Raw genomic sequence first — 144,179 nt, 5'->3', positions numbered from 1 at the left:
ACCTTCAAACTCAGTACCTCTTTGCTTGACATCATGGGAAAATCAAAATAAATCAGCCAAGACCTGGTTCATCCTTGGGAGCAATTTCCAAACACCTGAAGATACCACGTTCATCTGTACAAACAATAGTACGCAAATATAAACACCATGGGACCACGCAGCCATCATACCGCTCAGGAAGGAGACACATTCTGTCTCCTAGAGATGAACGTACTTTGGTGCGAAAAGTGCAAATCAATCCCAGAACAACAGCAAAGGACCTTGTGAAGATGCTGGAGGAAACACGTACAAAAGTATCAATATCCACAGTAAAACGAGTCCTATATCGACATAACCTGAAAGGCCGCTCAGCAAGGAAGAAGCCACTGCTCCAAAACTGCCATGAAAAAGCCAGACTACGGTTTGAAACTGCACATAGGGACAAATATCGTACTTTTTGGAGAAATGTCCTCTGGTCTGATGAAACAAAAATAGAACTGTTTGGCCATAATGACTATCGTTATGTTTGGAGGAAAAAGGGGGTTGCTTGCAAGCCAAAGTACACTATCCCAACTGTGAAGCACGGGGGTGGCAGCATCATGCTGTGGGGGTGCTTTGCTACAGGAGGGACTGGTGCACTTCACAAAATAGATGGCATCATGAGGAAGGAAAAGTATGTGGATATATTGAAGCAACATCTCAAGACATCAGTCAGGAAGTTAAAGCATGGTCGCAAATGGGTCTTCCAAATGGACAATGACCCCAAGCATACTTCCAAAGTTGTGGCAAAATGGCTTAAGGACAACAAAGTCAAGGTATTGGAGTGGCCATCACAAAGCCCTGACCTCAATCCTATAGAAAATCTGTGGGCAGAACTGAAAAGGCGTGTGCGAGCAAGGAGGCCTACAAACCTGACTCAGATACACCAGCTCTGTCAGGAGGAATGGGCCAACTTATTGTGGGAAGCTTGTGGAAGGCTACCTGAAACGTTTGACCCAAGTTAAACAATTTAAAGGCAATGCTACCAAATACTAACTGAGTGTATGTAAACTTCTGACCCACTGGGAATGTGATGAAATAAATAAAAGCTGAAATAAATCATTCTCTCTACTATTATTCTGATATTTCACATTCTTAAAATAAAGTGGTGATCCTAACTGACCTAAGACAGGGAATTTTTACTAGGATTAAATGTCAGGAATTGTAAAAAACTGAGTTTAAATGTATTTGGCTAAGGTGTATGTAAACTTCCGACTTCAACTGTATGTAAGAATGCTGTTCATTGAATATAGCTCAGCTTTCAACACCATAGTACCCTCCAAGCTCATCATTAAGCTCGAGGCCCTGGGTCTGAACACCGCCCTGTGCAACTGGGTCCTGGACTTCCTTACGAGCCGCCACCAGGTGGTGAAGGTAGGAAAAAAACATCACCACTTCGCTGATCCTCAACACTGGGGCCCCACAAGGGTGCGTGCTCAGCCCCATCCTGTACTCCATGTTCACCCATGACTGCGTGACCAAGCATGCCTCCAACTCAATCATCAAGTTTACAGACGACACAACAGTACTAGGCTTGATTACCAACAATGACGAGACAGCCTACAGGGAGGAGGTGAGGGCTCTGGGAGTGTGGTGTCAGGAAAATAACCTCTCACTCAACGTCAATAAAACAAAGGAGATGATCGTGGACTTCAGGAAACAGCAGAGGGTGCACCCCCCCATCCACATCAACTGGACCGCAGTGAGAAGGTGGGAAGCTTCAACTTCCTTGGCGTATACATCACTAACAGACTTAAATGGTCCACCCACGCAGACAGTGTGGTGAAGAAGGCGCAACAGAGCCTCTTCAACCTCAGGAGGCTGAAGAAATTTTGCTTGGCACCTAAAACCCTCACAAACCTTTACAGATGCACAATTGAGAGCATCCTGTCGGGCTGTATCACCGCCTGGTACGGCAACTGCACCGCCCGCAACCGCAGGGCTCTCCAGAGAGTGGTGCGGTCTGCTGAACGCATTACCGGGGGCAAACTACCCTCCCTCCAGGACACCTACAGCACCCGATGTCACAGGAAGGCCAAAAAGATCATCAAGGACACCCGAGCCACTGCCTGTTCACCCCGCTATCATCCAGAAGGCGAGGTCAGTACAGGTGCATCAAAGCTGGGACCAGGGAATGAAAAACAGCTTCTCAAGGCCATCAGACTGTTAAATAGCCATCTCTAGCACACTAGAGGCTGCTGCTGCCTATTGAAATCACTGGCCACTTTAAGAAATGGAACAGTAGTCACTTTAATAATGTTTACATATCTTGCATTACTCAACTCATATGTATATACTGTATTCTATAATATTCTACTGTATCTTAGTCCATGCCGCTCTGTCATTGCTTTTCCATATATGTATATATTTTTAAATTCCATTCCTTACTTAGATGTGTGTGTATTGGGTATATGTTGTGAAATTGTTAGATATTACTTGTTAGATATTACTGCACTGTCGGAGCTAGAAGCACAAGCATTTCGTTACACCCGTAATAACATCTGCTAAACACGTGTATGTGACAAATAAAATAAAATAAAATTTGATTTATAGTGCCTTACAAGCCCATCACTAAGCTAAGGTCCCTGGTACTGAACACCTCCCTCTGCAACTGCATCCTGGACTTCTTGATGGGCCGACCCAAGGTGGTGAGGGTAGGCAACAACTAGGGCTGTTACGGTGACCGTATTACCGCCACACCGGCAGTCACGAATCATGACGGCAGTCAAATTCCACGTGACCGTTTAGTCACAGTAATTAGGCTTCTCCAAGATCAGAAGCTGCTGATGGTCATTAGTAGCCTACCAAACTCACTAACTTCCTGGTACTCAGCACTCTATTGTCCCTCTAATCACTCTGACATCAATGCAAATGTAATCGAAAATCGAATCAAACACCTCATGAATGTTTGTTTTAATTTGGGATCTATCGCATCCCACAACTGTCCCAGAGTTTTTTTGGAATATTTATTTCTTGCACAGAAGGACAAGTTGACCAATAGAATAGGTCAGCTTTTGTACTATGGGGGATAATAAATTGACATAGGCTAGTGCTTTTGTTGTTCGTTACATTACATTTACATTTACGTCATTTAGCAGACGCTCTTATCCAGAGCGACTTACAGTTAGTGAATACATATTTTTTTATACTGGCCCCCCATGGGAATCGAACCCACAACCCTGGCGTTGCAAACGCCATGCTCTATCAACTGAGCTACATCCCTGCCGGCCATTCCCTCCCCTACCCTGGACGACGCTGGGCCAATTGTGCGCCGCCCATGAGTCTCCCGGTCGCGGCCGGCTGCGACAGAGCCTGGATTCGAACCAGGATCTCTAGTGGCACAGTTAGCACTGCAATGCAGTGCCTTAGACCACTGCGCCACTCAGGAGACAGGCCGACTCATCTTGTTGGCTGACGAAAAGTAGGCTTAATGTGGACAGTTCTAACATCTTTAATATGCGAATCGGAATTCGATAAGTGGGACGCGCGCAGTTGCGTCCCCGATGTGTCTGTCTTCATTCACTTGTAGCTTACTTCTTAGCTGAAATGCCTGTGAAAAGGACCCGATCACGTGACGGGCATTGGCTACATCTGAGAGAGCCATGTGAGTGAGAGGTGATTCTGAGCACAGCAGCCGGGAGAAGGGAATTATAATTAGCCTATTATATTCAGCCCAAGGGTACAACGGACACTTTGGTCGCAAAATCCATGGATTTATTTAAAGCATTACGGGGATGCCGGCGGGAAATTCTAGGCTTGGTGAGAATATTGTCAAGTGTTTGTCAAATTGTGAATGAGAGACTGATGAAGTGTGGGCAGCTTGCAACTTTTTTCAAATCATCATTAGAGTCCCATCATGCAGCCTCAGAATGTATAAAAAATCTAAACATATAGCCCAACGTTTGTATCACAACTAAAGTTGCATAAATAACTCTAAATTAAGTATATAGGACCAGTTTCTTTGTTAACCGCTCAACACAGAATAGCTGCATGTGCGCACTTCCTTTGAAATCGTTTGGAGAAAATATCCTTTCGATTTTATTAAGCTATGTTCAATTGCATTCTTCATACTATACAATCATTTTTAAAAGAATGCCATGGAATTCTAAGCAAATCTTATCTGCTTAATGAACTAGTGTAGTCCACAGCAATATGGCATATCCATATCAAGGCCTAACATAAGGACAGCTCAGAGTATGCTATTCTGTTCTTCTGAAATAGACTACATTTTCTTCATATCATGTTTCTTTAGACCTGTCTAAAATAAATAATGGATTTATTGTGATGGTGTAGGCTATATTAAATGGATTTATTAGACTTTTTAAAATGTAGATGTTCCAAAGGTCTGCATCAGTGGCTTGTAGGCTATGCGTGGAAGCCAGGAGATGCTAAACGTGTTTATGCTAATTAAAGGTTGGCTTGACAATCACTGGCTGTCAAAATTTCATGACCGCCACAGCCCTAGCAACAACACATCCGCCATGCTGACCCTCAACACGGGGCCCCTCAGTGGTGTGTGCTTAGTCCCCTACTGTACTCCCTGTTCACCAACGACTGCGTGGCCGTGCATGATTCCAACACCGTCATCAAGTTTGTCGATGACATGACGGTGGTGGGCCTGATCACCAACGATGATGAGACAGCCTACAGTGCCTTCAGAAAGTATTAATACCCTTGACTTATTCCACATTTTGTTGTGTTAAAGCCTAAATTCAAAATTATTTGTTCTTTCTCACCCATCCACACACAATACCCCATAATGACAACGTGAAAACATGTTTTTAGACATTTTTGCACATTTATTGAAAATGAAATACAGAAATATTGCATTTACATAAGTATTCACACCCCTGAGTCAATACTTTGTAGAAGCACCTTTGGCAGCGATTACAGCCGTGAGTCTTTCTGGCTAAGTCTCTAAGAGCTTTCCACTCCTGGATTGTGCAACATTTGCCCATTATTCTTTTCAGCATTCTTCAAACTCTGTCAAATTGGTTGTTGATTATTGCTAGACAACTATTTTCAGGTCTTGCCATAGATTTGCAAGTAGATTTCAGTCAAAACCTTAACTCGGCCACTCAGGAACATTCATTGTCTTCTTGGTAAGCAACTCCAGTGTAGATTTGGCTTTGTGTTTTAGGTTATTGTCCTTCTGAAAGGTGAATTCATCTCCCAGTGTCTGGTGGAAAGCAGACTGAACCAGGTTTTCCTCTTGGATTTTGCCTGTGCTTTGCTCCATTCCATTCATTTTTTATCCTGAAAAACTCCCCAGTCCTTAACGATTACAAGCATACCGATAACATCATGCAGCCACCACCATGCTTGAAAATATGGAGAGTGGTACTCAGTAATGTGTTTTATTGGATTTGCCCCAAACATAACACTTTGTATTCATGACAAAAGTGAATTGCTTTGCCAAACCGTTTGCAGTAGTAATTGAGTGCCTTTTTGCAAACAGGATGCATGTTTTGGAATATTTTTATTCTGTACAGGCTTTCGTCTTTTCACTCTGTCATTTAGGTTAGTATTGTGGAGTAACTACAATGTTGTTGCTCCATTCTCAGTTTTCTCCTATCACAGCCAGTAAACTCTGTAACTGCTTTAAAATCTCCATTGCCCTCATGGTGAAATCCCTGAGCGGTTTCCTTTAGACACTGCGTGTATTGATACACCATCCAAAGTAGAATTATTAGCTTCACCATACTCAAAGGGATATTCAATGTATTTTCTTTTTTTACCCATCTACCAATAGGTGCCCTTCTTTGTGAGGCATTGGAAAATCTCCCTGGTCTTTGTGGTTGAATCTGTGTTTGTGTCACGGTTTCGGCCGAGGCTGCCTCTCTCCCTTGCTCGGGCAGGCTTCGGCGTTCGTCGTCTCCGGAATACTAGCTGCCACCGTTGCATGTTTCTATGTTCGTTTGCTTTTGTCTGATTGTTGTACACCTGTTATCGTTTAGTGTAATTAGTGTCCTTTAAGTTCTCGTTGTGTTTGTCTAGTGTTGTGTGTGATTGTTTTACTGTCGTGCCGGTAGGCTGTATTTCCACTGTTTGCTCGGTTGAGCATTTTCTCCATTTGTTTGGAGTGTTTTGCGCACCTGTTTGTGCGCCCGTTGTTATTCGCCTACGTGCGGAGTTTTGCCTCTGGGCATTTATTTCGTGATTGTTTTGTTGTGCTCTACTAAAGTCTTTTGGACTAACGTTCTGTGTCCTGCGCCTGATTCCACCACCACACCCACCTACATCTACCTTGACAGAATCACACACCATACTCAATGGAATCAGCAGGAGCCGCAGCAGCACAGGCGACGTTGGAGGACAGGGTCCGTGAGCAGAATGACCAGATCCTGCGGATGGGGTCCGCACTGCAGGAGGTGATCACCACCATCCGAGGCTGGGAGACCCGAGGGACTCCTCCACCGCCATCCTCCCTGCCCGCACCATCGGCCACTCAGCCCATTCCCGCTCCGGAACCCCGAGGAGTTCGACTCTCGCTCCCGAGGGCCTACGATGGGACCGCGGCCGGGTGTCAGGGATTCCTTCTCCAGGTGGAGCTTTACCTGGCCACCGTGCACCCGGCGCCCTCGGGACACGAGAGTGTGTCCGCCCTGATCTCCTGCCTTTCCGGGAAGGCGTTGGAATGGGCCAACGCAGAGTGGAGGAGGATCGACGCTAACACCATCACCTACGACGAGTTCTCCCGCCGCTTCAGGGCGGTGTTTGACCATCCCCGGAGGGGAAAGCGGCGGGGAGCGTCTGGTCGGCCTCCGGCAGGGGAAGAGGAGTGCCCAGGAGTTCGCCTTGGAGTTCCGTGACCCTAGCGGCGGATGCAGGGTGGAATGAGCGGGCTCTCATCGATCACTACAGATGTAGTCTACGCGAGGACGTCCGTAGGGAGCTGGCCTGTAGGGACACCAGCCTCTCGTTCGACCAGTTGGTCGACATGTCCATCAGGCTGGATACCCTGCTAGCTTCCCGCGGACGTTCCGAGGGGGGTCCGTCCATTTCACCCTCCAGCACCTCCGAGCCGTGCCCCATGGAGCTCGGGGCGCTGGCGCTAGAGAGAGGAGTGGTCGGCTTACGAGGGGGTCCATCTCCTGCACCAACTGTGGTCGGGGAGGACACACCGCGGCTAGGTGCTGGGGATGGCCTCCTCGGGGAGAGAACGATAGGTCCCGCACTGGGGAGTCCTTCCAGGTGAGTAGGCGCCCCACTCACCCAGAGCTCTCTGTTGCACATTTCTGTATATCTGTGCGTTTTCCACAGGTAGCACCTCATTCCCAGCATAAGGCGCTGGTAGATTCAGGCGCGGCTGGGAATTTTGTTGATAAAAAGTTTTGTTTAGCCTTAGGGATTCCCCTTCTCCCTGTGGACGTTCCCTTCCCCGTTCATGCCCTAGATAGCCGTCCGTTGGGTGCGGGCTTGATCAGGGAGGTCACTGCGCCACTTAGGATGTGTGCGCAGGGGGGTCATCAGGAGATGATCCAGCTATTTCTGATCGACTCGCCTGCGTATCCGGTGGTGCTGGGCATGCCCTGGTTGAGTACCCATAACCCATCGATTTCGTGGCAGGAGAGGGCTCTGATGGAGTGGTCTGCCCAGTGTGTGGGTCAATGTTTAGGCGTTTCCATAGGGGCTACCTCGGTGGAGAGTCCAAACCAGGTGCACGTTCCCCCTGAGTATGGGGATTTGGCTATTGTGTTCAGTAAGTCGAGGGCGACGCAGTTGCCTCCCCATAGGCAGGGAGATTGTGCGATAGACCTCCAGGCAGGAGCTGCGCTCCCACGGAGCCATGTGTATCCTCTGTCTCAGGAGGAGAAGAGAGCTATGGAGACGTACATAGACGAATCTCTGAGACAGGGATACATACGGCCTTCCACTTCCCCTGCGTCCTCGAGTTTCTTTTTTGTGAAGAAAAAGGATGGAGGATTACGCCCGTGCATTGATTACCGTGGTCTCAATCAGATCACGGTGAAGTCGTTTGCTCCCTATGCCGGGCCTTCCTACTGCCCTGCAAACCGCCGAAGCACTATTCACCCATGTGTTCCGGCACTACGGGGTACCCGAGGATATTGTGTCTGATCGAGGTCCCCAATTTACCTCCAGAGTCTGGAGAGCTTTTATGGAGCGGTTGGGGGTCTCAGTGAGCCTCACCTCGGGTTACCACCCGGAGAGTAATGGGCAGGTGGAACGCGTGAACCAGGATGGGTAGGGTAGGTTTCTTAGAACATACTGCCAGGACCGGCCGGAGGAGTGGGCAAGGTACGTTCCCTGGGCCGAGATGGCCCAGAATTCCCTACGCCATTCCTCCACTAACCTAACCCCTTTTCAATGTGTGTTAGGTTACCAGCCGGTTCTGGCACCTTGGCAGCAGAGCCAGATCGAGGCTCCTGCGGTGGATGAGTGGGCGCGGCGCTCGGAGGAGACATGGAACGCTGCACACGTCCACCTGCAGCGGGCCCTCCGACGTCATAAGGCGAGCGCCGATCTCCACCGCAGTGAGGGACCGGTGTACGCACCTGGTGATCGAGTCTGGCTCTCTACCAGAAACCTGCCCCTCCGCCTGCCCTGTCGGAAACTGGGTCGGCGGTTTGTAGGGGCCATTTAAAGTCCTGAGAAGGTTGAACGAGGTGTGTTACAAATTACAACTACCTGTTGAGTATAAGTGTATTAACCCCTCGTTCCATGTGTCTCTTCTCAGGCCGGTGGTAGCTGGCCCACTCCAAGAAAGTGAGATCAGGGAGACTCCTCCGCCCCCATTGGACATCGAGGGGGCACCGGCGTACTCCGTACGGTCCATCTTGGATTCGAGACGTCGGATGGGGGGTCTCCAATATCTAGTGGAGTGGGAGGGGTACGGCCCGGAGGAACGGTGCTGGGTGCCGAGGAGAGACATTTTAGACCCGTCTCTCCTGACGGAATTCCATCGGGGGCACCCGACGCACCCTGCTCCGCGTCCTCCTGGTCGTCCCCGAGGCCGGAGTCGGCGCACGTCTGGAGCCGCGCGTCAAGGGGGGGGTACTGTCACGGTTTTGGCCGAGGCTGCCTCTCTCCCTTGCTCGGGCAGGCTTCGGCGTTCGTCGTCTCCGGAATACTAGCTGCCACCGTTGCATGTTTCTATGTTCGTTTGCTTTTGTCTGATTGTTGTACACCTGTTATCGTTTAGTGTAATTAGTGTCCTTTAAGTTCTCGTTGTGTTTGTCTAGTGTTGTGTGTGATTGTTTTACTGTCGTGCCGGTAGGCTATATTTCCACTGTTTGCTCGGTTGAGCATTTTCTCCATTTGTTTGGAGTGTTTTGCGCACCTGTTTGTGCGCCCGTTGTTATTCGCCTACGTGCGGAGTTTTGCCTCTGGGCATTTATTTCGTGATTGTTTTGTTGTGCTCTACTAAAGTCTTTTGGACTAACGTTCTGCGTCCTGCGCCTGATTCCACCACCACACCCACCTACATCTACCTTGACAGTTTGAAATTCACTGCTCGACTGAGGGACCTTACAGATAATTGTATGTGTGTGGTACAGAGATGAGGTAGTCATTTAGAAATCATGTTAAACACTATTATTGCCTACAGAGTCCATGCAACTTATTATGTGACTTGTTAAGCACATTTTTACTCCTGAAATTATTTAGGCTTGCCATAACAAAGGAATTGAATACTTATTAACTCAAGACATTTCAGCTTTTCATTTGTTATTCATTAGGAAACTTTGACATTATGGGGTATTGTGTGTAGGCCAATTACTAAAACATCTCAATGTAATCCATTTTCGATTCAGGCTATAATACAACAAAATGTGTAAAAAGTCAAGGGGTGTGAATACTTTTTGATGGCACTGTATAGGGAGGAGATCAGACCACACTGCCAGGACAACAACCTCTCCCTCAACGTGGGCAAATAAAATAATCTTATCGTGGACTACAGGAAATAGAGGGCTGAACACGCCCCCATTCACATTGACTGGGCTGTAGTGGAGTGGGTCGAGAGCTTCATGTTCCTCGGTGTCCACATCGCTAAGTACCTATCATGGCCCAAACACACCAACACAGTCGTGAAGAGGGCACGACAACACCACCTCCCCCTCAAGAGGCTGAAAGATTTGGCATGGGCCCTTAGATCCTCAAAAAGTTATACAGCTGCACCATTGAGAGCATCTTTACTGGCTGCATCACGACTTGGTATGGCAACTGCTCGGCATCCGACCGCATGCGCTACAGAGGGTAGTGCGTACGGCCCACTACATCACTTGGGTCAAACTCCCTGCCATCCAGTACCTCTACACCAGGCAGTGTGAGAGGAAGGCCCTAAAAATTGTCAAAGACTCCAGCCACCCAAGTCATAGACTGTTCTCTCTGCTACCACTTGGCAAACGATACCAGAACGCAAAGTCACTTTACACCTACCTCTATGTACATACTGTATCTACCTCAATTTCCTCGTAGCCCTGCACATCGACTCGGTACACCATGTACTGTATATAGCCAACCTATTATTGTTCAGTGTGTATTTATTCCTTATGTTCATTTTTCTTCTTCCTATTATTATTATTATTGTTAATTTTGTATTCTGCATTGTTGGGAAGGGCCCTGTAAGTAAGCATTTCATTGTTAGTCTACACGGATCTGGACCGTTAAACCATTTAAATAATCATTATCCTGCCTTCTTAAATCATTGACAGGTGGCACCATTGATTTATGGCATCAATATGTGTCTTAAAATAAATACATAAATAAATATAATTTTGAAAGACTACCTGTCAAATAATTTGCATACAGGGAATCTGGTCACAATGTGGACACATTGGACGGATGTGAGATTCATTTTAATACCAAATATAGCACAGGAGGTTGGTGGCACCTTTATTGGGGAGGATGGGCTCGTGGTAATGGCTGGAGTGGAATTAGTGGAATGGTATCAAATACATCAAACACATGGTTTCCATGCGTTTGATGCAATTCCATTTGCTTCATTCCAGCCATTATTATGAGCCGTCCTCCCCTCAGCAGCCTCCACTGATGTGTATACATATTTTAAAAAATGAGGGCAAGATCAAGAGAAAGGACAAATATTAGTACCAGGTACAGTATAAACAAGGCTGTAGTGAGATTGATGTGCATATCATTAATGTTAGCCCCCGTGTACTTTTAAGGGCCAGCCATGCTGCCCTGTTCTGAGCCAGTTGTAATTTTCCTAAATCCCTCTTTGTGGCACCTGACCACACTACTGAACAGTAGTCCAGGTGCGACAAAACTAGGGCCTGTAGGATCTGCCTTGTTGATAATGTTGTTAAGAAGGCAGAGCAGTGCTTTATTATGGACAGACTTCTCCCCAGCTTAGCTACTGTTGTACCAATATGTTTTGACCATGACAGTTTACAATCCAGGGTTACTCCAAGCAGTTTAGTCACCTGAACTTGCTCAATTTCCACATTTTTCATTACAAGACTTAGTTGAGGTTTAGGGTTTAGTGAATGATTTGTCCCAAATACAATGCTTTTGGTTTTTGAAATATTTAGGACTAACTTATTCCTTGCCACCCATTCTGAAGCTAACTGCAGGCTTTACTCAAAGCCAGTGACATGTCGTTAATAAAGATAGAAAATAGTAAGGGGCCTAAACAGCTGCCCTGGGGAATTCCTGATTCTACCTGAATTATGTTGGAGAGGCTTCCATTAAAGAACACCCTCTGTGTTATGTTAGACAAGTAACTCTTTATCCACAATATAGCAGGGTTGTAATGCCATAACACATACATTTGTCCAGTAGCAGACTATGATCGATAATGTCAAAAGTTGCACTGAAGTCTAACAAAACAGCCCCCACAATCTTTTATCATACATTTCTCTCAGTCATTTGTGTAAGTGCTGTGATTTTTTCTTCCCTATAAGTGTGCTGAAAGTCCGTTGTCAATTTGCTTACTGTAAAATAGCATTGTATCTGGTCAAACAATTTTTTTCCCAAAAGTTTACTAAGGGTTGGTAACAGGCTGATTGGTCGACAATTTGAGCCAGTAAAGGGGGCTTTACTATTCTTAGGTAGCGGAATGACTGTTGCTTCCCTCCAGGCCTGAAGGCACACACTTTCTAGTAGGCTTAAATTTAAGATATGGCAAATAGGAGTGGCAATATCGTCCGCTATTATCCTCAGTAATTTTCCATCAAGGTTGTCAGACCCTGGTGGCTTGTCATTGTTGATAGACATTACATTTACATTTTAGTCATTTAGCAGACGCTCTTATCCAGAGCGACTTACAGTTAGTGAGTGCATACATTTTCATAGACAACAATCATTTTTGAATAAGCCATCTGATTCAATGAATGATGGAGCTGAGTTTGCCTTTTTGCCCAAAATTTCATTTAAGGTGCTCCAAAGCTTTTTACTATAATTATTTATATCATTTATTTTTGTTTCATAGTATAGTTTATTTTTATTTAGTTTAGTCACATGATTTCTCAATTCGGTTGGGCTGCCAGACTTATTTGCCTCATCCCTCTCAACCTTACAATTTTTATATTTCTCATCAATCCAAGGGGATTTAACAGTTTTTACAGTCACTTTCTTAATGGGTGCATGCTTATTAGTAACTGGAATAAGCAATTTCATAAATGTGTCAAGTGCAGCGTCTGGTAGCTCCTCATTACACACCACAGACCAGCAAATATTCTTTACATCATCAAGATAAGAATCACTACAAAACGTATTGTATGATCTCTTATACACTATATTAGGCTTTGGAACTTTGGTTTTCCTAGATATGACTACTATATTGTGATCACTACATCCCATGTTGATGATTTCATTCCTCTGCTGTTTGTAACTACCCTGGTAGGTTGACTGATAACCTGAACCAGGTTGCAGGCCCTGGTTAACATCTACAGCAGTGGTCACCAACCGGTCGATCGTGATTCTTTTAACCATTTCATGTGTCTTAGGTTAGAAATCCTCTTACCCGGCAGACCCAGAGAGCAAATCAAATCAATCAAATCAAATCACATTTTATTTGCCACATGTGCCGAATACAACAGATGTAGACCTTACAGTGAAATGTTTACTTACAAGCCCATAACCAACAATGCAGTTTTAAGAAAAATAAGTGTTAAGTAAAACCATTTTTTGTATTAAAGCAGCAGTAAAATAAAATAACAGTAGGGAGGCTATATACAGGGGGTAACGGTACAGAGTCAATGTGCGGGGGCACAGGTTAGTCGAGGTAATTTACGTAATATATACATGTGGGTAGAGTTAAAGTGACTATAGTGATAGATTATAAACAGATAGCAGCAGCGTAAAATAGGGTGTGGGGTGGGGGACAATGCAAATAGTCTGGGTAGCCATGATTAGCTGTTCAGGAGTCTTTTAGCTTGGGGGTAGAACTTTTAAGAAGCCTTTAGGACCTAGACTTGGCGCTCCAGTACCACTTGCTGTGCGGTAGCAGAGAGAACAGTCTATGACTAGGGTGACTGGAGACTGACCATTTTTAGGGCCTTCCTCTAACACCGCCTGGTATAGAGGTCCTAGAATGCAGGAAGCTTGGCCCAGTACATCAGTGATGTACTGGGCCATACGCACTACTCTCTGTAGTGCCTTGAGGTCGGAGGCCGAGCAGTTGCCATACCAGGCAGGGATGCAACCAGTCAGTATGCTCTCGATGGTGCAGCTGTAGAACTTTGAGGATCTGAGGACCCATGCCATATATTTTCAGTCTCCTGAGGGGGAATAGGCTTTGTCATGCCCTCTTCACAATTGTCTTGGTGTGTATGGACCATGATAGTTTGTCGGTGATGTGGACACCAAAGAACTTGAAGCTCTCAACCTGTTCCACTACAGCCCCGTCGATGAGAATGGGGGCGTGCTCAGTCCTCTTTTTTTTCCTGTAGTCCACAATCATCTCCTTTGTCTTGATCACATTGGGGGAGAGGTTGTTATCCTGGCACCACACGGCCAGGTCTCTGACCTCCTCCCTATAGGCTGTCTCATCGTTGTCGGTGATCAGGCCTACCACTGTTGTGTCATCGGCAAACTTAATGATGGTGTTGGAGTCGTGCCTGGCCATGCAGTCATGGGTGAACAGGGAGTACAGGAGGGGACTGAGCACGTACCCCTGAGGGGCCCCCGTGTTAAGGATCAGCGTGGCAGATGTGTTGTTACCTATCCTTACCACCTGGGGGCAGCCGGTCAGGATGTCCAGGATCCAGTTGCAGAGGGAGGTGTTTAGTCCCAGGGTCCTAAGCTTAGTGATGAGCTTTGAGGGCACTATGGTGTTGAACGCTGAGCTGTAGTCAATGAATAGCATTCTCACGTAGGTGTTCCTCTTGTCCAGGTGTAAAGGAAAGTGTGGAGTGCAATAGAGATTGCATCATCTGTGGATCTGTTGGGGCGGTATGCAAATTGGAGTGGGTCTAGGGTTTCTAGGATAATGGTGTTGATGTGAGCCATGACCAGCCTTTCAAAGCACTTCATGGCTACAGACGTGAGTGTTACGGGTCGGTAGTCATTTACGCAGGTTATCTTAGTGTTCTTGGGCACAGGGACTCTGCTTGAAACATGTTGGTATTACAGACTCAGTCAGGGACATGTTGAAAATGTCAGTGAAGACACTTGCCTGTTGGTCAGCGCATGCTCGGAGTACGCGTCCTGGTAATCTGTCTGGCCTTGTGAATGTTGACCTGCTTAAAAATCTTACTCACATTGGCTACGGAGAGCATGATCACATAGTTATCCGGAACAGCTGATGCTCTCATGCATGCTTCAGTGTTGCTTGCCTCGAAGCGAGCATAGAAGTGATTTAGCTCATCTGGTAGGCTCGTGTCACTGGGCATCTCGCGGCTGTGCTTCCCTTTGTAGTCTGTAATAGTTTGCAAGTCCTGCCACAACCGACGAGCGTCGGAGCCGGTGTAGTACGATTCAATCTTAGTCCTGTATTGACTCTTTGCCTGTTTGATGGTTCGTCGGAGGGCATAGCGGGATTTCTTGTAAGCGTCCGGGTTAGAGTCCCGCTCCTTGAAAGCGGCAGCTCTACCCTTTAGCTCAGTGCGGATGTTGCCTGTAATCAATGGCTTCTGGTTGGGGTATGTAGGTACGGTCACTGTGGTTGACGACGTCATCGATGCACTTATTGATGAAGCCAGTGAGTGATGTGGTGTACTCCTCAATGCCATCGGAAGTATCCCGGAACATATTCCAGTCTCTGCTAGCAAAACAGTCCTGTAGCTTAGCATCTGAGTCATCTGACCACTTCCTTATTAACCGAGTCACTGGTGCTTCCTGCTTTAGTTTCTGCCCAATGGAGGTTGAGGGAGAGCTTTGTACACGTCTCTGTGTGTATTTGACATGCTGGTAGAAATTAGGTCGAACGGATTTAAGTTTCCCTGCATTAAAGTCCCTGGCCACTAGGAGCGCTGCCTCTGGGTGAGCGTTTTCCTGTTTGCTTATGGCCTTATACAGCTCATTGAGTGCAGTCTTAGTACCAGCATCGGTTGTGGTGGTAAATCAAGTGCACTTATAAGCCTACCGCTGGCCAACCAGACAGCTCAGATCATCGTGTCTGCACAGTTTCCTCGCACCATAGTATGTAAAAAGAAGCCTCGAACGAACAGCAAAGTTGATCATGTGAAATTTCAAAACGTTTAAAACCATGACTAGAGAGAGACTCAACGAATACAACAAAGAGCTGCTGTATTTATGAGTAAGTTCATGTTTAAGTTGTTATTCAGTACTGTCAACACTTTGTTCAACACTTTTATAAGACATAAAATGCGCGTTCTCCCTACTTCCGCTCATGCTACAACCAGCAATGCAGCTGCAATTAATGAGTACAGCAAAGTGTTTTGATAAGCTTGTGTTGTTATTATTAGTGGCTTGTGTCTTTTTTAATATTGAGGAATATTTCACTTTCTCTGGTCATAGGAGTAACAACATGAATTGGTGCCTGAGGCAGAAATAATGCTGTGTGACTTAAGTTTCGCCATCAGCTGGAAGACTGTGTCCCTTTTTCTCAGTGGAGGGAGGGAGAGAGGAGGGATGATGATTCGGGTGAGAGCCAGCCTCACAGCTGCTCCCTCCCCTCAGGCTGACCATCAGATGCAGGCCATCAGTTCAGTAAAACATTTTTTTTAAATGCTCTCTCAGCTGTACCTCACAAGTAATACAACAAATTATCTATTACCAGTGTGATCATATACAGAACCTAACATTTTGAAATGTAATTTCAAAATGGTCTGAGAAGAACAACATTGGCTGGGCAATTCAAGCATAGCCAATATGCAGGGGTAATGTATTGGGCCTATAGCCTACTGCACAAACCTCATTGCTACAGAACTGTTTTTAATTGGTTAATAATGCATAGACACACGTTTTTAAGCTACTTGTGTCAACACACCTCATTTTCAATAGCGGAGGTGCATAGCGGAGGTGCACTTACCAAAAATGTTGCTAAATTCGTCGTACCCCCTAAAAAATAAAAAAATAAAGTTTGCGGTATTGTACATTGCTCTTCGTTACTCTTTTTTGGGCTATGGTTATTAGCACAGTATACATGACCCCAAATTTTGCTTCAAGTTGATTGTGCTGATTTATTGGCATGTTGAACAATGTCACACGCCGTAGTTTAAAAACTCAGTGGATAGTGCTAAAACAATGACGTCATATCTGAATCTTTATGCACATTCGCCAATGAAACACTAGCTATCTTCTTAGTGTTAGCAAGCACCATTATTAGTATAATGCTAGTTGGATAACACAACAACTAGATAGCTAGGCCTAGCTATAGGCCTGAACCCTAAATGATAGAAATCATGATAGCTAATGATGATAGAAAAGATATTGGAGGAAGGTTTCTATATTGTCTCTGTTGATAGCTAGCTAGTAGGCTAATTGTGCAGTGTCTTTGCTAAATTCCCATACATTCTTATTCTCTACCACAGAGTCCCACAAGGTCTCAGACAGAAAATGCTTACAAGAAAGAAACAGAGGAAGTCACAGATGTTGTCGATTTCCATTGTTACTTGTAATGTGGATTTCCTGTTTTCTCTGAATTAGCTAGCTAGTATTTTCACTTGGTAATGAGTAGTAAGTAAGTATATGTTAATTGCTATATATGTAGGTAACTTACCATGTAGGTACACAATAATTACAAGTACCCCTCAAGATACACTTCATTCTAACTAGCTAAATCCTGTGTAACACCTAGTAATTACATTGTACTTAGGTAGATATTAAATGTAATCTGTGGTGTACTAGTGTGTTTATCCTCCAACTTGGATGGCAAGGAGGTTTAAGTTGTCATAATGGGTAATGTACACATTCATTATATATACAGTACCAGTCAAAAGTTTGGACACACCTACTCATTCAAGGGTTTTTCTATATTTTTACTATTTTTTACATTGTACAAATTCACTTTTAACAAGGCACACCTGTTAATTGTAATGCATTCCAGGTGACTCCCTCATGAAGCTGGTTGAGAGAAGGCCTAGAGTGTGCAAAGCTGTCATCAAGGCAAAGGGTGGCTACTTTGAAGAATCTCAAATATAAAGTATATTTTGATTGGTTTAACACTTTTTTTGGTTACTACATGATGCCATATGTGTTATTTCACTGTTTTGATGTGTTCACCATTATTCTACAATGTAGAAAATAGTAAAAAATAAAGAAAAACCCTTGAATGAGTAGGTGTGTCCAAACGTTTGACTGGTACAGTATGTATTTTTTATTATAATCTTGGATCACACCTGTATGACCCCAGTGATGTTGACCTATATCTGAGCTGTTTCTGTAAACTCAACCAAGTCAATCCAGATGGTACACTTTCTGGTGCTAGTAACATTGAGTGGAGATTTTGAATAGTGCATTCACGGGTAGGTAATCAGAGTCTATTGAGCCTCCAACCTTTGTAATCTCGGACACCCAGCACATCTGTCCACGAGAGACTACCTTTGACAGTTGTTACTGAATCAGATGCAGCTGAGAAGAAACAAAAAAGTTGGTGAATTTAGTGGAAACGTACACATTTCTAACAAACATGGTAACAAGTATTCATTGTTACACCTCTGTAATTACAGACTGTTATTACAGTGTATTAAGGACCCCTCAAAATTAAGTGCTATCGTCCATTCCAAGTACCAGGAGAAGAAACTGCGTGTTTTTTATGATTGTAGACATTTAGCTCTTGGCCAGCGGAGATATGTTTTATTGAGTATTTTAAACCACTTTAATATCAGGCATCCACTCAGAAAAGAATTAGCAGAATCAGAATTGTTCATCTATGGACCTGAACTAAAATATCATAAGCTTTATCCAGTGATAGACAGAAGAACTGACCAAGTGGCTAATAGACCCATCAAAACAAAGCTGTGCTCCGTTGGGTATAACACACATAGTGTAATGTGTGGCTAATTCAGTGTTGTATAGCACAGCATAGGAGCCACTCAGCTACCATCAACCAGCACCCAAAGGGTTACACCACATCCTTCACATCTCCTTATCCAGGCCCGAGGGGGCCTTCTGTATTCCCCTCAGTCCCCTTCACCCAGCCCCCTCTCTGAAGTAAGCGGGCCTCTAACAAACTTTTAGATATTCATTCACTTATTTATCTTTTTCTGCTTGCTCCAGCAGGTATATTTAATTTACATTTGACCAATTTTGTTTTCTTCTGAGAGTTTGTAAGGGTTTCACTTGGGGACTGCAAGGAGAGATAACTCTCTAACCCTTTTCCGTGCATACATGCGAGGGCGCATACACACACACGCCACACAAACACAAACACACAGTTCCCCTTGCTTTCACTAGTGGGAGTCAGTCTCTCTCTCTACCATGTGCAGTTATAAAAACTGCATAAGCCACATTCACATGGTACTACTAACTGCAGTTTAAGTGGAAGTAATCTTTCACACATTTGCCTCCCAGACCTTTTTGCCTGCCCTCATGAACAACAGTGGCGTACCACACACCCCCGCAGCCTCCGCAGTGAGGGGGGACCCACAAGCTCTGGAGGCCCCCTGGAGGTCGGGGCCTTCCCCCCAGATAGCATATGAACACGTCATAAGCCATGGCAAAATGTTTAGAATAATAGGACATTTGTTTTAAAGCTGCAAGACTATCTCTCAGCCTCACGGCAAAGTGTGTAGAATAGCAGGAAATGTGCTTTAAAATTGCAACATTTTCTCTCAGCCTCATGGCAAAATGTGTAGAAGGTAGGCAGCCTAGCAGTTAAGAGCGTTGGGCCAGCAACTGAAAGGTTGCTGGTTCGAATCCCTGAGCCGACTAGGTGAAAAATCTGTTCTTGAGCAAGGCACTTAACCCTAATTGCTCCTGTAAGTCACTCTGGATAAGAGTGTCTGCTAAATTGCAATGTGCAGAATTGCAGGAAATTAGCTGTTTTTTAGAGTGGGGCTTGCTCGGACATTGCAGGCGGGCCCTGCGAAACTGCGGAATGCCACTGAGAAAAAGGACTATGATCACACTGCTTTCCTCCTTAAACCCTCTGTACTTATTTTCTCATGATTCCAAAGTCTTTGAGTTTGAGGATCCTGAATTAGCTTCAATAAAAAAATGACTCCTCCGTCCACCCATTTAATCAGGCCAACTCCAACTACAGATGTGCCGCAGGGAGCACTCGTGCCAGGTCCTCTTGTACACACCTGGCTGGCTAGCTGTGTGCACACTGCCCACCAATCCTAGGACTTTCTTCGCCTCAGGCTGATAGTACAATGTCCCTCAGTCCAGACAGACATACTGTCACAATGTATTACTATGAAGGAGTTATTCACCCAGTCTCTCACAGACATCTTAAAATCCCTACAATCCCCTGCTTTTTGGTTTCTCTTATGTGTCGATGTCCTTACTTGAGTTTGGCCTAGGTCTATTCAGGCTACTCTTTATGTGGTCCCTGCCTACTCTTTAAGTGGCAAGTGTATTCTGCATATAGGCTATAGGTTACATGCTGCATGCATTAGAACATTTACAATATAGGCCCATTTGAAGCCCAGATAATGAAATGCTCTTATTAAGGATATACACTATATATGCAAAAGTATGTGGACACCCCTTCAAATTAGTGGATTCGGCTATTTCAGCTGACAGGTGTATAAAATCGAGCACACAGCCATGCAATCTCCATAGACAAACATTGGCAGTAGAATGGCCTTACTGAAGAGCTCAGTGACTTTCAACATGGCACCGTCATAGGATGCCACCTTTCCAACAAGTCAGTTTGTAAAATTTCTGCCCTGCTAGAGGTGCCCCGGACAACTGTAAGTGCTGTTATTGTGAAGTGGATACGTCAAGGAGCAACAACGGCTCAGCCGCAAAGTGATAGGCCACACAAGCTCACAGAACGGGAACGCCGAGTGCTGAAGCGCGTAGCACGTAAAAATCATCTGTCCTCGGTTGCAACACTCACTACCAAGTTCCAAACTGCCTCTGGAAGCAACATCAGCACAAGAACTGTTCGCCGGGAGCTTCATGAAATGGGTTTCCATAGCCGAGCAGCTGCACACAAGCCTAAGATCACCATGTGCAATGCCAAGCGTCGGCTGGAGTAGTGTAAAGCTCGCCGCCATTGGACTCTGGAACAGTGGAAAGGCGTTCTCTGGAGTGATGAACCACACTTCACCATCTGGTAGTCCGACAGACGAATCTGGGTTTGGCGGATACCAGGAGGACGCTACCTGCCCCAATGCATAGTGTCAACTGTAAAGTTTGGTGGAGGAGGAATAATGGTCTGGGGCTGTTTTTCATGGTTCGGGCTAGGCCCCTTAGTTCCAGTGAAGAGAAATCTTAACGCTACTGCATACAATGACATTCTAGACGATTCTGTGCTTCCAACTTTGTGGCAAAAATTTGGGGAAGGCCCTTTCCTGTTTCAGCATGACGATGCCCCTGTGCACAAAGCGAGGTCCATACAGAAGTGGTTTGTCGAGATCAGTGTGGAAGAACTTGACGGGCCTGCACAGAGCCCTGACCTCCACCCCTTTGGGACGAATTAGAATGCAGACTGCGAGCCATGCCTAATTGGCCAACATCAGTGCCCGACCTCACTAATGCTCTTGTGGCAGAATGGAAGCAAGTCCCCGCAGCAATGTTCCAACATCTAGTGGAAAGCCTTCCCAGAAGAGTGGAGACTGTTATAGCAGCAAAGGGGGGACCAACTCCATATTAATGCCCATGATTTTGGAATGAGATCTTCGACGAGCAGGTGTCCACATACTTTTGGTCATGTAGTGTATAGCCAAATATGGGCCTATAGGCATGTGGCTTTTAGTCTAATAATTCTTGCTATTATAATTCGGCTCACAGATGCAGGCAGCTCTGATAGAATGCCGCCCATTACACAAAGCCATTAACGGATTAAAAGCTTTCCGTGGTCTTCTGGTTGCTTCACCTACCTCATCCTTTAAAGCAGTCAAAGGACAAGATGGACTCCCCTGAGATTTGAGCAAAAAGGGAATCAGAAGATATTTCACTGTGCACGCGCCGAAGACTGAATCAGCTCGAAAAGGGCGGGAGAGATCCCAGGTGTGGAGGCTCTCCTGTTTAGCAAATTACCATGATAAGTACTTATCAAGCACTTTCGCAGGGTAAATCATTGGGCCCCACCATGGCAGCGATATGCAGACGTGAGGAGATAAGAGTGCTGGGTAGTCGAATTAAATACAGCTTCTATGCATTCTCGAGCTCAGGGTTGTGGTTCGGGTTAGACTAGCCTACTAGCAGTCACCGATTTGGATCCATCATGGACTTGTTTGTTTTCTACGTGGTTGCATTTTGCACAAATCGGCAAAGGTTTTCTAGGTTGTTGCAAAGATTATATATTATATTAACAAGATAGTCGAATGACCGCTCTAACAATGGAAATACATGTCCTCGAAGATGGAAGGCAGGTGGGAGGAGGTGAGATCAGGTGGGACCATTCTAGACAATGAGAGGGCAGATATGCGTGTGAACAACAGGCACAACTAAGTTGTTTTTCTCAAAGTTGCTGGAATACCACGTGCATCAGTTTAAATCAGTGCATTTGCAACAGCCTAAACATTACGAAACTTCTATTCGATCAAATAAACCTCACGTAATTCGACACTCTCATAGACTTCCATTCAAAAAATCCCCACTTGGTCTGCTTAACTCACGTGGACAGTTTTTGGTCGAAGTAAATCCTCTCTCTTTGCCTCTTCCTCTCTGGTTGTTGTCAGTGCTACCAAATATCTTCTATTATATTGACAAGATAGTCGAGTGACCGGTCTAACAATTGAAATACTGTACATGTCCTCAAAGATGGAAGGCAGGCGGGAGGAGAGATCAATTGGGACCATTCTAGAGGGCAGATACATTCCTACATTTAAATTTGAGTCATTTAGCAGATGCTCTTATCCAGAGTGACTTACAGTTAGTGCATTCATCTTAAGATAGCTAGGTGGGACAACCACATATCACAGGCATAGAAAGTAAATGTTTTCCTCAATAAGGTAGCTATCAGTAGAGTCAAGCGCAAGTGCTTATTCAGTTTATTTTTATTGTATTTTTTTTTTGGGGGGTCGAGATGAGGTTGAGGATTATTTAAGATATTGTTTGAAGAGGTAGGGTTTCAGATGTTTTTGGAAGATGGGCAGGGACTCTGCTGTCCTAGCTTCAGGGGGAGCTGGTTCCACCATTGGGGACAGAGAAAAGCTTGGACTGGGCTGAGCTGGAGCTGCCCTCCCGTAGGGATGGGAGGGCTAATAGACCTGAGATGGCAAAACGGAGTGCTCGGGTTGGGGTGTAGGGTTTTAGCATAGCCTGAAGGTAGGGAGGGGCAGTTCCTCTTGCTGTTCCATAGGCAAGTACTAAGGTCTTGTAGTGGAACAAGAGGCGTGTGAACAACAGGCACAACTCCGATATAAAGTTTACTTTTTCAAAGTTGACAAAATGCCACGTGAGTCCACTTATATCAGTTCATTCGCAATAACCTAACCATCACAAAACGTATATTCGATCAAATAAGCCTCACGTAGAAAATTAGCAATTACATTTTTTGTTGACCAAATTCGACACTCTCTCATTGACCTCCATACAAAAATGATTCACTTCGTGGTCTTATTTTCGTGGACAGATTTGGGGTGGAGTAAACCCTCTCGCTTCGCCTTTTCCTCTCTGGTGCTACACTGGGCTTGTCTATGGTCAGAGATACTGTATATAATGTCGATGGTCTTGTCTCCACCCTAACAATGGGAGTCATTGTCCCAAAGGCGGGAAGGCAGGTGGTTTGCTTATCGGTCTGCTTATCGCCACACGAGACTAGTGCTAGGCTACCTAAAGGCCTAAATACGGTATCTTAATTGTTTTAATGAGTGGACATTATTTAGGTTTTTGCATGAATCTGGCCTGATGTCCTTGAGATTTGTCCTCAAAGCTTTTCCAAACATTATCATGTCAATTCATAGATTTTGGGGGTTGGCAAGTCATAAAGGTCCTTGTCTTTTGTCCTGATTAGTCTACTTTATGCACTTGCAATAAAACTGCATCACACAGTCACCAAACCCATCAATTCTTCTAACCTTTAATCTGCTCAGATAAAACTGCAGATCAGTGTTGATCTATGCGCCAGAGAAAGGGGTAGGCATGTTGGTGAAAAGTAAAATCATGAACTCCAGATCCCCAAATAGTGAAGACATGCAAAAAGTTGCACACCGAAAACAATCATTTTTGAATTTTTATTATTGTATGTAGTCTTTTTCACACAGCATGGTAAATTCTCACATTTGATGGAGAACCACACAGCACTCACACCTGATTGTAAACTCACACCATCAAGCATGAAGAGGGCACGGCGGAACTCATGGCCATGAAGGTGGTGGGTGTGACACAGGTACGGGTGAGGAGGGCACTGTGTGGCTTAAAGCAGTGGTGATGGCTGGGACATTTTGGCATTGCTGAACTCTGAAGTTCTAGAAACTTCATTATCAAAATAAGGATGAATATCTCCCCTGATCCAGTGGCTGTTTCATGTTAAACTCAGCCCACTATAGTGTTCCTCATTCCTTTCGCCAACTGAAGTCTACATAGACATGTTCAGTGTAATGCGCTTACTATGTTACTTGGATAGTTTCTAAGTCTCTCACTGGCCTCATCCATAAATAACAGGGGTCCATTTTCTAAATAGCGACCATTTTGATACTAATGGACAGAGCCCAAAACAGTTTTAGAGGGCTGGCAGAGAGGCCGGCAACTGCTCAAGTTGAACGTATTAACCAGCTTGCCAACTGAGGATCACTTTCAAGAAGTGGCCTTACACTATATCCACAGAGTGTTCATTCAACAACTCTCAGAAGTGGTGGGATTCAGACAGCTAATCCTATTTCACACAACTGAGAGGGGCTTGGTGGCATCGGCTGTGTAAATGAGCAGTTTGATTCTAATGTGGAACATGATGATCATCATATACCGTACTAAAAATGACCATCAACATGGATATCAAGGTCAACACAAGCAGGACACTGCAGAACAACAGTGTTTCACTGTTACAAGCAGACAGAGAGACTGACAGACGCTTGACCATAATCTGTACATATACACTTACAAGAGGCATACATAAGATCCAGTACGAACTGTAACAAGGCAGACTCAGCCCTATATGGCACAGCTCACTCTCAATTATCAATTACAACAACAAGAGAAAACAAAACACAAAAAGATATATACATTTTCTGTTTAAAGTATACATAAGCCTACCATAAAATAAAGCTTTGTACAAGTATTTGATGGTACAGTGTTTGTTGTTTCAACATGAAAGCAAAAGAGGAATGGGTAGTAGATGTAGAGGCATGTTGTCTGTGAGGGGCAGCAGATGATTCTAAAATGCACACGGTGGCAGAGAGTGATGGGAATGTATGTACGGGAGAGTAGCGTTGTCTGTGAGGCCAAACTGAGGTGGAGGCACACAGTTCAGGACATTAAAGCACAGGAGTAATAGAGTGGAACAGACACTCGCCTCATAGCCACAGGCATGAAAATAAATCTGAGAGGCCTGACTACAACAGTAATGCTACTGAGAGCTTTAGGAACCCTTGCTTTCTTTCTCTCTCTCTCTGTCTCTCTGCATCTACGTCTGTCACTCTCCCCATCTTTCCCAAATCCCCCACTGTCTCACTTTTTCATTCGATCCCTCCCTACCTTTCCCTTTATCCATGGATTTATTTTAGTACAAAAACACTATATCAACTCTGCATTGGGTATGGTAATAGAACACAATACTTATTTTAGTTCTGAGCGATTAACCGAAATTACTTGAATTTAATTGAGTTAAAAAAAAATCTGTGAGCTCGATGCTAAGTTTCTGTAGAGATAAATCAGATCAAGCTCGAACTGTGTGATGTAGTAAGGAGTTGTAGTTTCTAACAGGCCAATATTCTACATAGTTTAGCACAGAAAATGTGGTAATTAACTACAATGACCAGCATCCATTGCGCGTCCGCTTACTTGTCCTGTCTCGGTCTGTGTGGATCAGACACTGAGACCTCGTTTATGGAGACGGAGAGAAGAGAGAACGTGCGAGAGGGATGGAAAGCAGTTGCTTTGCGAGGTATCTCTACATGAAAATACATGGTCTAAGTGATTGATAGTTGGTATTCAGCAGTCATAAAAGTATGCCTTATTTACTTTGAAGAACTACTAAAATAGTGATTTTGTCAGACAGCATAGGCAGCAGCTCTATAGAGATGAGATAAGGACTTGGAATGAAATAATAAAACAACTATTTTATTAAAGCAAAGTAATGTGAATAAATTATGGTTAATAAGTGATCAGCAGTAATGGACAGTCACTACCATCATGTGACTTTTATGAATTGTTTTATTCTGTGTTCTAGCATTCAACCCACATAATGCATAGTGCATTTAATGTTTAAAATGTTTTATTGAAACAGAAATTGAAACCATGATTATTTTTTAAATAATCTAATCGAAACCGAACCGACCTCAAAAAGAACCATCATGGCACTAACACCAGCACTAACATCTTTGGATGTTAATAAAACCATTTGGCCATGGGGGGAAATATGTGTGAATACAGATGTACAAACAAAACCAACGTGATACATTTAGAGTTGGCACGCACGTTCCATCTTACTGTTCGCTTGTATGGCTTATGCTCATATTTATTTAGGCTGTTTCTGTGTGTAAATCAATGCTTGCCGCTCTCACATCATCTCTTGTGCGGTCACTCACTTTGATGATCACTAGCATAAGGATCCATTGCCAGGTAGTGAGAAATGACAGTGCCTATTAAAAAAGGACAACAGTCGTCATGAACGTCACTGTCCAGATTGGCGAGGGTGTTAGGCTGCAATAATGCCATCTTGCCTGCTTAATTAATACTCAGAATGAAGTCCCAGCTACTTCCCTCACTGGTGGCGATGACGCAAAGAGCTGTAGCGCAAATATGCCCAGTAAATACTTATCTCTTTTTAGTATCATGTATTACCCGTGAGAACATGAGTCAGATCTAACATCCCGCTCTAGAAGGGAAAGAAGTCGATGAATACAAGTCACGTACACAATTCCACAGTAGAGTAGTTTCCCCCTTTAACTATCACCAACACCCCTTTGCCTACTTCCCCTCAGGTGGGAGTTAATTTAGCAAGTTCACAAGAAAATGAGCAATGCAAGAAAAAAAAACATGAACATCAGCAAAAGATTTATCAGTCAGCGAGAAAGAGGCTCAATGTTACGCTCAATGATCAGAGCTGCCAGAGGCTCTACAGTACCCCCTCTCTCCCTCCCTATCTCCTCACTCTCTCCCTACTCAAACACAGGCAGCAAAGGGATGGCTAAGTGTGATATTGTCTCTCCAAAACTATAACAAAACCTAGGGACAGAAAGCACTTGTGAACCACAGAGAGCAGTAAATTGGTTCCTATCTCCCCCGAGCCCAAACCCAAACGGCCACAGCACCTGCCCGCTGAGCCATCTGATTTCATGTTTTATTGCGTATGTTGTTTTCCTCTGCCATCGTCATTATTAGAATTTGGTCTCATTATTGTGCCTATGGTGGGTTTCTCAGACCTCCTCCTCAAGGCTGAGAATAAGTGGTGTCCGAACTAGAGAGGTCGTGGCATCTAGTCTGAGGTGGTGAAGAGGGTGCAAACAAGGAGAGCAACAGAGGTCTCTATGGTACATCATCCCTCAATCTATATTTTATTTAGTTGTTTGGCTTATCACAAAGACAACACAGACAGAGTAGCTTGCCCAACAACCCTCGTATCCAAGGGATGATGAAAGAAAGGAAGATAATGAAGGAGAGAGAAAAGGTGAGGTGAGGCATGGCACAAAAATCAAAGGAATGAACTGTCATGGTTCCACCAATCATTGGTGATGTTTTCTTTGAGATAAGTGCTGTTACTGGCCTTGGGCGATGAGCTCCTCATGAAGAGGGAGAGTGGAGCTGGATACCCAATCTTGAGACAGGCACTGGACAGACAGCCACATTCATTCATCCAGACAGACCTTATTAATTCAGCCATTGACTTTTTTATCTGCACAGATATTGTTCAACTATGTCTACTGATGTGAGAGAGGAGCAAAGCGATGGGCAGCTATGACTACTAAAACAGATCACAAGTAGTCGGAGCAGGAGAGGAAAGATAGAGATTGTTGGAAAGTAAGAAAGGAAAACAGAAAGAAAGAAAGTAATGTAAAACAGAGTGCCATAGAAGAAAGGAGTGAATGTCCATTTCCTTCTTGTGGTCGTTCTTTCCTCAGCCTTAAGTCTCCCCATCAGTCCATTCTATCTCATTGCCATGGTGGAGGTGACCCAGTGAATGTGATACTGTAGCTGAGCGTAAGGGGGGTTAGTAGGGGGGCTCGTTAACCCTGACACCCCCAGCCCAGCATGGCAGTGGGCAGCAGCAGCAGCAGGGGCAGCATGGGTGCTGTTTGGCCTGCCGCTCCTCTATGGCCCCCTCGGGCCCCGGAGCCCACACTAGACTTCCCCTTCTCCGAATATTGAGGGATAACGTTGAATTCCTGACTTTCCTCCTCTTCTTCCTCTTCAGTGTCTTCCACCTGAGAGAGAGAGGGAATGTGATCATTCAGAATTCAAACAGAGCCAGGGGCGCAACTTTGGTTTTAGAAGTGGGGGGGGCATAATTATTATTATTTTTATTTTATCCAGTCGGACAAACACTCCAAACAACCTGCCCGACCGCTTGGTAGGCGTCCGCATGGTCCTAAAGCACACCGTTGCCTCGTTTTGTATCACATTCCAATGATAAAACTGGGGGGGACAAAAATGCAATTTCAGTGAAAGTTGCGCCCCTGAATAGAGCGAATGGAATTTGCAGGTAATGAACTATCACATATAGTCCATAGTGTATCTGCTTGGTGTAAATATGAAACATCTTGGCAATAAATAGGCTTGTTAAAACGATCCATTATTTACGTGTAATAGGTGGACTGTTATGAGCCTCCTGACAGACAAAAAAGCAACTCAGCGTTAAAAGTTGCTTTTCAACGTAGGTGTTGAATTCCGAACCCAAAGGTGTCAGCATCTTTATTATTAGAAAGAAAGTTGAGAGTCTTGGTCACAGAATAGGATCAACAAAGTGAGAAGAAAAAAGTGGAAGAAAATAAGTGTATTACAGAGAAACATCTAGAACCTGCACTCAGAGGGAGGGAGGCTTAGAGGTTAGGGGGACAGAAGAGAGGGAAGGATTGGAACGGTGTAAAGGATTGTAGCAGAGGAGAGGAGAAAGGGAGTGAGAGGGATTAGGATGACAAGAGAAAGGGGGAGAGGAGACAGATGGGTGTGAATAAATGAATATCAACACAAAAGGATTGATGCTCCCTACTGCAAACACCTCCGGCTAATCGTCACACACAGTGAGTGAGAGAGAGAGATAGGGAGAGGGACAGAGGGATAGGGAGAGGGCCAGAGAGATAGGGAAAGGGCCAGAGGGACAGGGAGAGGGCCAGAGAGATAAGGAAAGGGCCAGAGGGATAGGGAGAGGGCCAGAGAGAGGGAAAGGGCCAGAGAGATAGGGAAAGGGCCAGAGAGATAGAGATAGGGAAAGGGCCAGATAGATAGGGAGAGGGCCAGAGGGATAGAGAGAGGGCCAGAGGGATAGGGAGAGGGCCAGAGAGATAAGGAAAGGGACAGAGAGATAGGGAGAGGGCCAGAGAGATAAGGAAAGGGACAGAGAGATAGGGAGAGGGCCAGAGAGATAAGGAAAGGGACAGAGAGATAGGGAGAGGGACAGAGAGATAGGGAGAGGGCCAGAGAGATAAGGAAAGGGACAGAGAGATAGGGAGAGGGACAGAGAGATAGGGAGAGGGACAGAGAGATAGGGAGAGGGACAGAGAGATAGGGAGAGGGACAGAGAGATAGGGAGAAATAAAGGGAAGTAACGGTAAAAAGGGAGGTGCTGGGTCTAGTTCAATGCCACAGTAATGTGTTGACTGTGACAGTGAGCCTTGTGTTGAGTCACATGTGTTGGGAGTATATCTCAGGTCAGTTCTGTGCATGAGCTTTGACACTCAGGCAGCTCTGTTGGCGCTCATGTCACACCGTGGGTCATCATGCAATTCACAGAGCATCCCAGTGAGAACCTACTTTAGAAAAACCCAAGGAACAAGCTTTTTGTCCACCATTGTTTTTAAGTTACTGTACAGTATTTAGGTAGTCTGGGTTTGGTGAGGCAATGAAGAGTACTTAAACTCACGCTGTTGCGTTCTGATAAAATGTTGACGTTGACATTGACCTTGTCCTGAAAGATGCGAGGGGAGGGAGTGGCAGATGCATGGCGACGAGGTGGCAGAGTAGTGCTCTCCACAGGGCGAGGGGATGAGCCACCCAAATAACTGATAGCATTACCTGAGACACAACAACAGACATCATCATTATCACCACCATCCACATTATCATCAGCATTATCATCATCTACATCATCACCATTATACCCACTGCTGATGATGCAAATGTCCTCAGAACATTGAATTATTCATAGTAGCCATGAATTCGTTAATCAACTGGGCATTGCACCCTCAAGGCATGGCAATCATTCAGTTATTCACCTCAGTTGCAATATGGGAATCAGATGTGAATGAAACAGTTTCAATTAACACTGCTGTAAATCAATATTGTAATTAAGTGCTAGAGTATACCATACAGAACAAGTAGGCAGCTCTCTAGGGCTACTGGGCTAGAGAGCGCCCGCTACTCTATTTGTGTGATCTGTTGATTTCAAGTGGGCTCACAGGACCAGGGCTATTGCTGTAGGGGGTGTCATTGTGGGCAGTTGAGGGAGTATTACTCACGCAGACAGACGTTGCTGTCAAACATGTGTAGGATGCGCAGACAGTCCTGCCACTGGTTCCCACTGCCCTCACAGCTGCACCACTGGAACACGTCCATACTGATATTGTTCACGTAGTTGGGGGTCATGATGGTGCCTGGAGGAGGTTGTTTCATAGAGATGTGTCAGCAGGCCTGACTTCAATACGAACTTGGAACGTTTGATCCAAAGCCAAACAAGGCATTTGGCAATGAAATGAGTGCCTGCCTATACCTTGGGGTTAGCAAGAGCTAACAACAATGATCTGATTAAAAGGCCCTTGGAGACAACTCAGCACTCCTTCTCTACCATTGTTTCTTCCTTGTGTTGTTAATCACTGTTCCATCCCTTCCCTCCATCTCATTTCTTCCACCCCCTCGATCCTGTTCTCTCTCCAGCTCACCTATGAGTCCGGCGTAGGCCTTAAGGCAGACGGCTCCACTCTCTCTCATGCAGCCAGAGGGAGAGTGGGACGAGGGCTGGCAGTTGTGCTGGAAATCAGCCAGCCGAGATCTGACAGACACCCACACCAACACACACATTCACACAAACACGCCCAAACACACACGGGAGACAAACATAATTATAAACAGGTGCCAATACTGGGTTGGCAACTCAGCGGTGTAATTTTCTGAGGGCGCCTTTACAATTATGTTTTTGAGATTTAGTACCTAGCGAAAGGCAGAATCCACAGCACATGAAAGCCTACAGAAAGATAACCTTACACCTTGGAATCTTAGTGTTAACACACGCAATGCTTATTTTATACACATTTTAAAAACATTTATCCGAAACATGATGAGACTGGAGGTGCTGCAACATTATTATGAACCAGTGTTAATTTTGGCACTCTTTTCTAGATTTATATATAATTTAGTTTTAGATACATTTTTGCCATTTGAATAATGATTTAGTCTAGTTATTGTCAAAATGACGAAAAAAGTGGGCCATTTTTGTTAACTAAATGTCCTTTCATTTTTGTCACATTTTAGTCACATCACATTTGTATTGCGTCATTAACCTATAGTAAACATAAAACACTCACTTCCATGTGCACAAACATACATATCATTGTCTTACCAACATACAGTATTTTTCTGCATAACATCCTATTCTCTTCCCAACAGCAGAAATATATATAAGAATATATAAGAATTATCTGGCCATGTAAATTCCTAATTCAGCCTACATAGATTTTGCACATTACATACAAAACAGATACATACAAGAGCAGAGAGAGAGAGAGAGAGAGAGAGAGAGAGAGAGAGAGAGAGAGAGAGAGAGAGAGAGAGAGAGAGAGAGAGAGAGAGAGAGAGAGAGAGAGAGAGAGAGAGAGAGAGAGAGAGAGAAAGAGTAGCACAATCACCAGAAGGTGCCGCAAAGTATTGGCAAAGTAGTGTGGGTTGCACCTCCATCACTTGGTTGTGACTTTGCCATTGTTATAAACGTTCCACAGACACTGCAGCCACATTGATGTCCAAAAGTAGAACGGGGGCTAATGACTTTGAACTGGAGTTAATGACTGTTTCACCCAGTGATGTAGTCGAGTCACTAAACCTCGAGTCCGAATCGAGTCCCAAGTCCCCTGTGCCCGAGACCGAGTCCAAGTCAGAGTCACCAATCATCGAGTCACGAGTCGAGTCACGATTCCCTATGGCTGAAGTCGGAGTCCCAGTGCTGAAGTTGTGGTCCAATTGCTCAAGTCTGAGTTACTGGGTCCACAATAACTTAAAATAAAGTGACTTACCCAGTGTGATGTAGTGTAGTGGCAAGAGGAATTTAGTCAATAAATTGTTTGCTATCCCTTTTCATTTATTTCTGTGCCACCAAATGTTTGCATTGAGGCTACTGGTAATGTTACCTGGGCCACGTTCAGTTGCAAAACGTTCTCGAACGTTGCATATGGAAATTCCATGAATAGAGCCAATGTTATTCCTTATTCAACATGTCAAAGAGACATGTTTGTTCTACATAGCACATTTCTATCTGAAAGTTCCAAAACGTTGAAAAACTAGATGATTACTTCTAGGATTACTTCTAGTTTAAGCTACCTATCAATCATTCTTTTTTCGACTAGTGGACAGCCAGTGAAAAATGCGCTCTTGGAACAGCTGCAGTGCGGATCCCAGCCTATGGAATAAATGTTTAAGGGAGTTCCTCCCTTCTAAACTCCCCCGTGGTGTTGTGCTCCATACTGTCAAAAACTAGTTTAATTTAAGAAGACCGCGAGTAGGGCTTTTATTGCTCAATCTAATTCATGCTGATTATTATAATTTTTTACATGTGCCTAATGGACACATGCTCAAACTTGCGCACTTTTGATAGACTTAAACAGCTGCAAATTATCGAGATATCAAAGTGTCACCAACAAAAACGCAAACAATACGCCTATAGCAAATGCAGTATATGGCATACATTTTTCACATACAAATAGCACTTTTGGTTGTGCTCAAAGCATGCCATTTTGAAAGCAGCATTTATTTTTCAACTCGAAGCAATGAGCCCAATCAGTCCTCAATGACTACAAATTCATAAACAACAGAGTAGGCTAATACAGTGGGGGAAAAAAGTATTTAGTCAGCCACCAATTGTGCAAGTTCTCCCACTTAAAAAGATGAGAGAGGCCTGTAATTTTCATCATAGGTACACGTCAACTATGACAGACAAAATGAGAATTTTGTTTCTGGTGTCCTTTGACAGCTCTTTGGTCTTGGCCATAGTGGAGTTTGGAGTGTGACTGTTTGAGGTTGTGGACAGGTGTCTTTTATACTGATAACAAGTTCAAACAGGTGCCATTAATACAGGTAACGAGTGGAGGACAGAGGAGCCTCTTAAAGAAGAAGTTACAGGTCTGTGAGAGCCAGAAATCTTGCTTGTTTGTAGGTGACCAAATACTTATTTTCCACCATAATCTGCAAATAAATTAATTGAAAATCCTACAATGTGATTTTCTGGAAAAAAAAATCTAAATTTGTCTGTCATAGTTGACGTGTACCTATGATGAAAATTACAGGCCTCTCTCATCTTTTTAAGTGGGAGAACTTGCACAATTGGTGGCTGACTAAAAACTTTTTTTCCCCACTGTATGTCCTTCGTTTTTGGGTTATACTCAGATGAAACAGTTTGGCTATATTTATATCTATATTTCCATATTTCCAAGTCGTATTCTTGAAGATCAAGGAATATTAAATTAACTGGAAATCTGACACTCTGTTTTTTGTTTTATGTAATGATATAGCCTAATCCTATTATTATCTGTAGTAGAAGCCTACATAACCAAACCATAAAGTAAAATGCAACATCCATTTATGGCCAACTATGTAAACTCTAACATTGATTTATCCTGCAATAGATGTCGTTCATAAATAAATAATATGCCATTTAGCAGACGCTTTTATCCAAAGCGACTTACAGTCATGCGTGCATATATTTTTGTGTATGGGTGGTCCCGGGGATCGAACCCACTACCTTGGCGTTACAAGCGCCATGCTCTACCAGCTGAGCTACAGAGGACCACCCATACACAAAAATTTATGCACGCATGACTGTAAGTCGCTTTGGTAATATATATTTTTCTTATTTTAATGCCTCTTGAGAAGGTTGACGTTTATTGGGATGAGTCTTCTCCTTAAGGCAGAACTGATTCCGCTAGATGGGCCAGCTGCAAAGTCAAAATTAGCTGTATTGTAAAAATTAAGGAAAACAAAAATGTGCTTTAATTTAAGGTTAAGCATTAGGGTTAGCAGTGTGGTTAAGGTTAGGGTTACATTTAAAATCATCTGATTTGATGACTTTGTGTCTGTGCTAGCTAGTGACCACTCTGCAGGGCCGACTCCAGAACAAGATTCATGATGAAAAACGCTAACCTGCGCCTCTTAAGGGCAAAGTAATCTAAAAGTAACTGAAAGTACTCCGATTACAGTGCCTTTAGAAAGCATTCACACCCCCTTGACTTTTTACACATTTTGTTGTATTACAGCCTGAATTTAAAATCGATTAAATTGAGATGTTTTTGTCACTGGCCTACACACAATACCCCATAATGTCAAAGTGGAATTATGTTTTTCGAAATGTTTACAAATTAATTAAAAATGAAAAGCTGAAATGTCTTGAGTCAATAAGTATTAAACCCCTTTGTTATGGCAAGCCTAAATAAGTTCAGGAGTAAAAATTTGCTTAACAAGTCAAATAAGAAGTTGCATGGACTCACTCTGTGTGCAATAATAGTGTTTAACATGATTTTTGAATGACTACCTCATCTCGGAGAGGAAGAAAACCGCTCAGGGATTTCACCATGAGGCCAATGGTGATTTTAAAAGAGTTACAGAGTTTAATGGCTGTGATAGGAGAATACTGAGGATGCATCAACAACATTGTAGTTACTCCACAATACTAACCTAAATGACAGAGTGAAAAGAAGGATACCTGTACAAAATAAAAATATTCCAAAACATGCATCCGGTTTACAACAAGACACTACAGTAAAACTGCAAAAAATGTGGCAAAGAAATGAGCTTTTTGTCCTGAATACATACTCCTGTAGCTCAGTTGGTAGAGCATGGCGCCTTTTTTCAATGCTGGGTTCGATTCCCACGGGGGCCAGTATGGAAAATGTATGCACTCACTAACTGTAAGTCGCTCTGGATAAGAGCGTCTGCTAAATGACTGAAATGTAAAAAAAATTATGTTTGGGGCAAATCCAACACAACACATTACTGAGTACTAATCCCGAGCCGACTAGGTGAAAAATCTGTCGATGTGCCCTTGAGCAAGGCACTTAACCCTAATTGCTCCTGTAAGTCGCTCTGGATAAGAGCGTCTGCTAAATGACTAAAATGTAAATGTAAAATGTACTACTCTCCATATTTTCAAGCATAGTGATGGCTGCATCATGTTATGGGTATGCTTGTAATTGTTAAGGACTGTGGAGTTTTTCAGGATAAAAATAAATGGAATGGAGCTAAACACAGGCAAAATGCTAGAGGAAAATCTGGTTCAGTCTGTTTTCCACCAGACACTGGGAGATTAATTCACCAAAATCTACAATAGAGTTGCTTACCAAGAAGACAGTGAATGTTCCTGAGTGGCCGAGATACAGTTTTGACTTAAATCTACTTTAAAATCTATGGCAAGACCTGAAAATGGTTGTCTAACAATGACCAACAACCAATTTTACAGAGTTTGAATTTTCTTTTAAAGAATAATGGGCAAATATTGCACAATCCACGTGTGGAAAGCTCTTAGAGACTTACCCAGAAAGACAACCAGCTGTAATCACTGCCAAAGGTGCTTCTACAAAGTATTGACTCAGGGGTGTGAATACTTATGTAAATTAGATATTTCTGTATTTCATTTTCAATAAATTAGCAAAAATCTCAAAAAACATGTTTTCACTTTGTCATTATGGGATATTGTGTGTAGATAGGTGAGAGAAAAAATATATTTAATCCATTTTGAATTCAGGCTGTAATCAGTGGGGTGTATTCATGGATGCCAAGGGGAAATCAGGCTTCGCCAAATCTTAGACCAATCAAAATGATAAAATAATTGATATTTCGTCTCTTCCTGTGTTTTCATAATTTTCCGTCCATTCGCAAGTGGCTGAATCTCACCGGAGAGAAATCATCCGAGTGAGGGAATCAGTGCCCCTCTGTCTCAGTATGTGTAGCCCATGTATCTGATGCTCGTCTGGACCAAAAGAGTATGACATGTTGCCACCGTAGCATTTGATTGACTGATGCCAGCAAGCATTTAGTTTCCCTTAATAAAACAATTATAAAATATCAGCAGCAAAACAACCCCCAAGGGAGGCCAGTTTGGATTTGGCTTAACACCAATCAAATCACATCCTTTGCAAAACATCATTTTCAGAAAAACGTGTCTGTTTCTGGTCTGCTTGTGTTGATGTCCTGTTGTAGCTAGCTTGCTAAATTGTCCCTCTCCTAAGCCATGGATGGAGATGGGGATTTGGATGTGGTTTTGACTTAATTCTCTGTACAGGCCAAAGATTATGACGGCAATTCTGATCTACCCATAAATGAATATATTGTGCCACTGGCCTGAGATGATTGAAGTTCAATATGTAGCCTAGATGTAGCCTAGTAGACTCACATTAACTAGCTAGCTAACTTAGCTCGTTCATTGTTGCCCCTGAGAGGAAGTTAGGCTAGCAAGCATTTTAGTTACAGTGGGGGAAAAAAGTATTTAGTCAGCCACCAATTGTGCAAGTTCTCCCACTTAAAAAAGATGAGAGAGGCCTGTAATTTTCATCATAGGTACACGTCAACTATTACAGACAAAATTAGATTTTTTTTCCCAGAAAATCACATTGTAGGATTTTTAATGAATTTATTTGCAAATTATGGTGGAAAATAAGTATTTGGTCAATAACAAAAGTTTCTCAATACTTTGTTATATACCCTTTGTTGGCAATGACACAGGTCAAACGTTTTCTGTAAGTCTTCACAAGGTTTTCACACACTGTTGCTGGTATTTTGGCCCATTCCTCCATGCAGATCTCCTCTAGAGCAGTGATGTTTTGGGGCTGTCGCTGGGCAACACGGACTTTCAACTCCCTCCAAAGATTTTCTATGGGGTTGAGATCTGGAGACTGGCTAGGCCACTCCAGGACCTTGAAATGCTTCTTACGAAGCCACTCCTTCGTTGCCCGGGCGGTGTGTTTGGGATCATTGTCATGCTGAAAGACCCAGCCACGTTTCATCTTCAATTCCCTTGCTGATGGAAGGAGGTTTTCACTCAAAATCTCACGATACATGGCCCCATTCATTCTTTCCTTTACACGGATCAGTCGTCCTGGTCCCTTTGCAGAAAAACAGCCCCAAAGCATGATGTTTCCACCCCCATGCTTCACAGTGGGTATGGTGTTCTTTGGATGCAACTCAGCATTGTTTGTCCTCCAAACACGACGAGTTGAGTTTTTACCAAAAAAGTTCTATTTTGGTTTCATCTGACCATATGACATTCTCCCAATCCTCTTCTGGATCATCCAAATGCACTCTAGCAAACTTCAGACGGGCCTGGACATGTACTGGCTTAAGCAGGGGGACACGTCTGGCACTGCAGGATTTGAGTCCCTGGCGGCGTAGTGTGTTACTGATGGTAGGCTTTGTTACTTTGGTCCCAGCTCTCTGCAGGTCATTCACTAGGTCCCCCCGTGTGGATCTGGGATTTTTGCTCACTGTTCTTGTGATCATTTTGACCCCACGGGGTGAGATCTTGTGTGGAGCCCCAGATCGAGGGAGATTATCAGTGGTCTTGTATGTCTTCCATTTCCTAATAATTGCTCCCACAGTTGATTTCTTCAAACCAAGCTGCTTACCTATTGCAGATTCAGACTTCCCAGCCTGGTGCAGGTCTACAATTTTGTTTCTGGTGTCCTTTGACAGCTCTTTGGTCTTGGCCATAGTGGAGTTTGGAGTGTGACTGTTTGAGGTTGTGGACAGGTGTCTTTTATACTGATAACAAGTTCAAACAGGTGCCATTAATACAGGTAACGAGTGGAGGACAGAGGAGCCTCTTAAAGAAGAAGTTACAGGTCTGTGAGAGCCAGAAATCTTGCTTGTTTGTAGGTGACCAAATACTTATTTTCCACCATAATCTGCAAATAAATTCATTGAAAATCCTACAATGTGATTTTCTGGAAAAAAAATCTCAATTTATCTGTCATAGTTGACGTGTACCTATGATGAAAATTACAGGCCTCTCTCATCTTTTTAAGTGGGAGAACTTGCACAATTGGTGGCTGACTAAAAACTTTTTTTCCCCACTGTATGTCCTTCGTTTTTGGGTTATACTCAGATGAAACAGTTTGGCTATATTTATATCTATATTTCCATATTTCCAAGTCGTATTCTTGAAGATCAAGGAATATTAAATTAACTGGAAATCTGACACTCTGTTTTTTGTTTTATGTAATGATATAGCCTAATCCTATTATTATCTGTAGTAGAAGCCTACATAACCAAACCATAAAGTAAAATGCAACATCCATTTATGGCCAACTATGTAAACTCTAACATTGATTTATCCTGCAATAGATGTCGTTCATAAATAAATAATATGCCATTTAGCAGACGCTTTTATCCAAAGCGACTTACAGTCATGCGTGCATATATTTTTGTGTATGGGTGGTCCCGGGGATCGAACCCACTACCTTGGCGTTACAAGCGCCATGCTCTACCAGCTGAGCTACAGAGGACCACCCATACACAAAAATGTATGCACGCATGACTGTAAGTCGCTTTGGTAATATATATTTTTCTTATTTTAATGCCTCTTGAGAAGGTTGACGTTTATTGGGATGAGTCTTCTCCTTAAGGCAGAACTGATTCCGCTAGATGGGCCAGCTGCAAAGTCAAAATTAGCTGTATTGTAAAAATTAAGGAAAACAAAAATTTGCTTTAATTTAAGGTTAAGCATTAGGGTTAGCAGTGTGGTTAAGGTTAGGGTTACATTTAAAATCATCTGATTTGATGACTTTGTGTCTGTGCTAGCTAGTGACCACTCTGCAGGGCCGACTCCAGAACAAGATTCATGATGAAAAACGCTAACCTGCGCCTCTTAAGGGCAAAGTAATCTAAAAGTAACTGAAAGTACTCCGATTACAGTGCCTTTAGAAAGCATTCACACCCCCCTTGACTTTTTACACATTTTGTTGTATTACAGCCTGAATTTAAAATCGATTAAATTGAGATGTTTTTGTCACTGGCCTACACACAATACCCCATAATGTCAAAGTGGAATTATGTTTTTCGAAATGTTTACAAATTAATTAAAAATGAAAAGCTGAAATGTCTTGAGTCAATAAGTATTAAACCCCTTTGTTATGGCAAGCCTAAATAAGTTCAGGAGTAAAAATTTGCTTAACAAGTCAAATAAGAAGTTGCATGGACTCACTCTGTGTGCAATAATAGTGTTTAACATGATTTTTGAATGACTACCTCATCTCGGAGAGGAAGAAAACCGCTCAGGGATTTCACCATGAGGCCAATGGTGATTTTAAAAGAGTTACAGAGTTTAATGGCTGTGATAGGAGAATACTGAGGATGCATCAACAACATTGTAGTTACTCCACAATACTAACCTAAATGACAGAGTGAAAAGAAGGATACCTGTACAAAATAAAAATATTCCAAAACATGCATCCGGTTTACAACAAGACACTACAGTAAAACTGCAAAAAATGTGGCAAAGAAATGAGCTTTTTGTCCTGAATACATACTCCTGTAGCTCAGTTGGTAGAGCATGGCGCCTTTTTTCAATGCTGGGTTCGATTCCCACGGGGGCCAGTATGGAAAATGTATGCACTCACTAACTGTAAGTCGCTCTGGATAAGAGCGTCTGCTAAATGACTGAAATGTAAAAAAATTATGTTTGGGGCAAATCCAACACAACACATTACTGAGTACTAATCCCGAGCCGACTAGGTGAAAAATCTGTCGATGTGCCCTTGAGCAAGGCACTTAACCCTAATTGCTCCTGTAAGTCGCTCTGGATAAGAGCGTCTGCTAAATGACTAAAATGTAAATGTAAAATGTACTACTCTCCATATTTTCAAGCATAGTGATGGCTGCATCATGTTATGGGTATGCTTGTAATTGTTAAGGACTGTGGAGTTTTTCAGGATAAAAAATAAATGGAATGGAGCTAAACACAGGCAAAATGCTAGAGGAAAATCTGGTTCAGTCTGTTTTCCACCAGACACTGGGAGATTAATTCACCAAAATCTACAATAGAGTTGCTTACCAAGAAGACAGTGAATGTTCCTGAGTGGCCGAGATACAGTTTTGACTTAAATCTACTTTAAAATCTATGGCAAGACCTGAAAATGGTTGTCTAACAATGACCAACAACCAATTTTACAGAGTTTGAATTTTCTTTTAAAGAATAATGGGCAAATATTGCACAATCCACGTGTGGAAAGCTCTTAGAGACTTACCCAGAAAGACAACCAGCTGTAATCACTGCCAAAGGTGCTTCTACAAAGTATTGACTCAGGGGTGTGAATACTTATGTAAATTAGATATTTCTGTATTTCATTTTCAATAAATTAGCAAAAATCTCAAAAAACATGTTTTCACTTTGTCATTATGGGATATTGTGTGTAGATAGGTGAGAAAAAAATATATTTAATCCATTTTGAATTCAGGCTGTAATCAGTGGGGTGTATTCATGGATGCCAAGGGAAATCAGGCTTCGCCAAATCTTAGACCAATCAAAATGATAAAATAATTGATATTTCGTCTCTTCCTGTGTTTTCATAATTTTCCGTCCATTCGCAAGTGGCTGAATCTCACCGGAGAGAAATCATCCGAGTGAGGGAATCAGTGCCCCTCTGTCTCAGTATGTGTAGCCCATGTATCTGATGCTCGTCTGGACCAAAAGAGTATGACATGTTGCCACCGTAGCATTTGATTGACTGATGCCAGCAAGCATTTAGTTTCCCTTAATAAAACAATTATAAAATATCAGCAGCAAAACAACCCCCAAGGGAGGCCAGTTTGGATTTGGCTTAACACCAATCAAATCACATCCTTTGCAAAACATCATTTTCAGAAAAAACGTGTCTGTTTCTGGTCTGCTTGTGTTGATGTCCTGTTGTAGCTAGCTTGCTAAATTGTCCCTCTCCTAAGCCATGGATGGAGATGGGGATTTGGATGTGGTTTTGACTTAATTCTCTGTACAGGCCAAAGATTATGACGGCAATTCTGATCTACCCATAAATGAATATATTGTGCCACTGGCCTGAGATGATTGAAGTTCAATATGTAGCCTAGATGTAGCCTAGTAGACTCACATTAACTAGCTAGCTAACTTAGCTCGTTCATTGTTGCCCCTGAGAGGAAGTTAGGCTAGCAAGCATTTTAGTTACAGTGGGGGAAAAAAGTATTTAGTCAGCCACCAATTGTGCAAGTTCTCCCACTTAAAAAGATGAGAGAGGCCTGTAATTTTCATCATAGGTACACGTCAACTATTACAGACAAAATTAGATTTTTTTTCCCAGAAAATCACATTGTAGGATTTTTAATGAATTTATTTGCAAATTATGGTGGAAAATAAGTATTTGGTCAATAACAAAAGTTTCTCAATACTTTGTTATATACCCTTTGTTGGCAATGACACAGGTCAAACGTTTTCTGTAAGTCTTCACAAGGTTTTCACACACTGTTGCTGGTATTTTGGCCCATTCCTCCATGCAGATCTCCTCTAGAGCAGTGATGTTTTGGGGCTGTCGCTGGGCAACACGGACTTTCAACTCCCTCCAAAGATTTTCTATGGGGTTGAGATCTGGAGACTGGCTAGGCCACTCCAGGACCTTGAAATGCTTCTTACGAAGCCACTCCTTCGTTGCCCGGGCGGTGTGTTTGGGATCATTGTCATGCTGAAAGACCCAGCCACGTTTCATCTTCAATTCCCTTGCTGATGGAAGGAGGTTTTCACTCAAAATCTCACGATACATGGCCCCATTCATTCTTTCCTTTACACGGATCAGTCGTCCTGGTCCCTTTGCAGAAAAAACAGCCCCAAAGCATGATGTTTCCACCCCCATGCTTCACAGTGGGTATGGTGTTCTTTGGATGCAACTCAGCATTGTTTGTCCTCCAAACACGACGAGTTGAGTTTTTACCAAAAAAGTTCTATTTTGGTTTCATCTGACCATATGACATTCTCCCAATCCTCTTCTGGATCATCCAAATGCACTCTAGCAAACTTCAGACGGGCCTGGACATGTACTGGCTTAAGCAGGGGGACACGTCTGGCACTGCAGGATTTGAGTCCCTGGCGGCGTAGTGTGTTACTGATGGTAGGCTTTGTTACTTTGGTCCCAGCTCTCTGCAGGTCATTCACTAGGTCCCCCCGTGTGGATCTGGGATTTTTGCTCACTGTTCTTGTGATCATTTTGACCCCACGGGGTGAGATCTTGTGTGGAGCCCCAGATCGAGGGAGATTATCAGTGGTCTTGTATGTCTTCCATTTCCTAATAATTGCTCCCACAGTTGATTTCTTCAAACCAAGCTGCTTACCTATTGCAGATTCAGTCTTCCCAGCCTGGTGCAGGTCTACAATTTTGTTTCTGGTGTCCTTTGACAGCTCTTTGGTCTTGGCCATAGTGGAGTTTGGAGTGTGACTGTTTGAGGTTGTGGACAGGTGTCTTTTATACTGATAACAAGTTCAAACAGGTGCCATTAATACAGGTAACGAGTGGAGGACAGAGGAGCCTCTTAAAGAAGAAGTTACAGGTCTGTGAGAGCCAGAAATCTTGCTTGTTTGTAGGTGACCAAATACTTATTTTCCACCATAATCTGCAAATAAATTCATTGAAAATCCTACAATGTGATTTTCTGGAAAAAAAAATCTAAATTTGTCTGTCATAGTTGACGTGTACCTATGATGAAAATTACAGGCCTCTCTCATCTTTTTAAGTGGGAGAACTTGCACAATTGGTGGCTGACTAAAAACTTTTTTTCCCCACTGTATGTCCTTCGTTTTGGGTTATACTCAGATGAAACAGTTTGGCTATATTTATATCTATATTTCCATATTTCCAAGTCGTATTCTTGAAGATCAAGGAATATTAAATTAACTGGAAATCTGACACTCTGTTTTTTGTTTTATGTAATGATATAGCCTAATCCTATTATTATCTGTAGTAGAAGCCTACATAACCAAACCATAAAGTAAAATGCAACATCCATTTATGGCCAACTATGTAAACTCTAACATTGATTTATCCTGCAATAGATGTCGTTCATAAATAAATAATATGCCATTTAGCAGACGCTTTTATCCAAAGCGACTTACAGTCATGCGTGCATATATTTTTGTGTATGGGTGGTCCCGGGGATCGAACCCACTACCTTGGCGTTACAAGCGCCATGCTCTACCAGCTGAGCTACAGAGGACCACCCATACACAAAAATGTATGCACGCATGACTGTAAGTCGCTTTGGTAATATATATTTTTCTTATTTTAATGCCTCTTGAGAAGGTTGACGTTTATTGGGATGAGTCTTCTCCTTAAGGCAGAACTGATTCCGCTAGATGGGCCAGCTGCAAAGTCAAAATTAGCTGTATTGTAAAAATTAAGGAAAACAAAAATGTGCTTTAATTTAAGGTTAAGCATTAGGGTTAGCAGTGTGGTTAAGGTTAGGGTTACATTTAAAATCATCTGATTTGATGACTTTGTGTCTGTGCTAGCTAGTGACCACTCTGCAGGGCCGACTCCAGAACAAGATTCATGATGAAAACGCTAACCTGCGCCTCTTAAGGGCAAAGTAATCTAAAAGTAACTGAAAGTACTCCGATTACAGTGCCTTTAGAAAGCATTCACACCCCCTTGACTTTTTACACATTTTGTTGTATTACAGCCTGAATTTAAAATCGATTAAATTGAGATGTTTTTGTCACTGGCCTACACACAATACCCCATAATGTCAAAGTGGAATTATGTTTTTCGAAATGTTTACAAATTAATTAAAAATGAAAAGCTGAAATGTCTTGAGTCAATAAGTATTAAACCCCTTTGTTATGGCAAGCCTAAATAAGTTCAGGAGTAAAAATTTGCTTAACAAGTCAAATAAGAAGTTGCATGGACTCACTCTGTGTGCAATAATAGTGTTTAACATGATTTTTGAATGACTACCTCATCTCGGAGAGGAAGAAAACCGCTCAGGGATTTCACCATGAGGCCAATGGTGATTTTAAAAGAGTTACAGAGTTTAATGGCTGTGATAGGAGAATACTGAGGATGCATCAACAACATTGTAGTTACTCCACAATACTAACCTAAATGACAGAGTGAAAAGAAGGATACCTGTACAAAATAAAAATATTCCAAAACATGCATCCGGTTTACAACAAGACACTACAGTAAAACTGCAAAAAATGTGGCAAAGAAATGAGCTTTTTGTCCTGAATACATACTCCTGTAGCTCAGTTGGTAGAGCATGGCGCCTTTTTTCAATGCTGGGTTCGATTCCCACGGGGGGCCAGTATGGAAAATGTATGCACTCACTAACTGTAAGTCGCTCTGGATAAGAGCGTCTGCTAAATGACTGAAATGTAAAAAAAATTATGTTTGGGGCAAATCCAACACAACACATTACTGAGTACTAATCCCGAGCCGACTAGGTGAAAAATCTGTCGATGTGCCCTTGAGCAAGGCACTTAACCCTAATTGCTCCTGTAAGTCGCTCTGGATAAGAGCGTCTGCTAAATGACTAAAATGTAAATGTAAAATGTACTACTCTCCATATTTTCAAGCATAGTGATGGCTGCATCATGTTATGGGTATGCTTGTAATTGTTAAGGACTGTGGAGTTTTTCAGGATAAAAAATAAATGGAATGGAGCTAAACACAGGCAAAATGCTAGAGGAAAATCTGGTTCAGTCTGTTTTCCACCAGACACTGGGAGATTAATTCACCAAAATCTACAATAGAGTTGCTTACCAAGAAGACAGTGAATGTTCCTGAGTGGCCGAGATACAGTTTTGACTTAAATCTACTTTAAAATCTATGGCAAGACCTGAAAATGGTTGTCTAACAATGACCAACAACCAATTTTACAGAGTTTGAATTTTCTTTTAAAGAATAATGGGCAAATATTGCACAATCCACGTGTGGAAAGCTCTTAGAGACTTACCCAGAAAGACAACCAGCTGTAATCACTGCCAAAGGTGCTTCTACAAAGTATTGACTCAGGGGTGTGAATACTTATGTAAATTAGATATTTCTGTATTTCATTTTCAATAAATTAGCAAAAATCTCAAAAACATGTTTTCACTTTGTCATTATGGGATATTGTGTGTAGATAGGTGAGAGAAAAAAATATATTTAATCCATTTTGAATTCAGGCTGTAATCAGTGGGGTGTATTCATGGATGCCAAGGGGAAATCAGGCTTCGCCAAATCTTAGACCAATCAAAATGATAAAATAATTGATATTTCGTCTCTTCCTGTGTTTTCATAATTTTCCGTCCATTCGCAAGTGGCTGAATCTCACCGGAGAGAAATCATCCGAGTGAGGGAATCAGTGCCCCTCTGTCTCAGTATGTGTAGCCCATGTATCTGATGCTCGTCTGGACCAAAAGAGTATGACATGTTGCCACCGTAGCATTTGATTGACTGATGCCAGCAAGCATTTAGTTTCCCTTAATAAAACAATTATAAAATATCAGCAGCAAAACAACCCCCAAGGGAGGCCAGTTTGGATTTGGCTTAACACCAATCAAATCACATCCTTTGCAAAACATCATTTTCAGAAAAACGTGTCTGTTTCTGGTCTGCTTGTGTTGATGTCCTGTTGTAGCTAGCTTGCTAAATTGTCCCTCTCCTAAGCCATGGATGGAGATGGGGATTTGGATGTGGTTTTGACTTAATTCTCTGTACAGGCCAAAGATTATGACGGCAATTCTGATCTACCCATAAATGAATATATTGTGCCACTGGCCTGAGATGATTGAAGTTCAATATGTAGCCTAGATGTAGCCTAGTAGACTCACATTAACTAGCTAGCTAACTTAGCTCGTTCATTGTTGCCCCTGAGAGGAAGTTAGGCTAGCAAGCATTTTAGTTACAGTGGGGGAAAAAAGTATTTAGTCAGCCACCAATTGTGCAAGTTCTCCCACTTAAAAAGATGAGAGAGGCCTGTAATTTTCATCATAGGTACACGTCAACTATTACAGACAAAATTAGATTTTTTTTCCCAGAAAATCACATTGTAGGATTTTTAATGAATTTATTTGCAAATTATGGTGGAAAATAAGTATTTGGTCAATAACAAAAGTTTCTCAATACTTTGTTATATACCCTTTGTTGGCAATGACACAGGTCAAACGTTTTCTGTAAGTCTTCACAAGGTTTTCACACACTGTTGCTGGTATTTTGGCCCATTCCTCCATGCAGATCTCCTCTAGAGCAGTGATGTTTTGGGGCTGTCGCTGGGCAACACGGACTTTCAACTCCCTCCAAAGATTTTCTATGGGGTTGAGATCTGGAGACTGGCTAGGCCACTCCAGGACCTTGAAATGCTTCTTACGAAGCCACTCCTTCGTTGCCCGGGCGGTGTGTTTGGGATCATTGTCATGCTGAAAGACCCAGCCACGTTTCATCTTCAATTCCCTTGCTGATGGAAGGAGGTTTTCACTCAAAATCTCACGATACATGGCCCCATTCATTCTTTCCTTTACACGGATCAGTCGTCCTGGTCCCTTTGCAGAAAAAACAGCCCCAAAGCATGATGTTTCCACCCCCATGCTTCACAGTGGGTATGGTGTTCTTTGGATGCAACTCAGCATTGTTTGTCCTCCAAACACGACGAGTTGAGTTTTTACCAAAAAGTTCTATTTTGGTTTCATCTGACCATATGACATTCTCCCAATCCTCTTCTGGATCATCCAAATGCACTCTAGCAAACTTCAGACGGGCCTGGACATGTACTGGCTTAAGCAGGGGGACACGTCTGGCACTGCAGGATTTGAGTCCCTGGCGGCGTAGTGTGTTACTGATGGTAGGCTTTGTTACTTTGGTCCCAGCTCTCTGCAGGTCATTCACTAGGTCCCCCCGTGTGGATCTGGGATTTTTGCTCACTGTTCTTGTGATCATTTTGACCCCACGGGGTGAGATCTTGTGTGGAGCCCCAGATCGAGGGAGATTATCAGTGGTCTTGTATGTCTTCCATTTCCTAATAATTGCTCCCACAGTTGATTTCTTCAAACCAAGCTGCTTACCTATTGCAGATTCAGTCTTCCCAGCCTGGTGCAGGTCTACAATTTTGTTTCTGGTGTCCTTTGACAGCTCTTTGGTCTTGGCCATAGTGGAGTTTGGAGTGTGACTGTTTGAGGTTGTGGACAGGTGTCTTTTATACTGATAACAAGTTCAAACAGGTGCCATTAATACAGGTAACGAGTGGAGGACAGAGGAGCCTCTTAAAGAAGAAGTTACAGGTCTGTGAGAGCCAGAAATCTTGCTTGTTTGTAGGTGACCAAATACTTATTTTCCACCATAATCTGCAAATAAATTCATTGAAAATCCTACAATGTGATTTTCTGGAAAAAAAAATCTCAATTTATCTGTCATAGTTGACGTGTACCTATGATGAAAATTACAGGCCTCTCTCATCTTTTTAAGTGGGAGAACTTGCACAATTGGTGGCTGACTAAAAACTTTTTTTCCCCACTGTATGTCCTTCGTTTTTGGGTTATACTCAGATGAAACAGTTTGGCTATATTTATATCTATATTTCCATATTTCCAAGTCGTATTCTTGAAGATCAAGGAATATTAAATTAACTGGAAATCTGACACTCTGTTTTTTGTTTTATGTAATGATATAGCCTAATCCTATTATTATCTGTAGTAGAAGCCTACATAACCAAACCATAAAGTAAAATGCAACATCCATTTATGGCCAACTATGTAAACTCTAACATTGATTTATCCTGCAATAGATGTCGTTCATAAATAAATAATATGCCATTTAGCAGACGCTTTTATCCAAAGCGACTTACAGTCATGCGTGCATATATTTTTGTGTATGGGTGGTCCCGGGGATCGAACCCACTACCTTGGCGTTACAAGCGCCATGCTCTACCAGCTGAGCTACAGAGGACCACCCATACACAAAAATGTATGCACGCATGACTGTAAGTCGCTTTGGTAATATATATTTTTCTTATTTTAATGCCTCTTGAGAAGGTTGACGTTTATTGGGATGAGTCTTCTCCTTAAGGCAGAACTGATTCCGCTAGATGGGCCAGCTGCAAAGTCAAAATTAGCTGTATTGTAAAAATTAAGGAAAACAAAAATTTGCTTTAATTTAAGGTTAAGCATTAGGGTTAGCAGTGTGGTTAAGGTTAGGGTTACATTTAAAATCATCTGATTTGATGACTTTGTGTCTGTGCTAGCTAGTGACCACTCTGCAGGGCCGACTCCAGAACAAGATTCATGATGAAAACGCTAACCTGCGCCTCTTAAGGGCAAAGTAATCTAAAAGTAACTGAAAGTACTCCGATTACAGTGCCTTTAGAAAGCATTCACACCCCCTTGACTTTTTACACATTTTGTTGTATTACAGCCTGAATTTAAAATCGATTAAATTGAGATGTTTTTGTCACTGGCCTACACACAATACCCCATAATGTCAAAGTGGAATTATGTTTTTCGAAATGTTTACAAATTAATTAAAAATGAAAAGCTGAAATGTCTTGAGTCAATAAGTATTAAACCCCTTTGTTATGGCAAGCCTAAATAAGTTCAGGAGTAAAAATTTGCTTAACAAGTCAAATAAGAAGTTGCATGGACTCACTCTGTGTGCAATAATAGTGTTTAACATGATTTTTGAATGACTACCTCATCTCGGAGAGGAAGAAAACCGCTCAGGGATTTCACCATGAGGCCAATGGTGATTTTAAAAGAGTTACAGAGTTTAATGGCTGTGATAGGAGAATACTGAGGATGCATCAACAACATTGTAGTTACTCCACAATACTAACCTAAATGACAGAGTGAAAAGAAGGATACCTGTACAAAATAAAAATATTCCAAAACATGCATCCGGTTTACAACAAGACACTACAGTAAAACTGCAAAAAATGTGGCAAAGAAATGAGCTTTTTGTCCTGAATACATACTCCTGTAGCTCAGTTGGTAGAGCATGGCGCCTTTTTTCAATGCTGGGTTCGATTCCCACGGGGGGCCAGTATGGAAAATGTATGCACTCACTAACTGTAAGTCGCTCTGGATAAGAGCGTCTGCTAAATGACTGAAATGTAAAAAAATTATGTTTGGGGCAAATCCAACACAACACATTACTGAGTACTAATCCCGAGCCGACTAGGTGAAAAATCTGTCGATGTGCCCTTGAGCAAGGCACTTAACCCTAATTGCTCCTGTAAGTCGCTCTGGATAAGAGCGTCTGCTAAATGACTAAAATGTAAATGTAAAATGTACTACTCTCCATATTTTCAAGCATAGTGATGGCTGCATCATGTTATGGGTATGCTTGTAATTGTTAAGGACTGTGGAGTTTTTCAGGATAAAAAATAAATGGAATGGAGCTAAACACAGGCAAAATGCTAGAGGAAAATCTGGTTCAGTCTGTTTTCCACCAGACACTGGGAGATTAATTCACCAAAATCTACAATAGAGTTGCTTACCAAGAAGACAGTGAATGTTCCTGAGTGGCCGAGATACAGTTTTGACTTAAATCTACTTTAAAATCTATGGCAAGACCTGAAAATGGTTGTCTAACAATGACCAACAACCAATTTTACAGAGTTTGAATTTTCTTTTAAAGAATAATGGGCAAATATTGCACAATCCACGTGTGGAAAGCTCTTAGAGACTTACCCAGAAAGACAACCAGCTGTAATCACTGCCAAAGGTGCTTCTACAAAGTATTGACTCAGGGGTGTGAATACTTATGTAAATTAGATATTTCTGTATTTCATTTTCAATAAATTAGCAAAAATCTCAAAAAACATGTTTTCACTTTGTCATTATGGGATATTGTGTGTAGATAGGTGAGAGAAAAAAATATATTTAATCCATTTTGAATTCAGGCTGTAATCAGTGGGGTGTATTCATGGATGCCAAGGGAAATCAGGCTTCGCCAAATCTTAGACCAATCAAAATGATAAAATAATTGATATTTCGTCTCTTCCTGTGTTTTCATAATTTTCCGTCCATTCGCAAGTGGCTGAATCTCACCGGAGAGAAATCATCCGAGTGAGGGAATCAGTGCCCCTCTGTCTCAGTATGTGTAGCCCATGTATCTGATGCTCGTCTGGACCAAAAGAGTATGACATGTTGCCACCGTAGCATTTGATTGACTGATGCCAGCAAGCATTTAGTTTCCCTTAATAAAACAATTATAAAATATCAGCAGCAAAACAACCCCCAAGGGAGGCCAGTTTGGATTTGGCTTAACACCAATCAAATCACATCCTTTGCAAAACATCATTTTCAGAAAACGTGTCTGTTTCTGGTCTGCTTGTGTTGATGTCCTGTTGTAGCTAGCTTGCTAAATTGTCCCTCTCCTAAGCCATGGATGGAGATGGGGATTTGGATGTGGTTTTGACTTAATTCTCTGTACAGGCCAAAGATTATGACGGCAATTCTGATCTACCCATAAATGAATATATTGTGCCACTGGCCTGAGATGATTGAAGTTCAATATGTAGCCTAGATGTAGCCTAGTAGACTCACATTAACTAGCTAGCTAACTTAGCTCGTTCATTGTTGCCCCTGAGAGGAAGTTAGGCTAGCAAGCATTTTAGTTACAGTGGGGGAAAAAAGTATTTAGTCAGCCACCAATTGTGCAAGTTCTCCCACTTAAAAAGATGAGAGAGGCCTGTAATTTTCATCATAGGTACACGTCAACTATTACAGACAAAATTAGATTTTTTTTCCCAGAAAATCACATTGTAGGATTTTTAATGAATTTATTTGCAAATTATGGTGGAAAATAAGTATTTGGTCAATAACAAAAGTTTCTCAATACTTTGTTATATACCCTTTGTTGGCAATGACACAGGTCAAACGTTTTCTGTAAGTCTTCACAAGGTTTTCACACACTGTTGCTGGTATTTTGGCCCATTCCTCCATGCAGATCTCCTCTAGAGCAGTGATGTTTTGGGGCTGTCGCTGGGCAACACGGACTTTCAACTCCCTCCAAAGATTTTCTATGGGGTTGAGATCTGGAGACTGGCTAGGCCACTCCAGGACCTTGAAATGCTTCTTACGAAGCCACTCCTTCGTTGCCCGGGCGGTGTGTTTGGGATCATTGTCATGCTGAAAGACCCAGCCACGTTTCATCTTCAATTCCCTTGCTGATGGAAGGAGGTTTTCACTCAAAATCTCACGATACATGGCCCCATTCATTCTTTCCTTTACACGGATCAGTCGTCCTGGTCCCTTTGCAGAAAAACAGCCCCAAAGCATGATGTTTCCACCCCCATGCTTCACAGTGGGTATGGTGTTCTTTGGATGCAACTCAGCATTGTTTGTCCTCCAAACACGACGAGTTGAGTTTTTACCAAAAAGTTCTATTTTGGTTTCATCTGACCATATGACATTCTCCCAATCCTCTTCTGGATCATCCAAATGCACTCTAGCAAACTTCAGACGGGCCTGGACATGTACTGGCTTAAGCAGGGGGACACGTCTGGCACTGCAGGATTTGAGTCCCTGGCGGCGTAGTGTGTTACTGATGGTAGGCTTTGTTACTTTGGTCCCAGCTCTCTGCAGGTCATTCACTAGGTCCCCCGTGTGGATCTGGGATTTTTGCTCACTGTTCTTGTGATCATTTTGACCCCACGGGGTGAGATCTTGTGTGGAGCCCCAGATCGAGGGAGATTATCAGTGGTCTTGTATGTCTTCCATTTCCTAATAATTGCTCCCACAGTTGATTTCTTCAAACCAAGCTGCTTACCTATTGCAGATTCAGTCTTCCCAGCCTGGTGCAGGTCTACAATTTTGTTTCTGGTGTCCTTTGACAGCTCTTTGGTCTTGGCCATAGTGGAGTTTGGAGTGTGACTGTTTGAGGTTGTGGACAGGTGTCTTTTATACTGATAACAAGTTCAAACAGGTGCCATTAATACAGGTAACGAGTGGAGGACAGAGGAGCCTCTTAAAGAAGAAGTTACAGGTCTGTGAGAGCCAGAAATCTTGCTTGTTTGTAGGTGACCAAATACTTATTTTCCACCATAATCTGCAAATAAATTCATTGAAAATCCTACAATGTGATTTTCTGGAAAAAAAAATCTCAATTTATCTGTCATAGTTGACGTGTACCTATGATGAAAATTACAGGCCTCTCTCATCTTTTTAAGTGGGAGAACTTGCACAATTGGTGGCTGACTAAAAACTTTTTTTCCCCACTGTATGTCCTTCGTTTTTGGGTTATACTCAGATGAAACAGTTTGGCTATATTTATATCTATATTTCCATATTTCCAAGTCGTATTCTTGAAGATCAAGGAATATTAAATTAACTGGAAATCTGACACTCTGTTTTTTGTTTTATGTAATGATATAGCCTAATCCTATTATTATCTGTAGTAGAAGCCTACATAACCAAACCATAAAGTAAAATGCAACATCCATTTATGGCCAACTATGTAAACTCTAACATTGATTTATCCTGCAATAGATGTCGTTCATAAATAAATAATATGCCATTTAGCAGACGCTTTTATCCAAAGCGACTTACAGTCATGCGTGCATATATTTTTGTGTATGGGTGGTCCCGGGGATCGAACCCACTACCTTGGCGTTACAAGCGCCATGCTCTACCAGCTGAGCTACAGAGGACCACCCATACACAAAAATGTATGCACGCATGACTGTAAGTCGCTTTGGTAATATATATTTTTCTTATTTTAATGCCTCTTGAGAAGGTTGACGTTTATTGGGATGAGTCTTCTCCTTAAGGCAGAACTGATTCCGCTAGATGGGCCAGCTGCAAAGTCAAAATTAGCTGTATTGTAAAAATTAAGGAAAACAAAAATTTGCTTTAATTTAAGGTTAAGCATTAGGGTTAGCAGTGTGGTTAAGGTTAGGGTTACATTTAAAATCATCTGATTTGATGACTTTGTGTCTGTGCTAGCTAGTGACCACTCTGCAGGGCCGACTCCAGAACAAGATTCATGATGAAAAACGCTAACCTGCGCCTCTTAAGGGCAAAGTAATCTAAAAGTAACTGAAAGTACTCCGATTACAGTGCCTTTAGAAAGCATTCACACCCCCTTGACTTTTTACACATTTTGTTGTATTACAGCCTGAATTTAAAATCGATTAAATTGAGATGTTTTTGTCACTGGCCTACACACAATACCCCATAATGTCAAAGTGGAATTATGTTTTTCGAAATGTTTACAAATTAATTAAAAATGAAAAGCTGAAATGTCTTGAGTCAATAAGTATTAAACCCCTTTGTTATGGCAAGCCTAAATAAGTTCAGGAGTAAAAATTTGCTTAACAAGTCAAATAAGAAGTTGCATGGACTCACTCTGTGTGCAATAATAGTGTTTAACATGATTTTTGAATGACTACCTCATCTCGGAGAGGAAGAAAACCGCTCAGGGATTTCACCATGAGGCCAATGGTGATTTTAAAAGAGTTACAGAGTTTAATGGCTGTGATAGGAGAATACTGAGGATGCATCAACAACATTGTAGTTACTCCACAATACTAACCTAAATGACAGAGTGAAAAGAAGGATACCTGTACAAAATAAAAATATTCCAAAACATGCATCCGGTTTACAACAAGACACTACAGTAAAACTGCAAAAAATGTGGCAAAGAAATGAGCTTTTTGTCCTGAATACATACTCCTGTAGCTCAGTTGGTAGAGCATGGCGCCTTTTTTCAATGCTGGGTTCGATTCCCACGGGGGGCCAGTATGGAAAATGTATGCACTCACTAACTGTAAGTCGCTCTGGATAAGAGCGTCTGCTAAATGACTGAAATGTAAAAAAAATTATGTTTGGGGCAAATCCAACACAACACATTACTGAGTACTAATCCCGAGCCGACTAGGTGAAAAATCTGTCGATGTGCCCTTGAGCAAGGCACTTAACCCTAATTGCTCCTGTAAGTCGCTCTGGATAAGAGCGTCTGCTAAATGACTAAAATGTAAATGTAAAATGTACTACTCTCCATATTTTCAAGCATAGTGATGGCTGCATCATGTTATGGGTATGCTTGTAATTGTTAAGGACTGTGGAGTTTTTCAGGATAAAAAATAAATGGAATGGAGCTAAACACAGGCAAAATGCTAGAGGAAAATCTGGTTCAGTCTGTTTTCCACCAGACACTGGGAGATTAATTCACCAAAATCTACAATAGAGTTGCTTACCAAGAAGACAGTGAATGTTCCTGAGTGGCCGAGATACAGTTTTGACTTAAATCTACTTTAAAATCTATGGCAAGACCTGAAAATGGTTGTCTAACAATGACCAACAACCAATTTTACAGAGTTTGAATTTTCTTTTAAAGAATAATGGGCAAATATTGCACAATCCACGTGTGGAAAGCTCTTAGAGACTTACCCAGAAAGACAACCAGCTGTAATCACTGCCAAAGGTGCTTCTACAAAGTATTGACTCAGGGGTGTGAATACTTATGTAAATTAGATATTTCTGTATTTCATTTTCAATAAATTAGCAAAAATCTCAAAAAACATGTTTTCACTTTGTCATTATGGGATATTGTGTGTAGATAGGTGAGAGAAAAAATATATTTAATCCATTTTGAATTCAGGCTGTAATCAGTGGGGTGTATTCATGGATGCCAAGGGGAAATCAGGCTTCGCCAAATCTTAGACCAATCAAAATGATAAAATAATTGATATTTCGTCTCTTCCTGTGTTTTCATAATTTTCCGTCCATTCGCAAGTGGCTGAATCTCACCGGAGAGAAATCATCCGAGTGAGGGAATCAGTGCCCCTCTGTCTCAGTATGTGTAGCCCATGTATCTGATGCTCGTCTGGACCAAAAGAGTATGACATGTTGCCACCGTAGCATTTGATTGACTGATGCCAGCAAGCATTTAGTTTCCCTTAATAAAACAATTATAAAATATCAGCAGCAAAACAACCCCCAAGGGAGGCCAGTTTGGATTTGGCTTAACACCAATCAAATCACATCCTTTGCAAAACATCATTTTCAGAAAACGTGTCTGTTTCTGGTCTGCTTGTGTTGATGTCCTGTTGTAGCTAGCTTGCTAAATTGTCCCTCTCCTAAGCCATGGATGGAGATGGGGATTTGGATGTGGTTTTGACTTAATTCTCTGTACAGGCCAAAGATTATGACGGCAATTCTGATCTACCCATAAATGAATATATTGTGCCACTGGCCTGAGATGATTGAAGTTCAATATGTAGCCTAGATGTAGCCTAGTAGACTCACATTAACTAGCTAGCTAACTTAGCTCGTTCATTGTTGCCCCTGAGAGGAAGTTAGGCTAGCAAGCATTTTAGTTACAGTGGGGGAAAAAAGTATTTAGTCAGCCACCAATTGTGCAAGTTCTCCCACTTAAAAAGATGAGAGAGGCCTGTAATTTTCATCATAGGTACACGTCAACTATTACAGACAAAATTAGATTTTTTTTCCCAGAAAATCACATTGTAGGATTTTTAATGAATTTATTTGCAAATTATGGTGGAAAATAAGTATTTGGTCAATAACAAAAGTTTCTCAATACTTTGTTATATACCCTTTGTTGGCAATGACACAGGTCAAACGTTTTCTGTAAGTCTTCACAAGGTTTTCACACACTGTTGCTGGTATTTTGGCCCATTCCTCCATGCAGATCTCCTCTAGAGCAGTGATGTTTTGGGGCTGTCGCTGGGCAACACGGACTTTCAACTCCCTCCAAAGATTTTCTATGGGGTTGAGATCTGGAGACTGGCTAGGCCACTCCAGGACCTTGAAATGCTTCTTACGAAGCCACTCCTTCGTTGCCCGGGCGGTGTGTTTGGGATCATTGTCATGCTGAAAGACCCAGCCACGTTTCATCTTCAATTCCCTTGCTGATGGAAGGAGGTTTTCACTCAAAATCTCACGATACATGGCCCCATTCATTCTTTCCTTTACACGGATCAGTCGTCCTGGTCCCTTTGCAGAAAAACAGCCCCAAAGCATGATGTTTCCACCCCCATGCTTCACAGTGGGTATGGTGTTCTTTGGATGCAACTCAGCATTGTTTGTCCTCCAAACACGACGAGTTGAGTTTTTACCAAAAAGTTCTATTTTGGTTTCATCTGACCATATGACATTCTCCCAATCCTCTTCTGGATCATCCAAATGCACTCTAGCAAACTTCAGACGGGCCTGGACATGTACTGGCTTAAGCAGGGGGACACGTCTGGCACTGCAGGATTTGAGTCCCTGGCGGCGTAGTGTGTTACTGATGGTAGGCTTTGTTACTTTGGTCCCAGCTCTCTGCAGGTCATTCACTAGGTCCCCCCGTGTGGATCTGGGATTTTTGCTCACTGTTCTTGTGATCATTTTGACCCCACGGGGTGAGATCTTGTGTGGAGCCCCAGATCGAGGGAGATTATCAGTGGTCTTGTATGTCTTCCATTTCCTAATAATTGCTCCCACAGTTGATTTCTTCAAACCAAGCTGCTTACCTATTGCAGATTCAGTCTTCCCAGCCTGGTGCAGGTCTACAATTTTGTTTCTGGTGTCCTTTGACAGCTCTTTGGTCTTGGCCATAGTGGAGTTTGGAGTGTGACTGTTTGAGGTTGTGGACAGGTGTCTTTTATACTGATAACAAGTTCAAACAGGTGCCATTAATACAGGTAACGAGTGGAGGACAGAGGAGCCTCTTAAAGAAGAAGTTACAGGTCTGTGAGAGCCAGAAATCTTGCTTGTTTGTAGGTGACCAAATACTTATTTTCCACCATAATCTGCAAATAAATTCATTGAAAATCCTACAATGTGATTTTCTGGAAAAAAAAATCTCAATTTATCTGTCATAGTTGACGTGTACCTATGATGAAAATTACAGGCCTCTCTCATCTTTTTTAAGTGGGAGAACTTGCACAATTGGTGGCTGACTAAAAACTTTTTTTCCCCACTGTATGTCCTTCGTTTTTGGGTTATACTCAGATGAAACAGTTTGGCTATATTTATATCTATATTTCCATATTTCCAAGTCGTATTCTTGAAGATCAAGGAATATTAAATTAACTGGAAATCTGACACTCTGTTTTTTGTTTTATGTAATGATATAGCCTAATCCTATTATTATCTGTAGTAGAAGCCTACATAACCAAACCATAAAGTAAAATGCAACATCCATTTATGGCCAACTATGTAAACTCTAACATTGATTTATCCTGCAATAGATGTCGTTCATAAATAAATAATATGCCATTTAGCAGACGCTTTTATCCAAAGCGACTTACAGTCATGCGTGCATATATTTTTGTGTATGGGTGGTCCCGGGATCGAACCCACTACCTTGGCGTTACAAGCGCCATGCTCTACCAGCTGAGCTACAGAGGACCACCCATACACAAAAATGTATGCACGCATGACTGTAAGTCGCTTTGGTAATATATATTTTTCTTATTTTAATGCCTCTTGAGAAGGTTGACGTTTATTGGGATGAGTCTTCTCCTTAAGGCAGAACTGATTCCGCTAGATGGGCCAGCTGCAAAGTCAAAATTAGCTGTATTGTAAAAATTAAGGAAAACAAAAATTTGCTTTAATTTAAGGTTAAGCATTAGGGTTAGCAGTGTGGTTAAGGTTAGGGTTACATTTAAAATCATCTGATTTGATGACTTTGTGTCTGTGCTAGCTAGTGACCACTCTGCAGGGCCGACTCCAGAACAAGATTCATGATGAAAACGCTAACCTGCGCCTCTTAAGGGCAAAGTAATCTAAAAGTAACTGAAAGTACTCCGATTACAGTGCCTTTAGAAAGCATTCACACCCCCTTGACTTTTTACACATTTTGTTGTATTACAGCCTGAATTTAAAATCGATTAAATTGAGATGTTTTTGTCACTGGCCTACACACAATACCCCATAATGTCAAAGTGGAATTATGTTTTTCGAAATGTTTACAAATTAATTAAAAATGAAAAGCTGAAATGTCTTGAGTCAATAAGTATTAAACCCCTTTGTTATGGCAAGCCTAAATAAGTTCAGGAGTAAAAATTTGCTTAACAAGTCAAATAAGAAGTTGCATGGACTCACTCTGTGTGCAATAATAGTGTTTAACATGATTTTTGAATGACTACCTCATCTCGGAGAGGAAGAAAACCGCTCAGGGATTTCACCATGAGGCCAATGGTGATTTTAAAAGAGTTACAGAGTTTAATGGCTGTGATAGGAGAATACTGAGGATGCATCAACAACATTGTAGTTACTCCACAATACTAACCTAAATGACAGAGTGAAAAGAAGGATACCTGTACAAAATAAAAATATTCCAAAACATGCATCCGGTTTACAACAAGACACTACAGTAAAACTGCAAAAAAATGTGGCAAAGAAATGAGCTTTTGTCCTGAATACATACTCCTGTAGCTCAGTTGGTAGAGCATGGCGCCTTTTTTCAATGCTGGGTTCGATTCCCACGGGGGGCCAGTATGGAAAATGTATGCACTCACTAACTGTAAGTCGCTCTGGATAAGAGCGTCTGCTAAATGACTGAAATGTAAAAAAATTATGTTTGGGGCAAATCCAACACAACACATTACTGAGTACTAATCCCGAGCCGACTAGGTGAAAAATCTGTCGATGTGCCCTTGAGCAAGGCACTTAACCCTAATTGCTCCTGTAAGTCGCTCTGGATAAGAGCGTCTGCTAAATGACTAAAATGTAAATGTAAAATGTACTACTCTCCATATTTTCAAGCATAGTGATGGCTGCATCATGTTATGGGTATGCTTGTAATTGTTAAGGACTGTGGAGTTTTTCAGGATAAAAAATAAATGGAATGGAGCTAAACACAGGCAAAATGCTAGAGGAAAATCTGGTTCAGTCTGTTTTCCACCAGACACTGGGAGATTAATTCACCAAAATCTACAATAGAGTTGCTTACCAAGAAGACAGTGAATGTTCCTGAGTGGCCGAGATACAGTTTTGACTTAAATCTACTTTAAAATCTATGGCAAGACCTGAAAATGGTTGTCTAACAATGACCAACAACCAATTTTACAGAGTTTGAATTTTCTTTTAAAGAATAATGGGCAAATATTGCACAATCCACGTGTGGAAAGCTCTTAGAGACTTACCCAGAAAGACAACCAGCTGTAATCACTGCCAAAGGTGCTTCTACAAAGTATTGACTCAGGGGTGTGAATACTTATGTAAATTAGATATTTCTGTATTTCATTTTCAATAAATTAGCAAAAATCTCAAAAAACATGTTTTCACTTTGTCATTATGGGATATTGTGTGTAGATAGGTGAGAGAAAAAATATATTTAATCCATTTTGAATTCAGGCTGTAATCAGTGGGGTGTATTCATGGATGCCAAGGGGAAATCAGGCTTCGCCAAATCTTAGACCAATCAAAATGATAAAATAATTGATATTTCGTCTCTTCCTGTGTTTTCATAATTTTCCGTCCATTCGCAAGTGGCTGAATCTCACCGGAGAGAAATCATCCGAGTGAGGGAATCAGTGCCCCTCTGTCTCAGTATGTGTAGCCCATGTATCTGATGCTCGTCTGGACCAAAAGAGTATGACATGTTGCCACCGTAGCATTTGATTGACTGATGCCAGCAAGCATTTAGTTTCCCTTAATAAAACAATTATAAAATATCAGCAGCAAAACAACCCCCAAGGGAGGCCAGTTTGGATTTGGCTTAACACCAATCAAATCACATCCTTTGCAAAACATCATTTTCAGAAAAACGTGTCTGTTTCTGGTCTGCTTGTGTTGATGTCCTGTTGTAGCTAGCTTGCTAAATTGTCCCTCTCCTAAGCCATGGATGGAGATGGGGATTTGGATGTGGTTTTGACTTAATTCTCTGTACAGGCCAAAGATTATGACGGCAATTCTGATCTACCCATAAATGAATATATTGTGCCACTGGCCTGAGATGATTGAAGTTCAATATGTAGCCTAGATGTAGCCTAGTAGACTCACATTAACTAGCTAGCTAACTTAGCTCGTTCATTGTTGCCCCTGAGAGGAAGTTAGGCTAGCAAGCATTTTAGTTACAGTGGGGGAAAAAAGTATTTAGTCAGCCACCAATTGTGCAAGTTCTCCCACTTAAAAAGATGAGAGAGGCCTGTAATTTTCATCATAGGTACACGTCAACTATTACAGACAAAATTAGATTTTTTTTCCCAGAAAATCACATTGTAGGATTTTTAATGAATTTATTTGCAAATTATGGTGGAAAATAAGTATTTGGTCAATAACAAAAGTTTCTCAATACTTTGTTATATACCCTTTGTTGGCAATGACACAGGTCAAACGTTTTCTGTAAGTCTTCACAAGGTTTTCACACACTGTTGCTGGTATTTTGGCCCATTCCTCCATGCAGATCTCCTCTAGAGCAGTGATGTTTTGGGGCTGTCGCTGGGCAACACGGACTTTCAACTCCCTCCAAAGATTTTCTATGGGGTTGAGATCTGGAGACTGGCTAGGCCACTCCAGGACCTTGAAATGCTTCTTACGAAGCCACTCCTTCGTTGCCCGGGCGGTGTGTTTGGGATCATTGTCATGCTGAAAGACCCAGCCACGTTTCATCTTCAATTCCCTTGCTGATGGAAGGAGGTTTTCACTCAAAATCTCACGATACATGGCCCCATTCATTCTTTCCTTTACACGGATCAGTCGTCCTGGTCCCTTTGCAGAAAAACAGCCCCAAAGCATGATGTTTCCACCCCCATGCTTCACAGTGGGTATGGTGTTCTTTGGATGCAACTCAGCATTGTTTGTCCTCCAAACACGACGAGTTGAGTTTTTACCAAAAAGTTCTATTTTGGTTTCATCTGACCATATGACATTCTCCCAATCCTCTTCTGGATCATCCAAATGCACTCTAGCAAACTTCAGACGGGCCTGGACATGTACTGGCTTAAGCAGGGGGACACGTCTGGCACTGCAGGATTTGAGTCCCTGGCGGCGTAGTGTGTTACTGATGGTAGGCTTTGTTACTTTGGTCCCAGCTCTCTGCAGGTCATTCACTAGGTCCCCCCGTGTGGATCTGGGATTTTTGCTCACTGTTCTTGTGATCATTTTGACCCCACGGGGTGAGATCTTGTGTGGAGCCCCAGATCGAGGGAGATTATCAGTGGTCTTGTATGTCTTCCATTTCCTAATAATTGCTCCCACAGTTGATTTCTTCAAACCAAGCTGCTTACCTATTGCAGATTCAGTCTTCCCAGCCTGGTGCAGGTCTACAATTTTGTTTCTGGTGTCCTTTGACAGCTCTTTGGTCTTGGCCATAGTGGAGTTTGGAGTGTGACTGTTTGAGGTTGTGGACAGGTGTCTTTTATACTGATAACAAGTTCAAACAGGTGCCATTAATACAGGTAACGAGTGGAGGACAGAGGAGCCTCTTAAAGAAGAAGTTACAGGTCTGTGAGAGCCAGAAATCTTGCTTGTTTGTAGGTGACCAAATACTTATTTTCCACCATAATCTGCAAATAAATTCATTGAAAATCCTACAATGTGATTTTCTGGAAAAAAAAATCTCAATTTATCTGTCATAGTTGACGTGTACCTATGATGAAAATTACAGGCCTCTCTCATCTTTTTAAGTGGGAGAACTTGCACAATTGGTGGCTGACTAAAAACTTTTTTCCCCACTGTATGTCCTTCGTTTTTGGGTTATACTCAGATGAAACAGTTTGGCTATATTTATATCTATATTTCCATATTTCCAAGTCGTATTCTTGAAGATCAAGGAATATTAAATTAACTGGAAATCTGACACTCTGTTTTTTGTTTTATGTAATGATATAGCCTAATCCTATTATTATCTGTAGTAGAAGCCTACATAACCAAACCATAAAGTAAAATGCAACATCCATTTATGGCCAACTATGTAAACTCTAACATTGATTTATCCTGCAATAGATGTCGTTCATAAATAAATAATATGCCATTTAGCAGACGCTTTTATCCAAAGCGACTTACAGTCATGCGTGCATATATTTTTGTGTATGGGTGGTCCCGGGGATCGAACCCACTACCTTGGCGTTACAAGCGCCATGCTCTACCAGCTGAGCTACAGAGGACCACCCATACACAAAAATGTATGCACGCATGACTGTAAGTCGCTTTGGTAATATATATTTTTCTTATTTTAATGCCTCTTGAGAAGGTTGACGTTTATTGGGATGAGTCTTCTCCTTAAGGCAGAACTGATTCCGCTAGATGGGCCAGCTGCAAAGTCAAAATTAGCTGTATTGTAAAAATTAAGGAAAACAAAAATTTGCTTTAATTTAAGGTTAAGCATTAGGGTTAGCAGTGTGGTTAAGGTTAGGGTTACATTTAAAATCATCTGATTTGATGACTTTGTGTCTGTGCTAGCTAGTGACCACTCTGCAGGGCCGACTCCAGAACAAGATTCATGATGAAAAACGCTAACCTGCGCCTCTTAAGGGCAAAGTAATCTAAAAGTAACTGAAAGTACTCCGATTACAGTGCCTTTAGAAAGCATTCACACCCCCTTGACTTTTTACACATTTTGTTGTATTACAGCCTGAATTTAAAATCGATTAAATTGAGATGTTTTTGTCACTGGCCTACACACAATACCCCATAATGTCAAAGTGGAATTATGTTTTTCGAAATGTTTACAAATTAATTAAAAATGAAAAGCTGAAATGTCTTGAGTCAATAAGTATTAAACCCCTTTGTTATGGCAAGCCTAAATAAGTTCAGGAGTAAAAATTTGCTTAACAAGTCAAATAAGAAGTTGCATGGACTCACTCTGTGTGCAATAATAGTGTTTAACATGATTTTTGAATGACTACCTCATCTCGGAGAGGAAGAAAACCGCTCAGGGATTTCACCATGAGGCCAATGGTGATTTTAAAAGAGTTACAGAGTTTAATGGCTGTGATAGGAGAATACTGAGGATGCATCAACAACATTGTAGTTACTCCACAATACTAACCTAAATGACAGAGTGAAAAGAAGGATACCTGTACAAAATAAAAATATTCCAAAACATGCATCCGGTTTACAACAAGACACTACAGTAAAACTGCAAAAAATGTGGCAAAGAAATGAGCTTTTTGTCCTGAATACATACTCCTGTAGCTCAGTTGGTAGAGCATGGCGCCTTTTTTCAATGCTGGGTTCGATTCCCACGGGGGGCCAGTATGGAAAATGTATGCACTCACTAACTGTAAGTCGCTCTGGATAAGAGCGTCTGCTAAATGACTGAAATGTAAAAAAATTATGTTTGGGGCAAATCCAACACAACACATTACTGAGTACTAATCCCGAGCCGACTAGGTGAAAAATCTGTCGATGTGCCCTTGAGCAAGGCACTTAACCCTAATTGCTCCTGTAAGTCGCTCTGGATAAGAGCGTCTGCTAAATGACTAAAATGTAAATGTAAAATGTACTACTCTCCATATTTTCAAGCATAGTGATGGCTGCATCATGTTATGGGTATGCTTGTAATTGTTAAGGACTGTGGAGTTTTTCAGGATAAAAAATAAATGGAATGGAGCTAAACACAGGCAAAATGCTAGAGGAAAATCTGGTTCAGTCTGTTTTCCACCAGACACTGGGAGATTAATTCACCAAAATCTACAATAGAGTTGCTTACCAAGAAGACAGTGAATGTTCCTGAGTGGCCGAGATACAGTTTTGACTTAAATCTACTTTAAAATCTATGGCAAGACCTGAAAATGGTTGTCTAACAATGACCAACAACCAATTTTACAGAGTTTGAATTTTCTTTTAAAGAATAATGGGCAAATATTGCACAATCCACGTGTGGAAAGCTCTTAGAGACTTACCCAGAAAGACAACCAGCTGTAATCACTGCCAAAGGTGCTTCTACAAAGTATTGACTCAGGGGTGTGAATACTTATGTAAATTAGATATTTCTGTATTTCATTTTCAATAAATTAGCAAAAATCTCAAAAAACATGTTTTCACTTTGTCATTATGGGATATTGTGTGTAGATAGGTGAGAGAAAAAATATATTTAATCCATTTTGAATTCAGGCTGTAATCAGTGGGGTGTATTCATGGATGCCAAGGGAAATCAGGCTTCGCCAAATCTTAGACCAATCAAAATGATAAAATAATTGATATTTCGTCTCTTCCTGTGTTTTCATAATTTTCCGTCCATTCGCAAGTGGCTGAATCTCACCGGAGAGAAATCATCCGAGTGAGGGAATCAGTGCCCCTCTGTCTCAGTATGTGTAGCCCATGTATCTGATGCTCGTCTGGACCAAAAGAGTATGACATGTTGCCACCGTAGCATTTGATTGACTGATGCCAGCAAGCATTTAGTTTCCCTTAATAAAACAATTATAAAATATCAGCAGCAAAACAACCCCCAAGGGAGGCCAGTTTGGATTTGGCTTAACACCAATCAAATCACATCCTTTGCAAAACATCATTTTCAGAAAAACGTGTCTGTTTCTGGTCTGCTTGTGTTGATGTCCTGTTGTAGCTAGCTTGCTAAATTGTCCCTCTCCTAAGCCATGGATGGAGATGGGGATTTGGATGTGGTTTTGACTTAATTCTCTGTACAGGCCAAAGATTATGACGGCAATTCTGATCTACCCATAAATGAATATATTGTGCCACTGGCCTGAGATGATTGAAGTTCAATATGTAGCCTAGATGTAGCCTAGTAGACTCACATTAACTAGCTAGCTAACTTAGCTCGTTCATTGTTGCCCCTGAGAGGAAGTTAGGCTAGCAAGCATTTTAGTTACAGTGGGGGAAAAAAGTATTTAGTCAGCCACCAATTGTGCAAGTTCTCCCACTTAAAAAGATGAGAGAGGCCTGTAATTTTCATCATAGGTACACGTCAACTATTACAGACAAAATTAGATTTTTTTCCCAGAAAATCACATTGTAGGATTTTTAATGAATTTATTTGCAAATTATGGTGGAAAATAAGTATTTGGTCAATAACAAAAGTTTCTCAATACTTTGTTATATACCCTTTGTTGGCAATGACACAGGTCAAACGTTTTCTGTAAGTCTTCACAAGGTTTTCACACACTGTTGCTGGTATTTTGGCCCATTCCTCCATGCAGATCTCCTCTAGAGCAGTGATGTTTTGGGGCTGTCGCTGGGCAACACGGACTTTCAACTCCCTCCAAAGATTTTCTATGGGGTTGAGATCTGGAGACTGGCTAGGCCACTCCAGGACCTTGAAATGCTTCTTACGAAGCCACTCCTTCGTTGCCCGGGCGGTGTGTTTGGGATCATTGTCATGCTGAAAGACCCAGCCACGTTTCATCTTCAATTCCCTTGCTGATGGAAGGAGGTTTTCACTCAAAATCTCACGATACATGGCCCCATTCATTCTTTCCTTTACACGGATCAGTCGTCCTGGTCCCTTTGCAGAAAAACAGCCCCAAAGCATGATGTTTCCACCCCCATGCTTCACAGTGGGTATGGTGTTCTTTGGATGCAACTCAGCATTGTTTGTCCTCCAAACACGACGAGTTGAGTTTTTACCAAAAAGTTCTATTTTGGTTTCATCTGACCATATGACATTCTCCCAATCCTCTTCTGGATCATCCAAATGCACTCTAGCAAACTTCAGACGGGCCTGGACATGTACTGGCTTAAGCAGGGGGACACGTCTGGCACTGCAGGATTTGAGTCCCTGGCGGCGTAGTGTGTTACTGATGGTAGGCTTTGTTACTTTGGTCCCAGCTCTCTGCAGGTCATTCACTAGGTCCCCCCGTGTGGATCTGGGATTTTTGCTCACTGTTCTTGTGATCATTTTGACCCCACGGGGTGAGATCTTGTGTGGAGCCCCAGATCGAGGGAGATTATCAGTGGTCTTGTATGTCTTCCATTTCCTAATAATTGCTCCCACAGTTGATTTCTTCAAACCAAGCTGCTTACCTATTGCAGATTCAGTCTTCCCAGCCTGGTGCAGGTCTACAATTTTGTTTCTGGTGTCCTTTGACAGCTCTTTGGTCTTGGCCATAGTGGAGTTTGGAGTGTGACTGTTTGAGGTTGTGGACAGGTGTCTTTTATACTGATAACAAGTTCAAACAGGTGCCATTAATACAGGTAACGAGTGGAGGACAGAGGAGCCTCTTAAAGAAGAAGTTACAGGTCTGTGAGAGCCAGAAATCTTGCTTGTTTGTAGGTGACCAAATACTTATTTTCCACCATAATCTGCAAATAAATTCATTGAAAATCCTACAATGTGATTTTCTGGAAAAAAAAATCTCAATTTATCTGTCATAGTTGACGTGTACCTATGATGAAAATTACAGGCCTCTCTCATCTTTTTAAGTGGGAGAACTTGCACAATTGGTGGCTGACTAAAAACTTTTTTTCCCCACTGTATGTCCTTCGTTTTTGGGTTATACTCAGATGAAACAGTTTGGCTATATTTATATCTATATTTCCATATTTCCAAGTCGTATTCTTGAAGATCAAGGAATATTAAATTAACTGGAAATCTGACACTCTGTTTTTTGTTTTATGTAATGATATAGCCTAATCCTATTATTATCTGTAGTAGAAGCCTACATAACCAAACCATAAAGTAAAATGCAACATCCATTTATGGCCAACTATGTAAACTCTAACATTGATTTATCCTGCAATAGATGTCGTTCATAAATAAATAATATGCCATTTAGCAGACGCTTTTATCCAAAGCGACTTACAGTCATGCGTGCATATATTTTTGTGTATGGGTGGTCCCGGGGATCGAACCCACTACCTTGGCGTTACAAGCGCCATGCTCTACCAGCTGAGCTACAGAGGACCACCCATACACAAAAATGTATGCACGCATGACTGTAAGTCGCTTTGGTAATATATATTTTTCTTATTTTAATGCCTCTTGAGAAGGTTGACGTTTATTGGGATGAGTCTTCTCCTTAAGGCAGAACTGATTCCGCTAGATGGGCCAGCTGCAAAGTCAAAATTAGCTGTATTGTAAAAATTAAGGAAAACAAAAATTTGCTTTAATTTAAGGTTAAGCATTAGGGTTAGCAGTGTGGTTAAGGTTAGGGTTACATTTAAAATCATCTGATTTGATGACTTTGTGTCTGTGCTAGCTAGTGACCACTCTGCAGGGCCGACTCCAGAACAAGATTCATGATGAAAACGCTAACCTGCGCCTCTTAAGGGCAAAGTAATCTAAAAGTAACTGAAAGTACTCCGATTACAGTGCCTTTAGAAAGCATTCACACCCCCTTGACTTTTTACACATTTTGTTGTATTACAGCCTGAATTTAAAATCGATTAAATTGAGATGTTTTTGTCACTGGCCTACACACAATACCCCATAATGTCAAAGTGGAATTATGTTTTTCGAAATGTTTACAAATTAATTAAAAATGAAAAGCTGAAATGTCTTGAGTCAATAAGTATTAAACCCCTTTGTTATGGCAAGCCTAAATAAGTTCAGGAGTAAAAATTTGCTTAACAAGTCAAATAAGAAGTTGCATGGACTCACTCTGTGTGCAATAATAGTGTTTAACATGATTTTTGAATGACTACCTCATCTCGGAGAGGAAGAAAACCGCTCAGGGATTTCACCATGAGGCCAATGGTGATTTTAAAAGAGTTACAGAGTTTAATGGCTGTGATAGGAGAATACTGAGGATGCATCAACAACATTGTAGTTACTCCACAATACTAACCTAAATGACAGAGTGAAAAGAAGGATACCTGTACAAAATAAAAATATTCCAAAACATGCATCCGGTTTACAACAAGACACTACAGTAAAACTGCAAAAAATGTGGCAAAGAAATGAGCTTTTTGTCCTGAATACATACTCCTGTAGCTCAGTTGGTAGAGCATGGCGCCTTTTTTCAATGCTGGGTTCGATTCCCACGGGGGGCCAGTATGGAAAATGTATGCACTCACTAACTGTAAGTCGCTCTGGATAAGAGCGTCTGCTAAATGACTGAAATGTAAAAAAATTATGTTTGGGGCAAATCCAACACAACACATTACTGAGTACTAATCCCGAGCCGACTAGGTGAAAAATCTGTCGATGTGCCCTTGAGCAAGGCACTTAACCCTAATTGCTCCTGTAAGTCGCTCTGGATAAGAGCGTCTGCTAAATGACTAAAATGTAAATGTAAAATGTACTACTCTCCATATTTTCAAGCATAGTGATGGCTGCATCATGTTATGGGTATGCTTGTAATTGTTAAGGACTGTGGAGTTTTTCAGGATAAAAAATAAATGGAATGGAGCTAAACACAGGCAAAATGCTAGAGGAAAATCTGGTTCAGTCTGTTTTCCACCAGACACTGGGGAGATTAATTCACCAAAATCTACAATAGAGTTGCTTACCAAGAAGACAGTGAATGTTCCTGAGTGGCCGAGATACAGTTTTGACTTAAATCTACTTTAAAATCTATGGCAAGACCTGAAAATGGTTGTCTAACAATGACCAACAACCAATTTTACAGAGTTTGAATTTTCTTTTAAAGAATAATGGGCAAATATTGCACAATCCACGTGTGGAAAGCTCTTAGAGACTTACCCAGAAAGACAACCAGCTGTAATCACTGCCAAAGGTGCTTCTACAAAGTATTGACTCAGGGGTGTGAATACTTATGTAAATTAGATATTTCTGTATTTCATTTTCAATAAATTAGCAAAAATCTCAAAAACATGTTTTCACTTTGTCATTATGGGATATTGTGTGTAGATAGGTGAGAGAAAAAATATATTTAATCCATTTTGAATTCAGGCTGTAATCAGTGGGGTGTATTCATGGATGCCAAGGGAAATCAGGCTTCGCCAAATCTTAGACCAATCAAAATGATAAAATAATTGATATTTCGTCTCTTCCTGTGTTTTCATAATTTTCCGTCCATTCGCAAGTGGCTGAATCTCACCGGAGAGAAATCATCCGAGTGAGGGAATCAGTGCCCCTCTGTCTCAGTATGTGTAGCCCATGTATCTGATGCTCGTCTGGACCAAAAAGAGTATGACATGTTGCCACCGTAGCATTTGATTGACTGATGCCAGCAAGCATTTAGTTTCCCTTAATAAAACAATTATAAAATATCAGCAGCAAAACAACCCCCAAGGGAGGCCAGTTTGGATTTGGCTTAACACCAATCAAATCACATCCTTTGCAAAACATCATTTTCAGAAAACGTGTCTGTTTCTGGTCTGCTTGTGTTGATGTCCTGTTGTAGCTAGCTTGCTAAATTGTCCCTCTCCTAAGCCATGGATGGAGATGGGGATTTGGATGTGGTTTTGACTTAATTCTCTGTACAGGCCAAAGATTATGACGGCAATTCTGATCTACCCATAAATGAATATATTGTGCCACTGGCCTGAGATGATTGAAGTTCAATATGTAGCCTAGATGTAGCCTAGTAGACTCACATTAACTAGCTAGCTAACTTAGCTCGTTCATTGTTGCCCCTGAGAGGAAGTTAGGCTAGCAAGCATTTTAGTTACAGTGGGGGGAAAAAAGTATTTAGTCAGCCACCAATTGTGCAAGTTCTCCCACTTAAAAAGATGAGAGAGGCCTGTAATTTTCATCATAGGTACACGTCAACTATTACAGACAAAATTAGATTTTTTTTCCCAGAAAATCACATTGTAGGATTTTTAATGAATTTATTTGCAAATTATGGTGGAAAATAAGTATTTGGTCAATAACAAAAGTTTCTCAATACTTTGTTATATACCCTTTGTTGGCAATGACACAGGTCAAACGTTTTCTGTAAGTCTTCACAAGGTTTTCACACACTGTTGCTGGTATTTTGGCCCATTCCTCCATGCAGATCTCCTCTAGAGCAGTGATGTTTTGGGGCTGTCGCTGGGCAACACGGACTTTCAACTCCCTCCAAAGATTTTCTATGGGGTTGAGATCTGGAGACTGGCTAGGCCACTCCAGGACCTTGAAATGCTTCTTACGAAGCCACTCCTTCGTTGCCCGGCGGTGTGTTTGGGATCATTGTCATGCTGAAAGACCCAGCCACGTTTCATCTTCAATTCCCTTGCTGATGGAAGGAGGTTTTCACTCAAAATCTCACGATACATGGCCCCATTCATTCTTTCCTTTACACGGATCAGTCGTCCTGGTCCCTTTGCAGAAAAACAGCCCCAAAGCATGATGTTTCCACCCCCATGCTTCACAGTAGGTATGGTGTTCTTTGGATGCAACTCAGCATTGTTTGTCCTCCAAACACGACGAGTTGAGTTTTTACCAAAAAGTTCTATTTTGGTTTCATCTGACCATATGACATTCTCCCAATCCTCTTCTGGATCATCCAAATGCACTCTAGCAAACTTCAGACGGGCCTGGACATGTACTGGCTTAAGCAGGGGGACACGTCTGGCACTGCAGGATTTGAGTCCCTGGCGGCGTAGTGTGTTACTGATGGTAGGCTTTGTTACTTTGGTCCCAGCTCTCTGCAGGTCATTCACTAGGTCCCCCCGTGTGGATCTGGGATTTTTGCTCACTGTTCTTGTGATCATTTTGACCCCCACGGGGTGAGATCTTGTGTGGAGCCCCAGATCGAGGGAGATTATCAGTGGTCTTGTATGTCTTCCATTTCCTAATAATTGCTCCCACAGTTGATTTCTTCAAACCAAGCTGCTTACCTATTGCAGATTCAGTCTTCCCAGCCTGGTGCAGGTCTACAATTTTGTTTCTGGTGTCCTTTGACAGCTCTTTGGTCTTGGCCATAGTGGAGTTTGGAGTGTGACTGTTTGAGGTTGTGGACAGGTGTCTTTTATACTGATAACAAGTTCAAACAGGTGCCATTAATACAGGTAACGAGTGGAGGACAGAGGAGCCTCTTAAAGAAGAAGTTACAGGTCTGTGAGAGCCAGAAATCTTGCTTGTTTGTAGGTGACCAAATACTTATTTTCCACCATAATTTGCAAATAATTCATTAAAAATCCTACAATGTGAAATTACAGGCCTCTCTCATCTTTTTAAGCAATAATAATAATAATAATAAGTGGGAGAACTTGCACAATTGGTGGCTGACTAAATAATTTTTTCCCCCACTGTAGGTAGCCTATGACAACAAAATCTAAAAGCATACTGTATGACAGAGCCATAGACCGTTTTTCCAACATGAAAGAGAGGAGGATGGCTTTGGTGTTCAACTAGTCTATAAGTAGGGTGAGTCAAAAAAAATTATTTTACTTGCGCACGCACACACACACACACATACACACACACACACACACACACACACACACATAAATCAGCACCATGAACAGCCACATGATATTTAGCAACGTTGATTGGACTAAATTGTTTTTGGTATCTTAAAGTTTGTTTTCAGTGTATTAAACTAAGCATATACACTGAGTGTACAAAACATTAAGGACACCTTCCTAATATTGAGTAGCACCACCCCCTTTTGCCCTCAGAACTGGCTCATTTCCTCAGGGCATGGACTCTACAAGGTGACGAAAGCGTTCCACAGGGATGTTGGCCCATGTTGACTCCAATGCTTCCCACAGTTGTGTCAAGTTGGCTGGATGTCCTTTGGGTGGTGGACCATTCTTGATACACACGTGAAAAATCCAGCAGCGTTACAGTTCTTGACACAAACCGGTACGCCTGGCACCTACTCCCATACCCTGTTCAAAGGCACTTAAATCGTTTGTCTTGCTCATTCACCCTCTGAATGGCACACATATACAATCCATGTCTCAATTGTCTCAAGGCTTAAAAATTCTTCTTTAGTCTGTCTCCTCAGTGTATAGCCTTGTTGATTTGATGATGTTTAAATGTTTAAGTTGAAATGGTGCTGGAACAGTGGAGGCAGTGCTCCTGTTGTCTTTGTGCTGACTTGCTGTATGTCTCTGTGGTTCTAAATCAGTAGTTTAGTAAACTGTCGAAAACATTAACTCGCTTGACCATGCTGCAGGTCATATAACTGTTTGTTACATGCAATATTTGCTTTGTGGACATCACCGGACAGATGTTGCTCTCCGGTTTTGGGATAAAACAAACGTATGTGTAGTTGAATTTATTCTGCCAGTGTGTGACTGTTGTCTTTTTGTTGTCACAGCCTTATTGTATATCACGTGGCATATGAACGAATGGGTTATAGAGCAAACAACACAATTATCACAACATAGGTTGTAATATGGCTTTTTTACTGGCTTGGCTTCCTCAGTGATTTTACCCACGCACCACTACTGGCTGTAAATGTGGAATAAGTCAAGGGTTATGAATACTTTCTGAAGGCACTATACGTTACTGAGTTTGGGTAATCCAAAAGTTACTTTACTGATTCAAAATGTGGACTTGTAACTAGTAACTGTAACGGATTACATTTAGAAAGTAACCTACTCAACCCTGGTCCTGCTGAACACGCCCCAGGTTGTTAGCTATAACTAGCTAATGAGGTAACATGACTGAACAAGGTGTAGCCTAAACAAATGGTTAACAGTCCTGTCCGCAAGTAGTCTAGTTTTAGAACGGCCCGCGATATACTTTATGAATGTAAAACGTGGCCCGCCAATGCACGATAGAAAGTTAAAAACGTAGCTTCAGTATTATGGGTCATGTCTTTTGAACGGTAAGGGCTAGAATCAAGCTGTTTTCTCTGAAAAAAAGAGGGAGACTTGGATACGTTGGCTACAGAACCTGGCTATGGAATGCAGTTGGGAAAGTGAGAGGGTTGAGCGAGACTATAAATTCAAAGACAACCTACTTTTCTATTCTCAAGGGAGAGAAAAACATAGCTATTGTTTTTAATTTCGTAAAGCAGCTTGTGTTTCTTAACCAGGCAAAGAGTAGCTAACTAGAAGGCTGGTGGTGACTGGTTAGCTATGGGGAAGCAAGAAAGTCGCCTGTGCGATGTGTATAATTGGAGGTGGAGCCGGAGCGGAGCCTGTCTGCCTGTCTGCCCACACTCATCGCTTGCTCCTCCACAGCTCACCAGCTGATGTAGTGGGTGTGACGTATCCTTCCCACTGCTGAACACAACTGCCCTGCTCATCTGTGCTGCTAATATTAATTGTGCTTATCACTGAAAAGCTCTCAATCTGATGAATATTTTAATCACTATTTTTGTTTACAAAATTAACACTGTTATGCACATATCAAATATTAGCATTGGATGTTACCTGTTGTGTGAATATTGACTTGATAGGAACACTGGGAAATAGACTGCTAGTTAAACCCAGTGGTGCATTCATACTAGCTCAGACTAACACCTCTAAACCTTCTCCCCAAGCATACTCATCCATACAAAACACCACTGAGCAGCCGGTGGAATAAAAACACTGCAGCCTGGGACAGAGCCAGACACAGAGCCTTATCGACATAGCATTAGTCCTTATTATTATTAATGTTATCAATGTTGTAAGTACCCACGTTTCCATCCAACCATTTTATGCAAATTAATTACCTGACGCACGAAAAAAGTCATGACTGGGCTGAACAATTTGTTCGTTGGATATGGTTGGATCTTTTTGTGTCAGTCAAATGTATTATGCGAGAAATGGCGGTGCGCAAATAATGATATAATAACCATCATATCGAAGTAAACTTGGAGTCACGCGATAATATGTTGTGTGGTCCTCCCACTACGACTCGGGAAAGCATGCAGTTTATTAGGCTACAGATTAAATAAGTTATGATGAACTTCACAGGCTGGTGAATGTGCAAGGTGATGAGCTTGATGCTCCTTTCCAATAAATATTGAGGGTCTTATTCTGGTAACATGATGATCGATGCTTGGCTGTCGTTTGACAAATACAAATAATATCGCTCTTATCCCTAATAATCTCATAATTTAGGTAGCCTACCCCCACACTATCTGCGAGCTGTTGGCTAGAGCGCATGTGCCAAGACCAAAATGGGCACATTTGCTATTTAACGCAACAGTTTTTGTGACAAAACCATCAGTAGAGTTGAAAGTGCGACGGAGACCTATTTAACTTTTAATTCAGTACATGGGAATTTAACGGCAAAAGTTATTTTTATTTGAACTACGTCATCACGCACAGCCTTTTATGCAGATTTTAGAATGTTTGCATGAAAATCTGTCGCAAATTGGATGGAAACCCAGCTAATGATGAAGATTATTGAACAACCTCTTCTCTGTAGTGAACTCAAACCTCTGAACTATTTGTACTGTAACTATTGTACTGTATTTAAGGATCTGAAGTTGAAGATTAAAATGGTAGTTGATGAAAGACTTACTGTATGTACATCCAGTCCTCTCTGCCTCTGTCTACCCTCACACTCTCTCCAAAACCTCCCTTCACACTCATGCTCTATAATTAAATCAGTTAAGCCCTCTGCAAATATTACGCTAGTTATGCATCTTTGCATTGTGATTATAACTGTTAATGTGCCTCAACACAGTACTTAGAGTTGAGTGGAAAAGTTTAGTCTGATGTCACACCTAGTAACCATGTTTCCCCAGCCAGCTCAGCTCACCTACACAGCTCGTCCCTGGCACAGTAGCCATGCAGGCTGAGGCAGTTGGGCTTGCCGTCTCTCTCCTCATAGGAACACGACGGTACGATGGTCTTCCGCCGGCGCTCCCCACAGAGGGCATCGGAGCAGGGGCAGAAGAGCAGAGCGAAGCTGTACTCCTCTGGTACCCGCTCCAGGAAGCGACGCAGCGCCCGGTGGCACTTCTGTCTGTTACAGCTGCCGTCGGAGCCCGGAGGCCGCTTGGTGCAGGCCACAACATACTCCGACCTCAGAGAACCACACTTCTCATACAGACCACAGTCCTGGGCTGCCTTCAGACACTGGTTCTGCCCATCCAGAGGCAGAGAGGAAGCTGGGAAGAGAGGGAGGAGTGGCAGGGTGAGGAGAGGAAGATAACACAGAGAAGAATGTTTGAAGGTGATTGTGTTTTGGGAAAAGGGGCAATGAATAAGAGAGAAAGGAAGACAAAATCATAAAATATATGATTCTGGACCGCACAAACATCCCAGACTGTAATTATTCAGAGAGAAGGTAGATGTTATTTACCTGCCATGATGGAGGCCATGCGTGACATCTCTATGTGCCTCACAAACTCCACCTCCAGATCCTCATACGGAGACACCTCGTTCTCATCATACACTGTGAAAACACGGAGGCCATGAGGACAGAAAACATCTCACACACACAAATGCAATCGAACACATAAAAGACAAAACATAAAGACAGTCAAACACACCAGCGAATCTGACGGTCCAGTAGACCCTGAGGCAGAGTTCCTCCCGGCGGGAGCCGCGCTGGCACTTGCAGGCCTGGAGGGGGTGGTACTGCTGCAGGGCGCTCTGGGCCTCCAGGCACTCGCGTCGGGCGTCTGGGCCCAGTGGCGACACAGCCTCCTCAGCAGCACAGTACTCCAGCACCCTGTACACCCCCGTACAGCCCTGATCCTGCACACAGCCCCGCTCCGCCTCCAGACAGTCTATGGAGCCAGCCAGCACACTACCTGGAAGAGGTGGAAGATGGGGAACATGATTGTAATTGGTCACCTGTGTTCCTGAACAGCTATTTTTACAGATGAGAATTGTTATGTCAGTTAACACCTGGGTCGTTCCACGAAAAGAGTGCCTTTTGCGTCCCTTTGATGTTTTAAGTAGAAATTGTGCACCAATATTGAATTTGAATAAATGCTGGTTATATTAAATGAAGTGGCCTTTCATTTAGACCACATGGAGAATTCAACAATTAAATAATTTTTTATATGAATAAAGACTTGCTAAAGTGCCAAAATTCAGCATTTTGACATGTCCCTCCATGCACTATGGAAGATTTTAACCTACTTAACCCCAAACTTTCTCTAAGTTTTCACCATCATTGTAAAGCCCTAGTTATTTTGTTTCTTTGACAAAGTCATTCATGAAGATGATTATTTATTTCATGTGAAAAGTGATTCATTCTTACGTGAACTGAACTCTCATTTTAATATGGTTAAATTATTCCTTTTTAAATATTGTTTTTCAAAATAAACATTGAACATCTAATTGTCAAATCATAGTGTAAAAGCAGGGGAGCTGGTTCTACTCTTTTTGGCAATGTTCTGGTGTTTTGTGGTGGAAAACTGAGCGGGTCGAGTATAACGCGTCAACCCTGTTACCCATAAATAGACAGGCTAGAACTGTTTTAACAATTGCATTCAATTTCCACTCCCTGTTGCACACACCAAGCACCCATTACCCCTGTCACAAGGGGATTTATGGCTGATTTAAGATAAAGTCGTCAACCCTGTTACGGTCAACCCTGTTCCTTTATTTGGTACTTAATAGGCACTTACTATAGTCATTTGATTTATTTAACCTCTTGAGATGGGAAAACATGTTTTTTATGAAGCTGAACATAATGTTACATTTTTTTTACCAGGTTACACTTCTCAAAAGGCACCGAATTGGTGGAACGACCCACCTGTTTGACAATGAGCTTCAATGCTTATTTGTTGAAAAGCAAGAGCCTATCATCCAAGGTGGAGAGACAGACAATCTACAAAACACTTTTTTTTTTTTTGTCATTTAGCAGACGCTCTTATCCAGAGTGACTTACAGTTAGTGAGTGCATACATTTTTCATACTGACCCCCCGTGGGATTACGAACCCACAACCCTGGCGTTGCAAACACCATGCTCTACCAACTGAGCTACACGGGACCACTTCCCTTCACTTCAGAGTATTGATTATGTTCTGTGAAGAACTGGCAGCTCCATCAGTTGTCAAGGATAAAGGCCAGGCAGAAGCACAGACTGAAGAGGCTAAGTAAAGCAGTGGCTAGCAATGTTGTTGAATTCCCAACTGTCCATTTTCCATTTTAAGGGGGGACTTCCAATTCAGTTCATTTGTGGTAGTATTAAAATAGTTCCTGGCAAGTGGCAAACGCAGCTTTTTCCCAGAGGGTTTTAAGGGTCAGACTACAAATGGAATCCGGATTTGCAGTTATATCCTCATTCAACATGTTTGTTGTGCAGGCTCTCTCTTGCTCACACCTACACATACCTGCAAACAAACAAATATACTGTATAATATGTCTATAGGCCCACATACAACCGCTTCCTATACATACAAACACAAACGCACACACAGGGGAATCCTGATTATGGTTACACGCTTCAATTAAGCCCATGCTGTCTAGGAGCGCACAGTACAGCTGAAATCAAACTCCAGTAGCGAGTGGTTACAATCACAGACGACCCATGAGGTCCACATCTCACTCTGGCAGGAGACAAATCAAAAACAGATGGACACGCTTCGTCACCATAGGCAGGGGACCCTAGCAGACGAGGCCGGCAAGGCAAGCACATCAACTCTGGAGTTCCCACCAAGATACAGGGTGATGAGGCATATACAGTCAAGTCCACAAATACAGTCAAGACAAAAACCTGGTTGCCTCTGCAAGGAGCCTGAAACTTGGCCGCAAGTGGATCTTCCAGCAATATAATAACCCCAAGCACACATCAAAATCCACAAATAAATGGTTAATTGACCACAAAATCAACATTTTGCAATGGCCATCTCAGTCTCCAGACTGAAAACCTGTGGTTTGAATTGAAGAGGGTAGTCCGTAAGCGCAGACAAAGGATATCAAGGATCTGGAAAGATTCTGTATGGAGGAATGGCCTAAGATCCCTCCCAATGTGTTCTCCAATCTCATAAAACATTTTAGAAAAAAGGGTCAGTACCATTATATAATAATTTTGACTCCTTACTTTTTGAGAATTGTTTCTATTACTTGTTAATGTAACGAACCCTGCATCCTGAGTCGGTTCCTGTCGGTGTTGTCAGTTTTTTCTGTTCGGGATCTCCTGTTTCCCGAGGGTTCTGGAACGCTCCCTGCCTGGTTGCCGGGCGACATTGCTAGGCGGGAGCTCTCATGATTTACCACACCTGCATCCCATCAGCAATCTGCACACCTGGTCCTGATCATCACCCTTTTTAGGCGCTGACCTGACATCCATTCCCTGCCGGATCGTTAGCCATGAACAGTAGGTTTACCAGAGTATCAGTCTTAGAGCTTCTAGCGTTAGTTTTGTTGTTTTGCACCTTGTTGGTTTGTTGTTTACTTACCTCCGTTTTGTTCCATCTGCAGTCACTCGTCCGGAACCTTCATCCAACCTCTGCCTGGTGGTCGGCGGCTGCCGAGCCATGATTGGATCAACCACTGCACCCCCCAACAACTAATCAACGCCGCCCGCTCTGTTCCCTGGATTATTCAGCATCACTCTTGAATTTGTAAATAAACACTCACCTTCGTTTCAACTTACCTTGTCCTGGTCTGCTTCTGGGTTCTGGCTTTGTAACTCGTGACAGAACGATCCGGCCAGTAATGAACCCAGCGGACCTGGACTCTGTTCGCCATGCCATTTCCCATCAGGAGAAGATGTTGGGACAACATAGCACGGCACTACAGGAGATAGCGTTGTCAGTTCGGAACCTTTCCACCGGGCTGACGGAGATCCAGGCCCAGCTCAGTTTGCCGGTGGAGAATCCACTACCGGTTTCACCCATCTCGCCTGCCACTTCTGGAGCTGTGTCCGTCCATGAGCCCAAGGTTCCGACGCCGGATAAATATGAGGGAGAGCTGGGAAGATGCCGTTCTTTCCTTATGCAGTGTGGCTTAGTTTTCGATCTACAGCCCAACTCTTATGCCACAGACAAGGCTAGGATAGCCTTTGTTATTGAGTTGCTGCGTGGTCGAGCGCTGGAGTGGGCTTCAGCCGTTTGGGAACGACAGGACACCTGCATGGCTTCATACCAGGAGTTCACGGCCGAGATGAGGAAGCTATTCGACCATTCCGTCCGAGGTATGGACGCAGCTAGGCGCCTGTTTTCACTTCGCCAAGGAACTCGCAGCGCTGCCGACTTCGTGATCGAGTTCAGGACGTTGGCTGTGGAGAGTGGGTGGAATGAGGAGTCTCTGCAAGCGGCCTTTTACCAGGGTCTGTCGGAGCAGCTCAAGGATGAGTTGTTCTCCTATCCGGAGCCTAGTGACCTGGACAGCTTGGTAGCCTTGTCTATTCGGGTGGATACCCGAGTTCGAGAGCGAAGGAGGGAGAAGCAATGGGGGCCCGTCCAATCGATCAGCTTCTCAGTTCCCAGTCGGGTCGGGTGGTGGACCAGAACACGTCGATCATTCTCCACCACAAAGGATTAGTGGAGAGGTCCTCTCTCCCGATTCTGAACCCATGCAAGTGGGGGCGGCACGGGTTAACCAAGGAGGAGCGTCAACATAGACGTAAGACCAACTGCTGCCTCTACTGTGGTAGCTCGGGACATTACATCTCCACTTGTTCCCGGCGGTCGTCAAACTGCCCGGCTCGCTAAAGTTGGGAGGACTTTTAGCGAGCCAGTTTCAACCTCTCAGTACCTCTGTCAGACCCCGTTTCCCGGCTACCCTCATGAACAGGAATCAGAGCTTAGCGATTAACGCTTTTGTCGATTCAGGTGCCGATGGAAGCTTTATGGATGCCGAAGTGGTGGAACAGCTGGGGCTTTCCAAGGAGCAATTACCGGAAGCCATTGAAGCAACCACTCTGAACGGCAGTAGTCTGGCACGTATTACGATGAGGACTGAACCGGTTAAGATGCTGTTGTCGGGGAATCATTCTGAGGTGATCTCATTCTTCATTCTGCCGTCTTCCCATGTCCCTCTGGTCCTTGGATATCCCTGGCTGAAGGAACACAATCCCACGTTCGATTGGGTGACGGGCAAGGTAACGAGTTGGAGCCTTGATTGTCATGCTAACTGTCTCAAGACTGCCTGTTCCCATTCGGTTCCCAGTCAGGTGATTGAGGCTAAACCCCCAGATTTGTCACTGGTTCCCGAGACATATCACGATTTGGGGGAAGTGTTCAGTAAGCAGAGGGCTCTGTCACTTCCTCCCCACCGACCATATGATTGTGCCATCAACCTGTTCCCTGGAGCTGTCTATCCCAAGGGACGGTTATACAGTATCTCCCGACCTGAACGTGAGGCTTTGGAGACCTACATCAAGGAGTCCCTAGCTGCTGGCCTCATTCGTCCCTCGTCATCACCCTGGGGGGCAGGATTCTTCTTTGTGGGTAAGAAGGATGGCTCTCTTCGACCGTGTATTGATTATCGGGGGTTGAATGATATCACGGTCAAGAACAAGTATCCCCTGCCCTTGATGAGCTCTGCCTTCGACTCCTTACAGGGTGCTACGGTGTTTACCAAGCTAGACCTACGCAATGCGTATCACCTGGTCCGGATCAGAGAGGGGGACGAGTGGTTGACGGGTTTCAATACACCGATGGGACACTTCGAGTATCAGGTGATGCCGTTTGGACTGACCAATGCTCCAGCGGTATTCCAGAGTATGGTGAACGACGTCCTGAGAGATATGATCGGTCTCTTTGTGTTTGTTTACCTGGATGACATTCTGATCTTCTCGAAGGAACCTTCCGACCACGTCCAGCATGTCCGACAGGTTCTGCAGCGATTGTTGGAGAATCGCCTGTTCGTTAAGGCCGAGAAGTGCGAGTTTCACGCCCACACGACATCCTTCCTCGGGTACATCATCTCCAGGGGAGAGATTAGGATGGACCAGGAGAAGGTTAGAGCGGTTCTGGAATGGGCCCAGCCCGGTACGAGATTGCAGCTCCAGAGATTTTTGGGGTTTGCGAATTTCTACCGCAGATTCATCCGGGATTACAGCCGTGTGGCCGCTCCGTTAACTGCCTTGACTTCCAGTATCAGGACCTTCAAGTGGAATCCGGAGCCGGATCGAGCGTTTCTGGATTTGAAGAGGCGATTCACCAACGCACCGATTCTCTCTCAACCGGACACGGCCCGTCAGTTCGTCGTTGAAGTGGACGCGTCTGATGTGGGAGTTGGCGCCATCCTGTCGCAGCGATGCTCCACGGACAGTAAACTCCATCCCTGCGCCTACTACTCTCGTCGTCTTTCGCCTGCGGAGAGGAACTACGATGTGGGTAACCGGGAGCTTCTCGCGGTGAAACTTGCCTTGGAGGAGTGGCGCCACTGGTTGGAGGGGGCGGAGCAACCGTTTATTGTCTGGACTGACCACAAGAATCTTGCTTACGTGCAATCGGCTAGACGTCACAACTCCCGTCAGGCCAGGTGGGCGTTGTTTTTCGGACGATTCAATTTTTCCCTGACGTTCCGACCTGGATCGAAGAACGGCAAGGCGGACGCCTTGTCCCGGATGTTCTCCAAGACGGAGGAGAGTGGGGCCAAGACCGAGACGATTCTTCCCCGGAACTGTGTCGTGGGAGCAGTTATGTGGAAGATTGAGGAGGAGGTTATGGCGGCCCTTCGGACGCAACCCGGTCCCGGTAACGGTCCACCCGGTCGGTTGTTTGTGCCTGAGTCGGTTCGTTCTGCTGTCCTCCAATGGGCCCACGCCAGCAAGATGGCTTGTCACCCTGGCGTGGCTCGGACGATGGCGTTTCTTCGCAGACGATTTTGGTGGCCTGCCATGGGAGAGGATACTCGGGGGTTTGTTGCTGCCTGTCCAGTGTGTGCGCAGAATAAGAGTGCCAATCGGCCCAGCTCTGGACTACTTCACCCCCTTCCTATTCCTCGGCGACCATGGTCGCATCTGGCCCTGGACTTTGTCACTGGATTGCCCTCTTCTGAGGGGAACACGGTCGTTCTGACTATCGTGGACAGATTCAGCAAGTTCGCCCACTTTGTGCCCATTTCCAAGCTTCCCTCTGCCTCTGAGACGTCCGAGATCCTGGTTAGGGAGGTTTTCAGGGTCCACGGGTTGCCTAGTGATATCGTTTCCGACCGTGGTCCTCAGTTTACCTCTGCTGTCTGGAAGTCCTTCTGTTTGGCCATTGGAGCTACGGTCAGTCTCACATCTGGGTTTCATCCCCAATCTAATGGTCAGGCGGAGAGAGCCAACCAGAAGATGGAATCCACGCTACGCTGCCTTGTCTCCGCCAACCCCACCTCCTGGGTCTCTCAGTTGCCTTGGGTTGAGTATGCCCATAATACTCTCCCTACATCTGCCACTGGGATGTCTCCCTTCCAGTGCCTGTATGGCTACCAACCTCCCTTGTTTCCTTCTCAGGAGAAGGATCTCTCAGTACCCTCTGTTCAGGCCCACATTCGTCGTTGCCACCGGACCTGGCATCGGGCCAGAAAGGCACTCCTTGGAGTTTCTGACCGGTATCAGCTCCAGGCGAATCGTCGCCGGATTCCCGCTCCCACCTATACCATCGGAGATAGGGTCTGGTTGGCCACACGGGATCTTCCTTTACGGACTGAGTCTAGGAAGTTGTCACCGAAGTTCATTGGCCCGTTTGTGGTGGAGAAGGTGATCAATCCGGTTGCAGTTCGACTCAAGTTACCGAGAACGCTCAGAGTTCATCCCACCTTTCACGTCTCCTGCCTCAAGCCTGTTCTCCTCAGTCCTCTGTTGCCTCCTCCGCCTCCTCCTCCTCCTCCTCGGATGATCGGAGGTGGTCCTGCCTATACGGTGCGACGCATTATGGATTCCAGACGGCGGGGCCGGGGTTTCCAGTATCTCGTGGACTGGGAGGGGTATGGTCCTGAAGAGAGGAGTTGGATTCCGCGGCGACAGATCCTTGATGCTGACCTCCTTCGGGACTTCTACCGCCTCCATCCTGGCGCTCCGGGGAGTCCGCCCGGTGGCGTTCGTCGGAGGGGGGGTACTGTAACGAACCCTGCATCCTGAGTCGGTTCCTGTCGGTGTTGTCAGTTTTTCTGTTCGGGATCTCCTGTTTCCCGAGGGTTCTGGAACGCTCCCTGCCTGGTTGCCGGGCGACATTGCTAGGCGGGAGCTCTCATGATTTACCACACCTGCATCCCATCAGCAATCTGCACACCTGGTCCTGATCATCACCCTTTTTAGGCGCTGACCTGACATCCATTCCCTGCCGGATCGTTAGCCATGAACAGTAGGTTTACCAGAGTATCAGTCTTAGAGCTTCTAGCGTTAGTTTTGTTGTTTTGCACCTTGTTGGTTTGTTGTTTACTTACCTCCGTTTTGTTCCATCTGCAGTCACTCGTCCGGAACCTTCATCCAACCTCTGCCTGGTGGTCGGCGGCTGCCGAGCCATGATTGGATCAACCACTGCACCCCCAACAACTAATCAACGCCGCCCGCTCTGTTCCCTGGATTATTCAGCATCACTCTTGAATTTGTAAATAAACACTCACCTTCGTTTCAACTTACCTTGTCCTGGTCTGCTTCTGGGTTCTGGCTTTGTAACTCGTGACAGTTAAACAAAATGTATTTTTCTGAGCAATTGTATTAGCATACAATTTAGCTCAGTATTTGTATTATTTATTTCATACAGTCTTTTTTGCTCATCTTTCTCAAGGGTGCCAATAATTTTGGACCTGACTGTATATGTTAATGAGACCAAGCATAAAAGTGTAACGGATAATATTAATGACACCAAGTACTTAAATACATTAATAATAAACTAAATGCAAAATGTGCATCTTTATGAAATCCAGAACGCCATACACATCCTAATGAAACATGTTCAAATGAAAATATCACATGCATTCTTTAGAAGCTCATTTGATAGTTTGGGGAATTTGGAGTCCTGTGGGGCAGTCAGCATGCTCATACAGATGAGAGTGCTGCCCTTTTCAAAGTCCTCTGGTTACAGAGAGAAATTATTGAATTGATTGAAATGTGAAGAACATTAATTCCCAAAGAGTTCAACTCATCAATTTGCATTGCTATTGTTGGCTTTTAGCTACCGCCATGTCATGTCCCTAGCAAAGTGTGGTGAGGCACAAGTAATAGGAGATGTGACACACACACACACACACACACACACCATTGTGAGTTCTTGACACATAATAAAGTAATATCACAGAAAAGCAGGTGGGACCCGCAGCTTAGGTTGTGCAATTAAACAGCCTGCCAGTAATCTCCATTATGGGCAATAGTTTGTTCATTACTCTCCACTCCAGCATGTATGCTCCCTAAGGCTGACCAGGACCAAGATAGACACCATCAGCAACATTTGTTTCAGAAGGCCTATCTTAATACACAGGCACATAATTAGAACCCATGTCAGGTACAGACCAGCTCGGTTTAAATCTCGTCAGGCAGAGAAGTCATAATTATGGTAATAACTTGAGCACGCTACATTGGGCTGTTTCACTTACTACAAAATGGGTGGGGTGTAGGAGGGAAGGGGTGTGATGGGTGAAAAGAGTGAGGAGGAGAGATGAATACCTGTGATATGTGAGGCTTAATACGCTCTATTGATTTCTCAGTGGGGCGATTTATAGAATTTGTAAGGCAAAGCTGATGGCTTCCTAGCTCAGTGACCCGCTTGAGGTTAATGTCATAAGCAGCACCACACCGCATATCAACACACACAGACCCACACACTGATCCACATAATTTAAAGTACACACACATTTACTTACTCATCAGTTCTCACCCCAAAATAGTTAGTTAAACACACAAAACCACTACATTGCCTAGTAGCATAAGACGACAAGCACACAGTGTGAGTAGTTCCGCAACCAGTGAATTCCACCCTGGCTACAACAATTCCTTAGAGGGGTCTTGGTAACCATTTTGTAAACGTGGAAACGCTGGAGGAGTTTCAGGATCTAATATGCTCAGTGCTCACCCAGGGCACATCAGCCTTGTTTCACTGAGGTAATTGAGGGTTGAATATTGGATAATAACTCTGCTACAAACATAGGGGCAAAGAGGAACAAAATGAAATAAATTAGCTCAACCTCAGTGAACTCTGTAAAGTGGTGATGATGACAGACATGTTGGGAGGGCTGGCGTCCACTTCAGAGCTTCTCACTCCCGGGGTTTACATATGACAGGGCTACAAGGTCGGCCCAGTATAAGGTTTCAAAAACAACTCCATACCATGGGGAAAGACATGGAAATACGCTTTACTTAAAAATAATGAGGAGAACAAGCAGTAGGCGAGACCGGGGACAATTGTAACACCTTCAATTTCTTCAAACAGAAACAAGGTAGAGTGATGAAACTCTATTAGTACATGCCCATTTAGGTTTTCTCCCGACTTGAAAAGTGTCAGCCACATATCTCACTCTTTGCACGTTTTATGGGCAAATGTTTGTTTTTGGGGGTGAAAGTAGTTTTTTCTACCTGCTGTATTTTCCTTATACTGTCCTGAGCATTACCAAGAAAGAAACGTAAACATGAAAACATGTACATTACAGTCAATGGGTACAGTAGGTGAAAAAAATTAACATTACAGTCAATGGGTACAGTAGATGGAAAACATAGTTGCAGCATACGGGTGTCCACTACAGAGGATATTTCTTGATAAGCTCTTATTTAGCTCTTATTACACAGTCCTCACTGAACTATTCCTGAGATATTCACTTACTAGAAACAATTTGAAAATCAAACTCACAAAAGATGACAATTCATAATTACACACACCTATTTTAAAATTTACATAAAATGTACACATTTTGACGGCAGCCAGGAAGATAAAATTGTCAAGGTCACACCCCCACACATGTGGAATCATTGAAAAGCCAAGAATGTCCTCTCAAAGGACAACAGGACTTAATACAGTGGCTTGTATTGCCTCAGAGATACGGACCAAGAACTGATGTCCACTAGAGAGGACAAAAATGAATTGCTGGGTCTCAGGAGGCTATATGTTGGCTAATCATTAACATTGACATGATTGACATGATTGACATCTCACTATTGCTGTCTCTTGCTAGGTACATGAGGTTTTGTCATGGCTGGTAGGTTGGGGGCAAAAAACATCATCAAGGACATCAACCACCCGAGCCACTGCCTGTTCACCCCGCTATCATCCAGAAGGTGAGGTCAGTACAGGTGCATCAAAGCTGTGACCGAGAGACTGAAAAACAGCTTCTATCTCAAGGCCATCAGACTGTTAAACAGCCCATCACTAGCACATTAGAGGCTGCTGCCTATAGACATAGACATAGACTAGGCTGCTGCTGCCTATTGAAATCACTGGCCACTTTAATAAATGGAACACTAGCCAATTTAATAATGTTTACATATCTTGCATTACTCATCTCATATGTATATACTGTATTCTATACTATTCTACTCTATCTTAGTCCATGCCGCTCTAACATCGCTCATCCATATATGTATATATTCTTAATTCATTCCTTACTTAGATTTGTGTGTATTGGGTATATGTTGTGAAATTGTTAGATATTACTTGTTAGAAATTACTGCACTGTCGGAGCTGGAAGCACAACCATTTCGCTACACACGCAATAACATCTGCTAAACACGTGTATGTGACCAATAAAATTTGATTTGATTTGATTTGAATTGTAACGCAGTGTTAAAATGACCCTGAGCCAAGCAGCCAAATGATTTAAAAAACTTTAGGATTGTATGAATTATACAAAAACTAACTTTAAATAGCCATGGAGACTTGTAGAGTACCAAATAAGTTGTATATAATATAATTTGGGCACCATCAGACTAGTCAGATGTTTTGAGAGGAACCGAATGGCCATGCACAAACAGGGGTGTCACTGTAAATAATGTTACGTACTTAGAAATACTTATATTTCTTGCAAAATCATTACATATGTCAATGATAATATGATCATTCATAAACATGAATGATTTTGAAGTTAACCTTTTACTGCAGTTGGCTAAATCAGGGTCAGAGTGTTTCTTGACAACAAAAGTCTACATACACATAGTTATGGGCATAAAAAAAAAGAAGACACCTGTACCATGTCAGATATAGAGTTGAAATGTATTCAATTTTGAGTTTGCATCCCAATGTTACACTTTATATACATCACTGAAGACTGAAATATAAAAAACTGTTTAAAAAAAACATATCTATATTCATTAGGAAATTAGAAAAAATATTAATAACATTCCACCCATGAGGCCAAAGGGGGCGCATTTTGGTCATTGACTGCAGGAATGGGCAACGTTAATTTATTTGGTTTATTCTTTAGGTGTTACATTTGACCCCAGCTACTGTTACAATTGCCCCCTGGCACGAGGGCAAATATAACGTCCAGACTCCAGACTTTTCGTAATAAAATCAATATAGTGATACCACGCGTAAAAATAAGGAATATTAGCCAAAGTCACAGAATGGCACTTGATCCAGACAGATACAGTGGGGGAAAAAGTATTTAGTCAGCCACCAATTTTTTTAATGAATGTATTTGCAAATTATGGTGGAAAATAAGTATTTGGTCAATAACAAAAGTTTCTCAATACTTTGTTATATACCCTTTGTTGGCAATGACACAGGTCAAACGTTTTCTGTAAGTCTTCACAAGGTTTTCACACACTGTTGCTGGTATTTTGGCCCATTCCTCCATGCAGATCTCCTCTAGAGCAGTGATGTTTTGGGGCTGTCGCTGGGCAACACAGACTTTCAACTCCCTCCAAAGATTTTCTATGGGGTTGAGATCTGGAGACTGGCTAGGCCACTCCAGGACCTTGAAATGCTTCTTACGAAGCCACTCCTTCGTTGCCCAGGCGGTGTGTTTGGGATCATTGTCATGCTGAAAAACCCAGCCACGTTTCATCTTCAATGCCCTTGCTGATGGAAGGAGGTTTTCACTCAAAATCTCACGATACATGGCCCCATTCATTCTTTCCTTTACACGGATCAGTCGTCCTGGTCCCTTTGCAGAAAAACAGCCCCAAAGCATGATGTTTCCACCCCCATGCTTCACAGTAGGTATGGTGTTCTTTGGATGCAACTCAGCATTCTTTGTCCTCCAAACACGACGAGTTGAGTTTTTACCAAAAAGTTCTATTTTGGTTTCATCTGACCATATGACATTCTCCCAATCCTCTTCTGGATCATCCAAATGCACTCTAGCAAACTTCAGACGGGCCTGGACATGTACTGGCTTAAGCAGGGGGACACGTCTGGCACTGCAGGATTTGAGTCCCTGGCGTCGTAGTGTGTTACTGATGGTAGGCTTTGTTACTTTGGTCCCAGCTCTCTGCAGGTCATTCACTAGGTCCCCCCCGTGTGGTTCTGGGATTTCTGCTCACCGTTCTTGTGATCATTTTGACCCCACGGGGTGAGATCTTGCGTGGAGCCCCAGATCGAGGGAGATTATCAGTGGTCTTGTATGTCTTCCATTTCCTAATAATTGCTCCCACAGTTGATTTCTTCAAACCAAGCTGCTTACCTATTGCAGATTCAGTCTTCCCAGCCTGGTGCAGGTCTACAATTTTGTTTCTGGTGTCCTTTGACAGCTCTTTGGTCTTGGCCATAGTGGAGTTTGGAGTGTGACTGTTTGAGGTTGTGGACAGGTGTCTTTTATACTGATAACAAGTTCAAACAGGTGCCATTAATACAGGTAACGAGTGGAGGACAGAGGAGCCTCTTAAAGAAGAAGTTACAGGTCTGTGAGAGCCAGAATTCTTGCTTGTTTGTAGGTGACCAAATACTTATTTTCCACCATAATTTGCAAATAAATTCATGAAAAATCCTACAATGTGATTTTCTGGATTTATATTTCTCAATTTGTCTGTCATAGTTGAAATTACAGGCCTCTCTCATCTTTTTAAGTGGGAGAACTTGCACAATTGGTGGCTGACTAAATACTTTTTTCCCCACTGTAAACTCAGCTACTGCTCTGATCAATTGCTGAGCATCTTTTAAGTTCAATATCATTACATTTGACATTTTTTACGTCAACGTTTTCCAGAGACAGCCATGTATGCATTAATTAATCAATTACACTATCAATTTTACTTTGTTTTTACCAATATAACTACATACCAACATAATGGTAATCATGTATTTGAATAGTACATCTCTATTGATAAACTGGGTAAATCAAGATGTAGTCTAGGCCTATTCACAAAACAGGTGAATGCGTATTCAGTAGGAGTGTGTGCATGCATTGAGTTATTGAGCTTATGTTGGCTGATTTCATGTGGCTACAGACAGATGACAAACAATCTGTTTCCCTTCTATTTGGGACTTACTTTACTGTACTGATCAACAACATTTGCATAGAAATAGCCTTTTTTATAAAAGTGCATGCTCTTTAACCAGTAATGACGTCATTCACGAGGCAAGAGGGGAGCGGCCCATCGGAGCCCTATTCACACACACAGTCAGTTCGCTGAGGCAATAGACCATCTTTGGGAGAGACGTGAGAGAGAGAGACCGATTAAGTGAATGAATAAAGTTTTGGTGGCTTTGAAATCAGCATATTTTGCATTATGGTTTGCATATTATCACAAACAAAGTACCTGGGTATAGGGCTGTGGCGGTCATGTACTTTTGTCAGCCGGTGATTGGTCAAGCAAATAACTGCTGGTCTCAAGGTAATTTACCTTTAATTAACATAAACACATTTAACGTCTCCTGGCTTCCACGCATAGCCTATAAGCCACTGATGCAGACCCTTGGAACATCTCCATTTTAAAGAGTCTAATAAATACATGTAATATAGCCTACACCATCACAATAAATCCATTATTCATTTTAGACAGGCCTAAAGAAACATGATATGATTTTTTTTGGTCTATTTCAGAAGAACAGAATAGCATACTCTGAGTTGTCCTCATGTGTCACGACTTCCTCCGAGGCTGCCTCCTCTCCTTGTTCGGGCAGGCTTCGGTGTTCGTCGTCACCGGCCTTCAAGCCACTGCCGCTCCTCATCTCATCATTCCATTTGTTTTGTCTTGTTTATTACACACACCTGGTTCATATCCATAGTACCTGTATAAGTGTTACCTCTGCCCCCTTGTCTTTGTGTGTGATTGTTTATTGTGAGGATAGTGAAGCTCGGTGGAGCTCCTTGTATTTTGTATCGTCGGGTTATTTTCCCTGTGTTGCCTTGTTGGTTCCAGTGCGCCTGTTTTGCGCACTGGACTGTTTTGAAGCCTTACTGCATACTCTGTATTCCGGAATAAATCCTGTTATTCTGTGATTTACCCTCCTGCGCCTGACTCCTTCAAATCACCCATCACATCATGTTAGGCCCTGATCTGGCTATGCCATATGGCTGTGGGCTACACTAGTTTATTTAGCAGACAAGATTTGCTTAGAATTCCATGGCATTATGTTATATTATTTTATAGTATGAAGAATTCAATTGAACATATCTGAATAAAATAGAAAGGATATTTTCTCCAAATGATTTTAGGGAGTGCGCACATGAGGCTATTCTGTGTTGAGCGTTTAACAAAGAAACAGGTACTCCTATATGCTTAATTTAGAGTTATTTATGTAACTTTAGTTGTGATACAAACGTTGGGCTATATGTTTAGATTTTTAATACATTCTAAGGCTGCATGATGCAACTCTAATGATGATTTGAAAAAAGTTGCATGAACAAGCTCTGCTTTGTTTTTTGCGCAAGCTGTACACACTTCATCAGTCTCTCATTTACAATTTGACAAGCACTTGATAATGCCTCGAATTCCGCGGCAGCATCCCCTTTGTGCGGCCGTAATGCCCCCTAAAAAAATCCATGCCTTTTGCGGCCAGTGGCTGAAAATATCATCATTATAATTCCCTTCTCCCGGCTGCGCGCTCTGAAGAACCTCTCACTCACATGGCTCTCTGTCACATGATCGGGTCTTTCTCACAGGCTACAAGTGAAGACGAAACTGCGCGCGTCCTTATCCAATTCCGAGGCGCATATTGTAGATATTGGAAGAACTGTCCTCATTTACTTTTCGTCAGTAACAAGATTAGTAGGCCTAACGAACAGCAAAAGCACTAGCCTATGTCAATCTACTATCCCCCATAGTACAAAAGTTGAGCTATTCTATTCTGTGCGAGAAATAAATATTCCAAACATAGCCTGGGACAGTTGTGGGATGCGATAGATCCCAAATGAATACAACCACTAGCATCAAAAACCTTTTTTAAGTAATGAGGCTGACGCAACAGCTCAGAACGCTTAGCTTAAAATGTTGATAAACTGTTAGGCTATTTCTTCACGTTATACACGCAGCAATGCGCACACGGCAGTAGGCTATAAGCGCGAATGTTCCATTAGCAGGAAAACACCATTCTCAAAAGTGACCACCAATGTGATTGTGCATGTAATGCTTTTATTATAAAGGTGCATTTTTATGGTGAGAATTATCTTCCCCAAACTTCAAACTCCCGCGCTGCATATGGATGCCAGTTAGGCTCTACACCCGTTGTAAAGCAGATCAATGTGCTTAATTTTAAGAAGTTATTTGGCCACTTTAGTTGTGATACAAAGCTTATCAAAACATATAGGCTTATGGGCTAGGCTACATGAGGTGTGAGACTATGATTTGAAAACGTCGCCAAAAAAAGGAATGGCTGTTTCTTGCGTTAAGCTGGGCATCATTCACAAGTGATAATATATAATTCACAAGTGATAGGCTAATATTGTCACCCATCAGGCTATTCTTGACTTAATCTTGTCTTTACATATACTAAATAATATATGTGTGAAATTTGTCTCGAAACGGGCAGGGGAAAAAAAGACACGTCAACTATGTACTTAAATAGCGAATGGAGGACGCTATTCCCGTGGTTCATTTTCATACCAGCCCGGTAGGCTATACTCCTGTTGTAAAGAGAAGCAATGTGCTTAATATTAGGAAAGTTGGGAAATAAATATAGTAGGCCTAGCCTATAGAAAGCTGATGGGATCCTCCTCTTTTTAATAGAGGCCATCACTCTGTTTTCTCACGCAATTGTATAGCCTATAGAAATGTTGCGCAACATGATTTTCAAATACATTTGCATTGATGTCAGAGTGATTAGAGGGACAATAGAGTGCTGAATACCAGGCAGTTAGCAAGTTTGGTAGGCTACTAATGACCATCAGCAGCATCAGAGCTTGGAGAAGCCTAACTACTGTGACTAAATGGTCATGTGGAATTTGACTCCCATCATGACTCGTGACCGCCGGTGTGGCGGTAATACGGTCACCGGTCACCATAACAGCCCTACCTGGGTAGCTCAGTTGGTAGAGCATGGCGCTTGCAATGCCAGGGTTGTGGGTTCGTTTCCCACGGGGGGGCAGTATGAAAAATGTATGCACTCACTGACTGTAAGTTGCTCTCAATAAGAGCATCTGCTAAATGACTTAAATGTAAAAGGAAAGTTAGGCTACAAAGCTGGAAGCTACTGGTTTCTTCTTGCATTGTAAAGTGTTTTGCAAACAGCAATGAACAGTTTCAACATTTCTACATGCCGTGTTGCATTATAAGTGTGTTAACTTCTGTGCAGCGGGTATTAGCTAATGTGGGGATTAGCTCATGATGCTGCCCAGACTCCCAGTGCAGGCTAAGCGGAGCAGGCACGGTGCGCTCGCACTATAAGTGGGACATTGGCTGCGCTAACAGACAGACTTGATCCGTGAGAAACATTTGACAGAAGTACAGAAAGTAACAACAATTCTAGTACCGAACCATGCTTGAGAGCACCATCTGATCCAGACGACTGTGTGATCTTGCACTCCATAGCCGATGTGAATAAGACCTTTAAACAGGTTAACATTCACAAGACCATGGGGCCAGATGGCATACCAGGATGCGTACCTTAGAGCATGTACTGACCAACTGGCAAGTATCTTCAATGACATTTTCAACCTATCCCTCACCTGGTCTGTAATGCCAACTTGTTTCAAACAGACCACGGGAGTCCCCGTGCCCAAGAATTCCAAGGTAACCTGCCTAAATGACTATTGCCCCATAGCACTCACAACTATAGTCATGAAATGCTTTGAAAGGCTGGTCATGGCTCACATCAACACCATCATCCCAGACACCCTGGGCCCACTCCAATTCGCATACCGCACCAACAGATCCACAGATGACGCAAATCTATATTGTACTCTACACTGCCCTCACCCACCTGGACAAAGGGAATACCTATGTAAGAATGCTGTTCATTGACTACAACTCAACATTTAACACCATAGTCCCCTCCAAGCTCATCACCAAGCTCAGGACCCTGGGACTGAAAACTTTCCACTGCAACTGGATCCTGGACTTCCTGACGAGTCACCCCCAGCTTGTGAGGATAGGAAACAACACATCCGCCACGCTGACCACCAACACGGGGGCCCCATTTGGTTTGATAACGGATGTGTAGAAAGCTATTCCCTGCCCCCACTTCGGCCAATCAGATCACGCCTCTCGGTTCCTACTCCCTGCTTACAAGCAGAAACTCAAGAGGGAGCCACCAACACAGGGAATAGTGAGGCGCTGGAGAGAGGCAAACTCAAGTCTGCAGGAATTATTTTCAAAGATTAATCTGCCCAGACTCATCGATCAACATTGGGGAATATACATTGTCAATCACTTCATTAGGAAATGCGTTGATGACGTTGTACCCACAATAACAATCCGGACCAACCAAAACCAAAAACCCTGGATGTGTCACGAGTTGCTAAGCCAGAACCCAGAAGCAGACCAGGACAAGGTAAGTTGAAACGAAGGTGAGTGTTTATTTACAAGTTCAAGAGTGATGCTGAATAATCCAGGGAACAGAGCGGGCGGCGTTGATTAGTTGTTGGGGGTGCAGTGGTTGATCCCATCCTGGGTCGGCAGCCGCCGACCACCAGGCAGAGGTTGGATGAAGGTTCCGGACGGGTGACTGCAGATGGAACAAAACGGGGGTAAGTAAGCAACAAACCAACAAGGTGCAAAAACAACAAAACTAACGCTAGGCTCTAAGACTGATACTCTGGTAAACCTACTGTTCATGGCTAACGATCCGGCAGGGAATGGATGTTAGGCCAGAGCCTAAGAAGGGTGATGATCAGGACCAGGTGTGCAGATTGCTGATGGGATGCAGGTGCGGAAATCAAGAGAGCTCCCCGGAGCGTTCCAGAACCCTCGGGAAACTGGAGATCACGAACATAACAACTAGTCCACAGACAGGACCCGACTCAGACTGCCGGGATCGTTACAGTACCCCCCCTCCGACGAACGCCACCGGGCGGACTCCCCGGAGCGCCAGGATGGAGGCGGTAGAAGTCACTGATGAGGTCAGCATCTAGGACCTGTCGCCGCGGAATCCAACTCCTCTCTTCAGGACCCTACCCCTCCCAGTCCACGAGATACTGGAAACCCCGGCCCCGCCGTCTGGAATCCATGATGCGACGCACAGTGTAGGCAGGACCACCTCCGATCATCCGAGGAGGAGGAGGAGGAGGCGGAGGAGGCAACAGAGGACTGAGGAAAACAGGCTTGAGGCAGGAGACATGAAAGGTGGGATGGACTCTGAGCGTCCTCGGGAGTTTGAGTCGAACTGCCACCGGATTGATCACCTTCTCCACCACAAACGGACCAATGAACTTCGGTAACAACTTCCTAGACTCAGTCCGTAAAGGAAGATCCCGTGTGGCCAACCAGACCCTATCTCCGATGGTGTAGGTGGGAGCGGGGATCCGGCGACGATTCGCCTGGAGCTGATACCGGTCCGAAACTCTAAGGAGTGCTTTTCTGGCCCGATGCCAGGTCCGGTGGCAACGACGAATATGGACCTGAACAGAAGGCACTGAGAGCTCCTTCTCCTGAGAAGGGAACAAGGGAGGTTGGTAGCCATACAGGCACTGGAAGGGAGACATCCCAGTGGCAGATGTAGGGAGAGTATTGTGGGCATACTCAACCCAAGGCAACTGAGAGACCCAGGAGGTGGGGTTGGAAGAGGCCAGACAGCGTAGCGTGGATTCCATCTTCTGGTTGGCTCTCTCCGCCTGACCATTAGATTGGGGGTGAAAACCAGATGTGAGACTGACTGTAGCTCCAATGGCCAAACAGAAGGACTTCCAGACAGCAGAGGTAAACTGAGGGCCACGGTCGGAAACGATATCACTGGGCAACCCGTGGACCCTGAAAACCTCCCTAACCAGGATCTCGGACGTCTCCGAGGCAGAGGGAAGCTTGGCAATAGGCACAAAGTGGGCGAACTTGCTGAATCTGTCCACGATAGTCAGAACGACCGTGTTCCCCTCAGAAGCGGGCAACCCAGTGACAAAGTCCAGGGCCAGATGCGACCATGGTCGCCGGGGAATAGGAAGGGGGTGAAGTAGTCCAGAGCTGGGCCGATTGGTACTCTTATTCTGCGCACACACTGGACAGGCAGCAACATAACCCCGAGTATCCTCGGCCATGGCAGGCCACCAAAAACGTCTGCGAAGAAACGCCATTGTCCGAGCCACGCCAGGGTGACAAGCCATCTTGCTGGCGTGGGACCATTTGAGGACAGCAGGACGAACCGACTCAGGCACAAACAACCGACCGGGTGGACCGTTACCGGGACCGGGCTGAGTCCGAAGGGCCGCCAGCACCTCCTCCTCAATCTTCCACATAACTGCTCCCACGACGCAGTTCCGGGGGAGAATTGTCTCGGTCTTGGACCCACTCTCCTCCGTCTTGGAGAACATCCGGGACAAGGCGTCCGCCTTGCCGTTCTTAGATCCAGGTCGGAACGTCAGGGAAAACTTGAATCGTCCGAAAAACAACGCCCACCTGGCCTGGCCGGGGAGTTGAGACGTTTAGCCGATTGCACGTAAGCAAGATTCTTGTGGTCAGTCCAGACAATAAACGGTTGCTCCGCCCCCTCCAACCAGTGGCGCCACTCCTCCAAGGCAAGTTTCACCGCGAGAAGCTCCCGGTTACCCACATCGTAATTCCTCTCCGCAGGCGAAAGGCGACGAGAGTAGTAGGCGCAGGGATGGAGTTTACTGTCCGTGGAGCATCGCTGCGACAGGATGGCGCCAACTCCCACATCAGACGCGTCCACTTCAACGGCAGAACTGACGGGCCGTGTCCGGTTGAGAGAGAATCGGTGCGTTGGTGAATCGCCTCTTCAAATCCAGAAACGCTCGATCCGCCTCCGGATTCCACTTGAAGGTCCTGATACTGGAAGTCAAGGCAGTTAACGGAGCGGCCACACGGCTGTAATCCCGGATGAATCTGCGGTAGAAATTCGCAAACCCCAAAAATCTCTGGAGCTGCAATCTCGTACCGGGCTGGGCCCATTCCAGAACCGCTCTAACCTTCTCCTGGTCCATCCTAATCTCTCCCCTGGAGATGATGTACCCGAGAAAGGATGTCGTGTGGGCGTGAAACTCGCACTTCTCGGCCTTCACGAACAGGCGATTCTCCAACAATCGCTGCAGAACCTGCCGGACATGCTGGACGTGGTCGGAAGGTTCCTTCGAGAAGATCAGAATGTCATCCAGGTAAACAAACACAAAGAGACCGATCATATCTCTCAGGACGTCGTTCACCATACTCTGGAATACCGCTGGAGCATTGGTCAGTCCAAACGGCATCACCTGATACTCGAAGTGACCCATCGGTGTATTGAAACCCCGTCAACCACTCGTCCCCCTCTCTGATCCGGACCATGTGATACGCATTGCGTAGGTCTAGCTTGGTGAACACCGTAGCACCCTGTAAGGAGTCGAAGGCAGAACTCATCAAGGGCAGGGGATACTTGTTCTTGACCGTGATGTCATTCAACCCCCGATAATCAATACAGGTCGAAGAGAGCCATCCTTCTTACCCACAAAGAAGAATCCTGCCCCCAGGGGTGATGACGAGGGACGAACGAGACCAGCAGCTAGGGACTCCTTGATGTAGGTCTCCAAAGCCTCACGTTCAGGTCGGGAGATACTGTATAACCTTCCCTTGGGGTAGACAGCTCCAGGGAACAGGTTGATGGCACAATCATATGGTCGGTGGGGAGGGAGTGACAGAGCCTTCTGCTTACTGAAAACTTCCCCAAATCGTGATATGTCTCGGGAACCAGGGACAAATCTGGGGGGTTTAGCCTCAATCACCTGACTGGGAACCGAATGGGGGCAGGCAGTCTTGAGACAGTTAGCATGACAATCAAGGCTCCAACTCGTTACCTTGCCCGTCACCCAATCGAACGTGGGATTGTGTTCCTTCAGCCAGGGGTATCCAAGGACCAGAGGAACCTGGGGAGACGGCAGAATGAAGAATGAAATCATCTCAGAATGATTCCCCGACAACCGCATCTTAACCGGTTCAGTCCTCATCGTGATACGTGCCAGACTACTGCCGTCCAGAGTGGTAGCTTCAATGGCTTCCGGCAATTGCTCCTTGGAAAGCCCCAGCTGTTCCACCAACTCGGCATCTAGAAAGCTTCCATCGGCACCTGAATCGATAAAAGCGTTAATCGCTAAGCTCTGATTCCTGTTCATAAGGGTAGCCGGGAAACGGGGTCTGACAGAGGTATTGAGAGGTCGAAACTGGCTCGCTAAAAGTCCTCCCAACTTTAGCGAGCCGCGCAGTTTGACGACCCGACTGGAACCTGAGAAGCTGATCGGTTGGACGGAGCCCATTGCTTCTCCCTCCTTCGCTCTCGGACTCGATTATCCACCCGAATAGACAAGGCTACCAAGCTGTCCAGGTCACTAGACTCCGGATAGGAGATCAACTCATCCTTGAGCTGCTCCGACAGACCCTGGTAAAAGGCCGCTTGCAGAGCCTCCTCATTCCACCCACTCTCCACAGCCAACGTCTTGAACTCGATCACGAAGTCGGCCACGCTGCGAGTTCCTTGGCGAAGCGAAAACAGGCGCCTAGCTGCGTCCCTCCCTCGGACGGAATGGTCGAAGAGCTTCCTCATCTCGGCCGTGAACCCCTGGTATGAAGCCATGCAGGGATCCTGTCGTTCCCAAACGGCTGAAGCCCACTCCAGCGCTCGACCACGCAGCAACTCAATCACAAAGGCTATCCTAGCCTTGTCTGTGGCATAAGAGTAGGGCTGTAGATCGAACACTAATCCACACTGCATAAGGAAGGAACGGCATCTTCCCAGCTCCCCCTCATATTTATCCGGTGTCGGAACCTTGGGCTCACGGAAGGACACAGCTTCAGAAGCGGCAGGCGAGATGGGTGAAACCGGTAGTGGATCTTCCACCGGACACTTGCGTTGGTTCTGGACCTCCGTCAGACCGGTAGAAAGGTTCCGAACTGACAACGCGATCTCCTGTAGTACCGTGCTATGATGGCCCAACATCTTCTCCTGCTGGGTAATGGCATGGCGAACAGAGTCCAGGTCCGCTGGGTTCATTACTGGCCGGATCGTTCTGTCACGAGTTGCTAAGCCAGAACCCAGAAGCAGACCAGGACAAGGTAAGTTGAAACGAAGGTGAGTGTTTATTTACAAGTTCAAGAGTGATGCTGAATAATCCAGGGAACAGAGCGGGCGGCGTTGATTAGTTGTTGGGGGTGCAGTGGTTGATCCCATCCTGGGTCGGCAGCCGCCGACCACCAGGCAGAGGTTGGATGAAGGTTCCGGACGGGTGACTGCAGATGGAACAAAACGGGGGTAAGTAAGCAACAAACCAACAAGGTGCAAAAACAACAAAACTAACGCTAGGCTCTAAGACTGATACTCTGGTAAACCTACTGTTCATGGCTAACGATCCGGCAGGGAATGGATGTTAGGCCAGAGCCTAAGAAGGGTGATGATCAGGACCAGGTGTGCAGATTGCTGATGGGATGCAGGTGCGGAAATCAAGAGAGCTCCCCGGAGCGTTCCAGAACCCTCGGGAAACTGGAGATCACGAACATAACAACTAGTCCACAGACAGGACCCGACTCAGACTGCCGGGATCGTTACAGGATGAATGGAGAAATCAGTACCATGCTGCGAGCCCATAGTACAGCATTCAAAGTCAGCAGAAAGAACCTCGATGACTCTGTGGCGCGTGACGCGTACAAGGCAAGCAGGTACGAGCTCCGGAAATCCATTGGGGACGCAAAAAGATAATACAAACTCAAACTTCTTCAACAACTCAGACTCGAGACGCATGTGGCAAGGACTACAGATGATCATGGACTACAAAGGCAAATCCAGCAGTGTAGTGCCCGCTTTGAGGCAGACAATCCCGAGCAATCCAGGAAGGCTCTCGCTGCTCCGGACGACCAGGTGTTTTCACTCTCTGTGGCTGACGTGAGGACAACTCTCAAAAGAGTGAATACTCACAAAGCCGCCAGCCCAGATGGCATCCCTGGCCGCGTCCTTAGAGTGTGTGCTGACCAGCTGGCAAGCATCTTCTTGGACATCTTCAACCTGTCCCTGTCCTAGGCTGTAGTCCCCACTTGCTTCAAGGAGACCACCATCGTCCCAGTGCCCAAGAACTCCAAGGTGACATGCCCAAATGACTATCGCCCTGTTGCACTCCCACCGGTCATCATGAAGTGCTTCGAGGCACACTGGACCCACTCCAATTTGCCTACCACTCCAACAGATCCATGGAAGATTCCATTTCTATCACTATTCATACGGTCCTAACACATCTGGAAAAGAGGGACACCTACAATATGTGAGAATGCTGTTCATTGACTACACTTCAGCATTCAACACTATTGTTCCCTCCAAGCTCGACACCAAGCTCAGAGCCCTGGGTCTGGACACCACCCTCTGCAACTGTATCCTGGACTTCCTGAAGGGCAGACCACAGGCTGTGAGGATTTGCAACAACGCCCCCTCCACATTGAATAGTAACACAGGGGCCCCCCAGGGGTGTGTCCTCAGCCCTCTGCTGTACTCCCTGTTCACCCACAAAAGCGTGGCTTTGCATGACACCAACTCCATCATCAAGTTTGCTGACAACACCACGGTTGTAGGCCTGATAACCAACAATGACGAGTCAGCCTATAGGGAGCAGGTAAGTGAACTGGCATTGTGGTGCCAGGCCAACAACCTTTCCCTCAACGTTAGCAAAACAAAGTTGATTGTTGATTTCTGACTCCAGGAAGCAGAGGAGGAAACACATCAACGGGACTGTAGTAGAGAGAGTCAGCAGTTTTAAGTTCCTTGGCGTCCACATCACCAAGGACTTGACATGGACCAACAACACCACCACTCTTGTCAAGAGGGTGCAACAGTGCCTCTACTTCCTAAAGTGGCTGAAGAAATTCAGCATTCCACCCTGGCAGTGTTATTTTGTCAACAGAAATAGTGATAAAAAATTTTTTTATCCCACTGGCTATAGGGTGAACGCACCAATTTGTGAGTCGCTCTGGCTAAGAGCGTCTGCTAAATGACGTTAATGTGCCCTTGAGCAAGGCACTTAACCCTAATTGCTCCTGTAAGTCGCTCTGGATAAGAGCGTCTGCTAAATGACTAAAATGTAATGTAAATGTAATAAAAATATCAGTGGCAATTGACGAGACTATAACCCAGCTAGCACATAACGTTCTGAGAACCATATGTTGGTGAGAGATTGGTGAGAGCGTAGTTGTCCTATGGTTATTTTGCATACAACCTTCCCACAACTTTCTGGGAATGGTGCAGGATAGTTGCTTGGCTTTGGACTATTCTCAGCACATTTAAGGAACTTGACAATAAATGTTATTTTTTTGGTATTTCATTACTTTAACAGAACGTTTCCTAAAAGTTCAAACATTTTTGGTAATGTTCTAGGAATGTTCTCCTACTGATTTGACATTAGTAATGTTCTCAAATAGTTCAGAGAACATTAAGAAACAACGTTCTTCTGTGGGAATTTCAATACTTCAGCATAACGTTTCCTACAGGTTTCCTCATGGTTCTATTTACATTGACATTTTAGTCATTTAGCAGACGCTCTTATCCAGAGCGACTCACAGTTAGTGAGTGCATAAATTTTTTCATACTGGCCCGCTGTGGGAATCGAACCCACAACCCTGCCGTTGCAAGCGCCATCCTCTACCAACTGAGCTACAGGAGGCTATTTAAAGTCAAATTGTTCCGAGAACGTTAAGAAAACGTTCCATAAAAACCACAAGAAAACTTTTGTAACTGTCAGAGAACGTTCTAAGAATGTTATTTAAAAACACATACATTCCGTTCTCAGCATAAAAAAAACTCTACTATCCTTTATCTTGTTAAGTGTGTTCAGGTGTGTTGACCACGCCCACTAATTGGCCAAACCTGATCTTAATGAGTGCCTGTTTCTTTGAAATGGGTCTGTTTGAATAGACTAAAATGAACAGCTTTGTATGAGTAAAAAAATCATGGCATGTTAGCGCCATCCTGGTGGCGCAGTGGACTAATTCCATGGATAGAACAATTATCATAGGTTTGAATCTTACGTGCCACAATCAAAAATATATGTGTTTGCATGATTAATGCCTAAGCAAATTAATTTCCATGTGCCCTATCTGTGCTTGGAGTTCAAAACAGTTAACCCAAACTAAGCTAGAAGTGTTATTTAAAGTCTTATTGAAACAGGTTCTCAGAACGTTATTTAATTACCTTAAAATAACCATAATTTCCATTCTCAGAATGTTAATAGAACCTCCCAGGAAAACTTTCAGGGAACCATAGTAAAACGTTCTCAGAACCTCTCTGCAACCTAAAAATGTACGCTCCAAGTACGGGCGAAATGTTAACTTCCGTTCCCAGAACGTTTAATAATTTTTTCAATTTTACCAGTCAGGAAACTTATGGCTTTGTTCCCAGAACAAATGGGAAACCAAAAACCTACAAACCCCACAACTTCCAAGGAACCAAATGTGCTAGCTGGGAACTGACTGAATAGACCCAGAAAGAACTATAACTAAACAAAAAATATTTTTCATTTCAGTTACCTGCAACGAGACGAGACAAAATGATCACTATGACAAAATTCTAACTAAGTGTACTCGACAGTAGTGATAAGCAGAATTAATATTAGCAGCACATGTGCGCAGCGCAGTTCTGTTCAGGAATGGGAAGGACACGCCACATGCCACACACAGTCTACATCAGCTGGTGAGCTGCGGGGGAGCAAGCGATGAGTGTGGGCAGACAGGCAGACAGGCTCCGCTCCGGCTCCACCTCCTAGCTATAGCTAATAACTTGGGACGCGTTCAACAGGATGCAACGTTTTGAAATGTTCAGATAGAAATATGCTATGTAGAACCAACATGCCTCTCTGACATGTTGAATAAGGAATAACGTTGGTTCTATTCATGGTATTTTGCAACTGAACGTGGCCCTGGTAACATTACCAGTAGCCTATATGCAAACATTTGATTGCACAGAAAGAAAGGAAAAGGGATAGCAAACTATTTATTGACTAAATTCCTCTTGCCATTACACTATATCTGACTGGGTAAATCACTTTATTTTGAGTTAATGTGGAACCAGTGACTCAGACTTGAGCACTTGGACAAGGACTCGAGCATTGGGACTTGGACTTCAGCCATAGGGATGGTCGACTCGTGACTCGACCATTGGTGACTCAGACTTGGATTCGAGCAAAGGTGACTTGGGACTCGATTCGGACTCGAGATTTAGTGACTCGACTACATCACTGGGCGAAATAGTCATTAACTCCAGTTCAAAGTGATTAACTCCCGTTCTACTTTTGGACATCAATGTGGCTGCGGCGTCTGTGGAATGTTGATAACAATGGCAAGGTCATGACCAAGTGATGGAGGTGCTACTCATTCTACTTTGCCAATACTTTGCGGCACCATCTAGTGATTGTGCTACTCTCTCTCTCTCTGCGAATATATTGATAAAAGTCACCTTGTCCGAGAGAGATTTACATGGTTATCAAAACGTCACGCCAGGGTAAGGCTACACGAAACACAGCCCTTATTTTAAGTGTTTCTAAAATCCCATATGGGAAAAATAAATGGTGGAAAAACAATTGAAACCATTTCCCTGTTTGACTGCTAGGTTTTATGGTTATTATGACACCTCCAGTGTGGGGCTCTATACCATGAAGTCCAACAAACTGTCAGTAGATCTCTGAATTAGAATTGTGATGAGGCATAGATATGGGGAAGTGTGTAAAACAATTTTTAGAGTGTTGAAAGTTTGCAAGAGCATAGTGGTCTCCATCATTGGGAAATTGAAAAAACTACCCAGACTCTGCCTAGAGCTGGCCATCAGACCAAACTGAGCAACCGGGCAAAAAGGACCTTGGTCAGGGAGGTGACCAAGAACCCAATGACCACTTTGACAGAACTACAGAGTTCCTTGGCTGAGATGGGAGAACCTGCCAGAAAGAAAACAGTCTCTACAGCACTTCACCAATCTGGGCTTCATGGGAGAGTGGCCAGACGGAAGCCACTACTGAGAAAAATGACAGCACGCCTAGAGTTTGCAAAAAGGCACGTGAAAGACTCTGAGAGCATAAGGCAAAATATTCTGTGGTCTGATGAGACAAATATTTAACTCTTTGGCCTGAATGCAAAAAGCCCTATGTCTAGAGAAAAGCACAGCTCATCACCTGTCTAACACCATCCCTACCGTGAAGCATGGTGGAAAGACTTGATGATTGCTGTTCACCACCGCTCCCCATCTAACTTTACAGTTTGAGAAAATCTGCAGGGAAGAATGGGAGAAAATCCCCAAATCTAGATGTGCAAAGCTTATACAGACATACCCAAGATGACTCAAAGCTGTAATCGCTGTGCTTCTACAAAGTATTGACTCAGGGGTGTGAATACTTATGTATTCCATGTGTACATAGTACAGTGAGGGAAAAAAGTATTTGATCCCCTGCTGATTTTGTACGTTTGCCCACTGACAAAGAATTGATCAGTCTATAATTTTAATGGTAGGTTTATTTGAACAGTGAGAGACAGAATAACAACAAAGAACTCCAGAAAAACGCATGTCAAAAATGTTATGAATTGATTTGCATTTTAATGAGGGAAATAAGTATTTGACCCCTCTGAAAAACAAGACTTAGTACTTGGTGGCAAAACCCTTGTTGGCAATCACAGAGGTCAGACGTTTCTTGTAGTTGGCCACCAGGTTTGCACACATCTCAGGAGGGATTTTGTCCCACTCCTCTTTGCAGATCTTCTCGAAGTCATTAAGGTTTCGAGGCTGACTTTGGCAACTCGAACCTTCAGCTCCCTCCACAGATTTTCTATGGGATTAAGGTCTGGAGACTGGCTAGGCCACTCCAGGACCTTAATGTGCTTCTTCTTGAGCCACTCCTTTGTTGCCTTGGCCGTGTGTTTTGGGTCATTGTCATGCTGGAATACCCATCCACGACCCATTTTCAATGCCCTGGCTGAGGGAAGGAAGTTCTCACCCAAGATTTGACAGTACATGGCCCCGTCCATCGTCTCTTTGATGCGGTGAAGTTGTTGTTATGTGGGCAGCTTGTCTCTCCCTTTTCTGTTTCCCTTCCTCCTTGTTTTGTCCCCTCTGTGTCTGTTGTATCTGTATGTGTGTTTGTCCCCTTTATGTGGGTGTGTCTGGAGTGGATCAGGGGGCGTGCTCAGGATCTGCCTCTCCTGTGCAGCTGCGGGTTGTTTCCAGTTATTCCTGCCTACGCAGCTGCATCCTATTCTCTAATCAACCTGCACTACTAATTCCGGGGCATGGCTCTCCACCGGCGCCATATCGTTGTTCTTACCAGAGCGTTTCGGACATACCTCCCAACCTGCCTGCCTTCCTGCCTGTCGGCCTGCCTGCCTGCCTGCCTGCCTGCCTGCCTCAGCCTCTCCTTCCTCCGGAGCCGACTAGCCCACTCTGTTCCTTTACTTCAGTTGTTTTTGGACTAAGACAATTTTAACTTTTATTAAATATTTTTGTTTCTTCCACTCCCTTTGTCGTGTTTGTTTCTCTGAGTGCTGGGTTGAACCATAGCCTAACAGAACGATCTGGCCATGGACCCAACAGAGAGACAGCACGGGGCAAACGAAGACAGCTTCCAACAAGCTATCCAGGCTCAAGAAACGTTGCTAGGACAGCATGACCAACTGATTCGGACTCTTTTGGAAAATAATCATCAACTGCTGAACCAGGTGACTCAGTTAACTACACAAGTCTCTAAATTGTCTGTTATCAGTTCTCCATCTCTCTCTGACCCCCAGTTTGATGCACCCCAAGTTGGTTCCTCGGACATGATGCAGGCTTCGTTCCATCGGGAACCCCCTGTCACGTCGCCTGAACCGTTCAATGGAGAATTGGACAAGTGCCGGGGATTTTTGCTTCAGTGTGACTTGATTTTTCGGCAGAGACCACTGTCATTTTCTACTGATTCCTCTAAGGTACATTATGTTCTGGGGCTGTTAAGAGGAGAGCTCTGGTTTGGGCTGAGGCTGTGTGCTCAAATCAAACTTTGACTGGATTGACTTTCGCTGATTTTTCTGCTAAATTGAAGACTGTTTTTGACCATCCTGACCATGTGGGTAATTCCTCCAAGATACTTTTTAATTTGAGGCAGGGTTCTAACAGTGTGGCTGAGTACTCTATTGAGTTCTGGACTTTGGCAGCGGACTCCAAGTGGAACAATGTGGCACTTCAAGGAGCATTTCTAAACGGTTTGAATGAAGCCATTAAGGATGAACTGGCTGCTCGTGACGAGCCACATGATTTACATTCTCTCGTTTCCCTGTCCATTAAGCTAGACAACCGGTTGCGGGAGAGGCGTCGGGAGAGAGGCGGTCGGCCGCATCTAGGAGGACGAGTTCCCCAGCCTTCAACCACTCGAGTCTCGCCTCCCCGGAGCCGGCAGCTTCTTATTCCTGATTCCATCCCGAGCACAGAGGAGGAACCTATGCAAGTGGGTCGAGCTCGACTACCTCCAGCAGAAAGGCAACGGCGCCTCCAGGCGGGTGAGTGCCTGTACTGTGGAGACGCCACACACATTCTGGCTACATGCCCGAAGCGGCCAAAAGACAAGGCTCGCTCGTAACGGTGGGTCTACTTGCGAGCCCAGAGTTAGATCCTGAACCCATCATTCCCCGATTACAAGTACCTGTAACCTTACGTTTCCAGAGTCATTCCCTGCCACTCTCAGCTCTCATAGACTCAGGTGCAGAAGACAACTTTATTAGCCACCAGTTCGTTACACAAGCTCGTATCCCCATGGAGCCACTACCTACCCCCATTCGGGTCACAGCCCTTGATGGGCGCCTCCTCGCGGAGATAACTCATCAAACCACCCCCCGTTTCCCTAGTGATTTCTGGCAATCATTGTGAAAGCATTCAGCTAAGAGTTATGTCTGGCTCAGCTACCTCCCTAATCCTTGGCTTCCCCTGGTTGGCTCTTCACAACCCACAAATTGATTGGACACGTCACACCATTCTCAGTTGGAGCACTAACTGCCATTCAGAGTGCCTTAGGTCAGCGGTTCCCCCACTAAGTGTAACCCAACTCATCCCTCAGCTCCTCTTGATCTGTCATCTGTCCCCAAAGAATACCATGACTTAGCGGAGGTTTTCAGTAAGGACAAGGCTCTGTCTCTACCACCACATAGGCCTTATGATTGCCCTATTGAACTGCTTCCTGGTGCTCCCTTGCCCTCTAGTCGCTTATACAATCTGTCCCGACCGGAAAGAGAGGCAATGGAGCAGTACATTGGTGATTCTCTGGTCTCGGGCATAATCCGTCCCTCGTCGTCTCCTTTGGGTGCAGGTTTCTTTTTCGTGGAAAAGAAGGACAAGTCGTTACGCCCCTGTATCGATTTCAGGGGTTTAAACAACATAACTGTTAAAAACAAGTATCCCCTTCCACTCATCAACTCTGCTTTTGAACCTCTGCATGGCGCCACAGTTTTCTCCAAGCTCGACCTCAGGAACGCTTATCACCTTGTCCGGATCCGTAAGGGAGATGAGTGGAAAACCGCTTTCAACACTCCACTGGGACATTTTGAGTATTTGGTCATGCCCTTTGGGCTCTCAAACGCCCCTGCTGTTTTCCAAGCCATGGTGAACGATGTTCTTAGGGATTTTTTGAACCGTTTTGTCTTTGTATACCTGGATGACATTCTTGTTTTTTCCAAGTCACCCGAGGAGCATGAGTCACACGTCCGTCAAGTCCTTCAACGGCTCTTGGAAAACAAGCTGTATGTCAAAGCAGAGAAGTGTGAGTTCCACAAACAGTCTACATCGTTCCTTGGTTTCATCATTGAGAGCGGGCAGGTGAAGGCGGACCCCGAGAAGATCCGGGCAGTGACGGAATGGCCCATACCCACCACCCGTAAGCAACTTCAACGATTTTTGGGCTTTGCTAACTTCTACCGTAGGTTCATTAAGGGTTTTAGTAAAGTGGTGGTACCCCTTACTAGACTCACATCCCCAAAAGTCCCTTTTCTGTGGTCCCCTGAGGCGGAGCAGGCGGTAGGGGTTTTGAAGGAACTGTTTTCCACCTCCCCTGTGTTGATACACCCCAATACCTCTCTGCAGTTTGTTGTGGAGGTGGACGCGTCGGACTCAGGTGTGGGAGCCGTCCTCTCCCAGCGCTCCCCCACTGACCAAAAGCTTCACCCCTGTGCTTTTTTCTCCAAAAAATTGTCACCCACAGAACGGAATTACGACGTTGGAAACCGAGAACTGCTGGCGGTCAAGCTAGCACTGGAAGAATGGCGGCACTGGCTGGATGGAGCTGAACTGCCGTTTGTGGTCTGGACAGACCACAAGAACTTGGCTTACATCCAAGCCACTAAGAGACTCAACTCACGCCAAGCCAGATGGGCCCTGTTTTTTAGTAGGTTTAACTTTATTCTTACATACAGACCGGGGTCAAGAAATGTTAAACCAGATGCTTTGTCCCGCCAGTTTGCTGACCCTTCGGAGACCAGCGAGCCTGAGGCAGTCCTGCCTTCCTCATGCGTCGTGGCGGCTGTTCAGTGGGAGATCGAGTCTCTTGTGAAGACTGCACTTGCCACGGACCCGGGACCGGGTGATGGACCTCCCAACCTACTCTTTGTTCCCGAGACGGTCCGGTCTCAGGTGTTGCAGTGGATTCACACCTCCCGTTTTGCTGGTCACCCTGGGATGAGACGCACGTTGACGCTACTTAGGAGACATTTTTGGTGGCCTTCAATGGAAACTGACGTTCGGGCTTTTGTGGCAGCCTGTTCAACCTGTGCTCGGGGCAAAGCCTCCCATCAGTCCCCTTCGGGGCTGCTGCTACCCCTCCCAGTTCCCAGCCGTCCCTGGTCCCACATAGCCATGGATTTTGTCACCGGCCTACCCAAGTCTGAAGGTAATGATACTATACTTACCATTGTGGACAGATTCTCTAAATCTGTTCACTATATAGCATTACCAAAATTACCGTCTGCCAGTGAGACAGCGGACCTCCTAGTCCAACATGTATTCCGTCCCCATGGAATACCTGTGGACATCGTATCTGATAGAGGCCCACAGTTTACTTCCCCGTGTTTGGAAGGTTTTCTGTTCTGCTTTGGGTGCTTCCGTTAGTCTGTCCTCAGGGTTTCATCCCCAGACCAACGGTCAAACAGAAAGAGCCAATCAAGACCTCGAAGCAACCCTTCGTTGTGTGGCTGCTCAACATCCATCATCCTGGGCCAAACATCTGCCTTGGATAGAGTACGCCCACAACTCCCTCACCACCTCTGCCACTGGTCTTTCACCCTTCGAGGTTACCATGGGTTATCAACCCCCTCTGTTTCCTGCTCAGGAGAAGGAATTGGCTGTTCCTTCGGTTCAGGAGAACCTCCGCCGCTGCCAGAGAGTGTGGCGCGACGCTCGGGAAGCGTTGCTTCGGACCACCGACAGGAACAAGATGACAGCGGATAGGAGCAGGACTCCCGCACCTGTGTTTCATCCTGGTCAAGAGGTTTGGCTGTCGTCTAAGAACGTACCTCTTCGTACCAAATCACGCAAGCTGTCTCCTCGGTACCTGGGTCCGTTTGTGGTGGAGTCCATCATTAACCCCGCTGCGGTTCGTTTGAAGTTGCCTTCAGCCATGAAGATACACCCTACTTTCCACGTCTCCCAACTGAAACCTGTGTCCTCCAGCCTTTTGTGTCCGCCGGCTGTTCCACCTCCACCTGTTCGTCTCATTGACGACCATCCGGCCTACACCGTCAGTAGGCTACTGGACTCTCGGAGGCGGGGTAGGGGTCTCCAATACCTAGTCGATTGGGAAGGTTATGGACCAGAGGAGAGGTCTTGGGTCCCTAAGCGTTTTGTGTTGGATCCTCAGTTGATCACGGACTTCCATCACGACAACCCTGACAGGCCTGGTGGGTCGCCAGGTGGCGACCATTGAGGGGGTACTGTTATGTGGGCAGCTTGTCTCTCCCTTTTCTGTTTCCCTTCCTCCTTGTTTTGTCCCCTCTGTGTCTGTTGTATCTGTATGTGTGTTTGTCCCCTTTATGTGGGTGTGTCTGGAGTGGATCAGGGGCGTGCTCAGGATCTGCCTCTCCTGTGCAGCTGCGGGTTGTTTCCAGTGATTCCTGCCTACGCAGCTGCATCCTATTCTCTAATCAACCTGCACTACTAATTCCGGGGCATGGCTCTCCACCGGCGCCATATCGTTGTTCTTACCAGAGCGTTTCGGACATACCTCCCAACCTGCCTGCCTTCCTGCCTGTCGGCCTGCCTGCCTGCCTGCCTGCCTGCCTGCCTCAGCCTCTCCTTCCTCCGGAGCCGACTAGCCCACTCTGTTCCTTTACTTCAGTTGTTTTTGGACTAAGACAATTTTAACTTTTATTAAATATTTTTGTTTCTTCCACTCCCTTTGTCGTGTTTGTTTCTCTGAGTGCTGGGTTGAACCATAGCCTAACAGTTGTACTGTCCCTTTAGCAGAAAAACACCCCCAAAGCATAATGTTTCCACCTCCATGTTTGACGGTGGGGATGGTGTTCTTGGGGTCATAGGCAGCATTCCTCCTCCTCCAAACACGGCGAGTTGAGTTGATGCCAAAGAGCCCCATTTTGGTCTCATCTAACCACAACACTTTCACCCAGTTCTCCTCTGAATCATTCAGATGTTCATTGGCAAACTTCAGACGTGCATGTATATGTGCTTTCTTGAGCAGGGGGACCTTGCGGGCGCTGCAGGATTTCAGTCCTTCACGGCGTAGTGTGTTGCCAATTGTTTTCTTGGTGACTATGGTCCCAGCTGCCTTGAGATCCTTGACAAGATCCTCCCGTGTAGTTCTGGGCTGATTCCTCACCGTTCTCATAATCATTTCAACTCCACGAGGTGAGATCTTGCATGGAGCCCCAGGCCGAGGGAGATTGACAGTTCTTTTGTGTTTCTTCCATTTGCGAATAATCGCACCAACTGTTGTCACCTTCTCACCAAGCTGCTTGGCGATGGTCTTGTAGCCCATTCCAGCCTTGTGTAGGTCTATAATCTTGTCCCTGATATCCTTGGAGAGCTCTTTGGTCTTGGCCATGGTGGAGAGTTTGGAATCTGATTGATTCATTGCTTCTGTGGACAGGTGTCTTTTTATACAGGCAACAAGCTGAGATTAGGAGCACTCCCTTTAAGAGTGTGCTCCTAATCTCAGCTCGTTACCTGTATAAAAGACACCTGGGAGCCAGAAATCTTTCTGATTGAGAGGGGGTCAAATACTTATTTCCCTCATTAAAATGCAAATCAATTTCTAACATTTTTGACATGCGTTTTTCTGGATTTTTTGTTTGTTATTCTGTCTCTCACTGTTCAAATAAACCTTCCATTAAAATTATAGACTGATCATTTCTTTGTCAGTGTGCAAACGTACAAAATCAGCAGGGGATCAAATACTTTTTTCCCTCACTGTACATACCACCAATAAAACTTGAGGTTTTAATTTCCACTTGACTTGATTTTCCCTTCCGAAAAATTTATCAACCCCTACCAAAATGTCCATGAATTATAATCCACATAATACAGTGGGGAAAAAAAGTATTTAGTCAGCCACCAATTGTGCAAGTTCTCCCACTTAAAAAGATGAGAGAGGCCTGTAATTTTCATCATAGGTACACGTCAACTATGACAGACAAATTGAGATTTTTTTTCTCCAGAAAATCACATTGTAGGATTTTTAATGAATTTATTTGCAAATTATGGTGGAAAATAAGTATTTGGTCACCTACAAACAAGCAAGATTTCTGGATCTCACAGACCTGTAACTTCTTCTTTAAGAGGCTCCTCTGTCCTCCACTCGTTACCTGTATTAATGGCACCTGTTTGAACTTGTTATCAGTATAAAAGACTCCTGTCCACAACCCCAAACAGTCACACTCCAAACTCCACTATGGCCAAGACCAAAGAGCTGTCAAAGGACACCAGAAACAAAATTGTAATAATAATAATAATAATAATAATAATATGCCATTTAGCAGACGCTTTTATCCAAAGCGACTTACAGTCACGTGTGCATACATTTTTACGTATTGTAGACCTGCACCAGGCTGTGAAGACTGAATCTGCAATAGGTAAGCAGCTTGGTTTGAAGAAATCAACTGTGGGAGCAATTATTAGGAAATGGAAGACATACAAGACCACTGAAAATCTCCCTCGATCTGGGGCTCCACACAAGATCTCACCCCGTGGGGTCAAAATGATCACAAGAACGGTGAGCAAAAATCTCAGAACCACACGGGGGGACCTAGTGAATGACCTGCAGAGAGCTGGGACCAAAGTAACAAAGCCTACCATCAGTAATACACTACGCCGCCAGGGACTCAAATCCTGCAGTGCCAGATGTGTCCCCCTGCTTAAGCCAGTACATGTCCAGGCCCGTCTGAAGTTTGCTAGAGTGCATTTGGATGATCCAGAAGAGGATTGGGAGTTGTCATATGGTCAGATGAAACCAAAATAGAACTTTTTGGTAAAAACTCAACTCGTCGTGTTTGGAGGACAAAGAATGCTGAGTTGCATCCAAAGAACACCATACCTACTGTGAAGCATGGGGGTGGAAACATCATGCTTTGGGGCTGTTTTTCTGCAAAGGGACCAGGACGACTGATCCGTGTAAAGGAAAGAATGAATGGGGCCATGTATCGTGAGATTTTGAGTGAAAACCTCCTTCCATCAGCAAGGGCATTGAAGATGAAACGTGGCTGGGTCTTTCAGCATGACAATGATCCCAAACACACCGCCCGGGCAACGAAGGAGTGGCTTCGTAAGAAGCATTTCAAGGTCCTGGAGTGGCCTAGCCAGTCTCCAGATCTCAACCCCATAGAAAATCTTTGGAGGGAGTTGAAAGTCCGTGTTGCCCAGCGACAGCCCCAAAACATCACTGCTCTAGAGGAGATCTGCATGGAGGAATGGGCCAAAATACCAGCAACAGTGTGTGAAAACCTTGTGAAGACTTACAGAAAACGTTTGACCTGTGTCATTGCCAACAAAGGGTATATAACAAAGTATTGAGAAACTTTTGTTATTGACCAAATACTTATTTTCCACCATAATTTGCAAATAAATTCATTAAAAATCCTACAATGTGATTTTCTGGGGAAAAAAATCTCATTTTGTCTGTCATAGTTGACGTGTACCTATGATGAAAATTACAGGCCTCTCTCATATTTTTAAGTGGGAGAACTGGCACAATTGGTGGCTGACTAAATACTTATTTTCCCCACTGTAATTCACATTTCCTGTTGCTGCAGGATTATTTTCCTGCTGTAGAAAACTGACTCAAATGAAGATCCTACATCTGTAGCAAGCCCCAAATATCTAGGGTGTGAGTTGAGTTATTTTGTTTCAAATAGAATATCCAAGTCAAGCAATTAAATCTGGAGGTGCCACATATACAAAGGTAGATAATTTGTTTTGTCATTTTGACCTGAATCATAAGTATGATGAAATATTAATGAATCCTGAAATCACTGATCATCAATTCCCTTTTACAGGTGTCACGTTCGTTTAAGGAGGGGTCAGACCAAGGCGCAGCGTGAAATGCGTACATGTTTATTTAACTGTAATATGGTGGCCTCCTCTCTTACACTGCAGATCCGATCCTTCTCTCGGCACTCCTCCTCCAGTGAGGACTCCTCCGGGAGCCCCCACGAGTTAGGGAACAGAAACTCATCATCGTCGTCATCCTCCGACTCCTCAGTATAATACTGTTCCCAGTCTTCTTCCCATGGTCGTAGGGATTCAATCTGGAAACCCACCGGGTGCAGTGGTTGGGGCTCTTCTCTCTCGCTCCCCGACCACCCCTTTAGCCCCCCCAAAAATTTTTTTTATCTTGGGGCTGCTTCTCGGGCTTCCTCCTCGGCCGGCTTCTGTGTTGCCGTTGCTCCTCTCCTGCCTGGGCTTCCGTCTTCACCCAGGGTCCTTTTCTCGCAAATATCTCCTCCCAAGACCAAATCTTCCCCACCTGTGTCCAGGGTGTACGGTCCTCCTGGGCACGCTGCTTGGTCCGTGTTTGGTGGGATCTTCTGTCACGTTCGTTTAAGGACGGGTCAGACCAAGGCGCAGCGTGAAATGCGTACATGTTTATTTAACTGATAAACACACGAACAAAACAACAAACCAACGAAACGTGAAGTCCTAAGGCTACACACAAAACAAGCCTACTCACGGAACAAGATCCCACAGCTAACGAGTGCCAATAGGCTGCCTAAGTATGATCCCCAATCAGAGACAATGAGCGACAGCTGTCTCTGATTGGGAATCACACCCGGCCAGACATAGATCTACAACACCTAGACTGAAACATAGAAAACACAACATAGAATATTCACACCCTGATTCAACATATAAGAGTCCCCTGAGTCAGGGCGTGACAACAGGCAAAAGTCAAGATGGCAAGGGATGACCCCATTCACTTATTCATACAAATAAATATAAATAAATAAAAATAAAAATAATGAATACCGACAAATAAAGATAGAAGGACAAAGATAAGAGGGACAGAGATAAGAGGAAGGGTAACGGGATGATGCCATTAATAATCCCTCCTTTACTTTGTGTTCTTCAGAACAGTCTTAAAAAGAGGAGGAAATATGCATTGATTAGTCAGATGGAAGAAAACATGAAAATCTACTTGGATTTGTGGAGGTTTGTCTTGTGCTCTTGTAAGTGTTTAATAAGACTGGTAAAGGCATGCCCTTGATAGTGCAGGGGACGAGGGGTGCATCTTGTGGGGGGCCATACAAATTTGATGAACACAGCCAAATATTGGTACAAAGTCACAAGAGCGCACCTAGGGCACCTAGGCGCACCTAGGCCTAAGCTGTGATGTGCACAAATATATACACGCAAAGAGGGCAAAACATATCTAAGAAAACACCTGACATAGACACAGAAACACATACAAATGCAAGACACACACAAGGCTTACACAGACAGACACACCCACTCTGGGCTACATCCCAACCATGGATAGAGCTCTGTGCCATCTGCTTCTGGAGACTGACAGTGTGTTCCAAATCATGGTTATCAACAAAACACACACATGCAAACGTTCTATTGACTGACTCCCTGACTGTACTGTATGTATTTTTCTCTTCACTGGTAAGTCACTTTCAAACATCTGCGTTTACATCATGTCAACATTACCGTCATCTGCAACCCAGTTTGTGACTTAGTGGTCTCCAAGAAGTCTTTGACGGTGGAACAACATAACTGTATCTCTGGGGGTGTACACTTCCCAGTTATGAGGTTTGCATCTAATTGTTGTATAAAACGAATGATTAAGTATAATAATACTTTTGTGAAGATAACAATGTGATTTTAGCATTCTAGATGAGATGATTGTTTTGCATATTGATTTGTTCTCAGTCAGTGGCCACGCCCAGAAGAGCACAAACATGATGGAACGCCCCTTTTACCCCGAGTGCATAAAAAGCCTTGAAAAACAAATTAACACCAGACCAGCAGACGTGAAGCGTGAGCTAAACATTGCAAATGGTTGAATTTCTACCAGACCAGCAGACATGAAGCATGAGCTAAACGTTACAAAATGGTTTAAAACTACAACTCCATTACCAAAGGAAGACCAAGCATACTACGGTATAAGCCGGATTTTGCACATGGTTGAATTTCTACAAGACCAAGAAGCGTGAGGCTGAAGCTACACGTTACAAAATCCTTAGAATAGAAAAACTCTTTATATCTTCTAAGAGTTTAATTCGGGAGATGGTAACTCGTTAAACAACTTCTTCCGTGGTGCCCCAAATTCCTAATGAGTTACTTGTTACATGATTAATTTAATTGTGTGACAATTAAACATAGTTAGGTGATTCGATAAATAATAGTCATACATTAAAGTAAGTCACATCACAACATATTGGAGCCCCCGTGCGAGGAATCTAAGATAGAATGAGTCCTTACTGTTGAATTCAGTCTATATGAATTGTGCAGCACATTACGTTATACACCCAGGTTACGTTATACACCAGTAGAGCCGTAGGCAGGATTTGTTGTTGAGGTGTGTGTGTTTCCATTTGAACAAGATACTAGAGGTTGCCTCCGGTGTTGTATATCTGACGAAAAGTCAGTGTGTAGGGTGAATTACTGAATGCTACGAACATGGACCGGCCTATTTAGGTATTCTCAGATATAGTCTCGTTGGGCCAAACGGGTACTATTTCTGACTCTCGCGTCTCAGGAGCGAGTTGACTCGGTCAGTATTCATTTCTAGTGCGAGGACATAGGGCCAGCAATGATAGAAATTTGGATAGATATATATTCGTTGACCGGGCTGGAATTATTATCTATCTGCCTATCGCGCTTCAGTAGCGTGGGTAGACCACAGGGGTATCTCTTATGTTACCGCGTATTCCGGTAATATAGTGCTAGCAAAGAGAATGCCGAATGGGTTTGATTGTGAGACGTCACAAGTAAACCCCTTCCCATAGTGTATGGGATCCTGTTGTGTGCTTAAAACAAGTATAAGAAAGGTTAGCTGTACACTAGACGCTAAGCTAACAAAGGGAGAGCAGCCATTTTGTTTTTCCTGTGTCACTATAATTTCCCCATCTTGGGCGACAGAAGTCCCGCCCCTCTGTACCATCGGGCGCAGGCCTTGTAAAGGTTATCTCCAGTTTACATTTACATTTTAGTCATTTAGCAGACGCTCTTATCCAGTGCGACTTACAGGAGCAATTAGGGTTAAGTGCCTTGCTCAAGGGCACATCGACAGATTTATCACCTAGTCGGCTCGGGGATTAGAACCAGCGACCTTTCGGTTACTGGCACAACGCTCTTAACCACTAAGCTAGTTTAGCCCTGATGTCTTGCCATCGAGATTGGCATCGGTCCAATACCGCAGTGCACAGCTGAAGCACGAGCAAGAAACGGTAGACATGAAGGGACAGGTGGCGAGAACCGGGAAACTAATGATAAAAGCAGAAAAGGGAAAAATACTGCTAGCTGTGGAACTGTGTTTGAAAACTGAACAATTAAAAGTAATTGCAAAAACTTATGACGACGAACGAGCACAAACTCTTCAACAAAATCGTCTTCTACAGCAACAAAATCGTCTTCTACAGGAACAACTCAATTTAGCCAAAACTAAATACGACGAAGTCCACGCCAAACTAGATCAATCTGACAAGTTATCTACAAACAGGAGTGCGGAATTTGATAACATACATGAACGTTACTCAAAGCAATAATGTTCTAGTCCAAATGCTGCACACTAAAGACGATCAGTTAATGAACACCATGACCAAGTTGGATGACAAATCAGCGAAACTCATTGAAGTCGCTGACCAAATGAATGATGTGAGAACTCAGGTGATGAAGATGGAAATATTGATTTCTAAGCAAGCGGAGGAAATCTCATCACTGAATCTCTACCTGCAAACCATGTCAGATAAGTATGAGGCCGAACGGAGCAAGTGCGACACTCACGCATCTGAAATAAGTACTCTAAGCGCCCAAGTGGACCCTTAGGTACCATCTGGAGGAATTCCAGAACAGTCACGCGCTACAGCGTGACTACCCAGTCAAGCAACCAAGCTCGCAACCGGAGCTTGGTACACAAAGGAGTGAAGATGACAGAAGGTTTCAGACTTTGCCTCTCGCAGATGTCCCTCAGTCTTCCCCTCTTGGCCATTCGGCACAGGGTACAATGGCGCCTCCTCACCAACAAAGCAAAAGCTTTGCCTCCTCCAACAAAGCAAAAGCTTTGCCTCCACAATTCCCCACAGGATGAAGCCAACCCTCCCCATGCATTTGGCACGGAACACCTTGACAAACTCATCAAAAACATCTGCACCTTTGACCCTGTTCCAGGTAAGCCAAACGACACTGAGACGTTCCTAGCAGACATAGAGGACGCCTTGGATAGCTACCCGAACGCTACGGGTGCTGACAGGCTTTACTTGTTGAAGCAAACGTCGAATAGACACGTGACAAGGTTCATTCGTCTCCAACAGCAACACGTCCAAAACGACTACGCTAAACTTGCCACAGCTTTGAAAATAGAATTCAGTGGTTCTGCGACTCGCAAACACGACAGCTCGCTGGCTAACACTGTCAAGCAAGCTCGGAATGAACACCCACAAGCTTACTATCATAGGCATCGTTCAGCTTACTTTGGCCTACTTACTGAAACAGGCATGGAAGAGCTGTTATCATTCAAACAAATATTTGTGTCAAACATGTACACTACCATTCAAAAGTTTGGGGTCACTTAGAAATGTCCTTGTTTTCCATGAAAACATACACGAAATGAGTTTGAATAGGAAATATAGCAAAATGAATAGGAAATGTAGTCATTGACAAGGTTAGAAATAATGATTTTTAATTGAAATAATAATTGTGTCCTTCAAACTTTACTTTCGTCAAAGAATCCTCCATTTGCAGCAATTACAGCCTTGCATAACTTTGGCATTCGAGTTGTGAATTTGTTGAGGTAATCTGAAGATATTTCACCCCATGCTTCCTGAAGCACCTCCCACAAGTTGGATTGGCTTGATGGGCACTTCTTACGTACCATACGGTCAAGCTGCTCCCACAACAGCTCAATAGGGTTGAGATCTGGTGACTGTGCTGGTCACTCCATTATAGACAGAATACCAGCTGACTGCTTCTTCCCTAAATAGTTATTGCATAGTTTGGAGCTGTGCTTTGGGTCATTGTCCTGTTTTAGGAGGAAATTGGCTCCAATGAAGCACCATCCACAGGGTATGGCATACAAATCTCCCACTTTACCACCACCAAAGCACCCCCAGACCATCACATTGCCTCCACCATGCTTGACAGGTGGCATCAAGCACTACTCCAGCATCTTTTCATTTGGTCTGCGTCTCACAAAAGTTATTCTTTGTGATCCTAACACCTCAAACTTCAATTTGTCTGTCCATAACACTTTTTTCCAATCTTCCTCTGTCCAGTGTCTGTGTTCTTTACCCATCTTAATCTTTTCTTTTTATTGGCCAGTCTGAGATACGGCTTTTTCTTTGCAACTCTGCCTAGAAGGTCAGCATCCCGGAGTCGCCTCTTCACTGTTGACGTTGAGACTGGTGTTTTGCAGGCACTATTTAATGAAGCTGCCAGTTGAGGACCTGTGAGGCGTCTGTTTCTCAAACTAGACACTCACTAATGTATTTGTCCTCTTGCTCAGTTGTGCACAGAGGCCTCCCACTCCTCTTTCTATTCTGTTTAGAGCCAGTTTGCGCTGTTCTGTGAAGGGAGTAGTACACAGCGTTGTACGAGATCTTCAGTTTCTTGGCAATTTCTCGCATGGAATAGCCTTCATTTCTCAGAACAAGAATAGACTGACGAGTTTCAGATGAAAGTTATTTGTTTCTGGCCATTCCAAGCCTGTAATTGAACCCACAATTGCTGATGCTACAGATACTCAACTAGTCTCAAGAAGGCCAGTTTAATTGCTTCTTTAATCAGCACAACAGTTTTCAGCTGTGCTAACATAATTGCATAAGGGTTTTCTAATGATCAATTAGCCTTTTAAAATGATAAACTTGGATTAGCAAACACAACGTGCCATTGGAACACAGGACTGATGGTTGCTGATAATGGGCCTCATTGGTTTGCCAATCTCAGAACTCAGAGAGCTTGCGAGCAGCGCTAAGAGCCCTGACATCTCTATTTTGGAGTTTGAACAGGAGCACTCACTTCAGTTAGAGGGTGCATTATAAGGTATTGAAGCATCAAGAGATGATGTACAACAACGGTTTCTACCATGAAACCACAATACCAATACCCACCACGGTCAAAATAACTGTAAAGTATGTCGCCAGCTAAATGACTACTGCTACAATTGACTGGATAGCTACGTTCCTGCACCCAATCCACCCAAAGTGTCAGAGCACAAGGGTAACAAGGGTGAAAAAGGGTTTCAATGATGATAGAAGCATACGCCAATACTTGCTAAAAGCTCTGCTAAGAGAAATAAAGAACCGGATAGAATTTGATAAACAGGAAAAAGACAAGTCACTATGACTAGACGTGGAATTGCCGGACAACAGGTCTGCCAGAATTAACACCCTTTTGCAAGGACATTAATAGTCAGACCCTATCCAGCGCCCGCTCGATCAAGACACAAGCCCACAAGCTTTGTCTATAGTCTCTGATACAAATGTTGCAAAGAAAAAGGTCAAACACATCGCAAGAGCCAATTCCACTCGAAACCCAATAAGTCAATCTGTTTTCACCATGAACAGAAACGACACATCACGTCGTTCTGAACGACCACTCCACTTTGTGGGGAATATGACCACAAAACCCGACTCAAACAGCCCATACCTGGAAACAGTCCTGGAGGACTGCTTAACCTGTCATACGCTAATTGATTCGGGCTCAACAATATTGCTCATCTCTCAAACGTTGTTCAATGATCTCAAAAGGGCTTTGAACCCAGCTAAACGTTTGTTGAAAAAGGAATGATATGAAAATTAACTTCGAGGTTTCACCCAGACTACCTCGCCTCTCACAATGAGACTCATGCTGAAACTACACTTCCAAGACATATCACTTGTTCACCCGGCGTTACCAGCCTCGAAAGTGAACCCCTGCTACTCGGAGATGACTTGATGGATCGGTTGATCCCACTGATGGATTGGAAGACCAACCAAGTATGGTCACAGGCAACTGTGCCATCTCCACTGACCATACTGTCGTCTCCTACCGCTGACTGCGACACAGTCATCCACAAAGAGCATCTATCAAAAGAACCCCTTTCGAAAAAGATGTCTCGACACTTCTCTGTGAAGCATCTGACCCAAGGAGATATTACGATATCTCGTCACATTCAATCAGCAAACCTGATTAACCAGTCCTTTCATGATTTCAAGCCAGCAGTCTCTCTGAATGAGCCACTTCCCTCCTCCTTGGAGTCATGCGATACAGTAGCTGAGATTAACTTATCTTGTCCTACGGACACTTCCGCAAGCACTGCGGCCGTCTCAGGAATAAAAGCATCGAAGTGCAGAGTGTACTCTGCTTCCGATGTTACATTTTCCACTTTGAGGGGGACTGAAACCCCTTACAATGAAACTAACGGTGTCAGTCCCGCAACTGACCCGATGACTCCCACTGGTGAAACGCTGTGCCATATCGCAGAAAGGTATCCTCGTCTCAGTTCACAGGTACTGGAACGGTCGCCACACGCGGACGCTGTGGTGACTGACAGGCCACGACAGCCACTGAGCGTTTTCAAGCACAAACACCAGGAGACTTGGTTGAATGGTTACAGCCAATCTACTAACTAAACGGCTGCTGACAACTCGTACAAAGTGTCCAACCTTTTCGTTTGTGCCTCTGACACCAACGGGGTCCCAAGACAAAAAGGGGGGGAATACTAGCCTAGACCCATGATGAGCCTCGTCGAGGCCGGTGGGGGGGTCGAGACTATGTGCAACACTGTCCTCTCCAGAGCAGGAAACAAATCTAGTTGTAAACTTCCCCATGAGAACAGAGTGGAGAGGACAAGCCCCTCGACGGGGATAACCTTAGAACACATCTGAGACATCACTGAGGTGTACCACACTGGTTGTAAAAGATCCCACCTCCAAAACAAATGGCAACAATAATCATTCCTTGCCATGTGTAGTTTCAACTACAATGCAACTAGTAAAATGCTCTAATCATGTATTCCGGTTGGATAACATTTCAGAATAAATCGGTAGGATAACTGGTCCCCTTGAGTACCAGTAACAATGCCAGCAACAGTCAGTCCAGACAATCAGTAAGAAGGTTAGAGACCTAACAATTCAAATTGCCCTTGACAACAGAGACAGAGGAGTTAGTAGTCACTCAGATTGCAACACGTGGAAGGGAATCTCCCAAAACACTCTTCTGATGGTAACACACATGCCACTAATAAATAGAACCCTCCATTCAGGAGGGAAGTTATTAGAAGTCATGAACCATGATCACACCGCATACGACTGGTTCAGTGCTTATAGAGTACTTCCGTCATGAGGTTAGCTCCTCCGGGGATAACATATGTAGCTATGAAATAGACTCCTTCATACCTATCGCCACTACAATGGTGTAAGACACCGCGACCTGCAGCAAAACCACTACAGGTTCCCTCGACACCAATTCTTACTGACCTCCAGGCATTGACATGAAAATGATCGGATTACGTCAGACTAATTCTGAACAGGTTGCAGCCTACCAGGATACTTGGTTTTCTTTCCCTTGGCATGTGCCCTTATGTAAGCATAAACACACATGTACAACAAAACATTTAATGAGGATTTATGCTAGGATCACTTAAGGGTCCGAGAAAAACACCAGCCTTGGTAAAGTAGAACATTTACCCTGAGGCCTTTGATTCTACAGCTACCGTACTCACCAGTTTCTCCCCAGAAGTCCATAGGTCATCCCTGTAGACTGTCCGAAGCTAGTGCCTTACAAAGTGTAGACTTATCATGTAGTTATCAACTTAGGATAGTGCCTAAGCAACACACCACGAAGTGGGAAAACCCTAGACATGACATTAGAGACAATGTCATGATAGAGTCATTTAGCCAAGACCATGGACGTACCGTTGAAGTCGGAAGTTTACATAAACTTAGGTTGGAGTCATTAAAACTCGTTTTTCCTTGTTAACAAACTATAGTTTTGGCAAGTCGGTTAGGACATCTACTTTGTGCGTGACACAAGTAATTTTTCCAACAATTGTTTACAGACAGATTATTTCACTTATAATTCACTGTATCACAATTCCAGTGGGTCAGAAGTTTACATACACTAAGTTGACTGTGCCTTTAAACAGCTTGGAAAATTCCAGTAAATTATGTCATGGCTTTAGAAGCTTCTGATAGGCTAATTTACATCATTTGAGTCAATTGGAGGTGTACCTGTGGATGTATTTCAAGGCCTACCTTCAAACTCAGTGCCTCTTTGCTTGACATCATGGTAAAAATCAAAAGAAATCAGCCAAGACCTCAGAAAAATAATTGTAGGCCTCCACAAGTCTGGTTCATCCTTGGGTTTTTTCAAACGCCTGAAGGTACCACGTTCATCTGTACAAACAATAGAACGCAAGTATAAACACCATGGGACCATGCAGCCGTCATATTGCTCAGGAAGGAGACGCGTTCTGTCTCCTAGAGATGAATGTACTTTGGTGCGAAAAGTGCAAATCAATCCCAGAACAACAGCAAAGAACCTTGTGAAGATGCTGGTGGAAACAGGTACAAAAGTATCTATATCCACAGTAAAACAAGTCCTATATCGACATAACCTGAAAGGCTGCTCAGCAAGGAAGAAGCCACTGCTCCAAAACCACCATAAAAAATCCAGACTACGGTTTGCAACTGCACATGAGGACAAAGATCGTACTTTTTGGAGAAATGTCCTCTGGTCTGATGAAACAAAAATATAACTGTTTGGCCATAATGACCATCGTTATGTTTGGAGGAAAAAGGGGGTTGCTTGCAAGCCGAAGAACACCATCCCAACCGTGAAGCACGGGGGTGGCAGCATCACGCTGTGGGTGTGCTTTGCTGCAGGAGGGACTGGTGCACTTCACAAAATAGATGGCATCATGAGGAAGGAAAATTATGTGGATATATTGAAGCAACATCTCAAGACATCAGTCAGGAAGTTAAAGTTTGGTCGCAAATGGGTCTTCCAAATGGACAATGACCCCAAGCATACTTCCAAAGTTGTGGCAAAATGGCTTAAGGACAACAAAGTCAAGGTATTGGAGCCCTGACCTCAATCCTATAGAAAATGTGTGGGCAGAACTGAAAAAGCGTGTGCGAGCAAGGAGGCCTACAAACCTGACTCTGTTACACCAGCTCTGTCAGGAGGAATGGGCCAAAATTCACCCAACTTATTGTGGGAAGCTTGTGGAAGGCTACCCGAAACGTTTGACCCAAGTTAAACAATTTAAAGGCAATGCTACCAAATTCTAATTGAGTGTATGTAAACTTCTGACCCACTGGGAATGTGATGAAAGAAATAAAAGCTGAAATAAATAATTCTCTCTACTATTATTCTGACATTTCACATTCTAAAAATAAAGTGGTGATCCTAACTGACCTAAGACAGGGAATTTGTACTAGGATTAAACGTCAGGAATTGTGAAAAACTGAGTTTAAATGTATTTGGCTAAGGTGTATGTAAACTTCCGACTTCAATTGTATATAGAATACAGTCCAATTAGATGATTAAGGTGTGGTAACTATATTTTGTATCTCTTTTGTTTAAACTTTTATTCATTTTGTTTCATTTTCTCTGACACAAAGTGATAGAGCCATAAACAAGTTCCCCATACAACCATCAGTTAGTGCCATAACGCCGCTCATTTGGGAAATAAATGTAATTGTGTATTTTGTGAGTGTGTGTGTGCGTTGTTAACATCTGCCTAAGTTACTGCCCAGATCTACCAGCCTGGACGACAGGTCCGGAACGGCAATGCCCAACCAGGACGCCCGCTGCCCATTCTTGTGTTGGACTGCTCCGTTGGAAGAAAGCCTACCAGGGTAAACCACCAGAGGGGGACCGCAACGGCGATCCCTAACCAGGACATCCCCTGGCCATTCTTGTGGTGGCCTGCAGCTTGCAGAGATCCTCCCAAGGTAAATCACCAGAGGGGGACCACAACGGCGATCCCGAACCAGGACATCCCCTGGCCATTCTTGTGGTGGCCTGCAGCTTGCAGAGATCCTCCCAAGGTAAACCACCAGAGGGGGACCACAACGGCGATCCCGAACCAGGACATCCCCTGGCCATTCTTGTGGTGGCCTGCAGCTTGCAGAGATCCTCCCAAGGTAAACCACCAGAGGGGGACCACAATGATGATCCACAACCAGGACATCCAGTGGTCATTTTTATGGTGGGTTGCAACTTGCATAATAATACCAAGATTGAACCACCAGAGGGGGACTGTCATGACTTGACCTCATAGGCTGAGGATCAAAGATGCCGGCTAGGCAAAGGTTTGAACACCCCCTTTCCTGGGGCCAGTTTTATGACTGGTCGTAAATTCCTTGCAGAAACTTTATTTTCCGTGCCATGCAGTATTGGGAGAGGGAATTTCCCTGTGAGACAAAGGAAGTCTTCCCGCCAAGACTCTAACATCCAAAAGTGGATAATGAAACAATATTCCTACTTAAAATAATGTGGGAAATGGTCGTTGGGGACTTGAAGAACAAGCATGTCAAATTCGTTACTATGTTGTGATGTCATTAAAGACGGTGGAACAACATAACTGTATCTCTGGGGGTGTACACTTCCCAGTTATGAGGTTTGCATCTAATTGTTGTATAAAACGAATGATTAAGTATAATAATACTTTTGTGAAGATAATAATGTGATTTTAGCATTCTAGATGAGATGATTGTTTTCCATATTGATTTGTTCTCAGTCAGTGGCCACGCCCAGAAGAGCACAAACATGATGGAACGCCCCTTTTACCCCAAGTGCAAAAAAGCCTTGAAAAACTAATTAACACCAGACCAGCAGATGTGAAGCGTGAGCTAAACGTTGCAAATGGTTGAATCAATTTGTTTTTCAAGGCTAAACATTACAAAATGGTTTAAAACTACAACTCCATTACCAAAGGAAGACCAAGCATACTATGGTATAAGCCGGATGTTGCAAATGGTTGAATTTCTACAAGACCAAGAAGCGTGAGGCTGAAGCTACACGTTACAAAATGGTTAGACCAGAAAGACCAGAAAACGTGAGACGTTAGTCCACACGTTTGAAATAGCGAAACTCTGAAACTCTCAACCTGGCGTGTATAGTCGTCTAGAGAACTTTCATTAAAGACACGAGTTGGGAAGGACAATCCCTCTCAGACAACTGCTGGTACATCTGAAGTATTCATTCTAACCACAACTACGACCAGAAACTCTACCAATGACATTGGGATCTCTGGTGGGCAAACCAGAGTCCTACATCATCAACTCAACTATCGAGGACAGCTACACATAATACATGTTACATTTCTAATCCGAATGAGCGTTTAGTGGGGTTTTAAGCATTTGTATTTCCGTGAACGTAGTTTCCAAAGTAACCACGATAGTTTGAATCTCTGTCTCTCCCTTCCACTCTGACCCTCCTTCTACCCAAGCATTCATGCTATTGTTAGTCCAGTCCACTAGGGACCTGTTTTCATTGTATTATGTTAGTAATTAATAACCTATGTGTGTGTGTGTGTGTGTGTGTTTGTATTGTGTTATTATTTAGTTAGTTAGTAAATAAATAATTAAGCAATTTTGTGTATTGCTGATTCATCAATAAGGTTAGGGTTCTTGCAGGTTCAAGGATTATGCGACGTTCAGAATGAGACTGATAAGAGGTAATTATTTGATAAGTGACTGTTATCGATATATAACATATAGAGTTTAATTCGGGAGATGGTAACTCGTTAAACAACTTCTGCCATGGTGCCCCAAATTCCTAATGAGTTAATTGTTACATGATTAATTTAATCAAGTGACAATTAAACATAGTTAGGTGATTCAATAAATAGCAGTCATACATTAAAGTAAGTCACGTCACGACACAGGTTTGACTTGTAGAGACATTGACAAGGAACACTTACAGTATGTTGCTGTGGTGTTATTCTGACTGTGTACTGTCTGAGGTGGTATAGAGGTGTGGCCGAGTACTACTACATTATGTACAGTGGGGAAAAAAAGTATTTAGTCAGCCACCAATTGTGCAAGTTCTCCCACTTAAAAATATGAGAGAGGCCTGTAATTTTCATCATAGGTACACGTCAACTATGACAGACACATTTAGGGAAAAAGATCCAGAAAATCACATTGTAGGATTTTTAATGAATTTATTTGCAAATTATGGTGGAAAATAAGTATTTGGTCAATAACAAAAGTTTCTCAATACTTTGTTATATACCCTTTGTTGGCAATGACACAGGTCAAACGTTTTCTGTAAGTCTTCACAAGGTTTTCACACACTGTTGCTGGTATTTTGGCCCATTCCTCCATGCAGATCTCCTCTAGAGCAGTGATGTTTTGGGGCTGTCGCTGGGCAACACAGACTTTCAACTCCCTCCAAAGGTTTTCTATGGGGTTGAGATCTGGAGACTGGCTAGGCCACTCCAGGACCTTGAAATGCTTCGGCAAGCCACTCCTTCGTTGCCCGGGCGGTGTGTTTGGGATCATTGTCATGCTGAAAGACCCAGCCACGTTTCATCTTCAATGCCCTTGCTGATGGAAGGAGGTTTTCACTCAAAATCTCACGATACATGGCCCCATTCATTCTTTCCTTTACACAGATCAGTCGTCCTGGTCCCTTTGCAGAAAAACAGCCCCAAAGCATGATGTTTCCACCCCCATGCTTCACAGTAGGTATGGTGTTCTTTGGATGCAACTCAGCATTCTTTGTCCTCCAAACACGACGAGTTGAGTTTTTACTATTTTGGTTTCATCTGACCATATGACATTCTCCCAATCCTCTTCTGGATCATCCAAATGCACTCTAGCAAACTTCAGACGGGCCTGGACATGTACTGGCTTAAGCAGGGGGACACGTCTGGCACTGCAGGATTTGAGTCCCTGGCGGCGTAGTGTGTTACTGATGGTAGGCTTTGTTACTTTGGTCCCAGCTCTCTGCAGGTCATTCACTAGGTCCCCCCGTGTGGTTCTGGGATTTTTGCTCACCGTTCTTGTGATCATTTTGACCCCACGGGGTGAGATCTTGCGTGGAGCCCCAGATCGAGGGAGATTATCAGTGGTCTTGTATGTCTTCCATTTCCTAATAATTGCTCCCACAGTTGATTTCTTCAAACCAAGCTGCTTCACTATTGCAGATTCAGTCTTCCCAGCCTGGTGCAGGTCTACAATTTTGTTTCTGGTGTCCTTTGACAGCTCTTTGGTCTTGGCCGTAGTGGAGTTTGGAGTGTGACTGTTTGAGGTTGTGGACAGGTGTCTTTTATACTGATAACAAGTTCAAACAGGTGCCATTAATACAGGTAACGAGTGAAGGACAGAGGAGGCTCTTAAAGAAGAAGTTACAGGTCTGTGAGAGCCAGAAATCTTGCTTGTTTGTAGGTGACCAAATACTTATTTTCCACCATAATTTGCAATTAAATTCATTAAAAATCATACAATGTGATTTTCTGGATTTTTTTTTCCTCAATTTGTCTGTCATAGTTGACGTGTACCTATGATGAAAATTACAGGCCTCTCTCATATTTTTAAGTGGGAGAACTTGCACAATTGGTGGCTGACTAAATACTTTTTCCCCCACTGTATATCCCTTGCCATGTAATTTGTAGGTACCAGACAGGGAAAGTAATGGGCATCACAGTGAAACTGCCAGGATTACCTCTACATTGCAGCTGATGGGTCTGGACCATTCTGAATAATGGTCAGCCTCAGGAGCCAAATGGCTGTCTGTCAATCTTTGATCAATTAAAACAAGTGTAAAGACGATCGAGTGCTCCAGTGTCATTAAGTTGAGTCCAAGTCTTCAAAGTGACCTAGGGTTCTTTCTACTAATGGCAGTCCTTGCTACAGTGCCTTCGGAAAGTATTCAGACCCTTTGACTTTTTCCACATTTTGTTACATTACAGCCTTATTCTAAAATAGATTAAATAAATAAAAATCCTCAGCAATCTACACACAATACCACATAATGACAGAGCGAAAACAGGTTTTTAGACTTTTTTGCAAATTTATAAAAGAAATAAAAACAGAAATACCTTATTTACATAAGTATTCAGAGCCTTTGCTATGAGACTCAAAATTGAGCTCAGGTACATCCTGGTTCCATTGATCATCCATGAGATGTTTCTACAACTTCTTTAGAGCCCACCTGTGGTAAATTCAATTGATTGGATATATGATTTAGAAAGGCACACACCTGTCTATATAAGGTCCCACAGTTGACAGTGCATGTCAGAGCAAAAAACAAGTCATGAGGTCGAAGGAATTGTCCTTAAAGCTCTGAGACAGGATTTTGTCGAAGCACAGATCTGGGAAAGGTTACAAAAAAATGTCTGCAGCATTGAAAGTCCCCAAGAACACAGTGGCCTCCATCATTCTTAAATGGAAGAAGTTTGGAACCACCAAGACACTTCCTAGAGCTGGCCGCCTGGCCAAACTGAGCAATTGGGGGAGATGGGCCTTGGTCAGGGAAGTGACCAAGAACCCAATGGTCACTCTGACAGAGCTCTAGAGTTCCTCTGTGGAGATGGGAGGACCTTCCAGAAGGACAACCATCTCTGCAGCACTCCACCAATCAGGCCTTTATGGTACAGTGGCCAGACGGAAGCCACTCCTCAGTAAAAGGCACATGACAGCCCGCTTGGAGTTTGCCAAAAGGCACCTAAAGACTCTCAAACCATGAGAAACAAGATTCTCTGGTCTGATGAAACCAGGATTGAACTCTTTGGCCTGAATGCCAAGGGTCACGTCTGGAGGAAACCTGGCGCCATCCCTATGGTGAAGCATGGTGGTGGCAGCATCATGCTGTGGGGATGTTTTTCAGTGGCAGGGACTGTGAGACTAGTCAGGATCAAGGCAAAGATAAATGGAGCAAAGTACAGAGAGATCCTTGATGAAAACCTGCTCCAGAGCGCTCAGGACCTCAGACTGGGGTGAAGGTTCACCTTCGAACAGGACAATGACCCTAAGCACACAGCCAAGATAGCACAGGAGTGGCTTCGTGACAAGTCTCTGAATGTCTTTGAGTGGCCCAGCCAGAGTCCGGACTTGAACCCAATCGAACATCCCTGGAGAGACCTGAAAACAGCTGTGCAGCGACGCTCCCCATCCAACCTGACAGAGCTTGAGAGGATCTGCAGAGAAGAATCGGAAAAACTCCCCAAATACAGGTGTGCCAAGCTTGTAGCGTCATACCCAAGAAGACTCAAGGCTGTAATCGCTGTCAAAGGTGCTTCAACAAAGTACTGAGTAAAGGGTCTGAATACTTATGTAAATGTGATATTTCAGTTCTTAAGTTTTTATAAATTAGCAAACATTTCTAAAAACCTGTTTTTGCTGTCACACCCTGGTGCTAGGGACTCTATATGTTGAGCCAGGGTGTGTAGATTCTATGTGTTTATGTTCTGTGTGGGAATTCTAGTTCTTGTATTTCTATGTTGGCCAGAGTGGTTCCCAATCAGAGGCAACGAGTGTCAGCTGTTGCTGGTTGTCTCTGATTGGGAACCATATTTAAACAGTCTGTTTCCCTTAGTGTTTGTGGGATCTTGTTTCCGTTTGGTTTGTTCCGAGTTGGTGGTGTTAACCGTAGGACTGCACGTATCGTTTGTTGTTTTGTTGTTCGTATTATCACTAAAGATAATAAAGATTAAGTATGTTTGCAAATAACGCTGCGCCTTGGTCTACTCCGTCTAACGATCGTGACAGAAGATCCCACCATACCAGGACCAAGCAGCGTGTCCAGGAGCAGGCAGCCTGGACATGGGAGGAAGCGCCGGGAAAGGAGCTGGAGAGGTTGGCGATGGCCCAGGTGGGCAAAGGGTGGTCCTGGGAGGACATGCTCGGGGGAAAAGGGCCATGGGCTAAGATTAAGGCCCTGGTGAGAGAGGAGCAGCGGCGTCAACAGTGTCGTCGTCGGACGGACGAGAGGCAACCCAAAAAATTTTTTAGGGGGGGCACACGGCATGGGCGACTGGGCAGCAGGAGGCTGCCACAGGGCGATTTGGGAGGTTGGCAGAGGAGGCCGCCAGGTTACGGGGGCCACTGGTCAAAGAAGAGAAGGAAGGTGTAGAGGCACGGCGAGAGGTACTGGGGTGTGTTACCAGTCCGGTCCGGCCCGTTCCAGATCCCGGCGTAGGGCCAGTGGTGTGTCCCCAGTACGGTCCGGTCTGTTCCTGCTCCCCGCACCAAGGTAATGGTGCGCGTCGCCAGCCCGGCCCGGCCTGTTCCTGCTCCTCGCACCAAGCCTACGGTGTGCGTCGCCAGCCCGGCCCGGCCTGTTCCTGCCACTCGCACCAAGCCTCCGGTGTGCGTCGCCAGCCCGGCCCGGCCTGTTCCTACTCCTCGCACCAAGCCTACGGTGCGCGTCGCCAGCCCAGCCCGGCCTGTTCCTGCTCCTCGCACCAAGCCTACGGTGTGCGTCGCCAGCCCGGCCAGGCCTGTTCCTGCCACTCGCACCAAGCCTACGGTGTGCGTCGCCAGCCCGGTCCGGCCTGTTCCTGCCACTCGCACCAAGCCTACGGTGCGCGTCGCCAGCCCGGCCCGGCCTGTTCCTGCCACTCGCACCAAGCCAGGGGTGCGAGTCGTCAGCCCGGTTAAGCCCGTTCCTGCTCCACGCACCAAGCCAGGGGTGCGCATCGTCAGCCCGGTCCGGCCCGTTCCTGCTCCACGCACCAAGCCAGGGGTGCGAGTTGTCAGCCCGGTCCGGCCCGTTCCTGCTCCACGCACCAAGCCAGGGGTGCGAGTCGTCAGCCCGGTCCGGCCCGTTCCTGCTCCAAGCACCAAGCCAGGGTGCGAGTCGTCAGCCCGGTCCGGCCCGTTCCTGCTCACGCACCAAGCCAGGGGTGCGAGTCGTCAGCCGGTCCGGCCCGTTCCTGCTCCACGCCCAAGCCAGGGGTGCGAGTCGTCAGCCCGGTCCGGCCCGTTCCTGCTCCACGCACCAAGCCAGGGGTGCGCATCGTCAGTCCGGTCCGGCCCGTTGCTGCTCCACGCACCAAGCCAGGGGTGCGCATCGTCAGCCCGGTCCGGCCCGTTCCTACTCCACGCACCAAGCCAGGGGTGTGCGTCGTCAGTCCGGCACAACCCGTGTCTGGGTCACCGGTGCCTGGTCAGGTACCGGTCAGCTGCTCCACACCGGAGCTGAAGCTATCCGCTCCTACGATGTCCAGTTCAGCTCCAGCCAGCGGGGCCAGACCGGACCAGGGGCGCTACGGGGGGATTATTGGAGGGTGGTGGTCAAGCCCGGAGCCGGAACCGCCTCCGAGGAGGAATGCCCACCCAGCCCTCCCCTGGTTTGTTTATGTTCAGGCGCGGTCGCAGTCCGCGCCTTTGGGGGGGGGTACTGTCACACCCTGGCGCTGGGGACTCTATATGTTGAGCCAGGGTGTGTAGATTCTATGTGTTTATGTTCTGTGTGGGAATTCTAGTTCTTGTATTTCTATGTTGGCCAGAGTGGTTCCCAATCAGAGGCAACGAGTGTCAGCTGTTGCTGGTTGTCTCTGATTGGGAACCATATTTAAACAGTCTGTTTCCCTTAGTGTTTGTGGGATCTTGTTTCCGTTTGGTTTGTTCCGAGTTGGTGGTGTTAACCGTAGGACTGCACGTATCGTTTGTTGTTTTGTTGTTCGTATTATCACTAAAGATAATAAAGATTAAGTATGTTTGCAAATAACGCTGCGCCTTGGTCTACTCCGTCTAACGATCGTGACATTTGCTTTGTCATTATGGGGTATTGCGTGTAGACTGATGAGGAAAGAAAACAATTGAATCAATTTTAGAATAAGGCTGTAACCTAACAAAATGTGGAAAAAGTCAATGGGTCTGAATACTTTCCGAAGGCACTGTACATGGACACCTTCTTGCCACTTTATGAGTTGCTGGACAGAGGCACACAGTTTTTCCTTTTTTGTTTGGTCCGGTGACTCACATTTTGTTTGGAGGGATTCTAAGTTAAATTCAAGCATACCTCTAACTTTATTATATTGATATCAGAAGTAGGATGGTGACTGATGACCAGCTCAATGAACAATGACAACTACATCGTCCATCGTTCCAGACAACATTTATTCATTCAAAGAGAAACGTCCTGAACAAACACAGTAATTTGAATACACTGATTGAAATATGTGAATGTTGATGAATACGATTTATGATGATTGACTGGGTCATTATAATGCATTCTTTACCGGACTATATAAATAGCCAGAATCAAAGCGATCAGTTTGGCAAAAGCCTGAACACTATTTTCAACTTCTGCTGTATTTGTGGCTGGTGTGTTAGGCTACAAATATAAAGATGGCGTCGTACTGCATGGCCGTCGCTTTGCAAGCTCCGACCCAATTTTGGTATTTTGTGATTCTTTTGTCGTTTATTTTTACTTTATTTTCTTTAAATGTATCTGCTATCATTTCTTACAACCGACAATAACTTTTGAACATCAGATTGGCAGTTACTTACCTAAATTCCGGCTTCAACTTCGACTTCGACTCATCTGCCCTGGGCTCTTTCTGTAATTCCGACCCAATTTTCAGGCTACCCAAGAGGAAACACCGACGTTACAGAGGCAAGAGAGGGGGGATCCTGGCGAGATTAAGGCGAAGGGAGAATCGACCACCTCTTCCCTCCATTCTATTGGCCAATCAGTCACATGATAATAAGATGGATGACCTCTGATCACGGATTTGCTACCAACGGGACTCTCGAAACTGCAATATTCTCTGCTTTTCTGAAACATGGCTCTCGGACAAGACACTCCCCCGGCTATCCAACTCAATGGATTCTACATTCATTGTGCCGACAGGGCAGTGGATTCGGGGAAATCGAGGGGGGGAGGGGTTTGCCTCTTCATCAACAACAACTGGTGTGCTGACTTGAGCGCGGTGGAAGTGTTGACCCATTGTTCACCCATTTTGGAATACCTGATGGTCAAATGCAGACCCTTTTACCTCCCGAGGGAGTTTTCAGCTGTTATCGTGAATGTTGTATATGTTCCACCACAGGACAAGAAAAATAACAAGCTGGTACGTAACGAATTATACGAGGCTATAACCAAGCAGGAAAACTTACATCAAGAGGCTGCTTTTCTGGTTGCCGGCGATTTTAATTCTGAGTCATTAAGACACGTGATGCCCAACTTTCATCAACACGTATCCCTCGACACTAGAGGCGATAAAGACCACTGTTATTCTACCCACAAGCAAGCATACATGGACCTCCCTAGTCCACCATTCAGCATATCAGATCATGACTATGTACACCTGCTTCCTGTTTACAAGCAGAAGCTCAAACAGGAATTACCCATGACTCGCTCCGTTAAGAAATGGTCACCAGAATCAGAGACTATGCTACAAGACTGCTTTGTAAGCGCTGATTGGAATATGTTTCTGGACTCCGCCGACCACATCGACGAGCTAACCACCCTCGTCACCAGCTTCATTAGGAAATGCATCGGGACGTTGTCCCCACAGTTAGGGTTCCCTGCTTCCCCAATCAAAAGCCCTGGATTAATACTGAGGTTGGTGCTAAACTAAAGGAAAGGGCTACCGCACACATAGCTATCGCAGACAACTCTGAGGCTGCGGCTAAGGACAGGAACAAGTACAAGAAGTCCCGTTATAACCTCTGCAGAGTCATCAAACGAGCAAAAGGACAATATAGGAATAAGGTGGAATCATATTACACAGGCTCCGACACCCGCCACATGTGGCAGGGGCTACAGTCCATTACGGATTACAAAGGAAGACCCAGCCGTGATCTGCCCAATGATGCCTCTCTACCAGACGAAGTCAATGTATTTTATGCATGTTTTGACAATAACAACATCGTGCCAGGTGTGAGGGCCGCCACCGACCCAGAAGATTGGGTGATCTTGCTCTCAGAAGCCGACGGGAGTAAAGTCTTTAATAAGGTCAATACCACGGGGCCCGATGGTATTCCAGGGCCCGTTCTCAGAGCATGTGCAGAACAGCTGGCAGATATTTCACTGTCATTTTCAACCTCTCCTTGTTCCAGTCTGTAATCCCCAAATGTTTTAAGATGACTACAATAATTCCTGTTCCCAAGAACTCTAAGGCTTCATGTCACAATGAATACCACCCTGTAGCACTCACATCTGTAATAATGAAGGGCTTTGAGAGGCTGGTTATGGCACACATCAACTTCATCATCTCAGACACCCTAGACCCACTCCAATTTGCATACCACCCCAACAGATCCATAGACAACACAATCTCATTTGCACTCCACACTGCCCTCACCCACCTAGATAAGAGGAATACCTATGTTAGAATGCTGTTCATTGACTACAGCTCAGGGTTCAACACCATTGTCCCCTCCAAGCTCATCACCAAGCTTAGAACCCTGGGACTGAACACCTCCTTCTGCAACTGGATCCTGGACTTCCTGACGGGCCGACTCGAGGTGGTGAGGGTAGGCAACATCCCCTCCGCCACGCTGACCCTCAACACGGGGGCCCCACAGGGATGTGTGCTTAGTCCCCTCCTCAACTCCCTGTTCACCCACGACTCCAACACCATCATCAAGTTTGCTGATGACACGACGGTGGTTAGCCTGATCACTGGCAACGATTAGACAGCCTACAGGGAGGAGGTCAGTGACCTGGCAGTGTGGGGCCAGAACAAAAACCTCTCCCTCAACGTCAGTAAGACCAAGGAGCTGATCGTGGACTACAGGAAACGGGGGGGGCAAGCACGCCCCCCTCCACATCGACGGGGTGGCAGTGGAGCAGGTCGACAGCTTCAAGTTCCTCGTTGTCCAAATCAATAAGAAATGGTCCACACACACACAGTCGTGTAGAAGATGCAACAGCGCCTCTCCACCCTCAGGAGGTTGAAAAGGTTTGGCATGGGCCCTCAAATCCTCCAAAAGTTATACAGCTGTACCATTGAGATCATCTTGACTGGCTGCATCACTGCTTGGTATGGCAATAGCACTGTCCTCGATCACATGGCGCAACAGAGGGTGGTGCGGACAGCCCAGTACATCACTGGGGCCGAGCTCCCTGCCATCCAGGACCCCTATATCAGGCGGTGTGAAAGGAAGGCCCGGAAAATTGTTAAAGACTCCAACCACCCAAGACATAGACTGTGCTCTTTGCTTCCGCACGGCAAGCTGTACCGGTGAATCATGTCTGACACGAACAGGCTCCTGAACAGCTTCTATCCCCATGCCATAAGTCTGCTAAATAGCTAACTAAATAGCTAACAAAATGGCACATGGACTATCTGAGTTGACCTTTGTATTTTATTCTTATTTTTGCACTGTCTCTATGCACACTCACAGGGCCCTACACACTATGCACAATTATAGTCCAACACACATACAAACACTCACTCCATCATTTGCTCACATACACATAATATGCACATACAATCCTCATATACACTGCTGCTACTCTGTTTATCATATATCCTGATGCCTATTCACCTTACCCCTATGCATATCTACCTATATCGATCCAGTATCCCTGCACATTGTGTAACGATCCCGGCAGTCTGAGTCGGTTCCTGTCTGTGTACTAGTTTTTCTGCTCGGGATCTCCAGTTTCCCGAGGGTTCTGGAACGCTCCCTGCCTGGTTGCCGGGCAACGTTGCTAGGCGGGAGCTCTCTTGATTTCCGCACCTGCATCCCATCAGCAATCTGCACACCTGGTCCTGATCATCACCCTTCTTAGGCTCTGGCCTAACATCCATTCCCTGCCGGATCGTTAGCCATGAACAGTATGTTTGTCCGTGTATCAGCCTTGGAACTTCTAGCGTTAGTTTTGTTGTTTTGCACCTTTTTGACTTGCTGTATACTTACCTCCGTTTTGTTCTATCTGCAGTCACTCACCCGGAACCTTCACCCAACCTCTGCCTGATGGTCGGCGGCTGCCGAGCCATTACTGGACCTACCACTGCACCCTCAACAACCCATCCACGCCACCCGCTCTGTTCCCTGGATTATTCAGCCTCACTCGTGGATCTATTAAATAAACACTCACCTTTGTTTCAATTTACCTTGTCCTGGTCTGCTTCTGGGTTCTGGCTTAGTAAACCGTGACAGAACGATCCGGCCAGTAATGAACCCAGCGGACCTGGACTCTGTTCGCCATGCCATTACCCATCAGGAGAAGATGTTGGGCCATCATAGCACGGAGCTACAGGAGATCGCGTTGGCAGTTCGGAACCTTTCTACCGGTCTGACGGAGGTCCAGAACCAGCGCAAGTTTCCGGTGGAGGATCCACTACCGGTTTCACCCATCTCGCCTGCCGCTTCTGGAGCTGTGTCCTTCCGTGAGCCCAAGGTTCCGAACGCCGGATAAATATGAGGGGGAGCTGGGAAGATGCCGTTCTTTCCTTATGCAGTGTGGGTTAGTGTTCGATCTACAGCCCTACTCTTATGCCACAGACAAGGCTAGGATAGCCTTTGTGATTGAGTTGCTGCGTGGTCGAGCGCTGGAGTGGGCTTCAGCCGTTTGGGAACGACAAGACCCCTGCATGGCTTCATACCAGGGGTTCACGGCCGAGATGAGGAAGCTCTTCGACCATTCCGTCCGAGGAGGGGACGCAGCTAGGCGCCTGTTTTCGCTTCGCCAAGGAACTGCAGCGTGGCCGACTTCGTGATCGAGTTCAAGACGTTGGCTGTGGAGAGTGGGTGGAATGAGGAGTCTCTGCAAGCGGCCTTTTACCAGGGTCTGTCGGAGCAGCTCAAGGATGAGTTGATCTCCTATCCGGAGCCTAGTGACCTGGACAGCTTGGTAGCCTTGTCTATTCGGGTGGATAATCGAGTCCGAGAGCGAAGGAGGGAGAAGCAATGGGTTCCGTCCAATCGATCAGCTTCTCAGGTTCCAGTCGGGTCGGGGATTGGACCAGAATACGTCGATCATCGTCCACCACACAGGATTAGTGGAGAGGTCCGGTCTCCCGATTCTGAACCAATGCAAGTAGGGCGGCACGGGTTAACCGAGGAGGAATGCCAACTCAGACGTAGGACTAACTGTTGCCTCTACTGTGGTGGTTCGGGACATTACCTCGCCACCTGTTCCGGCGGTCGTCAAACTGCGCGGCTCGCTAAAGTTGGGAGGACTTGTAGCGAGCCAGTTTCGACCTCTCAATACCTCTGTCAGACCCGTTTCCGGCTACCCTTATGAACAGGAATCAGAGCTTAGCGATTAACGCTTTTATCGATTCAGGTGCCGATGGAAGCTTTCTTGATGCCGAGTTGGTGGAACAGCTGGGGCTTTCCAAGGAGCAATTGCCGGAAGCCATTGAAGCGACCACTCTGAACGGCAGTAGTCTGGCACGTATCACGATGAGGACTGAACCGGTTAAGATGCTGTTGTCGGGGAATCATTCGGAGATGATTTCATTCTTCATTCTGCCGTCTTCCCATGTTCCTCTGGTCCTTGGATACCCCTGGCTGAAGGAACACAATCCCACGTTCGATTGGGTGACGGGCAAGGTAACGAGTTGGAGCCTTGATTGTCATGCTAACTGTCTCAAGACTGCCTGTCCCCATTCGGTTCCCAGTCAGGTGATTGAGGCTAAACCCCCCAGATTTGTCCCTGGTTCCCGAGACATATCACGATTTGGGGGAAGTGTTCAGTAAGCAGAAGGCTCTGTCACTCCCTCCCCCACCGACCATATGATTGTGCCATCAACCTGTTCCCTGGAGCTGTCTACCCCAAGGGAAGGTTATACAGTATCTCCCGACCTGAACGTGAGGCTTTGGAGACCTACATCAAGGAGTCCCTAGCTGCTGGTCTCGTTCGTCCCTCGTCATCACCCCTGGGGGCAGGATTCTTCTTTGTGGGTAAGAAGGATGGCTCTCTTCGACCGTGTATTGATTATCGGGGGTTGAATGACATCACGGTCAAGAACAAGTATCCCCTGCCCTTGATGAGTTCTGCCTTCGACTCCTTACAGGGTGCTACGGTGTTCACCAAGCTAGACCTACGCAATGCGTATCACATGGTCCGGATCAGAGAGGGGGACGAGTGGTTGTGGGTTTCAATACACCGATGGGTCACTTCGAGTATCAGGTGATGCCGTTTGGACTGACCAATGCTCCAGCGGTATTCCAGAGGATGGTGAACGGCGTCCTGAGAGATATGATCGGTCTCTTTGTGTTTGTTTACCTGGATGACATTCTGATCTTCTCGAAGGAACCTTCCGACCACGTCCAGCATGTCCGGCAGGTTCTGCAGCGATTGTTGGAGAATCGCCTGTTCGTGAAGGCCGAGAAGTGCGAGTTTCACGCCCACACGACATCCTTTCTCGGGTACATCATCTCCAGGGGAGAGATTAGGATGGACCAGGAGAAGGTTAGAGCGGTTCTGGAATGGGCCCAGCCCGGTGCGAGATTGCAGCTCCAGAGATTTTTGGGGTTTGCGAATTTCTACCGCAGATTCATCCGGGATTACAGCCGTGTGGCCGCTCCGTTAACTGCCTTGACTTCCAGTATCAGGACCTTCAAGTGGAATCCGGAGGCGGATCGAGCGTTTCTGGATTTGAAGAGGCGATTCACCAACGCACCGATTCTCTCTCAACCGGACACGGCCCGTCAGTTCGTCGTTGAAGTGGGCCGCGTCTGATGTGGGAGTTGGCGCCATCCTGTCGCAGCGATGCTCCACGGACAGTAAACTCCATCCCTGCGCCTACTACTCTCGTCGCCTTTCGCCTGCGGAGAGGAACTACGATGTGGGTAACCGGGAGCTTCTCGCGGTGAAACTTGCCTTGGAGGAGTGGCGCCACTGGTTGGAGGGGCGGAGCAACCGTTTATTGTCTGGACTGACCACAAGAATCTTGCTTACGTGCAATCGGCTAGACGTCTCAACTCCCCGTCAGGCCAGGTGGGCGTTGTTTTTCGGACGATTCAATTTTTTCCCTGACGTTCCGACCTGGATCTAAGAACGGCAAGGCGGACGCCTTGTCCCGGATGTTCTCCAAGACGGAAGAGAGTGGGTCCAAGACCGAGACAATTCTCCCCGGAACTGCGTCGTGGGAGCAGTTACGTGGAAGATTGAGGAGGAGGTGATGGCGGCCCTTCGGACGCAGCCCGGTCCCGGTAACGGTCCACCCGGTCGGTTGTTTGTGCCTGAGTCGGTTCGTCCTGCTGTCCTCAAATGGTCCCACGCCAGCAAGATGGCTTGTCACCCTGGCGTGGCTCGGACGATGGCGTTTCTTCGCAGAGCGTTTTTGGTGGCCTGCCATGGCCGAGGATACTCGGGGTTTTGTTGCTGCCTGCCCAGTGTGTGCGCAGAATAAGAGTACCAATCGGCCCAGCTCTGGACTACTTCACCCCCTTCCTATTCCCCGGCGACCATGGTCGCATCTGGCCCTGGACTTTGTCACTGGGTTGCCCGCTTCTGAGGGGAACACGGTCGTTCTGACTATCGTGGACAGATTCAGCAAGTTCGCCCACTTTGTGCCTATTGCCAAGCTTCCCTCTGCCTCGGAGACGTCCGAGATCCTGGTTAGGGAGGTTTTCAGGGTCCACGGTTTGCCCAGTGATATCGTTTCCGACCGTGGTCCTCAGTTTACCTCTGCTGTCTGGAAGTCCTTCTGTTTGGCCATTGGAGCTACAGTCAGCCTCACATCTGGTTTTCACCCCCAATCTAATGGTCAGGCGGAGAGAGCCAACCAGAAGATGGAATCCACGCTACGCTGCCTTGTCTCCTCCAACCCCACCTCCTGGGTCTCTCAGTTGCCTTGGGTTGAGTATGCCCACAATACTCTCCCCTACATCTGCCACTGGGATGTCTCCCTTCCAGTGCCTGTATGGCTACCAACCTCCCTGTTCCCTTCTCAGGAGAAGGAGCTCTCAGTGCCCTCTGTTCAGGCCCATATTCGTCGTTGCCACCGGACCTGGCATCGGGCCAGAAAGGCACTCCTTAGAGTTTCGGACCGGTATCAGCTCCAGGCGAATCGTCGCCGGATCCCCGCTCCCACCTATACCATCGGAGATAGGGTCTGGTTGGCCACACGGGATCTTCCTTCTACGGACTGAGTCTAGGAAGTTGTTACCGAAGTTCATTGGTCCGTTTGTGGTGGAGAAGGTGATCAATCCGGTTGCAGTTCGACTCAAACTACCGAGAACGCTCAGAGTCCATCCCACTTTTCATGTCTCCTGCCTCAAGCCTGTTCTCCTCAGTCCTCTGTTGCCTCCTCCGCCTCCTCCTCCTCCTCCTCGGATGATCGGAGGTGGTCCTGCCTACACGGTGCGACGCATCATGGATTCCAGACGGCGGGGCCGGGGTTTCCAGTATCTCGTGGACTGGGAGGGGTATGGTCCTGAAGAGAGGAGTTGGATTCCGCGGCGACAGATCCTAGATGCTGACCTCATTCGTGACTTCTACCGCCTCCATCCTGGCACTCCGGGGAGTCCGCCCGGTGGCGTTCGTCGGAGGGGGGGTACTGTAACGATCCCGGCAGTCTGAGTCGGTTCCTGTCTGTGTACTAGTTTTTCTGCTCGGGATCTCCAGTTTCCCGAGGGTTCTGGAACGCTCCCTGCCTGGTTGCCGGGCAACGTTGCTAGGCGGGAGCTCTCTTGATTTCCGCACCTGCATCCCATCAGCAATCTGCACACCTGGTCCTGATCATCACCCTTCTTAGGCTCTGGCCTAACATCCATTCCCTGCCGGATCGTTAGCCATGAACAGTATGTTTGTCCGTGTATCAGCCTTGGAACTTCTAGCGTTAGTTTTGTTGTTTTGCACCTTTTTGACTTGCTGTATACTTACCTCCGTTTTGTTCTATCTGCAGTCACTCACCCGGAACCTTCACCCAACCTCTGCCTGATGGTCGGCGGCTGCCGAGCCATTACTGGACCTACCACTGCACCCTCAACAACCCATCCACGCCACCCGCTCTGTTCCCTGGATTATTCAGCCTCACTCGTGGATCTATTAAATAAACACTCACCTTTGTTTCAATTTACCTTGTCCTGGTCTGCTTCTGGGTTCTGGCTTAGTAAACAGTGACACATTGTAAATATGGTACTGGAACTGACCCTGTATATAGTATGCTTCCTTACTTTATCGTGTTCTTCTTATTTTTATATCTTGTGTGTTTTTGTTCTACCTTGTTATTTTTAGTATTACATTGTTATTGATTACTGCATTGTTGGGGTTAAGCTTGCAAGAAAGGCATTTCACTGTCCTTGTGCATGCGACATTAATGCTTGAAAAACTTGAAACCAACTAAGTAACAATACAATAAGAGCATGCCTCTCATGGCAGAATGCAGTTAAATGTGTTACCAGACTTCTGGTACACACCTTTGTGATAATTTGTCTTGGACGAGCGGCCAGTGATTTTTCCAATGACATCACAATTAACTGGACTAGGAGCATGATGAGCTCTATCTGTATCAGTAAAAAAGAATGGCCAGGAAAACAAGTCATAAAAGCAGTGTAAAACTGTAAAAGGACCAGGCAGAACACTTTTTCCAGTCTAGTCGTGTAAGTATAAGAGCAGGACAAGACCTACAAAATGATGTCATCGAGCTATGGTCATTACTATATCTATAACCATAGATCACCCTTTCTCATGTTTTCGCATGCCTTTGGGAGTTGATTTAAGTGCTTCAATTTCAGTCACAGTCTTGGTATGAAAGATTACAACATATTTGATAGAACCAGCAATTAAATATATAGTTTGTTAGCAATAGCAAGAGAAGACACATACATGAGTTTCCTAGACATGGAATAAGCTAAATTAAAATGACCACAGTAGAAAGTTATTTTTGGATAGGTATCATTAATCCAATTCTGCATCCAACACTGCATGCAATTCTTAACTTTGTGTGAATTGCAATTTCATGAAAACACATGAAATACTATCCATATTGCTCCTAAATAGTACATTGGTTTAAACATTTAAAAAACTGAGAGTTGCCTGCCTAAAATAGGCAATTGAGCTGAAGTGAGAGTTGTGGTGTTGAGTTGATGTTGCTTTAAAACGAATAATAGGCCTAGCCTACAGTAAAATATTCATATTGTCTAATTATTAAGGATTGTCACTATTCTATTTGTTATAGAATTGTTATAAAAGTCAACTAAAACCATTGTAGCCTGTTTAACTTTTTGTCTCATCCAGTCAGCGCTTTCTGAACCAATTACCTGCTATATTTAGAAATAGAAGCGCGCTATTATGATCCCTGGAGATCCCTTTTAAAAAAATAACTCCCCTGACCGACTGTCAGTCGGTTGAACCCTATATTGGAAAGTGACAGAAAACTAGAAAATTAGATAACGGCTATTACAGCATTACAGTTTGGAGAGACTGGATTTGCTAAACAACGTGGCACACTGAGTGCAAAATGCGCTGGGTAATATTTCCTCTCTTTAGAACTGACTAAGGTTACAAGATAAAGAACAAATATTATAGTGACTGACGAATTTCGCTTACCATGACTGAGGACGTTCAGAAGTATTCCAAGGACAATCATCATGCACGGCATCAGGTAAGAGAGGTCGGGGAGTTGGGGACTTCGGAGGCACTTTGTCCTCGCGCTCATTGACCCGCATGCAACATCCAGCCACACCGCGTATGTCCCAGGATCGACTGAGATGATAAGGTAGCCTAGGCGATAGTCGCAAATGTGTGACAATACCCAAACCTGGACTCGCAGGGATGCAACGTTTGCAGTTGTCGCGTTTTTTCAAAGAGAAGACTTGCAGTAAAATAAATTACATTTATATTTTGATTAGACTAGTTGTCAAGAATAGGTTACCCCAAATACCGTGCATCACACACTGTAAGCGTTCCGCGGTCTTTTCAGAAAAATGGCCCTCCAAAGTTTCCAGAAAGCTTAAACGACACAGAGACAGAATTTGGTAAGAATAATTCTCAATTGCACTTATGTCGCCTTGCGTCGTCGGTCCTCAATTGACCTTGTAAGACTTGAAAATAGAATAGTCAGACTGCATGGTGCAGCTCAAACACAGAGCTGTGTTGTGATTGGCCCCCGAGTAGCCTAATACACAGACAGAAAAAGTCCGTGTACAACATAACCAAATCCCACAGTGATGCCTCGCGCCTCTCTGTGTGTGTGTGTGTTTACTTAAAAGAATGCTACACATTTTGTTTACAACTGTAATTACACTAGAGGAAAACAGATGTACACACATCTACACCCGCAATAACATCTGCTAAATATGTGTATGCGACCGATACAATTGAATTTTATTTGATGTACCTCCATTCTTGAGAGAGGATAGAGTAGGCTACATATGTGCTTCAGCATGATGAGCTGGAGTGACTAAATTTTTTATTTCATCCGACCATAGGTCTCAGTTGTGCATGCATATTATGTACAGTACGTTTGGGGAAAATATAAAACAATATGACAAGTCACAAACCAGCATCTGAAAAACGAATTGGCAGAAAATACATGATTACCACACCTCAAGTGTAGGCCTATACCCCACACACACATCACCTCTACACAGAGTCATAAACTTACTGAAGAACTTGATTCTCATACATCTCAAATACTTCCAGCCTGAGCAACAACAGCATTATCCCACCACTGCCACCAGAAGGGGCATCATGCACCCCAAAAATCTGAGGGGGCAAAAAGTACGTGAGGATGGCTGGGGGGTGGTCCAACCTGGTCTCAGAGCATTTCGTATTATTCTGTCCGTAAATCAGAGAATATCAATTTTGTATGATATGCTACGTTTCATATGGTATTTATTAATTTGTGGATGTCCATCATCCATTTCATATGATATGTTACGAATTACAATTCATATGATATGTGCCCCCCATTGGTATGACGCCGCTGGCCACCAGTGATCCTCCTGTGCCATACAGTGCCCGACATCTTGGCAGAGGCCTTAGTAAACACTTACAGTACCTTCAGAAAATATTCATACCCCTTAACTTATTCCGCATTTTGTTGTGTTACAGCCTGAATTCAAAATGAATTAAATAGATTTTGTTCCTCACCCATCAACACACAATACCCCATAATGACAATGTGAAAACATGTTTTTAGAAATCTTTGCAAATTTATTGAAAATGAAATACAGAAATATCTAATTTACATAAGTATTCACACCCCTGAGTCAATACATGTTAGAATCACCTTTGTCAGTGATTAAAGCTCTGAGTCTTTCTGGGTAAGTCTCTAAGAGCTTGTATGTACAGTTGGAGTCGGAGGTTTACATACACCTTAGCCAAATACATTTAAACTCAGTTTTTCACAATTCATGACATTTAATCCTAGTAAAAATTCCCTGTCTTATGTCAGTTACGATCACCACTTTATTTTAAGAATGTGAAATGTCAGAATAATAGTAGAGAGAATGATTTATTTCAGCTTTTATTTCTTTCATCACATTCCCAGTGGGTCAGAAGTTTACATACACTCAATTAGTATTTGGTAGCATTGCCTTTAAATTGTTTAACTTGGGTCAAACGTTTCGGGTAGCCTTCCACAAGCTTCCCACAATAAGTTGGGTGAATTTTGGCCCATTCCTCCTGACAGAGCTGGTGTAACTGAGTCAGGTTTGTAGGCCTCCTTGCTCGCACACGCTTTTTCAGTTCTGCCCACAAATGTTCTATAGGATTG

At 44.4% G+C, this 144,179-nt stretch overlaps 1 protein-coding gene across 2 annotated transcripts; it reads right to left on the bottom strand.

Annotated features, from left to right (window-relative positions):
- Positions 1-25,914: 25,914 nt before the first annotated feature.
- Positions 25,915-142,508, bottom strand: LOC121579587 (GDNF family receptor alpha-4-like). 2 transcript variants are annotated; one of them, XM_041894311.1, is made up of 8 exons: positions 142,010-142,508; positions 75,127-75,390; positions 74,937-75,029; positions 74,391-74,742; positions 30,714-30,823; positions 30,294-30,428; positions 29,699-29,850; positions 25,915-28,043 (listed from the first exon to the last, which is right to left on the bottom strand). In XM_041894311.1, exons 1-8 carry the CDS (start codon positions 142,116-142,118, stop codon positions 27,846-27,848), a joined length of 1,413 nt encoding a protein of 470 aa, XP_041750245.1. In that variant the 5' UTR covers positions 142,119-142,508; the 3' UTR covers positions 25,915-27,845. The 2 variants fall into 2 exon arrangements, with proteins under 2 accessions (XP_041750245.1, XP_041750246.1); XM_041894312.1 differs by having other exon boundaries at positions 29,738-29,850.
- Positions 142,509-144,179: the final 1,671 nt, after the last annotated feature.

Source organism: Coregonus clupeaformis, chromosome 13 (assembly GCF_020615455.1).
Source record: "Coregonus clupeaformis isolate EN_2021a chromosome 13, ASM2061545v1, whole genome shotgun sequence".
NCBI lineage: Eukaryota > Metazoa > Chordata > Actinopteri > Salmoniformes > Salmonidae > Coregonus > Coregonus clupeaformis.
The sequence above is the reverse complement of the archived record's forward strand: the minus strand, read 5'-3'. Positions and strand labels throughout refer to the sequence as shown.

What these genes read in the sequence shown, in the direction of transcription:
- LOC121579587 (XM_041894311.1), bottom strand. Translation starts at nt 142,118, where the DNA reads ATGAGCGCGAGGACAAAGTGCCTCCGAAGTCCCCAACTCCCCGACCTC. An exon ending in GCCAGGGACGAGCTGTGTAG is followed by an intron (nt 30,824 to 74,390) that starts GTGAGCTGAGCT and finishes GGTGTCTGTCAG; the next exon opens with ATCTCGGCTGGCTGATTTCC. An exon ending in TGACAGCAACGTCTGTCTGC is followed by an intron (nt 29,851 to 30,293) that starts GTGAGTAATACT and finishes GTTGTGTCTCAG; the next exon opens with GTAATGCTATCAGTTATTTG.